Here is a 144,179-nt window from a genome sequence, read left to right as displayed (position 1 = left end):
GAAGTTTATTCAGACAAAATATGATTGGTCTGTAGGAAAGATTGTGAATTTTATTTCCAATATATAGGACATAAAAAAAATGGTAAAAGTTGTTGGAAAAAGTTAAAAAAACAACAACAATAATAAAAAAAAAAAACACAAGGCAGACTTAACTAAAAAACAATACGCATTTATTAAAAACATAAAACAAAACAATGTCTGTGCACTTTAGTTGCCGAGTCCTTCGCAGCACAAGATTTGTAATGATAGTATTATTATTTATTTATTTATTTATTTATTGATGAAAACATGAAGAATTAAATTTTAATGAGGGAAGCATCTTCCTTCTTATTGCTGTTAAACTGGGATGTACCTTATGTTAGCTTCTCGTTAAGGATGATCGTTTCTGACACATGCAGTGGGGTTGAATTTATGAAGGAAATAATTACCTTCTTATTTGGAGATTCGATTTTCGCAATTCTTTTTTCACTAAAAGGATGAACTCTTAATTAAATTTTGTGAGAAATTCTACGATTATAAGCAAGTCCCTTATTGGCTGATTTGGCTACCCACTGCCTTTGTTTGGATCAATCAAATTAGTTGTTGTTTTAACTGCCGGGTGATGCGCTTGGCGAGAAGTTAAATGCTTTTTCTTCAGTTCAAGACATGCAGCCAAATGAGAAGGAAGGAACTCAACTCACTCTGGATATGAAGCATTTGGGCCCCTCTACATTTTGTCTCCTTGAGACTTTATTTTTAAGTCAAAATAACAAGACTAAGTTATCATTATATGCGTCTTGTTTAGACTTTGTTTTACACCTAAATAATTAGGTTCAAATTTTAGAGGTATGCTTTGTTGTAATTGTTATATTGACTTTTTTGCCACTGTTTGGGAGCAAAAAACAGGCAAGATAAAATATTTCATAATTTGCCCTTCCCAAGATTTTTTTTTTTTGTGTGTGTCAGGAGTGGGATACCTGCTTCTTGGTGAGAAGCAAAATTCACTGCTATGTCGGCAGGAATCTCCCTCTGTATCCTCTCGTCTTCCCGCTCGCTTCCTTTCCCCCCAAACACTGTCAAGCTTTTTAAAAAAATTTTTTTACTTCCTCCCTACACGGTGCCCTTTCCTCCTAGCAACAGGTTTCTTGTAATTTGATTGGTCGTCGCCGTTCAAAGTGAGGGTCTAACTGATGAGATGTCCCCTACCCAGTGTCAGATTTCTGCTCCTTATTTTAGATTGGCTTAAATTAAGAGGACATGTGCTAGCAAGTCTCTGCTATTTTTTATTTTTACATTTGTGGGGCATAATATATGAATATAATAGTGTTATTTTTATTTTAGATAGATATATATTTTAGATAGATATAGATAGATATGAACAGAGTTGGATTGATAAACAAATCAAAATTGACAATCAGTAAAAAGATGATTCTGTTTAGGTTGATTAATTTTCCAGAATATCAACTTTTACTAGAGGTTTAAATATTAAACCACTCCGTATTGTTGTTATGGCAACTGCTGTTCAAGTGTGCCTTATTTTTATGATTACAAACTGCTTAAAAGTTGAATTGGGTATACTGGAACTTGTATATTGCCACTCCTGGCTACAGATAGTATATTTTGGTGATAATAACATCTTTGAAACGTGCCAACATCAGCGCCAACAATTAATATACATGTAGTTAAATTGACAAATGGAAAAGATGAATAAAAACATTAATGTTATGAATGGGTCACCAGTCAGCAAGTGCTAACTCAACAACAGGATTTGGGGAATGAAATGAGGAAATGTGAATTAATGAAGAAAACATATCTATATCAACAATTTTACAGAGATGTAAAATATTCTTTGAAAGATCAAAGTTTGTTGAGAAATTTTAAAGTTCTTGAATAAGAAATATACAAAAGCGTCAAAAAGTTCCTGGCTGCTGTGTCTGACTGGTAGTACAGGAGCCCTAACTCTTTGGTAGCACTTAGAGCGGCTGCTCCATCAACAGTTGTATAATATTGGGATGTTTATAGTGCCATGTCGCACATGGAAAGGGACCCTGCACTCATCTCGAGTGAGTTTTCCTGAAGCCACAATCCTGTAGATGAATGGTCAGTTGCGGCTACTTCAAACAAATATATAACTTTTTGGGATTTATCACTTTGTCCTTTCAGCTACTACTGTATAGTGTGAATAACTTGCGTTATCTCTGTCAGCCATTTACTCATCATCAATCCCCATTGATCACATTATTCCAGTCACATCTGATACAAGACCAATGAACAGTCTAACATTAACTACAACATCATGCCGACATTGAGGAGACGTCATAGATGAAGACCTACATATTCTTATATCTTGTATGCATTTATTATATAAAGGGACTTTGTGTGTGTGGTTGCATGTGGGTGTTAGTTCATTCCCTACAGTCTCACAAATGGCTGAGCTGATTTTTTTTTAATTTCACATGAAGGTACTTGATGTGGCTAGGAGTGTTCTTACGTTGGTTTTGTATCCAAATTGTACCTGATAATTTTGTCGAAAATCGATAATCGAAAAAATCTGATTAAAGAAGAAAGTACTGTTTTGACCAAACTTGACACTTTTATACAATCTAACATTTGAGAAGTTTTGTTACTGCACAAGCAGAACGGCCCAGACCATAAAATCAACTGTAGATTCTTTTATAAGACTAGGACACGTTCCAAATGAATGTTTCTTTTCAGAGCACAGTTGAACCATCATACTTGACTTTTGTAAAAAATAATTTTATAAAATTAACTGCTGGTTCTTTAATAAGACAATTGCATGTTTGAAATGAATGTTTCTGTTTGCAGCACAATTTAACCATGATACTTGACTTTTGCATTTAAAACTTAAACTGAAGCCATCATTCACAGATAATTTTATAAAATCAACAGTAGATTCTCTACAGTACAATGTAGATTACAATATATTGTGAACTAAGTCACTGCAGGAGGCATGAAAAGCTTCCTCCTGGTACACTTCGGAGGGGGCTAACTAGAGGCTAACAATCAATCAATTGATTTGATTAAAAAATGGACAATTTCACCGTTTTCTAAGACAATGAAAGTATGGGAAAGTGGAATATTTGTTGATCCTCATTCAATCCTGGACAATGTCGGGTCTCCCTAATGGCATATTTATAATAAGTGCAATTTGGGTAAAATCAAAATTTCTGTGTCTATTTTCCTTGCTGCTATATGCTTTTTATAACAATAAAATACACCTGGATACGATATACTAAACTGTCAACCCCTTTCTTACTCCTGACCTGAGTTTGGTTGTGATGACCTTTTTCAATTCAGTATTCCTGAGCTGAAAAAGGTCATCAAGTATTCCTGAGCTGAAAAAGGTCATCGCAGCCAAATTCATATCTTTGAAATAACCCCACAAATAAAAATTGGATGATTAAGGTCCACTGAGTATAAAATCCATTTAGAATCAAGTGTCTATCTTTATCTCCTTCCTACAGTAGGATGATGTTACACAAGGGTAAAAAAAGTGGGATTTGAAAAGCCAGCACCCTAGAGAAAGAGCACTGTGTCTGGGCAACATCCATTCAGCATTCATTAGTAATAAACTAATCCCTTCTAAAAGAGTGAGAAGGCAAAGCCTAGGAAGTTGGGTCTCCTAAAATACTACAGGGCCAGAACCATACCTCAGCTAACAAAAAGAAAATCACCTCAACAATAGTCTAGATTTTGAGCCTCCTACTGATCACCAAAGTGCCTCATCATATCAGTGAACTGTGATAAGACAAAAACTGTTGGACATTTATGACTAAAACTTGGTGGACAAGTCAGATATATTTGTACCGAATATGGTTGGATTGAAGGAAGGATTATGAATTTTATTAATCATTCTACGAGTGGTACTTTTGGGAGACCACTCTGTATTTAAAAGAAATTTGAAGTTCTTTAGGGTTACTCCAGATCAGAAGGTTACGTGTTCGAATCACGTCGGGGTCACCATTTTAGGGTTTGTAATGCTTTTAGGGCACACCCTAATAAAATTGACAGTTCCTGGCTGCTGTTTCCGACTGATAGTACAGGAGTCCTAACTCTTTGGTAGTGCTTAGAGCGGCTGCTCCATCAACAGTTGTAAAATATCGGGATGTTTGTAGTGCCATGTCGCGCATGGAAAGGGACCCTGCACTCATCCCCGGTGGGCTTTCCTGAGGCCACAATCCTGTGGGTGAGGACAGCTGATGGTCTACTTGTATTGCATGTCTGGTATTTTGCGCAACTACTTGTCCAGCACCTCCTCACTCACCCACCCTAACTGAAACTTTTAAATAAAATAAAATGAAATGACAGCTCAAGCAAAAGTTACGTTTAAACCAAGACCAAACTCAAAGAAAACCAACCTGCCTCCTCCCTTGAGGCTTGCATTTACTAATATCCACGGGCTTAGAACTAACTTAGATGATGTTGAGTCATTTCTCCTTGTAAACACCCCGGATATCTTAGCATTAAGTGAAACTAACCTTCACTCCTCCATTCCCTCTAACTACTTTAACATGCCTGGTTATCTCCCACTCTACCGTAAGGACTCGGACAGACATATGCATGGACTTGGAGTCTATATTCGAAACACCCTCCCCCTAACTAGAGAAATAAAACTAGAATCAGAGGACCAGGCCTTTATGTGCTTCAGACTAAATATGCAACACAATATTAGCTACTTGTATTTTGTCTACCGCTCTCCCTCAAACCAAGACTGTACCCTAATAAACAAAGTCTCAGACAGCATAGATATAGCATTCTCCCTCGATACTAGCGCACAAATACATGTATTTGGTGACTTCAATGTCCATCACAGTAACTGGCTAGGATTCTCTAATCACACAGACGTAGCTGGTAGCGCAACACATAGCTTCTCTATATCCCATTCCCTATCTCAGTTGGTTACATTTCCGACACGTTTCCCAGATCAGCACGATCAACATGCCTCACTTCTAGATCTCTTTCTGACAACGGTTCCCAATGACTGTACAACAAATGCCCACAGCCCACTCGGGAATGCTGATCATGCTGTGATAATGGTAGAAATCAGCCTAAATTCTCACCCTAAAACTGAAGACCCACTACTCAAAACAACGAGGTATTACAAAAAGGATGATTGGGAAGCCATCAGGGAGCTCATCAGAGATGCCCCATGGCAAAATATCTTTACTCTTCCAGCGGAACAGTGTGCAAATGAGACAACTGAATGGTTCAAAACTGCTATTGAAGCACATGTTCCCGCACGGAAATTCTATAGCAAGCCCCACTCTCCCCAATGGTTTACTTCTGCTTGTGCAGCTGCCATTTGTCAAAGGCAGGATGCGTTCCGCAGATTCAACTGACATAAGTCCAGCTCAAATAAACAGAAGTTTATAGAAGCTAGAAATAATTGTAAGAGAGTGATAGAGACAGCTAAGACAGATTACTCTGAAACCACCAGAAAGCGCATCGAAGCACAGAAACTAGGAACCCGGGATCTTTGGAAAATTTACAACAGCGTAGTTAATAATGGACAGTCAACTATTCCCCCACTAACAAACAATCATGAGGTTGCTTGCACGGCAACTGACAAGGCTAATCTGCTTGCCAGTCGGTTTGCCTCAAACTCCACACTGAACTCGGTACACCACTCACTCCCTGATTTTCCTCTGCGAACAGACGCCACACTTGACGATTTGAAAATCACCCCTTCTCAGGTACATGCTATTATAAAAAACCTAGACACCTCAAAAGCATGTGGACTAGATCTCATCCCGGCTGTGCTATTAAAAAAATGCTCTGCCGAGGTTGCTCCAGTTCTGTCCAAACTTTACAATAAATGCCTCAACGAATCTTGTTTTCCCGACTGCTGGAAAACCGCCTCTGTGGTACCAGTCTTCAAGAATTCTGGTGAAAGAACTGACCCACTAAATTATCGCCCCATTAGCCTCCTCCCGTTTTTCGCCAAAATATTTGAGTCCTTAGTTAATCAAGCCCTAGTCCAGCACCTAACAGCTGCTAAACTCCTGACTGACAAACAATATGAATTCAGGCAAGCCCGTTCAACAGCAGATATCTTAACTGTAGTTTCTGAACGTATATACCGTTCATTGGATAAAACAGGGGAGGGTAGAGCGGTGGCCCTTGATATATCTAAGGCTTTTGACAGGGTATGGCACGATGGTCTTCTAAGGAAAATTAGATCATATGGAATCACTGGAAGAATTCATAATGTAATTAAATCCTTCTTAAGTAATAGAAAAATCAAAGTTGTCCTCGACGGACGTACATCCAAACAATATGACATAAATGCGCGAGTACGTCAGGGGTCTATCCTTGGACTTCTATTATTCCTGATATTCATAAACGACCTCCCTGATAAAATTGTTTCGGAGATGGGTATATTTGCCGATGACACCACTCTCTATAACAGATATGAGGGGAAAACAAATGAACACATATCCAAGGAAATGGCAGAAACACTAGAGGATGACCTGCAATCCATAGTGGAATGGGGACAAAAACGGTTGGTCACATTCAATGCTGCTAAGACTAAGCTTGTTTCCTTCAATAACTACAAGAAACCTTCTCTACCACCAATAGCAATGGCCAAGAACACATTGCCTGAAAGTACTTCTTTTAAACTCCTCGGCCTAACGTTTACAGGGAATATGAACTGGAATAGATACATTGAGAGCATTGCCAAGGCTGCTGCAAGGAAGGTTGGCTCCCTCTACCGTGCTAGAAAACTACTGACACCTGACAGTATCCTATACCTCTATAAGGCAACCATTCGCCCATGTATGGAGTACTGTTGTCACATCTGGGCTGGTGCATCTGCTGCTTGTCTCTCGCTCCTGGACAGGGTTCAAAAGAGAGTCGCCAACCTGATAGGTCCTGAACTGTCATCTAGGTTTCAACCTCTGTCCCATCGACGAGATGTTGCATCCCTGTGCCTGTTCTACAAATACTTCAATGGTGAATGCTCTGACGAACTGCAAACACTTGTACCTCCCCGACGTAACTACCCCCGACAAACCCGACAAGCTACTAAATCTCATCCCTTTACAGTAGAGATCCCTAGGTGCAAGAAAGCCTTTTACTCCAATAGTTTCTTCCCCAGAACTGCGGGTCTTTGGAACTCCCTTCCAGGATTCTGCTTTCCCAACTGCAATGATATGCAGAAGTTCAAGTGTAATGTTAACAAACATCTTTCTACTCTTCTCCCTTCATAATGACCCCGCTAATTAAGTCCCTAATAGTAGCCCCCCTGCTTCAAAGTGGCACTGTGCCTTGTTTAGGGTGAAAATTGAATTAAAAAAAAAAAAAAAAAAATTCGATACAAGCTTCTGAAATGACAAACGCAACAACTTCATAAAAGGTCACAGAAAAAGTTTATTGAGGAGAATGTGGTATTTTCCTTGTGGAAAGCTGGACTCCGGCACCTGGTATTATCGTTGTAGTTATTCCAGTGGAATCGTCGATACCATAGAGATAACACCGAGGTGGAGAGAGAGAGAGAGAGAGAGAGAGAGAGAGAGAGAGAGAGAGAGAGAGAGAGAAGAAAAGGAGGTCCATTCCGTTTGGTGTCTTTCTGTCTAAGAATGAGTCGTTCTTCTTCAAACCGGATGCTGGCCGATTTCCTTTGGAGATAGGGAGTATCAATGTGCCGTACCCCTGACTGGTCAAGATGTGGCCGAATAGCACAGGGGAGAGGCATTGATTCGAGGAAGAAAAAAGTCCCATTTGTTTCTGCTACAGTTGTTTTAAAGTTTTACATTCATGGTTTGCGCGATTATCTCCCTTAGGTTTAGACAAGTCTAAGGGAGATAATTCTTCTTCGTATCAAGATTATATGGAATCAATGAATGGGGGGGGGGGGGGGTTCTCCAAGAAATCCAAATGATGTTTGAAACTCACTTAGACAAATATCTTCACACTTATTGTTTTTATCATACATTTTGGCTGATATATCCTTTATTCTTTAGCTTAAATAATAATTTTTTAAAAGATGATAAGAGATGAATCTTCTGGCTCAGAAATGAAACCAAAATCTGTTTATTAAGAAAATCAATGACAATATTAGCTAATGGCGTTAGTATATGTGCTATTATGAATAGATTAAAAGTATAGATAACAACACCATGGTTCTTTGGAAGTTAGAATCTTTAAATAATCGATTTCAGTAAAACAACAACAAAACTGTTCAGTTTTTTTTTTTTTTTTTTTTTTAAGTATGGAAGGCAATATATGATAAACCTTACCATGGAAAGTGACAATTTCTTTTTTAAATAAGTGATTAATAATATATGCCAAGAAATATTGACAATTTTGTGCCCCCCCCCACCTCTCTTCGAGGACACACGCTTCCTCATCATCCATATTAGTAGCAAAATGGCCAGCAACTAGGTCAAAACATCATCATCGCTATTGTCATTGTCATCATCTGTCATGTCAGGTGGACCACAAATTAATCAATTATAACCCTATTTACTGGGGTAAAATTCTCTGAAAACGAAGTCACTCGTTGTAGGAAGTGACTCATGATGTGTTAGGGTGAGATCCTGATGGCTGAACAGTTCAGGACCTGATTGCATAAATGTTCATGTGACATGCAACACTCCACTTCGGCCCTTTACTTTGGCCCTTACTTCAGCTAGAAGAGAAGTTGGAGAGGCCCAATCTGATCAATCAGATTATCACGTCATGCGCTAGTATCTATGAATTAATCTCCAACATTATTAATCAATCCGATTCTTCTAAGAATTAAAACTTTATTTCCATTTTTTACTTTTCTCCAAAATAGATACCAGAAAGTGGTGGCTGAGGGTTAATCGTGAACAAAGATTACTATTGTGAAAGAGTAATTTTTTTAAGAGTAAAATTTTCTAGGAGTAATAGATGGTTGTAATGCCATAAAACAAACTAAACAATTCTAAGAGTAATGTTTTCTAGGAGTAATGTTTTCCAAGAGCAATGTTTTCTAAGAGTATAAAATAATTACTTGAAGGTTACCATATTGTAGTCGGCTGGAAAGCAGGCCAGTTGAGCAGTGTTCTACAGGTAGGCAATTCTAAGAAAGAAGCTGTGTTCATGGAATCTGCATTTAGATTTAGGCACAGATAGAGAGTGGAGGAAATTGTTGATAGTGGTTGTAGCTAGTCGAGTGTTTTTTTGTGAAAGTTTGGCAAGGAGAGACTATAGATTGGAGCTCAGACGAGCACTTGCCATGAAAATAATGATAGAGTAGAGACAGGCTCGCAATGTCTCTTCTGTGGGAAAAAGGTTGCAGGGTAGAGAAAAGAGCATCAAAGAATTAGTTATGAAGTTGGTTTTGAACTCTTTCAAAGCAGGATAGGGAACGGCAAGCAGCTCCTGCCCAGATTTGTTAAAAGTATATATTTTAGGACATACTTGGCTCTTATACAGATAGAGGATTGCATTGGGAGTGAGATACTTACTGGAGCGGTAAAATGATCTAACCATTTTTTTCCAGCAATCTTGGCAACATATTTCATGCATGTTCTATTTCAGATCAGGGTTGATTCAGCATTAAATAACCCATATATGGTTGATATGCCATAAACCAAACTAAAACAAACTTACTTAAACCCATGAAGTTCTCACATGAATCATTACCATAGAGGGTCTTCCCTGGAATCTGATAGACAACAAATCTCCTAAAATTTCCAATGCACTTCACTTCTTTCCATTACCATTGCAAGTCACTTTGTATTATTGCACCAGCCATTTACCATTGACTTCTCACCGATAATAATCAGTGCCTTTATCTGGAATTTGAGTAAGTATATGCCTCCTCAGGATTCCAGTACTCTCCATGCCCTTTCAATTGAGGTCTGGAAAGTGTTATCCCTCCTGGATTTTTCAGTTGCTTCATTCTCATTCTCTGTGGTACTAATTAATTTTGTTATGTCTGTGATTTATAATATTTTAGTTTGTCTTTCTTTTTCTTATACAAAAATTGTTCCAAAGTATGGTCTCCTATTTTTTAACTAAAAAATTAAAATGTTGAAGATATACAAAAACGGGAGTGGTACCATTAAAACGACCAACAGAATTTATTTTTCTACATAGTCAAAAGAGAACTTTTTCCAGCTTCTCTTAATGCTTTGGTCAAAAAAGCGCACCTTTATCTGGAACATACTTTGTTACTCACATTTCTGTTGCCACTTTTAAATCGGCGAACTCATCTCCTAACTGTGCTGTGCTGCATCGCTTATATGAATGTTCAACAGCACTGATGAATGTCGGTCAGTTCAATTTTTTCTGCATGGAGGAATTCAATGACGCATCTCTGTTTCTGACATAGGTCCTTGACTGGGATTGCTTTCTCAGAGTCTCACACCGTCAATATCTGCAACAGAGCGATGAAACTTTCAGGTCATGAATGCTTAAATTCAGTCATCATAACAATGCAATTTGCAATCCTATCTGATTCATTTGGGCAAAATAAAAATAAGAGCCATTACTTTTTGAATGTCTCTTGTATTTTATGTGTGTGTATATATATATATATATATATATATATATATATATATATATATATATATATATATATATATATATAGATAGATAGATAGATAGATAGATAGATATAATGGTTGTGCAGTTTTAGTCTCCTAGATATAAATCCTCTGAAATTTCTAGGTTTGTTAAAGAGTACTTGATGAATGAACAGAGCATGTTTATAGTATGTTTATTTGTGCAAACATTATTAGCTACATATTTGCATACATGTTTCTGTGGTAATCTTTGGTCAGGAATCCTACGTCATCAGGCTAGCAGATCGAAATTCATTGTAATAGACCCAGTCTAAGAACATATCTTTATATGAGAAAAAGTTGCAGGGAAACCTTTCCATAGTAATGTGCTCCACGTATGGGAAGTTTCACTCTTTACTTTAATTCCAATTTCTCCTTGTATTTTTCCAAGTTTTTTTCAAACTATTTCTAGTGTAATGTTATGACCCTTTAGGCTGTGATCATAACAACATGCATACTATTTATACGTTTATTATCTGTCTGTAAAAAGAACAATATCTTACATCCACTAGATAACACATGACACGTTTTAATATATCATCTCCTCCAATATAAACCAATATACAACACCAGGCCTCCTACAATTATTAATATTAAAGTGATTTTTTTCATATTCCATATTTCTTTCAGGTCTAATTTCCAGTTTTGCCTTTTTGATTTTTACCTTGTGAACTGTTAGGACAACAAAATCTATGATTTGGTAATTTTTTTTCCTTATTGATGTTTATCATGTCCAGTCTCACTGCTTGAGTAAGTTTGCCTTCTTGTATGTTTATGTTTCAGAAAATTTTGTGTTTTTCATTTTTCAAGACAGTCACCAATTTGTCTGTATGTTCAAAATTCAGGTGTTTGCATAATTTGCAGTGGAATCCATTTTCCACTCAGTTGCATCTCTTTTTGTGTTTATCTTAGGCTAATAAATTACATTCATTTATTATATGGTTTACTGTCTCGTTTTTTTCCCCCATATTTACTCTTTTTCTGGGTTCTGTCTATTTTAGCATTGATATAGTTTGTTTTAATTGTATTGTTCTGTATGCCTGTCATTAGTGCTTCCAATTCTCTGTTCAACTGTCCGTTTTTTTTATCCATGTCAGTTTATGTGTCTCTTCTCTAATCAGTCTTATAAATTGTACATGTAGTTGCTTCACTTTCTTTTCTTTTTATTTCAGTATTCATTGTTTTCTTTCTTTCTTTTTTTTTTGTATCTTTTGCAGTGATGATCAGCTTTTCTGTGTTTTGGGACAGGTATTTTATTTTTTATGTGTGCGTCATCTACACAGTCTTATATACTTATCATCCTTCTCATCCTTGTTCTCAACTTTATTTCTAGAGTTAATCAGCATGATTTTTTGGGATGTGATGCAGAGTGCATAGTTATTAATTTCGTAGTCTTTTGGTCTATTCATTCATTCATTCATTCATTCCATCATCATCATCATCATCATCATCATCATCATCATCGTCGTCGCCGTCGTCGTCGTTGTCGCCGTCGTCGTCGTCGTCGTCGTCGTCATCATCATCATCATCATCATCATCATCATCATCATCATCATCATCATCATCATTCCTTTACTGATACTTTTCTTTTTCATTCTACTTTTATTTACACGTTAATGAAAACGACTCATTAAAGTTGTTTTGAATATTAAAAATGGATTGCATCAAATTCGCATACAATATGATGTGTTTGAAAACTGGAAGCAATTGAATAACTGAAAAAGTAGCAGAATATTGTAAGAGTATCAGCTACGTTATGATGGGTTTCACTTAGAATTAATAGATTTGTAAATCTTATCAGAAGTTAAATGCTCCTGAGATATGTTGAATCTGAAGTGAAGAATTGTGATGGAGAATTGGAAGCAGTGGCTAGCAGGAAGGAGGGGAAGCGTTTCTGTGTTTACATATCAATTAATCGAGAAGCTGCAAAAAATGAATAAAACGTTCAACTTTTAACACTCCTGAAACAAAATATATTTCAATGATTTTCTTCGTAAAAAAATAAATAAATTGTCATAAAAATGAACGTATGGTGAGTGTTTTTCTTTTATCACTTTATTTATTGTTGTTGTTCATGTTGAAAAGCAGCCAGGTTTTGATTTTAACGCCTGTTCGTTTTGATTCGATTTATTTCCAGCTGTTTACGCCAGCAAAAAAAAAAAAGTTTTCTTTCTGGTTCAAAAGCCGTACCAATACCATCAATTTGTTTTTAAAAAAAAACCAAAAAAAAAACCGATAAAATCGGATTATTTAATCACTTCTATTTGTACGAGTTGCAGTGTAAGATCGACAAGAAGGTTTGCTGGTGGTCGATAAGTGACAATAAAATATCACTGCTGTTACTAATGGGAAGTAACTCTATATTTACGCAAAGGGACGTTATTTCCCTTGTATATATTTTCCCCTCTGTATATATTTTATGAGATAGACAAAAATTAAAAATAAAATAAATAAAAAAAAAAACTAATCTTTTTAAATGTATTCACAGAAAATATCAGATATTTACTACTATACAATAACGACATTTAATAACAGGAATAATTTTTAGAGATTGTCAAGGAATTAAATCGATTCGAAAATATTTTAAAATTAAAATAGTTTCTGAAATTTTGAGATGAGAATTGATAATTCGTATTATTTGGATTATTCGGACTATTGTTCTCATCTTGAATATTATTCGCACGTTTCGGTCGATGTAACCCACGACCTTCTTCGGATGTATCTTGTTGAACTCAAGAATCTTTCTGTCGAACTCGGGGAATCTGCACGGAATTTCAAATTGAACTGTTTATTTAATCCACAGGGTAAGCATGCTCTCATTCCTGATTGGGTATTATAAGTCCTAAGGAATTCGCAATTATATTTTAGTGTCGCTTGCAACGTTGTGCAAATAAATCAAGATGAAAAGCATTGATGTTTATACCTCAGCATCCAAAATTAAAATGCTTAAACGCGTTTCTGTGCAACCAAATTTGCGTAGACCAGAATTAATAAAATCAAATAATTATATTTTGGACCAATCAGAGGATTTTCTGAATTTATTCAAAATCGCCTTTCTTGGAACCACCTCGATCCTTTAAAAAGCCAGATTTTTCTTCAATAAATCAGCTGAGCCGTAGTCCTCAGATTGGCGTCACTCAACGCCCTTCCATTGAGCCTTGAGAAGACACAGACACAAAACATTGACTCATTATCGTCTGCCAATCTGTATAAACTTACTCATTGAAATATTCTCAACTCTTTTCACTGAATTTTCTTTCTAATATGAAAACAAATGTACATTAACTCTTAACAACTTCTAATAAAATATAATTTGTATAAATGAGTGGAGCAGTTTTGATTACCATTTTCAGACCAAAGTAACACATGGTCCTTAGTTATCAACTTTGACTTCTTCTCGTAGCTAAAGAATCTCCCTTGTTTTACAAGGACTCTAAAATATTCACGGACATTCTATATTTTTTTTCTATTGCTGTTTTAATATATATAAAATATCTCTTTTGTGAATGTATGCCTCTGAACTCAATATTTTGTTTTGTTTTATTGCATAACGTGTCTCTCGTTTTCACACATTTAATCATAAACTTTAAAAAATCTTTTTTCACTGAAAATATTTCTCTAAAATACTTCACCCAAATTGAAATCCCTAAAGAAACTCTCCATAAATGATGACTCACCAAATAAAGCCCCCCCCCTCTCCCCAAATTGGTGACTCCCTAAAATTCTGAATAATCAAAATGATATGAAAACTAAAATTGTTTGTAAATTCGTCAGAGAAACTTTCTTTTTTTAATCTTAAATTTTTGGTCAAATCGAGTTAATGAATAATGCATTCTGTGTAAATGAATTTCCATTTTATAGAATTTCACCATTAAAAAAATTTATAAAATATACTGCCCAGTCCAGAAATTGAAATGAAAATCTCCAATTAATCAATTAGAATTCAATGATTTCAGTGGATATAGATCAAAATATTTTTTACTATTAATAAATGACCACTAATCAAGGATCAAAGGCCACTCGAGGGTAAAGGTTAATGAGTATATCAGATTGATAGCGTGATAACACACAATAAGGATAATGGTTGAAACTGAGCAGAATTTTATAATTTAAGAGGAGGGTGAGACAAGAATTTGTTTACATTGGACTTGAAAACGACAATGTTGTAGTCAACTAAGAAACAGTTCTGTGTTCTACAGACGAGCAGTTCCTGAAAATAAACTTTGCTCATGGACGTTTTGTTTAATTTTTAAGTACAGAGGAAGAAAGGAAAATCACTTCCATTAACTGTAATTAGATGAGTCTCTGCTGTGTTTTACAGGGGAGTGAGACATGGGACTCATTCGAGTAGCTACCAAGAAAATAAGGATAGAGCAGAGAAAGACCAGTAATGTCACTTCTGTGAGAAAGGGATTGCAGGAAAGAGAAAACTACATTTCCCACTAGATTTCAAAGTCTATTTTGTACTTTGTCAAGAGAATAAACAGCAAAGACATTTTTTTAAAAAAACATTCTACCCAAATTGTGGAATTAATTAGACTTTCCATAGATTGTGATCTGTTAGCAAATGTGTGTACAGATTCTGCTTATCGAATATAATTATCTATATATTAATAATGTAGTACCTTTAAGGTACATACGTACATACATACATATGTACGTATGTACATGTCCCAGAGTTTTCAGATTATAAACTACTAGCATGAGTGCCCGGCGTTGCCCGGGTGTTTGGAGGTGTATGCTGAGAAAAAAAAAACAGAAAAAACGATCAATTTTTTTAATTTGACCCCTATTATGACCCCTTAACATTTATTGTTTTGGGCTCAAATCAAGTTATTAAGTTAGATCCATGTCCAACGAACCTATATCTAAAATTTCAAGTGTGTAGACCCAAAATTGTCGGAAGAGTTTGGTAGAGTTCTCAAAGGTCAAATCGTTGAACTTTTACCCCTTAATCGCCAAATTTTTGGTAAAAACCGATCACATAGATTTTCCCAAATCTCAGTACCCTGTATATCAGATTTCGAGTCTGTAGACTAAAAATTGACAGAGTTATTGCATAGGGAAATGTACACAGACACACACACAGACACATTCACTTTTATATATAGATAGATTCGATCAGGAGGGCAGAAGTTGATAGCATACTATGAACATTAAATTAGTATATAAATATGTTAATTTAATGCTCATCATACATTATCACCTTTTATGTGGAACTAAAATATACCTTCTTGGTCTTCTAGCTAGGATCCAAGTGTAGTATCTACTCTGTCTAAAGATGGTATAATGATATTGTTGGGATTTCCGTTCATGCCGGGTGCCCATACAATGGAAATATGTCACACTGCTATAAGGATAACCAGATATATTCTGATACTACATTAACCAGATTACTTAGATAAATACTTTTACAATTTTAACAAGAGCTACAATAATATAGCAAGGTCTTCATTCATGCTGAGCGTCTAAATAATGTCCAGCAGTAATATATTACATATAAAAGTAATATATTACATATAAAAGATGCCACTGTGGAATTTCCATAGGTCCCATTAGTAAAAATTATTGTATTTAGCTAAATTAGATTCAACAGATAACACCAGCTCTTAGTATAATGGCTTTTTACTTCACAAGCACACCAATATATACTTGAATCTTTTGGTTGGAGTGACTAAAATAGTGAATGAATGTCTAGCATCCGGTAGAATACCCCATCCCCAGCAAAAACAAAATGATAAAATTAAACCAAGAGAGAAACTTGAATGTCTACTAGACATTATGATCAAACATCTAAAGTCTCTCTGTATAGATGTTTGTTGAGATAACGTTGCATGAGGATGCTTCCCCCACAAGTAAATATTTACTTGCTGCCCGCCACAGCAAGATGTGATACAAGGTCAGAATGTGGAGTGTTCAAGTCAGCACCCATAACAAAAATTGCCTAAGTATCCTTGTCTGCATTTCCCAGTAGGGACGCCTCAGGCAACAAGCAATAAACTTGCTCCATCTGAAAGCCAGGTAGCAAGGTCCAGGAGGGTGAATCTCCTAGGTAATACTTAGGCGGTGTACCTCAATCCGACAGGTTTTTTTTTTTTTTTGTTTTTTTTACAAAGGCATCACCACATTATCAAGGCCCAGAGGCCACTCAAGGATAAGGGTTAAAGAGTGTACAGTAGAAATTGGTCAATATAGTAATCATTAGTAATGAAAATTTGGTAAATTTAATAACTTATATGGAACGGCTCATCAAGAACTTATTTACTTTAGACTTGAACACAACCATATTGTAGTCAGCCGGAAAGCAGGAAAACGGAAGACAATTCCATAGGCGTGCAGTTCTAAGAAAGAAGCTTTGTTCATGGAATCTACGTTTAGGTTTAGGCACAGATAAAGAGTGGGGGAAATTATTGATAGTGTTTACAGCTAGACGAGTGTTTCTTGTGAAAATTTGGCGAGGGGGGACCATAGATTGAAGCTCAGTCGAACACTTTCCATGAAAATAACGATACATCAGAGACAAACTCGCAACATCTCTTCTGTGAGATAGAGGTTGCAAGGAGGAGAAAAGGACATCTCCTACGAGGCTACGAAGTCTATTTTGAACTCTATCAAGGCAGGACAAGTCCTTTCTAGCAGCTCCTGCCCAGATGTGGCAACAGTATTCCATCCTTGGACGTACCTGGCTCTTATATAGATAGAGAATAGCATCAGCAGTGAGATATCTACTGGATCGATAGAAAGATCCCACCATTTTTCCAGCGGCCTTGGCAACAGATTTGATATACGTGTTCCATTTAAGATCAGGAGTAATGGTCAAGCCCAGAAGCTTGTCAAAACTTGAGGCCTCCTGAAGACGAGAGCCATTCATTTCAATTGATGACAAATGTGAATTAGAATGTTGATGATGTAAAGAGAGAAGCTTGGTTTTAGATGCATTAAAAGTAACCAGCCACTCCTTTCCCCATTGTACTACGTGCTCAAGATCAGAGGAGAGAGAATTGGAGAGAACTTGGTCGTTTACTGTCTTAGATGTGGTACCATAAATGGTAGTGTCGTCAGCATAAATGTCTACAAATGATGTAAGGATATGATTTGGAAGATCATTAATGTAGATCAGGAAAAGAGTTGGGCCCAGGATGGATCCCTGAGGGACACCGGCATTAATACTGTGAGCTTCTGATTTTTGCCCCTCAACTACTACTCTTATGAACCTATCAGAAAGAAATGATTTAATAATTGAGAAGACTTTTCCAGCTATACCATAGCTAGCGATCTTATGAAGTAAACCTTTATGCCATACCCTATCAAAGGCTTTAGATATGTCAAGAGCAATTGCCCTAGAAAGATTGCCACCGTCGAGAGATTTGCTAATCCTATGCGATATAACTGTAAGGACATCTGCTGTAGATCTAGCAGAACGGAAACCATATTGAGTGTCACTAAGAAGGTTATTTTTGTTGAGATGTTTGATTACTTCTGTATTTAACACAGATTCTAGCAACTTACTCATGACGCATCGGAGACTTATTGGCCTGTACTGAGAGGGGGATGAGCGATCACCTGAATTCTTAAATACAGGGCATACTGATGAGATTTTCCAGGGAGATGGGAAACTATTCTCCTTAAGACAACGTTTAAACAGTTTTGTAAGTATGGGCGCTAATTCAGGTTGAAGTTTTTGGAGTACTATAATTGGAATACCATCAGGGCCAGTTGCTTTACTCAAATCAAGGTTTTTGATTAGCTTCGCAACATCACGTACAGATATACGTATATCACATAGCGTGTTTTCTGATACAGGAGGAAATATTGGGGGTTGGCGGTCTTGGTCGCAAAGGGTAGAATTAGCTGCAAAGTTCTTGACAAAGAGTTTGGCTTTGTCTGATGCTGACGAGATTACCTCAGGTCCATTGATAATAGTTGGGATGGAGCACACGCTTCTGTTCAGGATTCTGTTTGCTATTTGCCAAAACTGGTGGGAACCAAGCCGCTGCTCAGCTACTTTGGACTTAACAGATTGAGCATACAACACTCTTGCGTTCCTTATTACTTTCTTACAATGGTTGCTGGCAGTCCTGAAAACGGCTTTAGTTTCCATACATCTATTACGTTTGAAGCAGTGGAAAAAGTGATTTCTGTGCGCAATGGCAGCAGCACATTCTGGAGAGAACCATGGCTGGCTGTTAGGTTTTTGCTGAAACTTTTTAGAGGGTATGAAATGGTCAATACCTACAATTAACCATTCAGTTAGGTCTAATACTATAGAGGACACATCCTTTTTAAACATGGAATGCAGAGGTAGATCAGATATAAATGTACGGAAGCTATCCCAGTCAGCCTTAGTGTATCGATATACTGTACGATGAAGAGGTACGTCTGGGGACTTATTACATTTCATTTTTATCTTAATTGATACAACAGAGTGGTCGGAAGATCCAAGAGGCGACAGAACAGAAACTGAACATAGTTCAGGGCAAGTTGTGAGAAAAAGGTCTAGTAGGCTCGCATACTGGCCATCATTATCGGGCACACGGGTAGGTTCCTGAACAATCTGAGTGAGGTCATAGGCAATGGAGAAATCATGACAGAACCTCCCCTCATCATCGGTCTTGTTTGAGTGGGTCAACCATTCGACGTTGTGAACATTGAAGTCTCCACATATGTGAATGTTAGCTGAAGGATAAGTAGAAAGGACTTGGTCAATTTTCTCAGATATGCTTTGAAAGATAGTAACTCCGCTGTTGTGGGGGCGATAGAGAGTAAATATAAATGCAGTAGTGTGAGCTAAAGCAACCCGGAAGCACATATAGGGTAAGTTAGGATCTTCCCTGGAGATGTCCCTCCCACATGGAAAGCTATCTTTAATATAGGCACATATTCCATGCCCATGGCGATCTTGGGGGTCAGATTTAGAAGTTAAGTTAGAGTATCCTGAAATTGCAAACTCATCTAGGGAAATAGCCTGTCCAATGCCAGTTTCACTTAAAAATAAAAGGTCTGGTTTAGTCTCCTGTAATTGGGTTTCAACCTCTGGAAGGTTAGAACGAAGACCCCTGATGTTGGAGAAGGAGACATGGTAGTAGGGGTCTACGTTGGAATTTGGAGAACCGGGTTTAATCGTGTATTTTTTCTTGAAACTTGTCATGATGAAATTTTGGAATTTGTGGACTAGGTCGACAGATTTACTTAGAGCAGGACAGAGAGGGGAAATTAAGAGAGAAAAAGAAACGAAGAATTTTTTTTTTATTCGTAGCTAATGATAAGGTAAAGCCGTAACAATTACCCACTAGTATGGCATCGAGAGGCCCCACCAGAAGCTACTGCATGGTCCAGAATCCATTCACCAAATGGCAATACAGCAGCCCCAGTACTTTGCACCTGCTGATAGGACAGCCTCCTTAGTGGTTAATCCAAGGTTCGGGTCCCTGACTATCAGGCGGATAACGTCAGCCCAGACAAAACGTTTACCTCCAGCACCCTTACTAGTGACATGGCTACAAGGATAGACATAGAAACAGAAAATTTCCGCCATCTCAGCCAACTGTTCGCAAAAATACTGCCATCCTAGAAAACAGCTTTTTCTTCTCCCTTTGTCCGAAAAATCACTCATTTAAAAAAATGAGGACTGAGGGACAAATAAGAAGAAGCGAGAGTAACAGGAGCTGCCGATAACGCATCCACAATGCGTTTTCTACTCTCCATTAAAAAAAAAAAAAAAAAAAAAAAAACTATTAAGTATTGTACTTAATAAAAGTCCAACAGACGTGTTTAAGGGAAAGTATGGTGATAGATTCCCCTCACACGAACTAAAAAATGTGTATAATTCGTAATTTTTGCTATCAACTCGGTGGATAAATAAACATATGTACGAGGAAAAAAAAAAAAAAAAAAAGCTAGCATTTAATAAAACAGAAATACACAAATTAAATACTGAAATAAAATGGAGTTGTTAATATTTTAAATCTAAAATAAAAAGCATGATTGAAATCATTTATCTCAACGAAAACAATTCCGTCTCCAAATTGCAAACTGCATTGAAAGAAATTCAGTTAGTAGCGTTCAAAACATTTTTTTTGAAATTAGCCGTTAAAAGAAAATCGTGATTTTATTCTGAACTTAAGCTAGTAACGTTTTAAGAAGTTTACGATATAAAAGAAAAGGCTGATGGGGGAGGGGGGGTTCTTCTGAAAGTAAGTTGGTGCCGTTATAAGTAATTTCGAGATAAGATGGAAGCCGGTATTGGGCTAGAAAAAAAGCTAGCATTTAATAAAACAGAAATACACAAATTAAATACTGAAATAAAATGGAGTTGTTAATATTTTAAATCTAAAATAAAAAGCATGATTGAAATCACTTATCTCAACAAAAACAATTCCGTCTCCAAATTGCAAACTGCATTGAAAGAAATTCAGTTAGTAGCGTTCAAAACATTTTTTTTTTAAATTAGCCGTTAAAAGAAAATCGTGATTTTATTCTGAACTTAAGCTAGTAACGTTTTAAGAAGGTGCTAGATCAGGTCTTGGCCCCTCACTTGTTGGACTGATTGTCAAGAATGGATTCTTGACTGGTGCTTTCTATCTAGGTCTCTAAGCAACTGAAGCCATGAGGAGACCAATGCTGCAACTGTCAAAAAAATAGGAGGATACTTTCCCCTACAAGTAAAACCTGACTTAATATTCGAAGCCCAAATAAATAAGATCTGCTCGATATGGATACTCCATACTGGCTTATTACAAGGAATGGTGCACTTTCTCCAATGATCTTGCCTATAGTAACAACACTAAGCTGGATAATCTACCAGACTAGATGGATTCTTGTCCTAGAATTTGGTAAGACCAAGAGACTAAGAGAAAGATGTACATAGTAAACTGAAGAATTGGAGAGATGAAAATTAATGTTCTTCACTTCTTTGCTAACTCAACATTTGAAAGGTAAAGGAGAAATTAATGGAATTATACTGTCTCCAGGATGTGTTTGTTTAGAAACATACGATCCTTGATAAGTTAGCATTAAACGCGTACTAGCAATCAAAACTCCGAAGACAGGAAATCCCATAAACAGGTTTATTGAAGGTAGATACGGTAAAAAACTGAAAGAAACAAAAAAAAAACATTGTTCAGAATACAGAGAGAAAAAGTCTTATAAAAGTTATAAAAGATAATGGGAGATAAAAAACCAAGCCATGTGGCTAGAAAGGCAGCTAGGATTAGAGGACAAAACACAGGTCAACCTACCGGTGTCGAGTCAGGGAAAGCTCTATAAGAAAAATGTCCGGCCAAGGGAGATAACTGTTTAAGGGACAAAACTAAGAGACATAATAATTTTCGCCTGGCATCTTAGATGTCATAAGTTTTCTAGTTCTCGGTACAAAGGAGGACAGTCTCGGTAATGGGTCTGAGGAGGAGCGTGGTGCCATCCTTTCTGGAAATCTTGACTTCCACTTTCCTCACTAAGTTGTGTTAACTGGGGAACATGTGTGTGATCAGTTCTCGCAGTCGTTTCTCGCTGCCTGGTTGTCTTTGAGCAACACCATGTTCCCTGGTTCCAAGTTGGACCTATCTGATTTCTACTTAATCCGTGTTTGGATCGAAGACAAGTATTCTCTTCTCCATCTGCTCCAGAAAGTTTCAGCCAGATGTTGGATGAATTTCCATTGACTTTTGAGAATATCTTTGGGTCCATAATTGTGTGCGTGTGTGAAGGATATGCCCACTTTCTGAGTGAGGAGGGCAGCCTCAGCATGACCATTCTCAAACAGCTTTTTCATGAATGAAAAGAAGTGTCTCTGTGTCTCTGGCTTCTTGCCAAGGCTGCGCTTCAATGTAGAAAATCGTCTTTCTGCTAGGTGTCTATTATAGGGGAGACGACATCAGGGAAATCGGAAAGGTAGTGGAGCAATCCAAATGTTGTTTTTGTTTTTTTCAGCTCCTCTTTCAATGATGTTGAGGAAGGTGACATCCTCAATAGAAGGTGCTACCTTTTCATCATCTTTGTCTGTCGAAATGGATAACCTTCCATTTCAGTAGGGTGTAGTCTATCACTGGTGCTGCACCTTTCTCTAACCTCAAGGTTGTTTGGGCATGGTTCAAAAAGGGTAGGGCGTCCCTTTTCGGATAGATAAGTATGCAATGTCTTTATGATGGGTGGAGGGTGAACTTCCCTAAGCAGACGTTGTCTACTATGACCCATCCCAGGTCTAATTTCTAGGCATCGTGGGGGCCGTTTATTTGTTGATGCACCTTGTGGATTCTTAAGATGTCTTGTCCGAGAAGGAGCATGATAGGAGTTTTAGGCTCCATGGTGGGGATGAGGTGAGCTATCCTTTTAAGGTATGGATGGTGGAACACTGCCTCAGTTGTTGGGATGCTGGACTTATCATTAAGTATTTTATCACACTCAACAAGGCTGGGGAGTGGGATGCTGGTTTTTCCATCTAGGGATTCCACTGTGAAACCTACTGTTCTTCCTGTGATCTGTATTGCTCCGGCACAAGTTTTCAGGGAGTAAGGGAAACTTGGTCGATCACTCTTGAAGGTGTTGAAGAATTCTGAGCATGCCAAGGACAAGTTGCTTTGTTTGTCTATGATGGCGTACATCTTTACTGCCTTGTCTAGTTGGTCGGTTGGGTAAACATTCATCAGGCAAATCTTCGAACACGACCTTTCCGACAGGTTGTCACCGCAAATCTGTGTGCATTGTGAGACTAATCCGACTGCTGCCGGGGAGTCGTCCTTCTTGCCGTGCTTTGTAGGTCTCACATCAACGATCCATAGAGGTGGCCCTGGATGAAGAGCAGTGTTGTGGTCTTCACTGTCACACTCCTTGCATTTAACGTTGGTTCTGCAGAACCTGGATGAATGTGCTGTAGATGAGCAGATGCCATTTTCTCTTATGAAATTCTCGCGCTCTTTCAAGGGTTTCTCTTGAAAGGCGCAGCATTTTGACAGTGGGTGGAAGACCTTGTGCAGTGGGCAATATTTCATGGGTATGTGCTTGTTCTTGTTTTGTCGACTCTTAAAGTTGGAAACAGTGGGGAACACTTCAGTTTTGTTCACAGATATTGCTGTGTTTGTGTTCTTGTGGGGGATCCTGTCCACCAGCAGGTTAATTCTGAAACTTGGATCATTTTTTATCCTAGCTTGCTGTGTGATAAAGTTCACAAACACTTTGAATGGAGGGAATATGACTTGGTGGCGCTCTTTGTACTCAGAGCCAACAGATAACCATCTATCTTGAAGCGAGGACGGCAATTTGGCAATGAAGGGACAAAGTCCTCGTCCGATGTCCTGAGAAGCGAGTCCAGGAATGTCTCCATCTTCCTTAGCCGATAGGAGGTCAGTAGCTAGATTGCCAAATTCTCTTAGTCTTACGGAATCACTGTTAGACAGTCCTGGAAAATCGTCCACTCGTTTAAAGAGCGCATCCTCTATCATCTCGGGGGCACTGTAGCATTCTTTGAGTCGGTCCCATATTCTCATAAGTCCCTTCTCTGGATGATTTGGGTGGGCTGATCTTAATCTTCTTGCATGTTTTCCTGACTCTTTACCGAGCCACTTTATGAGTGGGTCTATTTCCTCACTATATGTGAGACTGAGGTGTTTCCCAGCACTTTGGAAAGACCGTTTCCAAGTTCGGTAGTCCTCAGGTCTTCATTGAAGAGTGGCAGTCCAGTAGTAATCAATTCACGCCGGGTAAGGTACCTCATAAGGTCTGACATATATTGCGACTGATAAGCATCTCTGTTATCAGTGATATTCCAGTTTTTGGATAGTTTGGTGCCTTCCACATGTGAGGTGGGTGGGTGAAGGCTGATAACAGGGGATGATCGCGTGGATCCCTCTGAGCTCCTCAGTCTGAAGGGAGGTGATTGGTCACCAGATTTATACTGGTCATATTTGTATTCTCAAAGTAGTTGGGGTCTGATAATCTCCTCTTTAGACTGCTTTGCCTGGTCAGCTAGGTACTCCTTCACTCTTGTGTTAGGGTCAGCAGGTGTATAGTCAAGGTTGAAATGGTGCCAGCTAGACCGCTCATTTAACTCATCAGCAGCTTCCCTGAGAGCCTCTGCCTTAGCTACAGCGACAGCTGTTTCCTTTTCAAGCTGCACCTTTTCCAACTCCATCCTTATTTTGATTTCTTTATCGATGAAGGCTAAACATGCTTTGGCTGCCTCAACCTTTGCTTGAGTGATAGCAGCGGCAGCAGTTACTGATGATTTGCTGAAGGACCATGAGGAGCGAGAAGCATGAAACCTTGTGCGATTCGACGTGTTGTCTGCCATCGTTGAAGGGGAGAAGGAAAAGGTCGTCCGTAATAATGCAAAGTCTAAAGGAAAACTGAAAGAATAAAACGAACGGTGTGAGCACCACTATTGTTGGAGTGGTGTCCATTTACAAGATGGATAAGTTCTTATCTCTCTGTGGGAGAACTGTAATCCGCTAAGAACTGTTGGTAGGGTTTGTAGTTCTGACGGTTGAAGTGTACTCCACATGCTATCCATCCATCTGGGAAGCCTCCGTTTTTTACTATACTATCTCCAGGATGCGTTTGTTTAGAAACATACGATCCTTGAACAGTTAGCATTAAATGCGTACTAGCATTCTGAAAAGAAAATAAACAAAGTTCATAGTTAAAATGAAATAATATAAAAAATAACATTGAGGTACTAAAGAGTATCTTTAAGAAGGGGATAAATAATGTTTCTTACGAGAGATGGCTTAAAACGGCGAAGGATAATGGGAGATAAAAAACCGAGCCATGTGGCTAGAAAGACAGCTAGAATTAGGGGACAAAACACTGATCAACCTGCCGGTGTCGAGTCAGGGGAAACTCTATAAGAAAAATGTCCGGCCAAGGGAGATAACTGTTTAAGGGACAAAACTAAGAGACATAATAGGAATATTTGAATATTTATTTATCTTGTATAGATATCAATGTTAGTTTTGACTGAAGTAAAGAAAAAAACTTAGGAGAAAATTTGATGACTCCAAATAGAATTTACCAAACCTATGATGGAGTACTGTTGCCACATCTGGACAGGAGCTGCTAGAAGCAGCTTATCTTGCCTTGACAGAGTTCAAAATAGACTTCGTGGCTTAGTGGGGGATGCCCTTTCTCTTCCCTGCAACCTCTTTCCCATAGAAGAGACGTTGCGAGCTTGTCTCTGCTTTATTGTTATTTTCATGGCAAGTTCTCATTTGAGCTTCAATCTATGGTCACCCCACTCACCAAACTTTCACGAAAAACACTTGTCTAAAAACACCACTATCAACAATTTCCCCACACTCTTTATCTGTGTCTAAACCTAAATGTAGATTCCATGAACAAAGCTTCTTTCTTAGAACTGCACGTCTATAGAACTCTGTTCCATTTGCCTGCTTTCCAGCTGACTACAATCTGATTGTCTTCAAGTCCAACTTAAACAAGTTCTTGATAAACCGTCCCCCTAAGTAATCCAATTTACAAAATTTCCACTACTTATGATTACAAAATTTCCACTACTTATGATTACTATGCTATAATCACATTGATTAATATATACCCATTAACCCTTATCCTCGAGTGGCCTCCAGACCTTGTGAAGTGGTGACTCCTTTGTAAAAAACAAAAAGAAACAGGCGAGTTGAATTTACTAAAACAATGAGTTGTTTCGTATCTACAGACAAGCAAGAACCTGGATTTACAACGATAACATCATGTGTGAATAAACCATCAAGAGGGCATTTGCAGGTGGAAACAGGGATGTCACAGGTTGTTATATAATAACAATCCGAAATTGATATCGTCAGTTGACTGGAAATTTGGGCCCAAGAAAAACTGCCTTCTCTAATTCCTGTGTGTGTGTGTGTGTGTGTGTGTGACTTCTTTCCAGATAAATCCACTCTCATTCACAGTCACGAACAATAAAGATATATCCCCATATTTTTATATAACAAGGCGTCATCATTCTTTTAAGCATAACAAAAATACAGAAGATACAGAGTAGACATGATTTTGGTATTCAAAACATTGAAGGTGAAAGATTCCTGCTGTTTATTATTCATAATATTTGGGCAGCTATGCATTTCTGTAATCGATATACGCGATTATTTATTCTTAGTTGATAAAAGTTAAAACTGTAGTGAAATAAAATGTTTTTAAAGTTAATTCCACTTCTTTAGAGTGGACATTTTTACCATTTAAAATGCTATGATAATTAGTAGGTAAAAGATTTGGAGAACATGGAGGATTTGATATCGTCACGCATCCCAGGTCCATGAGTTTCTGCAGCATCATTCTTGCAACATGTGGCCGTGCATCATGATAGAGCAGAATTGGACTACATCGATTTACCAACGTAGGTAATTTTTCGTGCAAATGAGTATTCATATCTGCGAGTTGATTGCAATAAATCTCAGTAGTTTTTAATCAAGCTATAGTGGATAAGACTTAGTGTAGATGACCAGACAGTCACTCTTAGAAGTGTTTGATGGTGGTTACTGACTGATGTTTCCTGAAGAAAGACAAGTCATCTCATCACTTATGACACGTATTAGTCAGTGGTGGGATAGCCGATAAAAGAAAAAACATAGGTGAAAAAGTAGATCTGGCTGTAGGGCTGAGATCACAGTGTAGTATCTGTTCTGATGCTATACTTAAGTTAAATTGTCCTTAGTCAATGTAGGGGTAACCTTTCTTTATTAAGGCAATTTTTATTTTTGCCTACTGCCACAATGCCCCTTTTGGGGGAGCTGGTCCCCCCCCCCCGCATTAAAAATGACCTTGTGTCAAATATTGCTTGTGAGGAAGGAATTAAATACCAATAAATATAGGAAAATAAACAATCGTGGAAATCCATGTGATTGTGGATTTATTTTGAAAAAAGACCAATTCTGATGATATTAGTTAAACAAGTATCCATGTGGAATTAGAGAGACGTTTTTAATAGGCTTAGGGGAAACAAAACTTTAAGATATCAAAATAGACCGAATCAACTCGACAAAGAAAACAAATCTTTAACATTTCGAAAACTGTTAATTGGATGTAAAATTATATAATACTAAAATGTTTCAAACAAATGAATGTAGAATTAAAAAGTTCATTAATATATATAATATTAGGTCAAATATAATTGTAAAAATACTCAAGTACTGCCACAATTGCCATGCACTTGCCATGGAAATAACGATAGAGAAGAGACAGGCTCACAACATCACTTCTGTAGAGAAGAGGCTGTAGGGAAGAGTAAAGGGCATCATCTTGTAGGTTTTGAAATCTGTCAAGGCAGGATAGAGTGCTCCGAGCAGCTCCTGCCCAGATGTGGCAACAGTATTTCATCCTAGAACGTACCTGATTCTTATACAGGTAGAGGATTGCATTGGCGATAAGATATCTACTGGAGTGGTAGAAGGATCCAACTATTTTTCCAGCAATCTTCATAACGGATTTGATGTATGTGTTGCATTTCAGATTAGGAGTTATAGTTAGTCCTAGAAGTTTGTCAAAACATGATGCTTCCCCAACACAAGAGTCATTCATTTCAAATGAGGGCAGATGGAGATTAGAGTATTGATGATGGAATGAGAGAAACTTGGTTTTAAGTGTGCTAAAATTAACCAGCCACCTTTTTCTCCATTGCACTATATGCTCAAGATTAGAATAGAGAGAATCAGAGAGATCTTGGTCATCACCGACCTTTGAAGTGTTGTCATAGATGATAGTGTCGTCTGCATAAATATCTATAAATGATCTCAGAATGTGATTTGGGAGATCATTGGTGAAGATCAAGAAGAGAGTTGGGCTTAAGATAGAACCTGAAGATGCCAGCATTGATACTATGAGCTTCCGATTTTTGCCCATTTACGACTATTCTACCTATCAGAGAGAAAGGATTTAATAATTGGGAGGAGATTTCTAGCTATTCCATAGCTAGAAATCTTGTGAAGCAGACTTTTATGATATACCTTATCAAAAGTCTTTGATATGTCAAGAGCAATAGCACTAGAAAAGAAGCCCCCATCAAAAAATTCACTAATCCTGTGTGATATTACAGTTAGCACATCAGCTGTAGATCTAGAAGAATGGAAACCATATTGCATGTCACTGAGTAGGTTCTTTTAACTAAGCTGGTTGACTACTTCTCTATTTATCACAAATTCCAGCAACTTACTCATGCCACACAGGAGACTGACTGGTCTGTACTGAGAGGCAGATGACCAATTTCCAGAATTTTTAAATAAGAAGCAGACTGATGAAAGTTTTCAAGGTGTTAGAAAGCATTTCTCCTTAAGGCAACGTTTAAACAGCATTGTAAATATGGGAGCTAATTCCAGTTGCAGCTTTTCAAACACTATGATTGAAATGCTGTTGAGATAAGTTGCTTTACTGGAATCAAGGTTTTTGAAAAGTTTGGCAACATCATGCACAGATATTTGTATGTTGTATAGCATGTTTTCAGTCACAGGAGGAAATATTGGAGCTAGGTGACCTTGATTACAATGGATAGAATTTGCTGCAAAGTTTTTAGCAAAGAGCTTAGCTTTGTCAGATGCTGACAAAATTACCTCAGGTCTGTTGATGATTATTAGGACAGGGGACACATTTCTGTTCAGGACCCTGTTTATTATTCATCGTGAGAACCAAGCCCCTGGTCAGCTATTTTAGATTTGAAGGACTGAGCATACAACTCTCTTGTGTTCCTTGTTATTCTTTTGCAGTGATTGCTGGCAATCAGAAAAGTGGGTTTAGTTTCAGAACATCTATTTCATTGAAAACAATAGAAATAATGATTTCTGTGCGCAATGGCAGCAGCACATTCTGGAGTGAACCATAGCTGGCTGTTAGGTTCTTGATAGTATTCCTTGGAGAGTACGAAGCAGTCTATGCCGACAGTTAACCTGTCAATCAGGTATATTAATTTTGACTTTGTTCAATGAATACTATTCTTTACTCGTAAATTAGACAAGACTGATTTTGTGTTCATTCTTTTTGTTCTGTATAGTTGGTCCTTTGTATACTTACACATACTATTGGATATTTAAACATACTTTGCACACACACACACACACACACACACACACACACACACACCACGACAAATGCCATATACTTCATCTCGGCAAGAAACGGGAGGATCTGTATGAGTACATGATGTTCACAACTTTCTTTAGTAACCTCAGAGAAAGAAAAAGATATAGAGGCACACATTGATGCACGTATGTGTTTCCATAATCATAGTCTTAAAACGGCAGCTGCGGCTAACAACTTGATTGGCGAATGCCATCGTTCATTTACGCATACATGAACCGTGTTATGTTCTTGTCTCTCTATCAGGAGCTGATCTGTTCAAAGCTAGAATATGCCACATCAGTATGGTCACTGCAATACACGGATAACATTGGAACCATAGAAACGGTGTAGAGGAGGGCTACAAAATTAGTACCAAATCTGCATGATCTGTCCTACGAGTGTTCCGTTCAATGAGAGGGGATGCCGTTCAAGTCTTCAAATATCTGCATGGGGAATTTCTTATGTTTGAATAAGCAGCAACATCGGAAGAGGGTAGCTGGATTTGATTAGTTTGAGCACACTTCTCTCAATGTGTGGTGAATGCACGGAACCAGCAGTTGGAAGAAGTAGTATTTACAGAGTACCTTAATACCTTCAAAGCCAGACTAAGCAAACATTGGAGGAATCACCCACTTCGCTTTGATTACAAATCTAGAGATGATGTGTATTGAGAGACTATAATCTCGGGTGTATAGGCCTGTGTTCCTTCTCACCATATATTGTATTATATATTAGCATAAATTTTAATTTCTACAAACATTTTTGGCTATGTGTATACATATTTCAGCTCCAACCTTATTCAAAGTTTTATTCCTTATGCCACTGACAAGATTCTGAAAAGATGAATGAATAAATATAAAACTCAATGTGTGTGTGTGTTCCTATAGAAATAAAGGTTAGAGAATCTATATAAAATCTAAATGTATATTCTTATGTAGAATTTACTGAGGAAAATAATGGAAATGTTCCTGAATTTTGAAGTGCACCTCAAAAAAAGTTATGAGGGTATAACCTTTTTTAAAACTTCAAATCTATCCGACTTTTGTGAAATTTACATCATATGCACAAAATTTCCTTGGGAAGACGTTGGAAGTGGTCCTAAATCTCTATATTACCCTATATATGCCAAATATTTTCATGCTCTTACCTCTAAGTGACTCATTGGGATAAAACTCCTTCAAAATTTCAAATACGTGTGTTCAATGTTAATGAAATTCAAACCATAAGAGACTAATGTAGAGTTTTTAAACATTTCAGTTTCTTTCAGCAAAAGATGAGGAGGGGACTAGTAAAAATAAATAAAGTAATAGTTTTATGAGAATAGCGAAAAAGTTCATAGTAGTGATCTTTATTCAATCCTGAGTAATGCCAGGTTTTCCTGCTAATATATATATATATATATATATATATATATATATATATATATATATATATATATATATATATATATATATATCCAGAGATGACTTCTGTTGCCAGGGTTTGAATCTCTTGACTTGCATTAATCGTGACACCCTGTACTGATGATTCCTGAAAGGATGAAACACTAGTGTCTGTAGGTATTTAATTATTATTATAGTAAATAATAATAATAATAATAATAATGATAATAATAATAATAATAATAATAATAAAATATATATATATATATATATATATATATATATATATATATATATATATATATATATATATATATATATATAGAGAGAGAGAGAGAGAGAGAGAGAGAGAGAGAGTGTTGGGATGATTAATTGGAATCAGAATCGAGAATCAGAAAAATCAGAACTTTTGGAGTATCGGAAGAATTTGTGCCTATATTTAGATGCCAAAAATGATTCTTTTAATTGTCTTTTTTTTTTTTTATGTGATTTGGTTAAAAACAAAATCTTCCACTGTTAATAGTAAATGTTGAAATAGTAAATATTTGTTGATTTCAAACAACCCGCGAAACTAAAATCTACAGATTATGCCACACAAGTGTGTTTTTACGCTTGCAAAAATATCTGCACATTTCATGTGTGTTTTCACAGTAATAAATAATAAAATAACACTTCTATAGTTAAATATTTAGAGATTTATAAAGAATCGGAATCGGTAATTGTATTGGAATCTGGAATTTAGTACAGAATCGATAATTGTATTAGAATCAGAGAAAACATTGGAATCGTCCCATCACTAATAATTAAATAAACATAAGGAGTCTACACAGATCGATCAACGTTTCAACATTTTTTCATGTCTCGTCAAAACTCTGATTGAATTTTAAATCTCAAATGAATCCATTTCAGATTCAATTGGAGTTTTGATAAACCATGAAAAAATATTGAAACGTTGGTTGATCCGCATAAACTCCCTACTATATTTATATAATTTTATTTATATAAGAGCTCTACACTTGGATCGAGCACTTTTAAAGAAATATTGGATTTAGTTCAGGTTAACTTAATGAATGTATATATTACTTATTTTAACAGTGTTTGAATCAGATCGGAATAGAGAACTTCATTTTGTTTTTGTATTTTAATAACTATCACGTTTTGAATGGGGGAATTTAAATTAAAAAATATTGTCATTCATCTTCGATTAGGTCAAAAATGCTAGAAAGTTACTTCCGCCTGAAAGTATCCTATACCTCTACAAGGCCACCATTTGCCTATGTATGGAGTATTGTTGTCACATTTGAGCTGGTGCATCTGCTACTAGTCTCTCACTCCTGGACAGAGTTCAAAAGAAAGTCGCCAACCTGATAGGTCCTGAACTATCATCTAAGATTCAGCCTCTGTCCCATCGACGAAATTTGTATCCCTCTGCCTGTTCTACAAGTATTTTAATAGTGGATGCTCTGATGAACTACAAGCCCTTGTATCCCCTCAACATAAATACCCCCGACAAGCAGAAGACTCCCATCCATACACAGTAGAGATCCCTAGAGGTAAGAAAGCCTTCTATTCCAATAGTTTCTTCTCCAGAAATGCTAGACTTTGGAATTCCCTTCTGGGTTCCTGCTTCCCTAACTGTACTGATATGCAGAAGTTCAAGTGTAATGTGAACAGACATCTTGCTGATCAACTCCCTACATAGTATCCCTTCAACTTATGTCCCTGATAGTAGCTCCCTACATCAAAGTAGCACTGTGCCTTGTTTGGGGGTGAAAATGTAATAATAAAAAAACAAAAACAAACGAAAATAGAAAAACTTTTTCTTGATAAAATTAAAATTATGAATAAATATATATATTTTTTTTTTGTAATATATTTTGATTCAAACAAAATATTTATTAAAATATTTTGTTTAAAGTTTCATTTTTTATGTGGTTAAATATTTATTAAATCATTTTAAACAAAATATTTATTAAAATTATTTTAAACAAAATATTTATTAAATTATTTTAAACAAACTATTTATTAAAATATTTTGTTTAAAATTTCATTTTTGTGTGGTTAAATATTTATTAAATTATTTTAAACAAAATATGTATTAAAATATTTTGTTTAAAGTTCCATTTTTTGTGTGGTTAAATATTTATTAAATTGTTTTAAACAAAATATTTATTAAAATATTTTGTTTAAAGTTTCATTTTTTGTGTGGTTTTGCTTTGTTGTTTGCAAATACATTGTTCAGACTGTTACACTAGTGTTGACAAGATCATGTTCTAATTTTTATTTTAACAGAAATTGCTCCAGACAAAGTATGAAGCCACTTGATGTAAGGAACTAGAAAATACCACTTCAAGGTAGACAACTAGCCAACGATAAATGATTGATAGATAGAAAAAAAAAAGAAAAAAAAGTAGAATTTTGAAGCTCACAATGACTTCTTTCTACATCGTCTGTACAAATGAATTCCGAAATTACTTTGCAATTCACAGATTTAGGGTTTGGATTACTAAATTCTTCATGCTCAAAAACCATTATACTGGGCAATTGTTGACTATATAAACAGAGTGATAAGTTAACGAGGTTAGATGAGAGAATAACATTGACTTGGACAGGCAGAATATGTTTCCTTATTAAAGAGAGTAGAAAGTGGATGTTCAATTTACTTTCGGTAATCGCAAAATTCTTGCTTCCCTTATATTGTCTTTTAGTCCCCATTTTCCAGTTGACGATTTTCCAGCTATCAGGGAGGCAATATAATAATTAATTAACACTTCTACTTAACAATGGCTGATAGACCAAGAACAATCTATTCCCATCGATTAAATAAAGGGTTCGATTCGAAATTCTGTGCAAAAATAAATATTCTTGAAAAGATGCACCTGAAGAAGGTCAGAGGTTATGCCGACTGAAATGTGAAAATAACAACCAAGATGAGTATATTCATTTGGACACTGCTAGAGCTCTCCCTTTTAGGGGGGAGCTGGTTTTCCTCAACATCATGGGAAAACAGATACGGCAGAAATTGGCCTACAGCCAGAGTTAAGTGAACACACTTAACTATTCAGTTCTGCAAGTCAACTTTTTGATTGTCATCGCTAAATTTGAACGTCTTTCATTTCCTGTTGCATCATAGCATAGTGGTAAGATGTCAGTTTTCTTTTACTTTCTTTACTGCCTTCTGTCATGAGTTCGAACCTGCCTACCTACTACTACTTTTTTTTTTCAGCTCAGCACACACCTCCAAACACCCGGGCATCCTCGGGCATCCCCACTAGTCTATGGTAGCACATTTAAACGATTTGTTGACGTTTAGAGTCGAGGCAGGTGTCAGGATGGAAGGACTCTGATTTCAGTTCACCAAGCCACTGTTTTATACAAGTTTTTAAGTTTGTATCAGCCTGTTATTTTGACATAGACTTGTTACTTTTGGAGTTTGAAATGATTTTCATTGTTTGAAAATACTTTGAGTTAACACGTTCATGTGAAAACTTACTTGCTTTTGGAAGTAACAAAGAGATCAAATCTAAATGAAGCAAAGAAAGAAAAAAGTTATCAGTTTAAACTATTTGCTTTTTAGCATTCATCCTAATGGCATCTAAATGCAAAAAAAAACAAAAAAAAAACATATCCGACGCTAGACTGCCATGAAAGAAGCGAAAAGAAAAGAAGAAGAAAGAGTAAGCTTGCCAAAGAAAGAGAGAAAAAGGAGTAGCTTATATCAGCTCTTTCTGATGCTCTTTTGTCTTGCACATCAATTTCTAATCATCCACAATCTGAAGAGCCAAACTAACTGCAAATTTGGAATCAGCATCTTCGGTCTGATGTTCGTATAGATGTCAGAATTTAAAAGAGTTTATGCATCTGTGTAACTCTTGATTCCCTTATTTTGTCCTTCAGTCCTCACATTCCAGGAGCAATGTTTCTGATGAAGAGGGGAGAATTGCTGGTTTTTGGGTCAGCAATCTATTCCATCTAACGCTTATCATTAGCAAGTTTTTGACATTGAAGTATTTTTATTTTTTAGCTCCTTACATAGAATGGCTTCATGCCTTATCTGGAGCGATTTCCATAAAAAATAAATTTTAAAGAAAGACGTATAAATAAAGACCTGGCAAGTGATAAGTTTTAAAATCAATTTCTAAAAGCCGTCCAACATATGTCACCATATAAAGCAGATGTTCAACTAAATATGATGAAGATGACTTACATTTATAATAATAATAATAATAATAATAATAATAATAATAAATTAAAAAAAGTAATGGGTATCAGCCGTGATTGATACCACACAAAATAGTCGTGAAGAGTCGAGGAGAATGAAAGGTCTGAGGAAGAAAAGCACTAACCAGACCTCAACTGGATGTGTGCGAAGAGTACTTGGACCTTGGGGAAGCTTATTGTCACCCGGATTCCAGTGAAGACTAATAATCGTTCCTAGTGAGGAATCAATGGTAAGCGACAGTTATTATAAGGCAAAGTCATTTGCAATAGTTATTGAAAGAGGTGGAAAGTACTGGAAATTTGGGAAGATTGGTTGTTACCCAAACATCGCAGGTTATTATCAGAGAGTAATCTTGAATGGTTATCTGTGTGAGAACTCTTAGTGAGTACAAAATAATATAAAATTCTGATGTAATATCTATTAGATTTTACATATAAGATTTTTCTTCTGTTGCTCTATCGAAAGCAATGTTTCTGTTGTTTTCTGAGTCAGAATCTATTCCATTTAATACTTATCGTTGGAAAGTTTTTGACTTTGATGCAGTATTTTTTTTTTCTTTTAGCTACTTACATGAAGTAGTTTCATGCCTTGTCTTAGCGTTTCTTTTCCCAAACCGACCGAACAAAATACTTTTGAACCTTTTTATTATCAGTAAAACAAAAATAAATAAGCCTATAAAAATAAATCATTATTTTTGTTTTCTTTAGTTAAGTCATCATATGTATTTGATGCGATGATAATGATGACTCCTGTATTTTATTTTGTATATGTGTGTGTAAATTTTATTTAATCAAAAAAGTAACATTTAACCATTTTTTTTTTTTTTTGTGTACTGATATTTTAAATTTAAAATGATTACTTATAAATAACTAGCAGGGGTACCCGGCGTTGCCCGGGTGTGGAGAAATTTTATGGTAAGGGTATTGAGCAATGGAGCCCTAAAACAAAATGTTTCAAACAAAAAAAAAAAAACAACCTAAAAAAATGAAAATAGCAATAGCTTGCAAGCGCAAAAAAAAAAGAAAAAAGAAATGTAGTAAGCAGGCAAGTAAGCCCGAACCTGTAAAGCTAAGAGGAAAAGGAAGTGAAAAAAAAGGCAAATGCTTTAGTATCCACGCCCACCATGACAAACAACGTTGGGGACGTTCGAAATAAGGCTAGTCATTGCAAAGCGTATGATGACTTTGCAAAAATGTCAACAAAAAAGTGACCCTTTCTTGTAAAAAATGGCCCGGTTTGAGGTGAAAGAATGAATGTTTTTGGCCAATTTTTGGATATTTGTCGTCCGAGAGACTGAGCTTTCAAACGATCCCAATTTTGTCAGTGTTGGTTGCGAAAGTTTTAGCAAGACATACAAAAATACACACACACTAACAGACATTTGAGATTTATATTATAGATACATCTACTATTTCAAGGAAATCTTTATCAGTAGAAAAACATGTTTACATTTTTTTATCATTAAATTATTGAAATATTTTTGTAACTGTTCATCTTTATAATCCTTTGATTATTTGTTGCATAGAATATGCTATATTTATTCAACATTCTACAATCTCACTAAGGCGACTCCCTAAAACGAATGCCCACTTTATTGGAATTTTCTTAATTATTTGTGGTAACAAAGACATTAAAAAAAAATATTTTTTAAGATAGATTTTAAAAGTTAAAGTGGGTTTGTTTTACCATACGCATAGATTCGAAAAAGTTGTGAAAAAACAAACATAATAAATGTTATCAAATGCAAGATAAATTACTCTTCTACCTATATGGACAAGTTTTAGTCCTGTTGAAACTGAAAATAATTCTGACGACTTATCAGAATATCTTAAATCTTAATGGTAAAAAGTAATTCATCAATACTGTAAATGACTTGTGCTAATCATTTGGAAAAAAAAACAAATGATTAAAATAAATCGTTCATGAATTACATTGTTTGCTTGTTTTTTAACATTTGAATTATTAAATATAAATAACATCAATGTGACAAATAATTTAAATAACATTAATTAAGGGTAGGTATATTGAAGCGGTTTACTCCCAATATTACCAACTAATTTTGTTTCTTTTTTTTCATTCATGATACAGCGAATTAATCTACTTATTATTTTGTTGTCTGATTTTTGCAATTTTTTAAAAAATTTTATTTTTCAACTGTTAATTTGTTTTCTGGGGGTTTGTGGATGTGATCCTTGTGCATTGTAATTGGATACAAAAACGCATTTTAAGTAAAAAAAAATCACTATTGTCTAATTGCCTGTCGAAATTAATAAAAATAAATTCAACAAGTCTGAAAAATGATCGAGTAGAACATTACAATTACAAGAAAAAAAAAAAAAATCTGTCAAAAAATGCAGTTTTATGTTTCTTTTATTGCAGTCAATACCGACTGAATTATTTCCCTTGTTTTCACTTAACTTTCGTTATTTCAAAGTAGAAAATTATGCATCGATAATAACGATTTTTTTATTTGTTTTAATCTAAAAAAAATGCTCAAATAGAAGACCTAAAACTTTTAGATCTTCTATTTGAACATTTTTTTTTTTTTTGTCATTTTTGGAATTTTTACTAATTTCGACATGACATGTAATTAGGTATAATGTTTTTACTTAAAATGTATTTTTGAGTTTTAGATATTGAAGTATAATGCACACGCGTCATTGATTTTTTGTTGTTATTTTTATTATGCAAATATTTATTTGAATTTCTTCGGTGATATTGTGATCTTAAATTTGTAATTTAATTTTTTATAAAAATTGTGATTTCATAATTTGTTTCTTACACAAGCAAAACCTCCCACTAACCCTAAGTCCAAATAGCAACACATTAATATTTGTGAAAAAGTAATATTTATTTCCAAAAGTCAGACACATTAATATTCGCAAAATGAAAAATAAAACAGACAAATTCATATCTGCACATATTTCCATAATTAATATTTTATCCTGTTACTGCTGTGAAAAAAATAATTGATAAAATCTGACAATCATTTGGGAAGCTAATTAGAAAATTGAATTTTTGGTACTTGTACAGTTTAATCAAGACATTAAAAAAATGAAAATATCGAAAAAAGTTTAAATTGTACATATTCATTATGGAATCAAGTTATCCGAAAAAAAATTTCACTTTATTTCATCAAGTAGTTTTTGTTTTACAGCGAAAAAACAATTTGTTATGATACCGAGCAAAAGGTTCGATTTTTAGGAAGAAAAGCTAGAATTAAAGATAAGTCTTTATGTAAGACTGCTAAAAATCCTCAGATTGAAGTCAACTTAATTGGAAAAAGATTGAAGAATGTTTCCAATTTGAAATGTTTTGGAGATGCTCTAGATAGTTGTGGAAGCTATGAATGGGTGGTGACCTATTAAATTAAAGCATTTTAGGCGGCTTTCCGATCGATGGTGGGGGTGATGTGTTAAAAGTAGTGATGGGACAATTTCAATATTTTCCCGATTCTGTTCTAAATTTTTTATTCAATTATCGATTGATCCTGATTGTAAATTTTTCAAATTTCTAAATTTTCAGTTTAGAGAATTTCTTTTTTTTTTTTTTTTTTCCAATTTTTGGATTACTCTAAAAACCTGTTTAACATGTATTTTGCAAAAGTAAAAATAAACTTGGGATGGAGAGTGTACATTACAACAATTCTTTTGTACATTCTAACTACAGGACGGAATGATAAAATTGTTGCCCTAGAAAAGACAATATAAATCCATTTCCGTTTGATGAAAATTGGTTTTCTTTTTTTGTTGCAGACTATCTACTGTTTGCCCAATTGTGTACAAATCCTAAGAGCGATAGGAGCCTTCAATCATATCTGAAAGTGACACAATGTTCAATGAGCGATATCGGAGATGTGCCGTTGTACAACTCATGCTCTCTACCGATCTAAGTTATGACAGCAGGACCATTGCCAGCGCCCTCAAAATGCAAATCTGGATAGTTCTACGCTTGAGGGCACAGCTCAATGAAATTTCCGGCCATGGTTATGATCTTGGGTGTAGTTTCAAGCCACCTCACATCTTCGAAGTCGGCTTTAAAATCAACACCAAAGTGTACCTGGATGTGCTGAAGAGTGTGGCAATCCCCTGGTGCAATCAGGTGGCTGCTGGGACCCTGGATGCGGCAGCAGAACTCGGCGCTGGTCCACAAGTCCCAAGAGACCCAGGCTTGGCTTCAGAAGGAATGCTATGACTTTGTACCCTTCTCTCACTGGACCCCTTCCTCCCTGACCTGAACCAGCTGGACTACTTTGCTTGGCCATATGTCGAGAACATCACCAACATGACCTCCCCAATACCGAAGCCAGCCTGATCATTGCCATCCACCAAGTATTCACCGAGATCCCACTGGAGCTTATGGAAAAGCATGCTCCCAGTTCTGTACCTGATGATTGAGGCTGAAGGTGGCTACATTGAATAGATGTCAGCTCTACTACATAATCAAGTTACCTGAATTGAGTTTTAAAATGAAGCTATAGTGTTGTTTTCTTTATTGTTCCATCCTGTATTCTTTATTGTTTTTCATAATTGCTTGAAAAAAGTGATATGACAAACTCGTAAGATTTTCACCTACATTTTTCACGTGTGCCATTTTTGTCCTATTTATTCATTTAATTATTGTAATGATATAGGGGGGAGAGGGGAAAAGAAACGAAAGAAAAGTGTAATTGTTAAGTTTTGAGACATTGTGTTGAACAAAGATGGCGGCGTAGTTCAGATCAGTAACCAAGATGGCGGCCAAGTATCAAATGCGGTACGTGGCATAGTTAACCTCTTAAGTTCTGAGATATTGTGTTGAACAAAGATGGCGGCGTAGTTCAGATCAGTAACCAAGATGGCGGCATAGTTCAGATCAATAACCAAGATGACGGCCAAGAATTAAATGCGGTCCGCGATGTAGTAAATGGCGAACTGATTGAATCCAAAATTTGACAATTTTTATAATAATTTTGGGACATTTTCATTGGTTGTTTAGCACAGCCGTTGGTTATAAAAATGATTGGCGAATCCATTCGCCTCATACCCCCATTAGGAGTCAAAAACATTTTACATAAATAAATAAATGAATAAATATCTGTGAGTAGCGACCCCCCTTCCTCCTTCTCCAAATCAAACGTAGACCCCTACTAAGCACCTCCTCCCTCACACACAACAGCGCTAGCAACGAGAACTCTATTACCACCTTTAACACTCTGCCTTTTTCTTCCACTTTGTTCACTCCTCTCTCTCATTGTGTAAAACCCAAGGCGACAAGAAGTAGTAGCAGCAATGAGAAAAGAAGGAAGAGAGAGAGGAGAAAAATCTCTTAGCAGGAGAAATGAAAAAAAAACAAACTGTCCTTTTGGAGTCGACACCACGAGGGAGCAGATAGAAAAATTCCACGCGCCGCCATGCCATAAAGCAATGGAAGGAATCAGTGACCAGATATGATGGACGAATCATCTCCATACTGTTCCAAGGATAAAATGAAATCTTTCTTTTGCTGGCTAACTCAAACCCCCATGAAAAGAAACTTAATATTTAACCACCAGAAAAAAGTAAATCGATGTGGAAATGATATCCACGTGGAACGATGTAAACAATGCCCATCACGTACAAGTTTTGGGTCGATGAGATAATGTCGACGAGTTGGAAAAAGCCTGCCAAAGGCAATGTATCTGCATTCACAGACTTTTAAAAATAATAGAAAAAAAATAAAAATAAAAAAATAAAATAAAATAAAAAGCACGAAAGAGAGAAGCTACACTGGCCATGCAACATATCCTATCGGCAGTTAAGTACCCCATTTCTAATACCCCAGCTCCCAAATCCAACCCTGCCGCCATCCATGTTTATATATATATAGTTTTTAACTGCTATTCCAGGACGACATTCATGTTTTCACTTTATCCTTTTTTTTTGTTTTGGTTGATTTTATTATTTTTTTTTGCTTAATTTCTCGTTTGCTCGACCTCACCCCAACCAATTGAGGCGCTACATTAAATTTTATTCATATGTTTAATAAAACCCTTATGATATTTTATCCATGTGTTGTCATTCTTGCTATGCGTTTAAGATTAAATGAGTTATTCATGAATCTCAGACAACGTGTCATTCCAGGGAGCAAAGGTGCACCTGACTCACTTTAAATCTTTTTCTTTTATTTTTATTCTGTGTTACGAGAACGTAAGGTTAAGCGCCATTTTAGAGTCAAAGATTCTAACCAGGGGTGATCATCCAGCCTGTAACACTCTGCATTTTTACCGTGCCATTTCTTCCTGTTTATCAAATTCATTATTATAATATATAGATTTTTGTTTTACTCATAGTGTAAAAACAATGAATATGGATCAAGACAAGAATAAGGACCCCAATCGATTGGGAAAAACAAAAGGATAGATTTTGATCGACACCAGTTTGAACTTAACCTTCGCACATGCACATGGCCTCTGTAAACAAATATGAAATGACAAACATGTGCGGATTTTTGTGACAAAGATTTATTTTTTATGTAGAATGCATGTTTTTTTTTCATATATATGCTTACAAAACATTTTTTAATACTAGCAATGGAAAATTAAATTTTAAGCAAGAAAACAAAAACAAAAAAATTACACAAGTCAATTTTTGAAATTGGAAAATAGACTTTTCTAATTTCATTAATGCAAGAAGTTCCGATTTTTTCGATTCCGCTACTGATAATTATTTTTTATTCTTGTTAGCACTTTACATCAAGTGGCTTCATACCTTGTGTAGAACGATTTTCATAACAATAAATAAATAAATGAATAAATAATGACAAACTATCTGAAACAGACACTTTTAGTACTTAACTTTTAATTTGCTGTTTTCATACCTCTTTCTACAAGGGCCCAACAATATTTTTTGGACACTTTAGTATTCAACTTTCCGAGTACCATAGAGTGACGAAATTCTTTCAATAGAATAGCATAAACATATAAAGACAATACCTGCAATAAAAATGGAAGAAAATCGATCAGGTAAGGAAAAATATTTAATTTTCATCATTTTTTACAAAACACACGCAACATTATTTTTCAGACATTGTTGAAATAGTTGTTAATAGTTTGTAATATCACCTTTCTTCTCATTAACTTTTATCAATCGCTCTTCATAATGATCAAACATATGCGCAATAACATCTCTACGTGTTTCTATTAGTTGTTTTTTGGTATCTAGTATTCGTTTCCATAGTTGAGCCTCTTTCATTATTTCAGGTTCATCAAACTTGAAACGCTTCTCATCAATAAATATAACCTTCTTAAAGTCAACATGCTTTATTAACCACCTTTTAACACTCTCCAGTCTTGCTCCTTTGTGTTTTTTTGTTAGTGTAATTTTTTTCTTAGCCTTTGCATACTGCAAACCAATCCTATGCAATGTTCTTAGTACTGTACAGATGTTTACATCCAATTCACATTTCTCCTTCATTTTTCTTGCTGTAACTTTTTCTCCAGATGTCAAAAGCCATGTCACAGTCCTCTTCATTCTCCTTTCAGTCCTCTTGCCAATTGATCTTTTCTGTTCTCTCTTCTTTTTCAGCTCGGAGTTTGTCTTCAGCATGTATTCGACCGTTGATTTCGACAGCTTCAAATCCATGGCGATCCTTCTGATGCTGAGGCCATCTTCTCGCTTCTTCCGTGCCAAACAAACGACTTCTTTTGAATGCATTTTACCTCATTAAACTTAATGCCAGTAGAATAGAACAGATAATTGATTCTAATGATGACAGCTAAGTGTACAAGCAGAAAATTTGCATACAGCAACATATACATGAACACAGCTCTTAATAAAATAGGATTTTTTGTCATGTCCGAAAAATAGTGGCCTGCAAAAATCACAAAAAACTAAAATTATCAAAGTCAAACTAAAAAAAAATGATTACACTTGCAGTGGATGTTCACTTCTCAACTATGTACTTACAATCACAAACGTTTTTGGCACTAGTAACCACCTTGAAGTACTTTTTTGAAAGTGTCCGAAAAATATTGTCGGCCCCCTGTATTCCAGTAGTTTATTTCCAAAGCTTCTGTAACTCTTTCTGATGGTTATTTTCCTCCTATCTATAGCCTGGGTCCTTTCCAGAGTAAAGGCATCTCTTGTCTTTGCAATGGTCATCTTTCACCCTTTTTAGCTCCTTACATCAAGTAGCTTGTCTGGAGTGATTTCCATAAAGAAGAAGAAGAAGAAGAAGAAGAAGAAGAAGAAGAAGAAGAAGAAGAAGAAGATTATAAAGCAGCAGTTTAATATACCATCAATAGAGTTAATTATAATACATTTATATTGAAAAGTATTTACAAATCTATTATATTTAACCTAACTATTGCATTAAATATTGAGTTGCTGGTTTTTGAAAGCTGAAGACTGATCTTTAAAGCTAATGCATTGAAGATTTTATATATGATTTAATTTGAAGGTTTATGCAGGTGTATATGTGTGTGTATATATATGTGTGTATATGTGTATATGTATTTGTTCTTGTCTGATAAATATATATGTTTACTAATGAGTCACTACCTATCAAGGTCAAAGGCCATTCAAGGATAAGGATAAGGTTAAAAGATTAAGAAATTTATTAAGAGAGAATTGAAAATGATTTTTTCTATTGAAATGAACTAAGTTTGATTACTTATGAAGGCGAATTATGATGAGAATCTGTTCATGTTAGATTTGAAAACGGCCATTAAATATTATCTAATATCAAGGAACCAAATCGTGAAATTAAAAAATAAAAAAAATAAAGAAAGTAAGTAATTTGTATTATTTTAACTACTATTCTCAACTTGGTTGTCATTTTTTCCCAATGATGTAATCTCTGATGATCAAATGCTTTTTTTAAACTGTCGCACTCAGAAACTCACAAGTAAACTCAAACCCGAACCTCTTATTTAGTCCACGGAGGCAGATTGTTCTTATTTTGTCAGCCATAACCAGGCAGAAGTGTTAATCTCTCTATATATAAAGTCAGATTTGTGTGTGTGCATGTATGTGTGTGCGTATATATATATATATATGTATATATATATATATATATATATATATAGAGAGAGAGAGAGAGAGAGAGAGAGACAGACAGACAGACAGACAGACGGACAGAATGACTAGAAATGCACAAAGAAATTGTTTTATAGCATTACTTATTTATTGATAGTGTTCCCAGAATTTAGTCAACAATGATCCAATATACGATCATTTCAGAGACAACTTAAAATTATGATCATACTCAAACTTTTTTGCATATGCATATTCCAAATCGGCTCCTCTACAACGTCTTTCACTAAGGTCACAAAGAGAGATTCAGTGAACACATTAACCTCTTACCCGTTTTTATAAGGGTTTAAGATTTATACATTACAAGAAAGAGACATATATTCACTACACCTACATCAGTTGCACCAAACATCAAAATAATAGAAATATGAATGATAATGATAGTGATAATAATAACTATAAAGCTTTAATATATATATATATATATATATATATATATATATATATATATATATATATATATATATATAATGTACATATATATATAATATATATATAATGTACATATATATATAATATATATAATATATATATAATGTACATATATATAATATATATATATAATATATATATATAATGTATATATATATATAATATATAATATATATATGTATATATATATATATATATAATCTATATAATTATAAAACTCAAATGACCTTGTAACGATGTATGTAACCCACTTTCAGGTTCACGACATCTGGTTATGCATGCGCGCATAACCTGCGCACTGAAATATTAACGTTATTATTTCGAAATTATTATTTAACATGGGAAGAGTGGGTTTAAAATAACTTAAACGTAATACAGAAATGAACGATGGAAATGAAAAGCAAAAAAAAAGCAGATATATCAAAATTTGAATTTAACTATAATAAGTACACATTTATCTATAAGTATGGCCGACCACTTATAATTCAGTAACTGTAAACTTTTTCTTCAAAAATAATCAATTATAATAAACAGAACGACTCATAGAAATCTATCTATATTCTTTTTTCATTTTAATATACTTTCATAGAAATGTTTCTGTTATGTCACAAAAAAAAACTATTTTTTACGTCACGAGTGTCACGCTCATACATGAATTCCATAGCTATTATAACATACTGACCCAACGGATCACAGGTAGTCTAATATATATATATATATATATATATAATACTAGCAGAAGTACCCGTCGTTGACTAGGTTCAAAAACAGCCTATAGAAAATGAACTGTGATTGATGAAAGTATGATAGGTTATGAAAAGGAGGGGTTTGTAAAGAGATAGGTTTTGATACTCAAAAATTTTACCCTAAGCAAAATATGATGAAAGTAAAGATAATTTTCGTGAAAATATATTTTTTTATATCAACTTTGTTTCTATTCGTAGCCAAGAGTGACCAACAAAATGAGGTTTCCTTAAAAGAGAAAATGTTATATATATAATAATATAAATATACAAAAAGTAAATGTTACCATACTCAATAAAAGTTACTTTTATGGTAGAAAAGTTCATTGGTTTGTATTTTTAGTAGTTTGTAAAAAAATTTTTTTTTTTTTTAATTCACAAACCGGTTTAAAAAGAAATCAAAATGGCAGTGACTTTGAAATGGAGAGCCCCGTTTTCGATTTGCAGGAGGGGCACCTGAACATCCTGTGTTAACAATTTAAGAGAGTTCCGCCAACATAAGGAATATTTATAAACATATTTTAATGTTTTCCGTTATTTTGTGCTTGAGGAATATTCGATTATGGCATGTGTAGTTTATATAAAAATTCATTTAAGTAGTTATCACCTCAAATTTTAATTTTGATTCGCTGAAATTATTTCAAGTAAAAAGCATTGAAAACTATTTCAAAAAAAAAAAAAAACATTAACTGAATTTTTATTGACTATGGTAACATTTATTTGTTGTATATTTATTTTTTGGGGTAGTCGTTTGTTGGCTTTTCTTGCTAAACACTCTTACTAAATAATATCGACGACATATCAAAAAACAAAGAAACAAAAACAGTTTTGAAAAATAATGAAGCTTTACTTATTTTAGTAAAATAATCCAAAACAGCAAAATGGGATATTAAAAAAGTAAACACGTAATTACTTTAGTTTTTTAAAGCAAAGAATCGATATAAGAAGAAAATGGCGCCCTTTTCAAGCAGAACAGCTTTGTTTCAGTTTTATAGTACTGAACGGTGTAGTATTGCACCGTTGGATTCAGGGTTGTACTATTGTAATGTAAAGAACATGCAGAAAGGGTTGTAATCACCTGAATTCCTTCTAGTACACTGACAAAAAAAAAGCTTAAACAGATATAAAAATAAAAAGGTTATGTAAATGTTTTTAAAAAGACACGTAATCATGTGAGCAGGATTTTTTCCTTCTTTTGACACGATAACAAATAACGTTCTTATTTTTTATTATTTATCTATTTTCGAAAGAGTGCCACATGCAAGTGGAGAAGGAAAAAAACAGAATTATGCAAAATTTGTGTCGAGAATTGTCTAAAGTTCCGACTTTTTTTTTGCCTTTCACTTTAATAAGAACGTAAATTTATGAGGTGAATTTATTCGACACAATATGATTCAACTCAAAAAAATAAATAAAAGCTAACGTGAATTAAGATTAAAGTTAAGGTGTTATTGTGGACCCTCACTCCTTTTAAAAAACCTTGTTAAACTTTGTGATATATTTACATTCTATGGAGGTCAGGCGCGAACGAACACCCAATAATTTTATTATACCATATTTCTTCAAACTGAAACATAATTATCAAAGTATACTTACGCAAATAGATATGAAAAGTCTTTGTTAAAGTTTGTGCCATATTTCCATGGAGTACAGGCGCGAATGCAAACCCCACAATTTTATTATACCATCCCTCTTTAAGTTGAAACATACTTATCAAAGTATTCTTATGTACATCTATATTAAAAACCCTTGTAAACGTTTTTTTTTCTTTCATTTTTTATTTCCATACTTTGGGGGCCAGGTGCAAACACAGACCCCACAATTTTTATGAACCACCGTTCTGCCAGATCAAACATACCCATTCCTGATCAACAATACATCTTCTATCATTATATGTAATGAGTTTTTTAAAATAGTCAACCATATAGGAGCCTATTCGTGACCACACACACACACACACACACACACACACACACACACACACACACACACACACACACACACAGACGTTCAGCTTTATATTATAGATTAAATGAAATTTCATCTTTCATTTAATATTATTGTTTGCTCCTCTTAATAGTGTGGAGCTTTTTTTGTCTTGATAAGTTTTGCTTTGTTAAAGATTTACTCTTTGATAACTTGATTGTATTATATATATATATATATATATATATATATATATATATGGATGTTGGATGTATATATATATCTATATATCTATAAAAGTGAACCTGTTTGTCTGTGTGTCTGTCTGTGTGTCTGTCTGTCTGTCTGTCTGTCTGTGTGTCTGTCTGTCTGTGTACATTTCCCTACGCAATAACTCTGTCAATGTTTAGTCTATAGACTCGAAATTTGAAATACCGGGTACTGAGATTTGGGAAAATCGATGTGACGGGTGTCAGCCAGAAATTTGGCTGTTAAGGGGTCAAATTTCAACGATTTGACCTTTAAGAACTCTACCAAACTCCTCCGACAATTTTGGGTCTACACCCTTGAAATTTTAGATATAGGTTCCGTGGACATGGATCTAACGTAATAACTTGATTTGAGGCCAAAACAATAAATTTTCAGGGGTCATAATAGGGGTCAAAGTTTAAAAAATTACCCCCTTTTTTTTTTTGCTCAGCATACACCTCTAAACACCCGGGCAACGCCGGGCACCCATGCTGGTATATATATAAAATAAAAATTACAATTAAATTTACCAAAATGATCCAAAATGGTAAAACCAAAGTATATTATAAATATTAAAGAATTGATATTTATAAAGTAATCTCAACCAGATGTAAAAGCTCGATAAAACCAAATAAGAGATAGAGCTTATAATAAGAGCAGAAAAGGAAACACTTAATGAGTGGATAGTCCTTAATCTGCGGAGTTTCGAAGAAATACTTTCCTTTTCATTCACGTGAATGCACTTTTTTCTTCACCATATTCCCTCTGCTTCACTTTTTGTTATCAAGTAAGATCTTTGGCTTACTTGCAGTTTCATCAAATACTTTTGTATGCAAAATCCGATCCCGCATTTTGCTAATTCCTACCCTCTGATGAGAAAGAAAGTATTTCTTCGAAACTCCGTGGATTAAGGACTATCCACTTATTAAGTGTTTCCTGTTCAGATTAAATTTTTTTAACTCTTTTTCAAAGTGTTTTTAACATGTTTTATAATTATTTGCTTTATATATATATATATACATATATACATATATATATATATATATATATATATATATATATATATATTTATATATATATATATATATACTAGCAGTTCAGCCTGGCTTTGCTCAGGCCCCATGTACTGTTCATAACTTGCCCTACGTGTGAATACTACATTATTTCAAATGTTTAAACTAAAAATTGTCTGTGTAATTTCGTAGAGACCGCAGAGGTAATTTTTTTTTTTTTAACTTTGACCCCAATTTTAACCCCTTAACATTTATTATTTTGGTGTCATATCAAAATTAAAAGTTTTACTCATGTCCAAGTTACCTACATCTAAAATTTCAATCCTTTAGACCGAAAATTGGCAGAGGAATTTGGTAGAATCTGCGAAGGTCAACTCTTTCAACTTTGACCTTTTAGCAGCCAAATTTTCGCCCCAAAACTAATTAAAATGCTTGCCGCCTGTCTGAATACCCTTTATGTAAAATTTCAAATGCTTAGACCAAAAATTGGCTGAGCAGTTTGCTAGAGAACTCAAAGGTCAATTCTTTAGTCATGACTAGGTGGAAGTTTCATGTAATTCACAATTGTATTTTAAGTGTCGTCCACACTGAGGATTGAACCTTCATCCTTCCGAAGAGTGTAATTACAATTGAATTTTACTAATTACTTTATCCTCTATGCCAGCGGTTCTCAACCTTTTTTGACCCATGGACCCCTTTTCCCTTCTTTTTTTTTCTTGGTGGACCCCCTTATAATTTTTGGTCATAAAACAATATTCTATTTCTCAATATAATTTTTTGAGCTTTTAATAAACAAATAAATATTATATAATTAAACTTTATTTTTAAATGAAAACTAATTTAATGCAAATAAAGTATTTTACAACAATTATAATAATGAAAACTTGATTAACGCTAACTGTTTTTTGTGTTTTTGTTTTTGTAAATTCACGTAATGGAATGAATGAATGTGTGTGTGTGTGTGTGTGTGTGTGTGTGTGTGTGTGTGTGTGTGTGTGTGTGTGTGTGTGTGTGGTTTTGGTACTTATGCAGGATACGGGCCGTGCTATTTTGTAGATAGGATTTTTAAGTTATACTCAATTTTTACGGTATGTTTTGTTCCATTAAATTGTTAGATGAATGTACATACATCTCAACCTTTTCCTGGCTATCGCCCCCAAAAGCTATTTTTGACTTAAGTTAATTCATAATCGCCTCCAAGAATAAATAATAACAAATATTGTAATTATGACTAACCAACACTAGAAACATTTTGTACGTGCAAATGGAAAACAAATTAATTAAAAATAATTTTATTGCAAATTTACAAGAAATGTAGAGAGTCTAACTAGTGTGAGCCCTGAGATTGGTGATGTTTCGCTAAAAATTCAATGTCAGGTTTAATATTACTGAAGCAGATACGAATATCTCCATGAAAAATAATGTCAAATCTGTTTCGTTCTTTCTGTAAAATGTGATTCACAGCGCTGAATCCAGTTTCGACAAGATATGATGTTGGGAAACACAAAAGGATTTTCGACATTTGTGACCACAAATTTGGATACAGTGATTTTACAGTGTTTGATTGCCAAAATGCACACAAAGTTTCTCTTTTGAACTTGATTTGCAATTCATCATTGCATTTTATCTTGATGATTTCCTCCTGGATATTTTCGTGTGCACTGAGAGGATCACAATCGAATGGGTCAATCATCCATGGCTCAATAGTGAAGTCAAATAAATCGGAAAATCTGATTTCTAGATCATTTTTCATGGCTGACAGATGGTTACAATAAATAACAATGTCATTTTCACATAAGTCGATTTCCGCTAGTTCGGGTATATTATCAAATTGCCTTCGTTTTAAATTAATTTGAAACATATTAAGTTTTTCAACAAAAGCTCTCATCACCCGTTTACAGTCTATCAGGGTTATCATTTTTCCTTGAAGCAGAAGAGAGACTTCATTTAACTTATGGAAGATCCAACTAAGATAGTGTATATTTTTCTTTTGAGCTTGAATTTCGATAGCTAAGTCTGACTGTCCCTCTGTTTGTAGGAATACAACTATTGCATTAAATAAGTTTACAAATCAGTGTGTCGCCGTCCGACATTAGTTCCGGATATTGAGTTAGTGTTTTGTTTATGTAAATATGAACGAATCTGTAATATAACAGAGCGAATGAAAATTGTAAACACTTGTAAGACAATGTCACTGGAGAATCGGATTTACTGAAATAAATTGAATATTCAAAACTGACAATTCATTTATAAGAGAGCAATTCATAGGTCACGTGACAAAAATTTCGCACTAATAGTTTAGCTACGCGTTTATAATTTCAAAAAATTAAAAAAATTTACTCGCAAAAATGTCAAAATTTTTCACAGATAAAATTGATTGAAAATCGCCTCCCAAAATTTGATTTTCACCCACTAGGGGGCGATTCGCCCCCAGTTGACAACCGCTGCTCTATGCCATGGATCCTTGCAAATAAGACTAAAGATGAGAGCACTAGTCCAAATAATACGTATTATCAAATCACATTTTAAAAATTCAGAAACAAAAAAAATATTTGTAATTCTTAAGATGAAGTGTCTATCGATATGAAAAATGCCATTAATGAAAGAATGGTTAAGTATAAGTTAAACACAACTTTTTTATGAGATCCGTAAAATCCTCATTGTATCTCGACTATAAAGCAGAATGAAAAACGTATGTTCATGCAAGAGAAGAAAAAAAGTATTAATAATTTTATAAATTTATCTTATGTAGGTGGTTGTTGATATGTGATTTTAATATTTATAAAGCAAATAACTAAAAAATTATGATTAATTAATATTCAATGTTAGTTTAAGTTTAACAATAAGCATCGATGCAAGAAAATGACAACTTATTAAGGAGATATAGTTTACTTGAAGCATTGTGTGTGATATGCATATGGGGAAGTATTGGAAAGCTATTACAATACAATAAATGGAAAGCTGGCGTTGAGAAGGGCAGATGAAAAAAGGTGATTTTTTATAAATATATATAAAATGAAAGATGAAGAATAAAAGCTATAGATAACTTTGTGTGATATCTTCAGAACAATAAGGAAAAGTAAAGAGAAAATTAAGAAAGAACACTTTAGGCCATGGCATTTCGAAGCTAAATGCTACTCATCAGAAAAGGAGAAGGGCCAGAATTATACAAAATGCAAATATAGAAGAACTGGCTTAAGATTAGAAATGAGTGGAAGGATAATATACATGTAGGTAATAGCATAATATATATATATATATATATATATATATATATATATATATATATATATATATATATATATATATATATATATATATATATATATATATATATATATTATGCCACTATGAAAGATTGGGAATCATTAAGAAAGCAAAGAATATGGAAGATAGATGAGAACATGGAGAAAGCAGGAGAGGAAATAGAAACAGAAAATAGTGAATACGGAAATACATATATAAATAGATAAAAATAAAATAAAGCGACCTGAAAGTGCAGAAAATGAGATTAGAAAACTATTTAAAAAAAGTGTTCAAAACAAGTTCCAAAATAAAAGAAAATGATATAAAATATTTTATTTTATTTTATATTATTTTATTTGCATGGACTTGTGCTTAATTCGTCCATTTTGTTCATTATGTATTCTTATATTTTGTGCAAATAAATATTTTAAAACATTTTATCATTCACAACGAATTCAAAAGTCTAAATTTTTGTATAAATATTTAAGGTCATCAAATTCCCTCCTGAAATCTAGGTTAAAAGAAATGTATTTTTCTTTTTTACCTTAAGAAATTTGCTTGCCATTATACTAGAAGCAAATATATATGCAATTAATCATTATAATTATCATAGAATAATCTTCTCGCGACTAGAAAAGCTTTCACAACCGTTGAGGTTACCCTCTTATTTCTAAAGGTTGTCTCCTCTTGACTGATATTATCTCCCCTTACTTCTCTCCCTTTGCCGCAAGGAGAAGATTCTGTTGACAATATGGCCGACATTTTTTAAAATTATTTATTGTTTTATTTTATATTATTTATTGTTTTTACTCATGAATCATCGTTTATCAGTATTAAAAGCCACTCGAGGATTCTCATCTGATATTATGTATGAATAAAAATTAAGATCGTGCAAAATAGTTCTTATTTTGTTTAAACCATCACAATCTACTTCATTGTTATTTGCGTCACAAAATAATTAACATTATTATGATTAAAAAAATAAACAAACGTAATGATAGTATTTGCGGTTCGTTGTTAAGGCCAGGAGACGTTCGAAAATTCACAATCAACCACTCTGTTTAATCTGTAAACTATAATACAAGCAAAACTATTTTTAATTAGCAATTTCAGTTTAATCTCGCTAAAATTTGAAACGGAAGAAAGTAATGGCCATTTTAAAAATCTGCTAATAGTTTTAAATGGCCGACTTGTTTAGTGTTTTCCGAATTCGGAACATATTTGAAATAATTTTTGGCTTAAATTAAAGTTTAAAAACGAAAGTAAAGTAATGTAGTTCACTTGTGCGCTTTCTAAAACAGCATAAAAGGCATTAATTTTCTAAAACATTAATTAAAAGTAAAGAAAATACATAAAAGTCTGTATGATGTACGTACTCGTTATAAAATTCCAAAAATTACGTAAATCGAGCAAGTTTTTTTTTTAACTAAGAAAATCGAAATTTACCATTTTTAGCGATGTTACTACTAAACTATTGAACATACGGCTGAGTTTACACTTCTGAACTTCGATTTAAGTTATCTCCCAGTTTTATCTCATCGGATTTAATCATGGCGGACGAAACATTACGACCTGCTTAGTCGTAAAACTTGATTTTCTTGAATAAAAAATAACTACTTGATCATATTAGGTTGTTTTCGGAATATTTCATCTTCGTTCCGTGACTGGTAGTGGTAACAGACTTTTCTTACTTTTAACTGCCACCATAAGTGTCAATCTGAATAAGCACCCGCGTTACTGTGGTCCAAAGAACCAAATTTTATTTTTTTTTCGGTTTTATTTTATTTTTAGTCGTTATCGTTTATTATTTTTTCTAAATAAAAATATATTTTATGTAATTCATGTGACTGTTCAATGATATTTTCCGTTATTTTATCTGCATAAACAACGTTACCAGTTATAAAATAGTTTGAATGGCAATATTTTTTTCACTTTTTCTCTAAATTAGATAAGTTTTAAATAAAAGAAACAAATAATTAATTAAATTTTTTTTTTTAAATGTAATATTAAATTATCTTCTATTTAAGTTATTAAACGGTTTTAAAACAGGCGAATATGGTTCGTCTTGGTTTTAAACTTTTTAAGGATCTAATATAAACGTAACGAAATTAAGCATATTTAAAGAAAATATAATAATAAATTTTAAAAAGTATTAGCTTGAGAAAAAACTAAATGCTTTCACCAATTTTATAGATTTGAAAGTCGAATTTAAAATTTAAATCTGCAAAAAAAAAAAAAAAAAAAACATAGGCCCGAGAAAAAATAGCATGCCCACAGGGGAGATAACTAATATAGTCTTAGCATTCAATGTCATAAATTATCATTGTTATATAAGGAATTATCTCCACTTGGAGGGAAAATACAAGAATAAATAAATAAATAAATAAATAAATAAATAAACAAGGGAAATGTAAGCAGCTAAAAGTCAACTATTCTGTTAATAGAATATTTTAATATTTTTCAAAACAATGTTTCCTTTGTATCTAAAAAGCCACCAATCGTTAGTTATTTTAAGTAATTTGGTACCAATTTATAATTTGTTTGGTCATTAAGTTATTATTTCTATTCGTGTTTCAATGTCAGCCATCTTCAAGCTGAAAGCTTAAAAATAACATTATTTTAATCTACGCGTCAAGCACTCTAAGCACTAGTGTAAATTTTTTGGTGTACTTTTTACAATAGCCAACAAAAAAAAAGAGGATGGAAAAATAAATATACAATTACAATATTAAAGGCAAAACCCATCCAATAAATGTCACCTGTCGAGCGAAAATTTCGTTTAATTTTCGATTTTCGATCCATTATCAAGGGCTCAAATGGCTGTAAAGAAACCGCCACTTTTGTTGTTCTAAGTCAGACTAGACACTAATTTTTTCAAAGTAAATAAAAACTTTAAAATAAGTTAAAATTATCCATGTAGGTAGAAGAGTAACATATCTTGCTTTTAGCAACATTTACTTAGTGTATATTTATTTTTTCACTCGTTTTTGTTTTGTAAAACATACCCACATTTTAAGTACCGATTTCAATTTCTTACCCTACAGTTAACAACTTGGTATTTTTATTGAATATTTTAATAATAATATATTTTAACATACAATTATTATTGATAAAAAAAAAAATAAATAAAAAATGAACCGATGCTTCTCCCCTGTGTTATTTGATTTTTCGATTCATCTTTAGGTAAAAATAATAATCATTTTTATAATATTTATTCGGAAATTCGACCGGGACAGGCGAGTATTTACGTAAAAGTGAGCTGAACACTGTTAAATTGCACAATAAGCTATTTTTTCTCTTTTCATTGTAATTATTTTGTTTTTAATCGGGATGTGCCTTCCTCCCCAAATAAAACTTTTGAAATTTATTATTTTAATTTCTTTATTTTTAAAATATGATCTGAAAATATGAACTACTTTATTATGCCGTGACTACCGAAAACCTTTAGGATGACCACGCCTATACATACTCAGCGTAGGAATACAAGCAAAAGACTTCTGTGATCGTGCACTTTTTAAAGTACACTTGACTCTAACTGTATATCGTGTTAATAAAAGCTTCATACAAGAACACCTAGTTAATTTATTTCTACTTTTAATAAAACTAATATTTTTAATATATATTAAAAAAACAAACAAGTTTTGAATTAGGAGATGTATAGGCTATACGTCGTATAGGTGTGCCCATATTTGTGATATTAATGTCTATATATATATATATATATATATATATATATATATATATATATATATATATATATATATATATATATATATATTAGTTTAGAAAATTTTTTAACCTTTAAAATTATATATAAAAAAAGATTTTAGTCCTTCGTTGGAAAATTATTGTGTCAGTAGGTTATTAGGTAAAACCAGTTTGATTTCACGAATTCAAAACAGTCAATGTTGTTTTAGGGATCATCAGTTGTTTACCATAAAAGACTGTTTTGGGGATTATATACTTGGTAATTATTTCCGACATAAATTATATTAACGGTAACACCGTCGAGAAATTACTAATAATTAATTGATTTTGCTTTACTAACTCATTTGTGACCTATTTGCGTAAAATATTTAATAGAGGCTAGAAGACGTTAAAATTCCGTAAATATCGGACCTGACGAAAGTAGGCATTTTTATTCAATCAGTAGCAACCTAATCAAAGATGGCCACTTTCTCCTACTTCTATTAAATACTTTTTTGTAACGCATAGGTCACAAATGAGTAGGTAAAGTCAAAACTGAAATAAATTTTGCCGAATTTACAAACGGTATTTTCTTCAAAATAATAAAAATTTGTCATAGTAACTATTTACTTCTCGATAGACAAGTAGACTTAAATAAAACGACGATTTTATTGCAACTACATAATGGGCGCTCAAATAGTTGTGCGATTATGTTTTACAGTATTTTATTCTTCAAGGGAGATAACCTTTGCTTATCTCTTGACAAAGGAACTCTTTAGTGTTATTCCATTTTTTTTAGGGGGGGGGGGTGTCGACAGCAATAATTTGAAGCTACTACTGCTGTGTTGTTTTTTCTAGAGCTTTCGATAAATTATAAATGATTCTAGGCCCAAACATGGTTTTTAGGACGAAACATTTTTAGCATTGGCCTAATGAGCCAGGATACTGTGCTGATGATGCGACGCCACAAAGTAGCAAATTCTATGTTGATAGGAGTATTGTTGAATGTTATTTCCCCCGGCGAAGAGGGAATATTTATTAAATAACAAGAAAACATATCATGAATAAATTATATTTAGCCGGGTTTGTATTACTATACACATAGATTCGAAAAAGTTGTAAAAAAAAACAAAAAAAAACAAACAACAAATATATAGCAAATAAATGTTATCAAAGGCAAGATAAGTTACTTTTCTACTTAACTAGATACTTTTTTAGTGTTTTTATTTAATGTAACATGTTTATTCAGCTCGGAAAACATACAGTGTTTACTGATGTATTGGAGAATTTAAAATGGCACCCGACTCTCTGCTGAACACGGTAAGTTATGGAAAATGAGTTAAAAATAATAATAAAAAAAAAACTGTACAAAATACTGTTAGAAACTCGCTCAATATGTTACCGTGACATAGGCTGGCATATATTCGGTGGGTTTCTAACAGTATTTTGTATAGTTTCCTTTTTTTTTTAATTTTTTTTAACTCATTTTCCCAAATTTACCGTGTTCAAGAGAGAGAGAGAGAGTCGGGCGCGGGCGCCATTTTAAATTTTCTAATACATCGACAAATAGTTTTTCGAGCTGAATAAACATGTTAAATAAAAACACTAAAAAAGTATCCAGTTAAGTAGAAAAGTAACTTATCTTGCCTTTGATAACATTTGTTATATATATTTTTTTTGACAACTTTTTTCGAATCTATGTGTATAGTAATACAAACCCATTTAGCCTTTAAAATATTTAATTCAGTAGCTCTAGTGAGCCGAAGTTCCACAAAATCCATTTACATGCCCACATATATGAGTGTCAATGGAAGTTAATAAATATAATCCATTTACAATGTTTTAATTTTCTTTTTATGTTTTTAATGCGAATAAGTTGTATGTGGGAAATGCGTTTTGCTGTAGTACTTGTTTATATTGTTAGCTTTTGATAGGGGGGAACAAGATTATCAGACATTCCTTCTCTTGTATTTAATTATTTGCTAGCCTCCTACTACGGCAAAGTTTGCCACAGGTTAGCTTATAGTGGCCAAAAGAGGTCAGACTAAACGAGTCGTTGTCATGATCGACTTCGTAGTCATTTTCTGATCGGGGTGCCTCTGAGTGCCTACTGCCTCAGTGCCCTCAGTGCAGTAGTGCACTGCCTCCGCCTCATACGATCGAAAATAACCTTTCTCTTAAAAGAGGGGGCAAAGCTTGGGATGATGAGTTCTTGGAGAGAGACGAAAAGAGATACTAATTTTGATCCGACAAGTAGCTCTCTAAAATATTTTAAGTTTAAAATATTTGAAGTTTTTTATTTTTTTACATAGATTTTGTAGTAGTTTTAAGAAACAAGGGAGACAACTTCGTTTGATGGAAAACAGTCTCGCGCGTGATGTCATGTCTATGTTAATAAAATTATAAAACATTTCCGTGTGTTTGTCTTTTTTACTGGCGACTAGGACGAATTGGATTAAAAATATACTAATCAAATATTCATTAAGATTAAACAAAATAAAAAAAAAAAACTGCAATAGCATAAAATGAAAGGCGATTACAAATCCTATTTAAAAAAAATTAATTACGGAATTAAATCCACCACGATGCATTTCGGTTTATTCGTAAATAAATCAGTCATTTTAATTTCTTGTCATGGTTGAAAAAAAATGCCTGATTCTTCAGGATTTGGAAAAAATTCCAAAGTATTCAAACTGTAAAAGAGAAAGTAATCTCAAGCTTTGAAACTATTTAGCAAATCCCCATCTATTAAAAAAAAAAAAAAAAAAAAAAAAAAATGAAAAGGTTTGGGAGCTTTTTACATCCAATAATTTTATGAATAAAAATTTAAGGGTTTGTATTACTGTACACATAGATTCGAAAAAGTTGTCAAAAAACAAATATAGAACAAATAAATGTTATCAAAGGCAAGATAAGTTACTTTTCTACCTAACTGGATATAATTCACGTGTTTTTATTCAGTGTAACATGTTTATTCAGCTCGAAAAACATGCAATGTTTACCGATGTATTGGAAAATTCAAAATGGCAGCCGACTGTCTCTCGGAGAGGGTACGTTTGGGAAAAGGTATTATAAATAATAAACTAGACAAAATACTGTTAGAAAACAACCGAATACATGTCAACTTATGTCACGGTAACATATATTGAGCGAATTTCTAACAGTATTTTGTCTAGTTTATTATTTATAATACCTTTTCCCAAACGTACCCTCTCCGAGAGACAGTCGGCTGCCATTTTGAATTTTCCAATACATCGGTAAACATTGCATGTTTTTCGAGCTGAATAAACATGTTACACTGAATAAAAACACGTGAATTATATCCAGTTAGGTAGAAAAGTAACTTATCTTGCCTTTGATAACATTTATTTGTTCTATATTTGTTTTTTGACAACTTTTTCGAATCTATGTGTACAGTAATACAATCTTTTAAATTTAAAAGATTTCTTGTTTTTGAGCGCCGTGGCTGAGTTTTCCTGTACTGCTAATAAATTAATAAATAAAAACCATTTTGCAATTTTTAAGTAGGCAAACAGAAGGACGACTACAATTTAGCCTTTCAGCAAAGATCTAAATGTAGTACACGTTCTGTAATCAGTCAAAAGAAATCCCTCGGAGGCAATTAAATTTTTAATCCCAATAACACTGACCCCCCCCCTCATATATAAAAAAACAACCTTGTGTCGTCTAACTTGCACTCGTGCGCCCGTGCGGAGGCTTTTTAGGTAAAATAATATTTTAAAACTTCCTCTTCCACCTTACTTGATTTAACAGTAAGACATCCGTTCGTTCACGCTTACTGCCACATAATGTAGAATAAATAGCCCATTATTATTCTCAATTCGACTGTTTTTGTCGACCCCGTTTGAATTTCCTTAGATTACAAGCTGTTGTGTTAAAAAAACAAACAAAAAAACTATCATGTAAGCTGAGACCGAAACAACACAAAATCGGTGCCTAGAAGACTCGTCCATTTTTGCTATGTAGGAAAATTGAGTTCATATTGAATAAATATCGATTGAAAACACATTTTATGATCGTTCTTGAAGGAGATATTGGTGCTGAGTGCTGCACTGTATTGCCGAAATTGGAGACGCCATTTTATTTCACGCACCTGCTGTCCAAATCCAGGCGAGAAATCATTATATTATAAACTATGGCCGAATAATGAAATAAATAACAAAAAAATTAAACTGGCGAACGATTGCTTCCGGAAAGGCAAAGAATAAATTTACCTAAAATTAACATTTATTATATTGACCCTTCAAAGTTGCTTTAATTAAAAAAAAAAAATGTATAAAATTATTTATTTGTTTGAAAAAAAAAAAAAATAAATAAATAAAATAAACAAACAAAAAAAACTATAAAAATCCAATGTTGTTTTCATTACAAAATTGTTTTATTAAAATTATATTTTTTTACGCAAGCTTTTCAATAAATGTTTTTCCAATTATATTTTGATACATTTTTATACAATAAATATTTTGGTTTTGTTTTGCTTTTCAAATGGAGCTCGCCCAGTTTAAACCATTATGACCATGTCATTTCATTATCTGTTTTTTAATAAAATAAAAAAAAAATGTTTCATGAAAAACTTTCTCGTTTTCATTAATTAAATCGAAACATTTCCAATTAAACAATTACGGATATATGCTCTCTTTCACTTTCTTTATTTACTTTTTTGCATAGTTCTTTCCGGAAGTTTATCTAATTTAATTTTTTTGTTATTTATTTCATGCTTCGGCCATAGTGCGTGAACTAAAATGGCGTCTCCAATTTCGACAATAAAGTGATGAAGCACCGATATTATTTTTAAAAGAGACTAGATCCCCCCCACCCCACAATATTAACATTTTTTTTTTTACTTGTTTACTATTGTTTAAAAAAAAGATTAATTCGATTTTTCTAAATGTTCGTTTTCTACCTAGTTGGCTAAGTTTTTGTGGGTTAACTTATTTTAAAGCGTTTATTCAGTTAAAAAGTAGTGTTCAGTAGAACAAGAAAGAATGTCTGACATGAGAGGATCACATCTTGGAAGTCGATAATCACTCAAAAATAGAAAATTAAAGAAAATATCCAGGGAGATATAGTTTTAAAATGTGTTCACCCACTCGAAAAGAAAATAAATTTTAATATTTTTTAAGATATAATTTAAAGGGGAGGGTCTTCTTATTTTTAATCTATATCTCAGTAAAAAAAAACAAAAAAACAACAACAACAGCAACAACAAAAAACAACAAAAAATTAAATTAAAAAGATTCTTGAAGAATGAGAGTAGAATTTTCGATAAAATTGATAAATAAATTTCTTTATTGATTATTATTTACTTAATGATTTAGCAATTTTTAAGTAAAAATAAAAAAATAATAAATAATATAAAAAAAATTATATAAATAAGAAAATGTAAATATTTTAAGAGTATTAAAAAATAAATAAATAAAAAATAAAAAAAATAAATAAAACGTGGGGAGGATTCGATTCTTCTATGGAATTGTCCGATAGTTTTCATTTTTTATTTCTTTTACTCATACCAAATGCGCCCACTCCGGCACTCCACTCACTGTAAAAAAAAAAAAAAATTCTTCCGTATTGGACAAAACATCAGATGAATAATTAAATATATGTTCATAAACCTAACATTCCTCTGCGACCCATTTTATCTATGTTGGGTTGTGCACAACACGAACTTGGGAAATGGTTGGTTGATCTTCTTAAACCTGTGTTTTCTTTTTATTCGGTCCATTGTATCTCGGATTCTTTTCAATTCGTGTCTCGGATACAAAAATTATCTTTATCTAAAAATACCGAGTTCTTGGCTTCCTTTGACATTAATAGTCTTTTTACTAATATACCTTTGGATGAAACCATTGGTATTTGTGCTGACTATCTATACCGTGGCCCCTCAAAATCTCCACAATTTCCTGAACGAATTTTCGTTGAACTGATGGAACTTGCTACTAAATCAGTCTCCTTTAGTTTCAGCAACATTATGTACCGGCAAATTGACGGGATATCTATGGGTAGCCCTCTTGGTCCTTCGCTAGCCAACATTTTCGTTGGATTTTTGGAAAACGAATTATTTTCCAAAATTACTAAGCCAACATTCTATACACGCTACGTTGATGACACTTTCGCATGCTTTCCCTCACGGAGTGAAGCTGAACAGTTTCTTCGTCTTCTTTGCAACCTGCATCCATCGTTACAATTTACTATGGAGGTCGAGGACTGTGGCTCTCTCCCATTCCTCGATGTTCGTGTTTCTAAAGTTGGTTCTACGTTTGAGACCTCTGTATATAGAAAACGTACATTTACAGGGCTCTATCTTAATTGGTTTTCCTTTGCCCCTCAGTCTAGAAAAATAAACCTCATTATCGCTCTTACACATCGTGCACTTATGATTTGTTCACCAAACCGTCTTGATATGGAACTTGGTGAAATCACAAATATTTTTCTTAGCAATGGATATCCCATAAATATAATAAAAACTACTATTGAACGTAAAATTACTACATTTAATAGTGTTAAACGTATTGGTCCATCACGTTGTCCCATTTATTTAAAATTACCATGGTTAGGTCCTGTTGGCCTTCATATTGTTAAAAGGATTTCTTCTGCTACTCAACGTTGTTTTCCAGCTACTATGCTTAGAGTAGTTTACACAACTCAAACCTTTTTCTCTTCTTTTCGTAAAGATGTTTTGCCAACCATTCAAAAGAATTCTGTTGTTTATAAATTTGTTTGTCAGTGTGGAGCTGACTACGTTGGCAAAACATCCCAAAGATTAGAAATGAGAATATCCCAACATATCCCTCGGGATATTCGACTACACCAGGTTTCGAGAACATTCGGGCACTCCCAAGCTCATGAGTCCGCCATTGGTAATCACCTGATGAGTATAAATAGGTGTTCTGATCAATATTCCGATGGGTGGTTTTCTGTTTTATACAGTGCTATCATCTCAATATCATTGAGGCGTTAGTCATTAACAACTCCCGACCTAGCCTGTGTAGACAAAAGATTTTGAAACATCAGCATCAGTTGGAGATATTTATTGATTTAAAACCACCTGAACAGTGAGATTTTTTTTTTTTTTTTTTTTCACTGTTCTTCCAACTGAAACCAAATTCCGTTCTTTCCTCATTCGTTCCTTAGTTTTTAATTTATCATTCTGACGTTTCCTCTTAGAGGGTCAGACGATAAGGCCTTAAGGAAATATATATATATATATATATATATATATATATATATATATATATATATATCCCTAAAAACAAAACAATAAGAAACAAAAAAAAAATGAAAATAAAAAGATTATATATATATATATATATATATATATATATATATATATATATATATATATTTATATATATATATATATTAATAAGTCCCCCCTCCCTAAATTGTATTTAAAATATTTAAAACAACAGTAAATATATATATATATATATATATATATATATATATATATATATATATATATATATATATATATATATATATATATATATATATATAAGGGACCAGTTTTCCTATTTAGCAAAAGGGTACGAGTTTTCCGGGTACGAGTTTTTCTAAATTCATAAATTGTTGAAAACACACACACACACACACACACACACACACACACACACAAACAGATGCTCTTCATTAAGTCTAACACTAACCTTAAGTTCGAGTGGCAATACGAATAAAACAAACAGCAAAAAGAAACGAAAACTATGTGTGCACAGTCAACATAAGTGAACCAACCATAGATTTTTTAATGAGTGTTAAAAGTCAATTTCGATAAAATTTTGGTTACTTTTTCGAATTTATTAGTAGAGTTCTCTCCCTCATGTAAATTTCTTTTAAAATTGACCCTGGAAGAAATTTAGAGCTGTGACTGTTTCAATTTCTTTATCGCATATTTTAATATTAGGGGATTTTTCGATATTCACCGTTCCTATCTTTGCTTATATGAACACGTTTCACTGTCTATCATCTTCAAGACAAACGCAATTCTATTCGTAAGTACGAAAATAAATATTTTTGTTTTGATAGTCTTGTAGTGTATTGCTAAACTTTTACTATTACTAATAAGAAAATAATCTAGATTTAAGATGGACGGAAAATATCACGATTTATACAATTGCCCTATTTTTGGTTTATAAAAAATAAAAAATGTAAAACGCAAACAAAACTACACTAAAGAGATAATTATCACGAAAAATTATTTGGGTTAATTCCCTTTTCAGTTATCCAATTTATTTGCAGTGCAATATTTTTTGGCGCTATCATATTTATTTATTGAAACCGTGTTTTAATAAAATAAATGGGGTTGTTTTACAATACACATTGGTAGGAAAAAGTGGTAAAAAGACCCCCCCCCCACAAAAAAACAAACAAACTAATTTATAACAATTAAATGTTATCAAAAGAATGATAAGTTACTCTTCTACCTAGCTGGATAAGTTTTTAGTGGTTTAACTCACTTTCAAACGTTTATTTTGGTTCGAAAAAACAAATAGTATCTAGCGTTACTTGAGAACAAGAAAAATGGCCGCGAATTGACACCTAAATATTTGAAGTTTCGATAATGGCTTAAAAATAAGAATAAAACAAAATGTTACAAACCCACTCAATAAATGTTACCGTGACATTTATTGGGTGGGTTTCTAACATTATTTTATTTTATTTATTTTATTCTTTTTTTTTTTTACTTGAGAGTCACCACTTACCATGGCCTGAAGGCCACTCGAGGATAAGGTTTAATGAATGTAAGGTGTTAGTGTAATAATTGTTAATGGTGTAAATGGGTAGAATTTGATTATTTATGGGGACGGCTCAATAAGAACTTGTTTACATTGGATTTGAAGGCTACCATGTTGTATTTAACCGGGAAGCAGGCCAGCGGAACAGTGTTCCACAGGTGGGTAGTTCTGAGAAAGAAGCTTCGTTCATGGAATCTGCGTTTATATTTAGGCACAAATAGAGGGGGAAATCATATATAATGGTTGTAGCTTGGCGAGTGCTTTTTGTAAACGTTTGGCAAGGGGGGATCATAGATGGGAGTTCAATATTTTTTATTTTTAAGTCATTAGCAAGACTTCAAATGTTTAGGTGTCGATTTGTGGATATTTTTCATGTAATGCTAGACACTATTTGTTTTTCAAACCAAGTAAATGTTTTAATGTAAGTAAAAACAAAAATTTATTTTGGTAGAAGGGTAGCTTATCTTGCCTTAATAAATATGAATAAAAATAACATTTAAAACTCTATATTTTAGCAAGTTTCATCGTATCTGTGAAAAATGGCCAGGAAAAATATAGTCGCCATGTTTAGTTTGAAAATTATTCTGTTATTTTTTTCCTAATATATTTTAGGAGGTGGTGTAGATGTGAGGTGGACTGTTCGACTTATTTGCTTTCTCGTTTCCCTGCAATGTTCGTGTTTTCCTATATTGGCAGCGAGTAACGATTTAAAAATTTGTTTTTTGAGGGGGGATCGAACTTAACGAGTGTAGAAATCAACCCTTATAATTTTTCCACTTTGAATATAACACAAGGACTGCCACATTTACTCATAAAACTAGCATACTAAACAATAAAGTGCGTTCGCAAATAGTTAAGTGGAAATCTGAAAAATTCACTGAAGTCCTGCCAGCAAGCCAGTGCAACCAACTATGGACTTTGGCAGCAGAGTCACTAAATCAGAGCGTGAGTTTATTGCGAGGAAAAACAAAATTTCTGTAGGCATTATTAAATTTTTTTGTTTGGTTTTGTTAAATATTAGGTTGGTGCAAAAATAATGTCGTTTTTTGATATTTAGCTGAACATAAAAAACATTATTTTTGCACCAACCTAATAATATATGAGGCATTTTTTTGAGTTAAAATCTATTAAGAAATACACATTTTTGTATTGAGAAATATACACTTTAAATATGTAAACATTAGGTAAAGAATAATGTTATCCCAAATGGCTGCCCATTTGAGCCATATTGGATAACTTTACCTAATTTTTACATATTTAAAGTGTGCATTTCTCAATACAAAATGTGTATTCCTTAATAGATTTTAACTAGTAAAGATTCCTCATATAATATATAACAAAAATAAAAATAATTTTTAATGCATGCACATAATTTTTTTCTCCTCATAAACTCGTGTCACGATTTTGTGGCTTTGCCCCTTTCGTTTGACTCTTATACTTTTTCAATAACCGCCACCTTTGTCATGAAGAACTTACAACAATTTTTACCAAGATTATAAACGAATCAAGAACAAAGCTATAATTTTCTAGTTAAGGATAAGGAACCATTTTTGTAGGGGAGATTCAAATGCCAAGAAAATATTTTACCATTTATTGGGCATAAAATTTGCAAAATAATTAACAGTCAAGAAATTCTCAAAAACAAACAAAAAACAATTCATACCAAACAATTAGAATTTGATTATTTACTGATCTGTATATTTATAACATGCAAAAACTATTTTTTAGTTTTTTGGTTTCAAAATTTTAATTTAAAATTTTTTTTTCCTAGTCACAGGAAAAATGTTTAACTGTTGGGTGGCTTCATGGCTAAAAGGATAGTAAAAAAAAATGACCTACCTTTCCAGTAACCATAAGTTCAGTGAAGATGCCATTCGAACTTAGTAAACTTTTTAACTATTTTTTTTAGCCATAACCTCCTTCCTTCGCAACAGTTAAGCGACAATCTTTTTTTTTTTTTTCGTATTGGGTAAAGATTGCTTTAAACAAACTAAAAAAATTAAATAAAAGACTTAAAAACAGTTTCAGCATATTAAAAGAATTCAGGTTGGTAGATAATTAACTTCTACTGCGTTTGATATAAGTCATTTTTCATTAAAGTTTACAATTTTTTCACTGTTAGTTATTCTGTACTTTCACCCATTTTCTTTTCTTTTTGTTTTTTGGTTGAAAATTTAAAGAAATAAAATAAATAAAATTATGTTAATGTTATGCTGTGCCTTAAAATAAACTTCCCCCTCTTTAACAATAAAATTCTGAACAAGTTATGAGCTCATAGCCTTAGTTTCAATTTATTTAAAAAATGGGGATTATTTTTTCCCCAGGTGATATTGGAATTTATCTCCCCCCCACTTCTCTTCGTTCTCCATTAATTGGCTAACAAGAATTTTAATCCCTACTACATTAGGGGCTCATGTGAGCCAGTCTATAAAAATCCTTGCACATTGTGATCCGGCCTCTTTTTGAACCCAGCAGGATGGTGGCTGAACTTTGGTGACAAAGCCTTCGATGAAAGTCACAGAAAACCATCCCACTCCTTTTTCACTGTTACTATCTCAAACTGGTTGGCTACTTATCGATAGAGCCTTAGACAGCAGTAGGACTTAACCATCATCCGTCCCTGAATTTCCGCTTGCATTTCAATGAAAGTCCATGCAGAAAAGCTTTCACTTTGCAGAAAAAGAGCCAGAATTGAGGGACGCACATGTGCAACATGTTACCTGAACTCTTCACCTAAATAAGTTCTCATAAAGCACAGTTTTGCAAACCTAATCTCGTTTCTGTACAATCACCTTTTTCCTTGCATTATATGCCATTTTTGCTCACCCAGTAAAATATTATGCACTCTTGCGTCCCTTCTCATAAAAACTGTTGCCATATTTCTGTTTCAGAGCTTATCCACAGAATTGTTACCATATTCTTACATGTGAGAATTAAATTTTTTTTCTTGGATAAAATTAATCCCAACAGAGAGATTTTATTTCAGTATTTCACGTTTCTTTTTGTATTATTTTCCCATGAAAACATAATTTAAGTAAAAATGCGCTGTTTAAAAATAATCCTGAAACCCGTTTCAATCTAAATAATTTAGGTGAATGAAATATATTATTATTCTATTCCTCACAGGAAAAAACATTCTTTAAATATTTTGTACTTGTGTGATTTCGGCTTATTTAGATAAACATTGCATTAAAAAGGGTGAAAATCATTGTAAATTGTGACATCATCATTGCTGGGATGTAAAGAGGGAAATTTCATGGGGATTTTCAATTTGACAATCCTAACGGTTGAGAAATTGAAAAAACAAAAAAAAACAAAAACAAAATATACAACAAATGATTCTTACCAGACCTATTAAAATTTAATTTTTACTATGTAGTTTTAAAAATATAAAGGAATTTGCGTATGAGAGGAGTGGCTGCATTAAAAAAGACGAATTGCAGTAGACAAGAAATTGAATGTTTGTCAACTAAGAGAGCACATTGAACTTAAGAAATGGTGTGAATTACAGCATCAGTGAAAAAGAGTGCTGCCAGTTTTATTTTTTTGCATGTCTCAAAGTCAACAAGAAAATATATGAAGAGCTAGTTTTGTCCAGCTGTGTATGGAGAGCTAGTTATCTCTGGTCATGTAGTGACGGCTTGTATCTGATTGTGTAATGAAGCTAGTTGTATCTAGTCGTGTAGTGATGAGAACTAGTAGTGTTTGGTCACTATATGAAATCAACGAATTTGCATATTTCTTTATAAAAAATAGTGTTAATTAATTACTTATTCATTTTTTATGGTTTCTTATTAGACGATTGGTTCTTTTTCACTGTTATGCTGAATTCTATTTATGCATAGTTTCTACATTCTGCATGATTTCAGAGACCTTAGGATGAAAACATTTTATCACACAGAAATATTTATGTACACAAAAATGGACTTGTTGGTGTGTGTGCGAAATCTTTAACAAAATCATCCCTGAATATTATTTCTACAGAGTTGAAATTTGATCTATAAGGTATTTAGACCTGTAACACACTTTCAATTTGGTTTTTAGTCTGTAAAAATTAGCTGCTAAGGAGTCAAATTTGAAAAAATGCAGTTGACCTTGGCAGGGGTGAATCAACTATTTTCTGAGTATGCGTACATATACATTTTTATCTTGAATTTGCTTAACTTTTAACCTTTTTTTTTCCCATCTGGCGATAGCTCAGACAGTATTGACCAAGGCTGAAACGGTAGATAACGACTATGGCTGAAGTGCTGAATGTTTTGGTTTTGATGCCAGTCAATGGAACCAAAATCATTTACTGTATATATTGGGTACAATATAATAATTAATAGAAAATTTGCTTTATAATAAATATGAAATCACTGTATGAATTAAAATATCATATTTAGGCATAATGTCGGGCAGCATGCTAGTAATCATTTCCATTAAAAATGCACCTAAAATTGAAAAGTGTCGATGTTATGTTAAAAAAGCTGATACAAAACAAAATGGCCACCAAATTTGAACTGATGTCGTGTTTATCTAATAACAAAACTTTAATTTTAACTGTAAATCACCCCTTCATACTGCGACAATTACTATTTATTTGGATACTGCTAGAGTGCCCCTTTTTTGGGGGAGCTGCTTTTCTCTCACATTAAAAACGACCTTCATGGGAGCTTTAAAAGCAACGCCACCTCTGCAAGTCATCTTTTTGATTGATTACGTTAAATTTGAATGCTTAACACTTCCGGTTGTGTCATGGCGTAGCGGTAAGACATCAGATTTTCTTTCACTTTCTTTTCCGCCTTCGCGTCATGGGTTCGAGCCTGCCTGCCTACTACCACTTTTTTTTTTCTTACACCTCCAAACACCTGGGCAATGCCGGGCACCCAGGCTAGTTATATATATAAAGTAGTAGCGTTTGTGTGTGTGTATGTACAATTCTCCTACAGCTCACACCACTAGACCGATCATGACCAAACCTGGCACGATGATGATCCCCCACCTATAGATGGTGCACACCATTTTTCAAGGCTAAGGTCAAGGTCATAGCCTATGTATATATTCTCTCCTACAGCCCACACCACTGAAACGATCATGACCAAACCTGGCATGGTGACGATCCCTCACCTAGGGATGATGCATACCATTTTCCAAGGTAAAGGTCAAGATCATAGCATATGTATATCTACTCTCCTACAGCTCATAGTATTAGACCGATCATGACCAAACCTGATATGATGATGGTCTTCGACCTAGAGATGGTGCACACCATTTTTCAAAGTCTTTTATTATTAAATCATTTCTCTCTTATAGGTTCATAAAAGTAGTGGTTGATGGGCAGAAATCAGAAGCTCATAGTATTTATGCTGGAGTCCCTCAGGGGTCCATCCTGGGTCCAACTCTCTTCCTGATCTGCATTAATGATCTTCCAAATCACATCCTTAGATCATTCATAGACATTTATGCTGATGACACTCCGTCTATGGCAGTACATCAAAGGCTGTAAATGACCAAGTTCTCTCTGATTCTCTCTCCTCTGATCTTGAGTATGTGGTACAATGGGGAAAAAAGTGGCTGATTACTTTTAATGCATCTACAACCAAGCTTCTATCTTTACATTATCAACGTTCTCGTCTGGCATCAATTGAAATGAATGGCTCTCTTCTTGGGGAGGCTCCATTTTTTGACAAGCTTCTGGACTTGACCTTTACTCCGGATCTGAAATGGAACATGTACATCAAATCTGTTGCGAAGGTCACTAGAAAAATGGTGGGATCCTTCTATTGATCCAGTAGATATCTACATGCTGATGCAATTCTCTACTTATATAAGAGCCAGGTACGTCCAAAGATGGAGTATTGTTGCCACATATGGGCAGGAGCTGCTAGAAAGACTTATCCTGCCTTAAGAGTTCAAAATAGAATTCGTAGCCTAGTGAAGGTTTCCCTTTTCTCTTCCCTGCAACAGATGAGATGTTGCGAGTCTGTCTCTGCTTTATCATTATTTTCATGGGAAGTGCTCATCTGAGCTCCAATCTATGGTCCTCCCTCGCCAAACATTCATGAGAAACACTCGTTTAGCTGAAACCACTATCAATAATTTCCCCCACTCTTTATCTGTGCCTAAACCTAAATGTAGATTCCATGAACAAAGCTTCTTTTTTAGAACTACACACTTGTGAAACTCTCTTCCATTTCCAGCTTACTACAATGTGGTCGTCTTCAAGTCCAAAGTAAACAAGTTCTTGATGAGCCGTTCTCCTTAATCCAATTTACCAAATTTACGCTTCTAATGATTACTATGATATTATCCCTTTAACTACTGTACACTCCTTAATCCTTTTCCTCGAGTGGCCTCTGGGCCTTGATAAGTGGTGGTTCCTTTGTTAAAAAAAAAATCAAGGTTAAAAGTTAAGGTCATATTTGGTGCGGCTCTTCATAAATTTCTCCTCCTAGGGATGGTGCACATCAAGTTGGGGTTCGCCACTATTCCGGGAGCTGCCACCATGGTGCCAAAGGTGTGTTTTGCAATGAGCATCAATAAAAGTCGAAGTCAAACATTTAAAACCATTGACGTAGACCTGATGTTAGAATGCTTCAGTCACAGTATGTTCTACGTCTCCACCAGCCAGACAGGAAGTTCAGAAAAACTCTATATTCTGGCTCCAAATTAAGACAGCAGAAATGTAGTCTACCACGAGACTCTTTAATAAAAAGTTCTAGAAAAGGATATGATGAAAAAATGATATGATCTTGATTGTGGTAAGTTTTAAGTATTGAATGTGTTGGATAAAATTTAAGCAATGAGTTCAAATTTATTTTCATGAAAAATTTACTATGTGATATCTTCATTCATTATTTATTATTTATTTTTGATAAAAATGTGTTTATGATACCAAACAAATTGTTATTCTTTGTAATGCTTCAATTTTTATGTGTAACAATCAAGGGTGTCAACTTTGATAAAACCTATTTGCGTTAAAGTTCATGGTTGGATTTAAGTCATTCTAGGAGGTAATTAAAAATGTTGAACACCTTCAGCAACAGTTGCTCTTATAACATTCAAAGTCCTGCGCTAAACGTGGGTATCTTTGCTATATCTTTGATAAAAATGTGTTTGTGATACAAAACAAATTGTGGTTCTTTTTAATTGTTTCAGTTTTTATGTGTAACAATATAAGTGTCAACTTTGATATAGCTTATTTGCTTTAAAGTTCATTGTTGGATTTCAGTCATTCAGGAGTTAAAATTTTTTAAACACCTTAAGTAATAGTTGCTTTTATAACATCCACTTATTGCAAGGGTGCCCACAAAGCAGGTACTGAAGCATACAGCAAAGTCCCACATGGGTATCTTTGCTAGTATATATATATATATATATATATGAGCAAACAGTTAATAAAATATGTTAAAAAACACTTTGAAATGAGTTAAAAACATATTTAATCTGAAAAGGAAACACTACATAAATGGATAGTCCTTAATCTGCAAAGTTTCGAAGAAATACTCTCCTATATATATATATATATATATATATATATATATATATATAGTAGCGTCCAAAACTAAGGGACAAAATTTTGAAACCTGATATTTGTTAGAAATAACAACTGTGAAAAGCTGAAATTTTGACAACTGGTAGTCGTTATCATCCATAATAACATACTAAAATTTGAATCATTTGAAAAGGATAGAAAAGAATCATAACAATTATTTATTTATTTTCAAAATAGGAACGTCCAAAAGTAAGAAACAAAATTGAGAAAAACAATGTAAACAGTATGCTCTATTCAAATTTTTTGATTTCCTCTAAAGAATAAGTTTTACTTAGTCATTTGTAAATTTGCATCAGCCGGCACCATGGCGAAACGCCAAAATCTTGATTACTTTGTGATACAAGCTATTGTGAAGCTACACAAGGAAAAGCACACCATTGGAGAGATTTCAAAGAAAGTGAAACGTTCCAAGAGTGTTGTAGGCAGGGTTGTTAAATCCTACAATGATACTAGCAAAATAGTTAGTGCTTTAAAACCGGCAGACTGTTCAAAACTTTGGCAAGAGAAGATCGAATAATGCAGTCTATGTCATTAACGGACCGTTTTAAGTCTTGCACAGAAATTAAAAGGGTTATGAATAGTACCTCATGTGTTAATGTGTCGAGACAGACTGTTTCTAGACGACTGCAAGAAATAGGGCTGTTTAATCGAACTCCAGGGAAGAAACCACTTGTTAGTTTGAAGAATAAGAAGAGATTAGAGTTTGCAAACAAATATGTAATTTAGACATATGGAAATTGGGCAAAAGTATTTTCAGTGATGAAAGCAAGTTTAATTTATTTGGAAATGATGGGAAAACAATTTAAAGAGACGTATTGGTGAAAGATTAAGTGCAAAGTGTACTAAGAAAACTGTCAAGTTTGGGAGCGGAAGCGTCATGGTATTTGGAATGTTTTCTAGCCAAGGTACAACGCCTCTTATCCGGTTACAAACTTATGTAAACACGCAGATGTATAAAAGCATTGTTCAAGATCATGTTGTGCTAATCATATAGAATTCAGGTTTCAATAGGGCTACCTTTATGCAAGCCCCATGTCACAAGGCAAAAGTGGTAATGAGTTACCTTAGCAAGCAAGATTTTGAAATTATGGATTGGTCACCGCAAAGTCCTGACTTAAATCTAATAGAAAATTTTTGGAAGACATTAGGAGTGAAAGCTATGGAAAGAAATCTCACTAACACGGAGGATTTGTGGGTGAAGCTTTAATAAAAATGGTCTAAAATTAGTATTGAGGATTGTCAAGAACTGATTCGTTCTTGTAGTCGAAGATGTGCAGCTGTCATTGAGAGCAAGGGCTCATTTACTAAATATTGATTGTACATGTATTTTTATTGTGTTTTTGGCTGTTTATATTATTTTTCTCAATTTTGTTAATTTTGGACGTTCCTATTTTGAAGATAAATAAATAATTGCTATAATTCTTTTTCTATCCTTTACAAATAATTCAAATTTTAGTATGTTATTATGGATGATAACGACTACCATTTGTCAAAATTTCAACTTTTCACAGTTGTTATTTCTAACAAATATTAGGTTTTAAAATTTTGTCCCTTAGTTTTGGACACTACTGTATACATATAATACATATATATATATATATATATATATACATATATATATATATATATATATATATATATGTACATACATGAAAATATATATATATATATATATACTGCTTTTTGAAGTATAGCAAATATTCAAAAATGCAATTTCTACAGAGTGTGTGTCTATATCCTATTAGAAAATCATCTTGGATTTTGTATATGTTGTTTTTCTTTCAAACTATTTCAGTTTGCTCCTAATTTGTAGACTTCCTCAAAAATGCAACGGTGAAGCTCAGTATTGATATAATAAAACCCTTCCATGCTGATGAAGACCTTATTAGGAAGGTGTGACTGGTGGCAAATCTCTAGAAAATAGAAGATGTTGCTAGCTTTTTTTTTTCTTTTTTTTTTTTACTGTTATTTCACCCCAAACAAAGCACAGTGCCACTTGGATGTAAGGGTCTACTATTTGAAATCAAATTTACATCAATACTATGCAGGGATTTGAGCAGTGAGATGTCTGTTCACATTACACTTGAACTTTTGCATGTCAGTACAGTCAGGGAAGCAGGGGACCGGAGGAGAATTTCAAAGTTTAGCAGTTTGAGGAAAGAAAATATTTCAGTAGAAAGTTTTTTTTACGGCAGTGCAGGAGGGGGATTTTGCTGGTTAGTTAGCGTATTTATGTCAAGGGGGTACAAGTGCTTTGAATTCATTAAAGCACATTCCACTAAAATACCTGTAAAACAAGCATAGAGATGCAACATTGCGGCGATGGGACAGAAGCTGGAGTTCGGTTGCTAGTGCGTGGGACCTTTTAGGTTGGTAACTCCTTTTTGAACATTGTCCAAGAATGAGAGACCAGTGACAGAAGTATCAGCTCTGATGTGGCAAAAATACTCCATGCATGAGCAAATAGTGGCTTTATAGAGGTACTTGGAGATGGACCCACTAAAACTCTTTGTAGATGGATGACGATCATCAGATGAACTTCAACCTTATTGAACCTGGCTTTTGCAGATGTGGCCTCCTCCATTTATTCAAAACTGAAACTGGTTAGATGAGCAAGAGAAAACATGAATGCATGCAATAATAAACATAAATGGCAACTTGCAGAAGTGACAGGATTCACTGGATGTGCACTCAAGATTGCGATAAAATTAGCATCTGTGATAGGGTTTTTCAAAAATGTCTCAATTGAGTTGCAACAGACACGAACATTAAAATATTGACCATGAGAGATTTGCTGAAATGAGTGAAAGTGAACGCAAGAGATATGATCGCAGTCTTATCAAAGTGAAGTTGAAACTTTGCTTAAAACCAATTCCTGAACAGAGATTTTCTGTTACAAGTTCAGGGTAATATGGCCAGAGACTATAAATGCGATGGTCAGATGGAATGAGCACCTGAAGGTTGTGGTCAAAATTGTGATGCTTCAATTGCAATGAGATTGGACACTTTGCTAATAGTGTTAACTTATATATTAGCATTGCTAGGTATTGCCAAGTGACCAAGGCAATTTTTATTATTATTGTTATTGAAATCTAGATGTTATGAAACAGGAAACTTTCGGAGAAAATGTTTCGATAACAAAGAGGAATGTTAGAAAATAAAACGATTTAAGATGCTTAGGATTTGAGAAAATGAAATGCCAGCTTGAATCTGGAGTCGACAGTCATGAAAGTCATCTTGGAAGACACTGGGATGTAATCACCAAAAAGAAATGATGTGCCCTCCGAGAACAAAAGAAGTCACAACCATGAATAAATATTAAATGTGTGAAATCTAATTTGGTTGTTTTGAGTTTTCAGAAGAGAAGATGGTTTATATTTTCAGGGCATGTCCAGAATGATACGTCAATGTGTTGTGACTATAAAAAAGGTATGTTCTTCCTTTGTCTTGGGCCAAGCAAACAAATGTGTTTTTTCGTCCCATAAGGAACTGTTTATGTGTCCTGTGAGAACTGTATCTGTGTAGTATATAAGTGTAAATAGTCACACACACACACACACACACACACACACACACACACACACACACACATAACCACTATAAACATTATACACACTAGAGGATCACACGTATTGACACACATACATTCAACACACTTAGAGATGATCACAGGCGAGCATAAATATTTACATATACACTCATTATATAGACTAAATATATAACAATAGAAACACTGACCAAAGTAAAATAGGATGATCTTGTAAGACATGGTTGGTGTGTGAATGGATGTGAATTGGGTTTCACTGAGGCTACACAAGAAGCTGTTGAATCAATCATCAAAGATGCAAGTTGGTTGTACCCAGTGAATAATTGGCGCCCTATTAACCAACGTAAGTCATATTTTGCCAAATGGAAGAATCCAATTGTTTCAAAAACCCAATGTACAATTGACTGTGATTCTTCACTTATACATTGATAAAGGGAGAAAGCTTTATGTAGAGGACAATTGGAGCAAAATAAGAGTGGACATTACTCATCATGGCGGTATCCATTATCTTTCATTTAATGTGGCTCTTTGCAATTTGCAATTTGGCAGCCTCTACCTCAGAAAAACTCATTGTCATTTGTTGGCTGGGATTCATAGTTTATGAGCATGGCTCACCAGTTGAAATCCTAAATATTTATCAGCTAATAATTTTAGCATTTCCTGCAAGACTAGGGTGTACACCTCCGATTCCAGTGTGTCCACAAACCAGCAGATATAGTCAAGAGAAATCACAGACGTATAAAAACCAATGAAATTAGAAAAAAATGTTCTATGCTATTCACATCTGCTTTTAATTTTCATAACAAATAAATAAAATCCCACCAGAATGTCCATTGCTTTGTTCCTTTTCATACACTTCTTATTTGTGTTCTCTTCTGTTTTTTTGTCTTCTTGTGAACATGCAGTTGGGTACGTTGGGTTCACTGCTCAGGCTGTGACAATCGTATTTGTTATCTTTATCTGAATTTGATGCCTCATTTCAACATTGACCGTACTATTAATCGTGTGGTCTCGGTCAATGCTGTAACAGAAAGGATTTTGCTTCCAAACAAATTCGCAACTCAATATAAGACACGTGTCAATGTTTTATTTTGAGAGGTTCAAAATGATATTTGGTTTCTCTACCACATGACAGACTTGCAATCTTATCAAACATCTCTTTTAACCAAACATAAACAGTTCATCCATTTAAGACTCAAAAGCTCCCCCATACCCCCCTCTCTCTCTCTCTTTCTCTCTCTCTCTCAGACCAGCAGAGACCAAACTGCTCCCCTCTTCTCCTTTTTGCTTGGATATATACAGATATCATTTTGGGTAGGCCACCTAGTTAGCCTACTTGAAAATTAAAGACTATTTTATCACTGGACATAAAAACTTACTGCCCAGATGGACATTAATTCTATGGGATTTTAAGTGGTCTCATTTCTCAATATGAACCCCTGTTTTAAAGAAACAATCATTTTTCCAAGTGGAGAAAATAAATTTTGGTTAATTAAGCCCCGAACTACATATTTCTCCGTCACTGGTTCGTCATCTATGCATCTATGTACTCGACTAAACATGTTCACATTCTTATTCCTTTTTATTACTAAAATAGTTGTCTGTGTTTGTTTTTTGCAATTTAATTTGATATAGGGCAAAGTTTTTCCAGTGGATAAAGACTAACTTGGCTTTTGAATGATGGGATTCAGAGTCTCTCCACCCAGTGCTTGACAACAGTGGACAACAACTTAACATACCCACATAATAGTTTTTGGTTCTGGCAGTAGTTCTTTTCATCTAAAAATTAGAGCATTTATCATCAAGCAAGCTGTATACAGGATTTTTAAAATAAATTTGATACTTTTTAGAAAGGAAAAAAAAAAAAATTGTCATATCTTGGCCAATAGTTGATGGATACTTAAAATTCAAAATGCATCTCTTAGAAGATCTTTTGCTGACTACAGCTCAATCAAAGAAGCCATTCTGAGCCTCCGCCATGATTTTCAGGCTGACCTTCATCAGGCTAATTCTGCTAATCAGTTCATCTTTGTGAAACGTAGTCATTACATGTCAACACTCAGGACCCACATGTTGTATGCAGACAGTCGCAAGGAAACAAAGACAAAAAAGAATTCGACTCACTTTTTTTTAATTGAAACGGCAGACATTTATTTACAGGTACTTTCTAGAATAAGCCTTGTCTCTTGTTCAAAAGTTTTCTCATACTCCAATGTGCTTAACAAGACTCTGGAATGTTGAACATGTGGCACTCTGTCTTTGTCCAGCCATGTTTAGGACACATCATTCCCTATGGCTCTCGGACCACATGTTTAATATGTCTGTTTCTGCTCTCTCATATTTCGAACATGTCTAGAATACCTCTTTCTCTGAACATGTGTGTCTTTTTTATCTTTACTGTCACATTGCGCATCCGGCTTGGTCATTTGCACATGTCTGCTGCTGCCATATGTGCATCTGCTCTCTCTGTTACACTTGATGTTGCAGCCAAAACAGTTGGAATCTTTCCCAATTGCACTCCACACATAATAGCTGTACCTCTATAAGGCCACCATCTGCCCATGTATGGAGTATTGCTGTCACATTTGGGCTGGTGTATCTGCTACTAGTCTCTCGCTCCTTGATAAGGTTCAAAAGAGAGTCGCAAACCTGATAGGCCCTGAACTGGCATCTAAGCTTCAGCCTCTGTCCCATCGACGAAATGTTGCATCCCTCTGCCTTTTCTACAAGTATTTTAGTGGTGAATGCTCTGACGAACTGCAATCACTTGTGCCCCCACGACGTGAGCACCCTCGACAAACCCGACAGGCTGCTAAATCCCACCCCCACACTGTAGAGATCCCTAGATGTAAAAGATCTTTCTACTCCAATAGTTTCTTCCCCAGAACCACTAGACTTTGGAATTCCATTCCAGGTCCCTGCTTCCCCAACAGTACTGACGTGCAGAAGTTCAAGTGTAACGTGAGCCGACATGTTGCTGCCCAAATCTCTACATAGTACCCCAGTAGTTGTTGCCCCTGATAGTAGCCCCCTACACCAAAGTGGCAATTTGCCTTGTTTGGGGTGAAAATGTAATATATATAAAAAAAAAAAAAAATAGTTCATGGGGTGGCAATCAAGTGATATAGAAGTCCAGATGTTTGGATTTTTGAAAAATTGATAAAACCCTCCCTAAAAAAAAAATAAAAATAAAATAAAGTCACACTTGTGTATACACAAGGATAACATTGCAAATACTACCGTTTTTATTTTCCAAAATTTCCAGAAAAGGTATTTCAAATATCAATCTACAATAACCTAAATAATAATTAAAAAAAAAAACGTAACTCATGGCTCCTACCAAGACTTTCTAAATATAGTTATTTTAAACGGCTTCGGTTATGCTCTGTATTATTCATAAAGTCGACTGCAAAGCTATCTTCTCTTATCGAGTAAGAATCAGTAAGGCATCATTCATTTGTGGTGATTCATATATAATAACCAAACCAGAGGTTAACCCTGCAGCAGCATAGGAGTTCTCAGACAGCCAATTCTAGCTTTTCTTGGCGGTGTTGCATGCAGTTGAATTCTGCTGTCAGAGGTAGAGCCTTTCTGTAACCATCCTCTCCACTCAGCACTTGAGAACAATCAGCAGCGATTCAGCATAATCATTTGAATTAAGTCTTAGTCCTTTTTAAATATGCGGGATAGCATGACATGGTCTTCGTGCGCAACACAACTAACAGGTTAAGGAAACTTGGTCTTCATGATGCCCGATACTTCATGCTAACTGTAGACTAGCTACTTCTTATATTAATTTATTTATTGCAGACTATTATTCTCATCTTTCTTAGTTGTTGTTTCATGATGTTTCGGCCAACTATTCTTCCTCTGGCCTTCGTCAGGTGGTAACCGCGATGGATAGGAACTCCAAATCTCCTAACTGCGTTCTCAGCAATTACTGCCATCCATAGTTGTTGTCGTCTCACCACGTTTTTGGTCAAGTAAGCCTCTGGCTAGTTTTAGGTAGGATTGAAACCGCTATCTTCAGACATTTCTCACCTGGAGCCGTAGAGATTCAACGTCTCTATCAACTGCGCCACGGGCCCTGAAGGGCGATCAAGGGTGGATTTTTTGGTCTTATAAATCCACATTTATTATCTGCAATTGCTGAGAATGCAGTTAGGAGATTCAGAGTTTCTATCCGTCGCGGTTACCACCTGACGAAGGCCAGAGGAATAGTTGGCCGAAACGTTGTGAAACAACAACTAAAAAAGATGAGGATAATAGTCCGCAATAAATAAATTGATATAAATAATACTCATCTCAATAATGAATTCCAATTAAAATAATATATATAGCTACTTCTTGTTCTACACGTTGTGTGGCTGATCCTGTCTTGGCAGAAATTATTTTCTTCTAAGAATCAGAGCATTCCCAGCTCAATTGAACTTATTGACTTAACTTGAAGCAACATTTACCCAGGATGAGTTGAGCTGGCTCCTCTCATAGAACACGCAGCATCTCAGATGAACACAGACCTCACACATGACGATTCACAGCAGCCAAGATAGTGATGGGTAGCCAGTCCCAGAACCAGTGGTAAACATCATAGACCTGTGAACTAGAGCTAGGTTCAACATCGTCTTTGATGGTGAGTAACCACATCTTCTGCTGACCTCTCAGTGTCTATACCAACCTTGAAATAGTTCTGGAGTTATTGCTTTCTGGATGAGCTCTCCTATGTCACGATGTGCAGCATGGCTGAACCAACAAAATCTCCTCTTTAAAAGAGATTGCTTGAGGGGATAACCTTATTGAGGAGATTCTTGGCTTTTGTAAGACAGCTCTCTTGGACATCGGTGAGGAGTAATTGGCTCTTGTATGAGAGTAGGTAAGATCCTTGTTCAGTGTTTTTTTCACTATCATCACTTCAATGCCTTTCTTTTTTTGCCAAGGTCTGCAGTGTATTGCTACACATTTTTATTTTTCAGCTTCATGAGAAATTTCTTAATATAACATTGTAGCTGTCATGAATAAAGACTTATTTTCTCTTGCTGAGAAATATCCCTGCTAGGTGATTTGGTTACGCACTCACAAATCAGCTTGCATGGAGTATTGATTCCATCTGTCCCTTGAAGAACTACTTTAGCCTCTTTGGGAATCACAGTTGGTCAACAGAAAAAACCCTGAAAGCGACAAGGAAAAACGTTTCTTCTCTCTCTCCTGTTCTTGTCCACTGAACACTCAAGCATTGACTATCTTCGCCTGAAAATAGCTGCCAACAGACTTTCTTGATCTCAAAGAACTTTTGGTGCTTATTCAGATTGGCACTTATGGCGAGAAACAAAAATGACGAAAAATTTTTATTTTGTACCTACTTGTCATGAAATGAAGATGGTATATTCCAAAAATCACAAAAATTGATCAAGTAATTTGTTTTTATTTTTGAAAAACAAATTTGTTGTTTTTTTTTACTAAGTAAGGCCGAAGCCATTTTAATATTCTTTAAATTTTGTTTTTAATTTATATAAAATAACTTTTCTAAAATTGTTTTCATATTTTGAAAATTTCATTTTCTGAAAAAAAAAAAAAAAATACATGTTATGTTAATAAATCATTGTTTGCATTTAAATTTTACGTTTTGGTTGTCTTTCCGACATCATCCAAAAAACAAAAAAATTTGAAATGAAAATCGGTTCTCTGACCTTGATTTTACTATCGCTACTACTTCTCCCCCCCCCCTTATGGACACTGAATAAAATTTGATTTTCTTAAATAAAAAAGATAACAACTTGATCAAATTACATAATTTTTGGAATATTTTATCTTCATTCCATGACAGGTATGTACATCATACAAGCTTTTTACTGTATTTTCTTTACTTTTAATTGCCGCCATAAGTGCCAATCTGAATAAGCACCAAACTTTCTATCTTTCCTTTCTTCAGCTTTCTTACACCTATATCGAACAGTGTGGATAATTAAATAAATTTCTTTGTTGTTATAAAAAAGGTTCATTTTTTCCTTTCATATAACGGTTTTCATTACATACTGCTAATACATAGAAGTTCGTCTCATTTCTATCACATCACTTTCTTGAACTTGGCCTTCGGCCCAATATCAAAGTTTCAATTTCTTATTCTCTGTCAGTGTAGGAGAAATCCTTCACGACAGAAAATTTTAATTTTTTGTTCCTTTTTTCTCTACGTTAAAAAAATGACCCTGATGTCTAACTCTGTTCCGTGAGGAGGCATTGTAAACAGGAAAAACTCTTTTTTCTTTGTATTAGCCAGGAAAGTGTTGGCTTGAGGTGTTTGATCTTATCTTGTGACTCATGAAGTTTATTTGCTCTAATTTCTAAAAAAAATGTCACAGAATGCTTTGGAATTGGATGGAGATTCATAAATTGAATTCAAAGATATATATATAATGTTTCTAAGGTTAACAGACAATTGTTTTGATCATTCTACCACTCCAGAAAGTAGCTTTCTAATAATGCATTCATCTCTTTATGTAGCAGTCAAATATGCCCTAAGATGGAGAATTTCTTCTACATCTAACAGAGTCCAAAATCAAATTTGAAATCTAGTGGATGATGCTCTAATCTCTCCTCTGCAGCCTCTTTCTCAAAAAAGTAATCTTGCTAGTCTTTCTCTGCTCTATTGTTATTTACATGGTAAATGCTCGACTGAGCTTCAATCTCTGGTTTCCTACTGTAAAATATTCACAGCAGAAACTCGTCTAGCTATCACCACTGTAAATAATTTCCCTTTCTTCCCTTGTGTACCTAAAACTAAACAGAACTTTCATGAGCAAAGTTTCTTTCAAAGACCTACCTGTTTCGATTATCATTCAAACATGGTAGTGTTTGAATATATGGTTAAGTGGCCTTTTCAGTCATTTAGAACAGCTTTAAAGCTTCATCGCTCATTCATTTTTCGACCAAATTTCAAACAATTATTACAGTTTATAGATCACCTTCTCAGCTATATTGTAAAAGAAAATTCAATTTTCGTTCAGTAAAACAAAAGTTATGATGAATTCAGTGGTGTTCAAAATCGTAAAAATTCGTAAGGAGGTGAGCAACGTTTTTTATGACTGGTTTCCATAGCAACCATGTCGCTTCAGTGACTAGTGTTGCTACTAATTCACTGCTTTCAGGAAATGAGAAGTAACAAGTGAAACAGAGAATGAAAGCAAATGAGTGCTGTACATTGTTTTACATATGTGTATGTTATGTTTATGGGATGGGGGGGGGGGAAATAAGACTGAATTTAAACAAAGAATAAGTGAATTTACTGGAAGCCTGCAAAAATCATGGATTACAACAGAAAAATGCAAGCATGAAAAGTAATATGGTTAAGATTTAAACATGGAAAATAAAGAACTAGTTGTTAAAACTGGGAAAGAAAAGGACAAGATATTCTAGTAAAAAATATAATAAATTTATTACTTAAAATATTGCAGTATTAAGAATTGATTATATATATAATGGTAAATTGAATTACAAAAAAATTTATAATGCTGCAATATTTTAATTATAAATTTTTTACTAGAATATCTTGTCTTTTTCTTTTCCAGTTTTAACAACTAGTCCTTTATTTTTCCATATTTAAATCTTAACCATATTACTTTTCATGCTCGCATTTTTCTATTGTAATAACATGATTGTTTTCAAGTTCAATGTGAACAATTTTGTCTAGCCATCCTCTTTCAAATAATCAAATTCTGGCAAATTTCAACCAATTCACAAAGTGTTTGTCTCACCGTTCACCCGGCATTAACCCTTATCTTTGAATGGCCTTTGGGCTTGAGTGACTCACAAGTAGAAAACAGCACATCAATTTTTGGCAATGGTGCAATTTATAAGTTAAAAAAAAAGTGTGTGTGTAAAAAAGCAAAACATAACTATTACCAAATGCAAGAAAAGCGTGTTATTTTTAAGATAGGATTTAAATTCAATTTTTATGGTATCTTTTGTTTATTAAATTTTTAGATGAAAGTACAGAATGGTTAGAAAACACCCTCTTCTCCCCATATTAAAAATGAGTTTCTAAATAATAATGTTATTATTTCAGCTTGGTCTTTATTCTGCAGGAGTACATAATCTTCTATCGACTTGCATAGCTTCTCTGTTTTTACACATTTTTGTGTTTGTTTTTTTCAGATTTGTATCGTTTCCTAGAAGGCTTATAAAAATGGATTCAAAGTGGCATGACCACATGAGGTCAAAATCTTCAGTATAGTGTAAAGTATTCTGAAATAAATAAGAACTTAGAAAGAATTTCAGTAAGTTAAAAATATACAGATCGGTCGAAAATTTAATTTTCGACTGCTTGGTAACAGTTTTAGTTATACTTTCGTATAAGTTTAGATTTTTCAGTTGTAAAACATAGAACCTCCACATCAATAAAAGTATGGCACCATGTTGAATCTCGAGTTTTACAAGCCTTTGGAGTAACAATACAAAATCTCAAAAAAAAAAAAAAAACGCTTACAAAACATGTCAAATATATGTAAGTCAATAAAATATTATATTGTTTTGTGTTTTTGTAAAAGTTATTTGGGTGCTAGAGCACTTACTGATCCACGCTATTTTTTAAATCGTATGTTTTCTTATTCAATTGTAAGGTTAAAGTATAGAATAGTTGCAAAACACCCTCCCCTCCCCATGTTAAGAACGGCTTTTAAAATAATAACGGTATTATTTCAGCACAGATCAATAAGTGCACTAGTACCGTTATTTGTTGTAAATTTTTTTTTTCATCTTTTTTGTTGTTAATTATAATGTACCTTTGCTCAATTTTGATTGCTAAAATTAAGAACAATAACAGAAACTTTCACGACTTGCTTGGCCTTTGGGCCAAGAAAGTTTAAGAAGAAAATTAATTTTTCTTTATAACAAATCTTTTAGGAAATATTGTAGTGGTAACCATTTTAGTATTTATGCTCATAGGAAGAATACAGACCGTGCTGAAATAATAACGTTTTTATTCAGAAACTTATTATTAATATAGTGAGAGGGAGCCTTTTTAACTATTCTGTACTTTCTACTAACAATTTGATAAACAAAAGAAACTGTAAAAAATTCAGTTTAACTTGAAAATCGTATCTAAAAGAAATATTACGCTCCATACTCTGCATAAGTATGAGTATTTTAGTTAGTATTTCCCAATTAACTACAGCATACGTTAAATTGTTCATAGGAGGAAAAAAAACAAAACAAAAAACAAAACAAAAACAAGGCCCACCCGTTTACAACAACGTTCAGTCTGAGTAATACTCAGTCTTTTAAGCTCAGCAGCGTTATTAAACATTATCGAAGCTTCAAAGCTAACTATTTTGTTTTCTGTTTTGAAAACGAAGTAAAGCAAAAGTAAACACACAATGGAAATACTTTGTGGTTCGTCTTGTTTATCAGATATACGAATTTGAGGAAGGAAAATTACAGATCCTAATCTCCAACATTGATTTTATTTTTATTTCTATCATCTGACATTACGAAGCGTCGATCATTTTACGTTCTTTTTAAATAGAGCACATGTCGACGCACGTATTGTAATCTAATTAGTAATCAAGAAAAAAAAAAGTACATTTTGTGTACATCAGCATTAAACAACAGTTCTAAAGTTGTTTTTTGGTTGTCTTTCCGATCCCCCCGCCTTCTCTAAAGGTCGAGATTTAAAACATCTAAAACGGAAGACGAACGACTGGCTTCTCGCTGCAAATAGTCAAGTGATCGTTTGAAGTAAACATTAGAGTCGACGTCGACCGTTAAGAAAATCTCCAGCAGTGATTTTGTACGCGAATAATTATCGTTATTATACAAAGACTGGCAAGTATTAACTTTTATTTAATTCCTATTTTTTTTTTAAATGCATCTTTAACACGATTAAATTTTGAAAAAAAAAAAAAAAAAAAGAAACGACTTTGTTTCTTAACTATTGCATAAAATGTACACGTAACTTGCTTAATGCGATTTGTGCAGTTGCATTCAAATAATATTGTAATTTACCCATTGCATCCCCAAAAATGTATGCATGCAACGATTGCAACGTATTTATTTTTTAGTTTAGTTAAAATCGTCGTGTAATTAGAGCTTGCAAATATTAGAAAAAAAGGTTTCAATTGTTCTTATATATTCATTTAGCACCACAAATTTAAAATATACCCACGTATTTTATTTTGTTTGTTAAAAAGAAAAAAAATTACGTGGGTTTGTGCTTTTTTTCAAATAAACATTCTTTCCCTTCTACGAAATCAATTCACTCTGCCAAATAATTAAAATAGATATATAAAAACATCTTATTAAACAGTTTCCTCGTTCGTTGTGTTTACACGATTAGCGGGTTTATCTACCCCGACCCCCCCCCCCATTTTTTTCAGAAAAACTCTCTATGTGAGGAATTTAACCTATGGAATCCAGCACCTCTCTGGATCTGTGCAAAAGTTTCCGTGATCGCAACCATCGACATTTCTTGGCAAAGTCGTCTCAGGCGACCACCACACCGATCCAGTCAAGGAGGAGGTAATTCCTGGGAGGGGAGGGGAGGGGGTTAGATCCAGACTCTTTCGAGACCGAACAGAATTATACTCCATTCTGATATCAACTCGATTGGTTGTTGTCATAGTACGCACGAATTAAAAATTTAATTGGTTTCATTTTTAGCTTTAGAAATAATTTCCTTACACGCACACCAAAATTGAGTTAATTTAAATATGCCCACGTGTTGGTGAAAGAAAAGCAAATAGGAAGCTTTTTAAACTTCTAACTATTCTTAACGAACAAACAACACAATGTTTTTAGTTTCTAACTATATGCAAATTAATGATTGCTATATAGCTGGAAAAGGAATGCCGTTTTAATTGGCCGCTAAGATTTAAGATTTTCAGGTAATATTTTCTGGTGAGTTAAAAATAAAAACTTGATAAACAAATAAAATCCACATATAATTAATAGTTATAATCACTGAATATCGACCACTTAAAAAGAATACTGGGATACATTTTCAAAAGAAAATCGATTATTGGTCAATTAAAAAAAAAAAAAAAATTAAAAACAGCAACGGTGAATTTAAATAATAGAAGAATTTTCGAATAATTTTATTCTTTGGTAAAAAATTTCTCGATTTAAGGGAGAGAACTCTTACACAACTTTACAACTATATCGCGTTTATTGTTCTTTATTCGACTAGTTTTTTGTTTTTTTAAAATAACATTTTTTATTAACTAGTTTTTAAAAATAATCGAAGTTTGAATAATTGTAAGCAATAATAATATGTAATAAGATTATAAACACATCATTTGTTAAAACTAATTAGAAAAGTAATAAGAATTTCTAAGTTTGTTGGGTTCTATAACCGTTTTTTTTTAATATGTCTAAGTTTATTTTCTAATAACCGTTTTTTAAACACAGTACATAACATTTTTCATGAAAAATTGATAAATAACTTTTTTGTTTAACATTAAAACTGATTTTAAGTTTTGACCGCGAATAAAAAAAATGGAACAATATTATTTGAATGTTTGTTTTTCAATTTATGCAATAAATTTAAATTCGATGCTTTTTGAGCACCAAATTAAATTTAACCGATGAGAAAACAAAAATAAATAAAAACTATAAAACGTTGTGTAGTTATTTTTAATGAATAAACAGCAAAAAATATTAAACTTGAAAGGTTGTTTTTTTTTTTTTTTTTTTTTTTTTTTGTTGGTAGCGCGGAACAGAATTCGGCGCGGAGATAGGAATGTGTATTCGTTTTTTCATTCGCTCATTCCGGAATTGGTCGATTTTAATATTAATAGTGAACCTACACTTCTCAAACTGATGTTTTTTCTTGTGCTGCTGCGTATTCGTCATTTTCATTTGTTTTTCTTGCCCTCCCGTTTGCAAACTAAGTTGTTTATTAGAACAACAGTCACCATCTGACTCCGACACCATTACAGAGGAATTATGGTGCGACATTAAAAAGGTTAGTGGATGAAAAATAGGCACACAATACAACACTGTATTTAGCTAAAGGAAAAAACCCATCAAAGATGAACAACACAAATAGTTGAGGTCGATTGCGAGTATATTTTTTCTTCGTTTTTTAAAGGTTTATTTTAATCGAGATCTTGTTGTGTTCATATAATACAAACGAATAAGCGTAAACTAGTCTATTTGAATGTCTTTTTAAAAATGTTTACAACAGCAAAAACGAATGAAATATGCAAGCCTTTTTTTCTCCACGCCACATGACGTTAAATTTATATTTTTCAACAGGTTATTTATTTATTTTATTTTCGGCCAGATTTATAAGAAGTATAAATTAAAAAAAAAAAAACAAAAACAAACAAATAAATAAATAAATAAGGATGTTCTTTTAAAATCCAAACAGAGCAAACTTGAACCAGTATTCTTATCCTGGTTGTTATTCTTATCTTTTCGGCCGATGTAATCTCCGCCCTTCTTTAGATGTGTGTTTTTCAACAAGGGAACCGTCTCCTTTAACTTGAGAATTTGTAATTTGGTATTAGATTAAACATTAGTTGACGTGAATCATAAAACTTGATCTCAAATAATTAAAAAAATATTGGCTGTATAAAATTTAGTATGATTACTGAATTTGATTTAAATTAAATATCGAAACAAGCGTGTCTTTAGTATTTATTTCTTTAATTTATATTTGTTTATTTAAATCAGAAATAACAACATATGTTGATTTAAATTCAATTTAGTGAATTAAGTGAAAAATATGGTAAATACTTGAATATATCATTTCGAGGAACCACTATTTTGTTCTCTTGAGAGTCGTGGAAAAGAATTTTTAATTTATACAAAAAAACAAAAACAGTTTTATCTTTTCTCCCTTTTTTATATTTTTTAAAAACCAAAACGTTTTTGTTTTTACATGCGAGTCAGACTAATTGTCGATTAAAAACACGTGCCACCTTAAAGTTATTGGTTTTTGAATTTTCTAGTGGAAGATTAATAATTTGGGGTTTGCTTTGCAATACGCATTAGTATGAAAAAGTTGTCAAAAAACAAATATAATGACAAATAAATGTTATCAAAGGCAAGATAAGTTACTCTTCTACCTATCTGGAAAAGTTTTTAGTGCTTTTATTTCCATTAAAAACGTTTATTTGATTAAAAAAAAACAAATAGTGCTGAGCGTTAGGTGAGAACAAGAAAAATGACAGCGAATTGAAACTTACATATTTGAAGTCTTGATAATGACTTAAAAATAAATATAAAACAATATACTGTTAGAAACCCACCCAATAAACGGAGTTTGGAGTTATTAAGTTATAAATTCGTTTTCGCATTCTGTCCAGGTTAGAGAGGCTAGTGACTCTGTGGCAACAATCATGCCTCATGTACGGGCGAATGGTGGCTGTGTAGAGAGATAGAATATTAGGTATGAAAAGTTTTTATTTTCCACATGTTTTGTTAATGTGATTTAAATTTTTCTTTAATTTTTTTTTTCTAGAGTTTAAACAATGAAACGAGTTTAATTTGAAAGGCAGCGTTATTAAATTGGTAATGTTTTTATTTTACATGCAATAAAATTGTATGAATTAGAGAGTATCAAAAATAAATGAGTAGTCGTTCATGGAACTAGGATAATTAAGCAAACTCTTTGGTATTTTTATGGAATCACTCCTGTTTTCAAACTTAGGTTAGAGTTAATAGGTGAGTTCGAAAATCTTTTTATTAAGAGGTAAAAAGTAAAGTGTAACAAGCCATGCAAAAGACGGAAGACGTTACATCCGTATACAGTTTGAATGTTTATTCAAAGTGATTTTAAACATGGATATGGTAACCATCATTACAACATCTTCTTGCAGGCTGTTTTCAAGAAGCAGAACCACAAAAAATACTGCATTTTTTATTTTGTGGAGATGAGAATAATGATGGTTGGTTGGTTGTTTTTGTTTTATGGCATATCAACCCTTTTCGGGTTATTTAATGCCGAATCCAAAGATTCGTAAGAAAAATTTTTTTAATAGAATATTTGTTGTTTTCACGTCGGTTTCTATTTAACCCATAGTTGGGACCCTAACAGGTACTACCACTCCGGGTCAGTGGACCTGGGAGCAATGGTAATTAAAGGGTGGCTCCACACTCCCCAAAGCCCACAAGCTGGGGCCTCACCACTGGATATAGTTTAAGGTCATATCCAGGACCCCCATTGAGGGACTTTTACCCTCTGCTGGGGGGCAGTCGGCGTATTCTAATGCCCCACCGACAGGGCCGAGAATGATGATGGTACATCTACAGGTTACCACAGGTATGCGATTAGATATTGAATTGAAAAACTCCTATGATTTACATTTCTGTTGATTATGCCATATAGCAGAATCAGGTCTCCTTGTACCCTTTATTGTTCAAATGAGGACCAATTTAATCTTTGAAGCCGTTCTTTGGAGGTAAGCATGGTAAATCTCATCACCATCCTGGTTGTCAACAATTAAACATGCTTTGATATCATCCGATGATCATGCTCCATGTTTTTGTTTTAGTTTTTATTATTGCATTTTCACCCCAAACAAGGCACAATGCTATATTGATGTAGGAGGCTACTATCTGGGGCATAATTTGCTTGGAGGGAGTTGAGCAGCAAGATGTCTGTCTACATTACACTTGAACTTCTGCATGTCAGTACAGTAAGATAAGCAGGAATCTGGAAGGGAATTCCAAAGTCTAGCTTTCTTAAGGAAGAAACTCTTAAAGTAGAAGTCTTTCTGGGATCTCTACTGTGTAGGGGTGGGATTTTGCTGCTTGTTGGGTTTCTCCGGAGTATTTACGTCAGGGTGCGTATAAGGGCTTGTAGTTCGTTGGAGTATAAAATGAATCAAAGTTTAAAAATGAAAAAAGTCGAATATCATAGTTCAATTTTGTTCTATACGGAAACATTCATTTCGAATGTACTCTTGTCTTATCAAAGAAACTACTGTTGATTTTATACGCTAGGCTCTTCTGCTCGTACAGTGATAAAACCGCTCAAATGCACTTGTTATGTTATGCTTTATAAGGGTGTTAACTTTGATTCAAAATCAGACTGTTCCTTATAAAACTTTTACCGAAATGATCAGATTCAGCATTAAATAACCTGAAAAGGGTTGATATGCCATAAAACAACCAAACCAAACACTAAAAAGTTGCATGAGATGACTAACACATCGCAATTCCAAAGATGAAGACCTGTGAATTTGAATGTCTTTGATGCTTGTTCGCCAGGTCCTCGGCTGCTCTCTAACATGTTACTAGTGCTATTAGATTATGTTTGAAGATGCTGGCTTCCTAACCTAAAATGCATCCAACACTGATGTTATTTTATTTATTTGCGGACGGTTATTATCATCTTTTTATAGTTGTTGTTTCACGATGTTTCAGCCAACTATCGTAAAACAGTAACTATAAAAGATGAGGATAACAGTCCACAAATAGATGAATAAAATATACAAATTAGTCATCTCAGAAATAATTCCAATAATTAAATAATTGATGTTATTGTTTTTTTCCTTTCTTTTTGCAAAACTCAATCATGTTCTGTAATAGCAAAAAATAACAACTGTCCTCTACAAAACAACAAACCAAGCACCAGGAATAAATATTTGGAGATATAAAGAACTTGGGGGCATAAAAACTTCCACTAAAGTGACTGGATTCAGCATTAAATAACCAAAAGGTTTGATATGTTGTAAAACAAAATTAAACCAAACCCTGATCTGCTTATGCCACCCAGGCAGAAAGGTAGGGAAGATTACAAAATAAATTAGGTTTCCTTTCGGACGATAAGTTTCATATCTAAACCATCCTAGATGTTGCTGTAATAGGGCAGATGGCAAAGACTTTAGATTGAGATGTTGGTGGAGAACAGCATTTGGTACACTTTTGCTAATACACAGAATTTACTTGATCTATAAATTCATAAAGTTGGCCCATTTATTATACTGACAGTGGGAGTAAAATGCCAAATTCATATTGTGAATAAGAGCTTTTGAATACACTGATCATTTGTATGAAATTAACATTATAAGATTAATTAAGTTGTGTATTGCTTTGTAAAAGGATATCTCATTAGTTAGATGTTTTTGTTTTCTGAGGAGACAATTGTTAGTCTTTCTTTACTCTGTAGTTATTTTCATGGTTTGACATAAATACTCCCAACAAACCTGACAAGCAGCAAATCCCACCCTTACACAGTAGAGATCCACAGATACCAGCAAGCCTTTTACTCTAATAGTTTCTTCTCCAGAACTGCTAGACTTTGGAATTCCCTTCCGGGTTCCTGTTTCCCAGGTCGTACTGACATGCAGAAATTCAAATGTAATGTGAATAGACATCTTGCTGCTAAACTCCCTAAATAGTGTCCCCGCAATTATGTCCCAGATAGTAGCCCCCTACATCAAAGTGGCACTATGCCTTGTTTGGAGGTAAAAATTCAAAAAGAGAAAAAAAGGTGCTTGACTGAGTTTCAATTTGTGGTCTCTCCTCTGTAAAACATTCACAACAAAAACTTATCTAACTACAGCCGCTGTAAATAATTTCCTTTCTCTTGATTTTTTTTTGATTTTAATACAACGCATTGTTTTGCTTAAGAATATTGTTTTATTTCATGGAAAAATATGTAGCAAGTTAATAAAATTCAGAAATGCGACTGATGGTGGGCTCTCCTTCTTCGTTATGATGGCAGGAGTTATAAAAAGTTCTTTGCTTACTCAACCCTTGTCCAGGCAAATTGATTACTTTCTTTTTTGCTTTATGATCATATTTAAAAGATATGTAAGGTTGCATCAAAAATATGAAAATGTTAACTCTGACCTATCTTATATGAGAAACTGCAAAAGTGTTTGTCTCGTGTTTACAACGATGAAATTTATTAAAAATTTTGTTGCTAGTATTTTAAGTAGAGAACTTTGCAATATGATAGCGAACTAGCAAAGCTGTCTAGTACATACATACATACATATATATATATGATGAAAATAAAGGAAATAATATTCCAACGAGATGTGACGATAAAAAAAGCAACAAACCAAGTTAAATGTTCATCAACACTTTGTCTTTATTTAATCATCTCCAGGAAGTCTTGGAATAAATATATATATAAATTATTTATTTAAAAACTATATATTATATATTCTGTCTCTAGGATATGCCATATATACTTTTTAAATAAATAATTTGTATTTTAGCTCTCATATTTTTACGATTAAGTACTTGATTTATTTTTTTTCAGCATACTCTCTCACACACACACACACACTCACACACACACTCACACACACACACACACACAAATTATATAAAACTATATGCTACATATTTCAATGACTTCCGTGATTTCATTGCAATGAATCTGCCTTTTAAAAGGTCAAACAGCGACTCCTGAAATGAAAAACTAATTGAAGAATGGTGTTCAAAACGTGAGTCACTGATGATTTGTTTGGATTTTTAAAAGCCTCTTTAAAAGGCAGATCCACTGCAATGAAATCATGGTATGTCTCTAAAATATGTAAGATATAGTTTTTATATAAATAATTTGTAGCTTAGCTTTCACATTTGTGATCGAGCACTTTATTGATTACTTTTCAACACATCCTAAAGCCGTGTGTGTGTGTGTGTATCTATCTATATATATTACCAAAGTTAAGCAATGTTATATATATTCACCGAAGTTAAGTAACATCGAGCCTGGACAGTACCAAATGGATGATCATTTGGGAAGTCTAGGTGCTGTATGTACCACACCGAGTCAGAAATTTCCAGGTGGTAATCTAAGGGCGCATTAATTCACTGGGATAGATGCAGTCTTTGTTAAGACATGTATCTAGGAAAAGGAAACTCTGATGTAAAAAAAAAAAAAACTGTGGTTTACTGTATACTCTGTCTCATGGAAGTCGTCTGCACCGACAAAAGTTAGCAGTAATACCAAAAAGTGTGGATGATTCTGCACAAAGCCTTCACCATCTGTGTGGATTTCCGAACAACCTAGTTGTTGTGGCAGAAGCTCATATGTCGAAATCCATCATATATTATGACCAGACTTTGTTCAGACAAGGGCTCTTTTTTTTTTTTTTTTTTTTATATTTTATGCTATTCATATCTAATATTTATATTTTAAACATTAATTGATGTTTTTTTGTCAAAAGATATTTTTTATATTCAATAACATTTGAACAGAAAACCTGAACAAAAAAATCTGATTGCTTCACCATTCTAGTTGTTTTTTTTTTTTTAATTTTTTTTGTGAACATTTTTGAAATCAAGAAGAGCACAAGAATAGGTTTTATAAGTTTTGAAGTTTGGTTAAAATTATTTGAGGCTTGTTGTTTTTTTTTCCCCCTTTTATAATATCATTCTACTTTGCTTTGATAACGTTCTATTTTCTTCTGGAGAAACTTTGGTGTTTGTTAAGATTCAGTTGACAGATTGATTTGTTTTTAAATATGTTGGTTTAAGCAAAAACAATATTACATGCTTAATTGTCATGCTGAAAATAGTAATATATCTAAAAATTATGAAAAATCATCAAGAAGAAAGTCATTGAAATAATAAATAGTAATTTTTACAAAAAATTGGGTAAAATCATATTTTTGGTGCTTCTACAAATTGGGACAAGATTTTGTAGTCCATAAATGAAGTTTTCTGATAAAAAACAATGGTTTCAACTGATTTTTTGTTGTTAATTCTTATAACTTAGAATGGTAGCTTCCAAATTATACGGTCGAAATTATCTGAATATTACTGAATTATTAAAAACAAAACTTTAATCGTGTTAGCAGATGAAAAATTTCCGGCATTTTGTTTTAATCAAAACGTGGAAATTACCTCCCTTTCGAATTCTGTATTTTACGATCGTTTTCATCAAATTCTATTTTTTCTATTTTTTTTAATAAATAATTTTTTACCTTATCGATTTTTGTAATTTGGGATAAAAATACGAGGAATACGTAGATACTATTGTTTTCATGGGAAATTCAATATTATGATTTCCGAAATTTTGTCCCAATAGTGTAGAAGCGCCATATTTTTATTAGACACTAGTGGGAGGTACCAGGCGTTGCCTGGGTGTTTGGAGGTGTGTGTGGTCACCCGGCTGTTTGTGTCAGGGGGAGGGGGGTTAAAATAAAAAAAAATTTTGGTAGGTAAGTATGAAGGATCGAACTCAAACCCTTGAGGCAAAGTTGGAAATTAAAGTGTGAAAAAAAAACATGTGACGTTAACCACTGGGCCATCACGAAATACCAATGAAAACACATTTGAATTTATTTAAGTATTTAGAATTAGCAGGTGCCCGTTTTAATGACTTAATGAGGTCAACTTTGACTGCGGGGCAGTTTTTATTTACTGCGGGAACGCTTTCTTATTTATTTATTTTTTTTTGTTTCCCCAAGATGTTGGGGGGGGGGAACCAGCTCCCCACAAAAAGGGGATTGTCCAAATTGAATAGCAATTGTCTGATATAAGGAGAAACTCCACATTGATCAAAGTTTATTGCGTTTGGATGTTCCTGGCGTGTCTTAAGATCCGTTTCACTTTTATTATTATACGAAAAAGCTTAATCCACATGCGGCGATTGAAAATTGTTGAATATTTATCTTTTCAAAGTCGGGCAAATTAAATAGACAGGCGACCCCAGTTGTTAACTCGTATATATTATCATTTAGACGCGATATAAAAAGTTTTAAGAAGTTGTGAGGCGACCGATCGGTTCTTGGAAAGAAACCTTTCTTGGACATACATGAAAACACACACACACACATGCACGCACAAACATTTTCGCTTTTATATTTATAGACTAGCGGGGGGGGGGGGTACCTGGCGTTGCCCGGGTGTTTGGAGGTGTGTGTGATTTTGGGTAAATCAAAACTCCAAGTGGGGGGGGGGGTTTAAAATAAAAAAAATGTTTTGGTAGTTTTGGTAGGTGAGTATGAGGACCGAACCCGAACCCTTGAGGCGAAGTTGGAAATTAAAGTGTGAAAGAAAAAATTGTGCAACTTTAACAATTGACCCACCACAAGATACGAACGGAAACACGTTTGAATTTATTTAATTACTTGGCAGGTGCACGTTTTAATGACTTAATCAGGTCAACTATGACTGCGGGATAGTATTTCATTTACTGCGGAAAGCTTTTTTATTTTTGTTTCCCCAAGATGTTGGTGGGGGGGGACCAGCTCCCCTTGTCCAATTTGAATAGCAATTGTTTGATATAAGGAAAATATTTCCACATTGATCAAATCTGATTGCTTTCGGACATTTCCGCCGATAGACTGAAAATACCGCCAGAATTAGTGTCGCTTTTATTATAGGAGAAAGACTAATCCACATGCGGCGAGCGACAAATGTTGAATATTTATCTTCCCGAAGTCGAGCAAATTAAATAGACAGGCGAGCTCTGTTGTTAACTCAGAGATATTATAATTTCTATGTGATATAAAAAGTTTTAAGAAGTTGTGAGCTGACCGACTGCTTCTCTGAAAAAAGCCTTTCTTGGACATACACAAAAAGCAAACATACATACACACATTTTTGCTTTTATATTTATAGATTATTAGTGAGGGGTACCCGGCGTTGCCCGGGTGTTTGTAGGTGTGTGTGAAAAAGAACACGTGCCCGTGAAAAAAAACGAAGCCTTGACGCGATGCGCAGTTGGAAAATAGTAAAGTGTGAAAAAAAACCAGGTGCGCGTTTTTGATGGACGTGATGGCGATAGGTATTCAGCAGTTAGCATTTTGTGCGGGACAGTTTTTAATGAGGTCAATAAATCGGTTTGTTTGTTTTTAAAAAAACGCTCCCTCGTCTCGAAATGAAAGCTACCGTCTGATATGACGAAATCGACATTGACCAAACGTTCACTGGCGCTGGGTCTGTGATTAGAGTCGAGTTTCGCTTTTTTTTATACCGAAAACCGAATGTAACGCGTGCCGATGCGGGAAATGTGGAATAATTAACGTTTGAAAGTCAATAAAATTAAATAGACAGTTTTGAATAAATCGGTTTGTTTGTTTTTAAAAAGCCGCTCCCTGTTTATTAGGAGGAGCGAAATGAAAGCTACAGTCTGATATGACGAAGTTGACATTGACCAAAATGGCTCTGGGCCTATGATTAGAGTCGAGGTTCGCTTTTTTTATACCGAAAACCGAATGTAACACGTGCCGATGCGGGAAATGTGGAATAATTAACATTTGAAAGTCAATAAAATTAAATAGACAGGCGAGCTCCGTGGTTAAGTGTGAGATATTACAATTTATAGATGATATAAAAAGTTTTAAGAAGTTGTGAAGCGAGCGAGCGCTTCTCTGAAAGAAGCCTTTTGTGGACATCGAGGAAAAGCGTACATACATACATATATACATTTTCGCTTTTATATTTATAAAGTAGATGGTAGGAGTCTAAATGCAGGGGACATAACTCCAAAAAGAGTATTTTAGAATACTTGTGTCATGATTGCAATATTTGTTGTCTCTAACAATAGACTTTTTTTTTTTTTTTTTTTACTGAAAACACAATAGCAATTGTTCTTCTCGAATTTGTGTAATTTTTGAATATATTACTATTTTCAACATGACAATTATGTATGCAATATTGTTTTTGCTTAAAACGATATATTTAAAAAATTGATTTGTCAACTATATTTTAACAAACACCAAGACTTTAAATTCCTAAAAGATATCATCTCTCTACAGTGGTTTGTAAGGATAACCTGACATGAGGATACACTTAGCCATACAAGTAAACCCTGATCAAATATTCAAAACCGTATAGTATTTAAAACCTAAATAAGGTTCTCTCAGTGTGGTTAAACAGAGGAATGGTGCAGTTTCTCCTAGTGATAGTATCTTGTGTAACAGCATTAAGCTGGATACTCCACCAAACCAGATAAATTCTGGTTCTGGAGTCCAACTAATGAAAAACCCACAAGAAAGATGAATTATAACATAGTTGAGTGATCAATTAGAGAGATGAAAATTGATGTTCTTCATTGCCTCATTAACTTGGTATTTGAGAAGTAGAGAAGAACCTTAAATTAAAACTTGGATATCTATGTATCTCATATAAAAATCAAGTGTTAGCCTCAAGAAGAGGGTCCCCTGATTTCTGAGAATTTACTGAAGTAAAATACAAAAAGTTAATAATAAATAACGAATCCTCATGGTTATTGTATGGTCATGTTAATAGCGGCAAACAGAAATTCTCATTACTTTTGCTATGTCTGAGGAGGTGCCACTTGGAGCACTCTTTTTTTTTCCTTAACAAAGGACAAAATCGACTTCATAATTTACTCCGTGTGTGTATGTGAGGGGGGATGAGTGATCTTCTAACTTCTTTACAGACTCTTCCCCACTGAAGAGACATTGCTAGTCTTTTCCTACTCTACTGTTATTTCCATGAAAGATGCTCGACTGAGTTCTAATCTTTGGTTTCTCTTTGTAACATATTTACAACAAGAATTCATTTTGTTACCTCAATTACAAAGAAATTATCTTTCTTTTTCTCTGCCTAATGGCATTTCCACAAACAGTTTTGTTCTAAGAAAAACTTCATATCTGTGCAACATATTCCTATGGGAATGTTTTTCAACAAGATACAAGAAAACGGTTGTCTTTAAATATCTAGTGTCAATAAATAGTTGGCATAAGCCGTCCTTAATAAGTGATTAAATTTTATTAACTTCATTATTTTCAATCCTCTCCTAACATTTTTCATCGTATAAGTGGCAAACTATCAATATCATTAACCCTTATCCTCAAGTGTTTTTTGGCCTTGATAAAGTTCTAAAAAAAACAAACTATTTTATTTACTTTTCTAAATGACTATTTTTCTAATATTATTCCATTTTTCTTTTCATTCTAGTGTCCTTATTAACATGAAGTAAAAGAAGAAATCAAATGCTAGACATACCTGATGACGGATTTTAAATGTAATTCTGAAATGACGACACAATCCCAATCGCAGTCATCAATTGTTAAAAGTCCGCCTCCAGAAGATTCTGTGACAAAAATTGCAAAAAGTAGCAATGATGTCACCGAGAATCAAGAATCCAAAATTCAAGCCATGCCTGCAGATGACCTTGATTCTTTTGTTGTGTTTTCACGGCGCTACGGAAAAACCTATTCTCCTTATGGCAACATCGGACCAGTTGTTCGGAAATTTGGTAAAACTTACTCATCCCGAGGTAATATTAAAAACACTAATGTTGAATCAAGACTGGCTACTGAAACCGAGCCTGAAAAACATGGTAAGCCCATTTCCGTGGAAAATTCTACTGTATCGATAAATCTTCAATCATGTACTTTGGAGAAAGTTTCTGTAAAAGATGATTGTTTTAACTCCAAGAAACTAAACGTTAAAGATTCTTCAAAGTTGGAAGATCACTGGAAGAGAAAAGATCTCTCTGATCTTGCAGTACAAAACGAACGCTTATCATTTCCTGAAACATTGTCGCAGGTTAACTTGAAAAATAAAATTCCGCTGAAATACTTGCCGCAAAGCGGCCTTGAGAGACACATCATTGCCCAGAGTAAATCTCTATGTGAGGAAAATGCTAATGCAACTATAAACCTTAAATCACATACTCCAGAAGAAAATAATTTGTATTATACCAAAAAGGTTATAATTAGCGATTCCTCAAAGTTGAAAGGTCATTTTAAGAACTCAAATGATCTAATAACAGAAAAACTAAAATTAGCAGATGATAAAGCTAAAAGAGTGATTTTCCTAAAAAAATCTGTTCGTGGTAAACCAATCATGACGTTTCATTTGATGCCGAATAGTAATACATCGACCATTTCTCCAGTTCGTCATACAAGTGATAATGAGCGCCCAAATTCTACGGGTGACAAAACACCTTTGAAATATCAGCGAGTTTTAGCAGATAAGAACTCTGTAAGCGATTCAGAAACATTGGTCGATCAGGTTGCAACTGGTTCTTTTGATATCAGGAACAAAAGTCATCCTTCGCCTATCAAAAATATCTTTTCTGTTTCTGTGAGCAGAAAAGACAAAGATAGTTCTCCTGTGAAACTACCGGCAACACCAGACTCTCCTGTGAAAGCGTTTGTTTGCCGACCCAAGAAAAATCCTACTTTTGAATCAACACAGACTCCCATAAAAACCCAACCACTTTCAGAATTGTCTTTTGCTGATGCTTCAAATTCCAAGATGGATAAACTTGGTATGTTTGCAAGTGAGGGCAAAGAATTTGAGCAGTTTGATCATCCATCACAAATGAATGTGTGTGTTCAATCAAAGAATTTAGATTCAACAAGTACTTTGCCGGTTTCGGTTTGCAGTGAAGCGATTCCGATGGACATGGTATCGTATTCAGAATCCAATGATCTTAAATCACCTCAAAAGGTTTTTATAATTCCTAAAGCTACAAAGGATATGCCAAGTGAGGAGACAAAAGGAATTTCACTTCCAACCAAGGAAATTTCCGTTGCTGCTGCTGCTTCAGGGACTAAAATGAAGTCTTTAGAAGCAAAGAAAAAATTGAAACGTTTAAAAAAGACATCCAAAATGTCTTCATCTGACACCAAATCTTGTAAATTGCCAAAAAAGTTATCCAAAACCACGAAAAAAATCAAAACTAACATTCAGTCGGATTGCTGTCTTTCTGTATCTGAAAATTCCACAATATCTGGCATTTCAAATGCTTTGAATTTTACCCCGAAAGCTGATAAGAGTGAAACGTTTAGTCCTTCGAGTCAGCTTTTAACAGAAAACCTAATCGACAGTGCTCTTGAAGAGAACATGAAAAAGACCAAATTAAAACTGGTTCCCACCGAACAGCCTCTAGGTTTGGTAGATTGTCCATCGTTGATTAATGCTGATAAAACTGGCAAGAAATCTGTTAAAGAGAAAACAAGAATACTGTCTAACAAACAAAAACTTTCAAAAAAGATGAAATTACTTAAGTCAGAGAAACGTAAAATAATGTCTTCTAAAAAGAAAGTTAAGCTTTCAGATCTGTTTCTTAATGATGCCGACAAAGTATTTGAAAAAACAATTAAAAGCCAGTTTATACCAACGTTGGAAAAATTTGAACCTATTCTAAAAGAACGTCATTCAACAATGGAAGGTTCTGAGAACATTTCCACTGATGATATGCCTATTATAGAAAACACCACAAAAGTTAGATCTCGAGGTGAGGGCCATCAAAAAACGTCTGGATTTAAAAAACCTGCATCTATTTCAATGTGCACTTCAAAATCTACTACTACAGAACTAGTTGTATTGGGTAAACGTAAAAAGATTAAGTCCAAAAAATTGTCATCAGAAATAAAATCAGGTAAAAAATTAATATCGACAAAAGGCAAAACAAAAAATGGCAAAACATCAAAAATGTCAACTGGCGGGATTGTAAAAAAAACAAAATTGTCGGAAAAGTTAAAAACGCCCAAGTCATCATCTGATATTAGAACTAGAAAGCACAAGTTATCAGAATCGTCAGTCGATGATAAAATGAACAGACTGTCGAGTGACGCTAAAAAAAAACCATCACGAATTGCCACTAAAAAGTCCAAATTATGTGAAACGTATAATGAAATGCCTAACCTATCTGAACTATCATTTGTGACTAGTGCAAGTATGTATAAATGTGCAAATTTCTCCTCTGACAAGCTTGAAATGCCAAAACTGACAAAATTTTCCCCAATAAAATCTACAGAAACATTTGAACAACCTGAATGTCCTGCTCTGTTTAGGGCTTTGGAACTTATGAAAAAAAAGTTTGTGGATACTACCAACAATGACAAACCTGAGCAGAAAGCTACAGTGGCTAAAAGTGAACTTGCTGATTTACCAGAATTAGAAAAACTGGATACAAAGCCAAATCTTGCTTCATCAGCAATGCCAATTTCCTTAAAGACTGAATCGATTACAGGATCATCTTTCGCAGATGTTCCAAGCACCACATGGGAAGGTAAATTTACTCCATCTCAAGAAATTAATATCCAGAAACCTTTGTCTTCTGCTTGCATTTCTTCTACAAAACTATCAGAAACACCGGACTCTTCTGTAGAAACATCTGTTTGTGAACACAAAAAAAATCTGGCTTTGTCATCGACACCAGGTCCCATAAAAACTGAATCATTTTCAGAGTTATCGTTTGTAGATACTCCAAGCAGCAAGCCAGATAAAATTAATAAGTTGTCTCAACAAATTGAGATTCAGAAACCTTTCTCTTCGGCTGATGAGTCTTCAGCAACTATATCTGTAACGGCAAAATCTATTGGAGAAACTTCTGATTGCCATCACAAGAAAATTCTTTGTTTGTCATCGACATCAATTTCCTCAATAACAGAACAAAGCCTAGAACCACCTTCGACAAATGTTCCAAGCCGCAAGACAGATAGAAATATTCCTTCATCTTCACAAATTGATACGCAGAAACCTGTGTCTCAGGTCAGTATTTCTTGTGCACCTACATCTACAAATACAAATTCTAGATTTGATAATTTGGTAAAACCTGGTTCGCTTGTATCAGGAACAGCTAAAAAATTGAATGAGTATAGCAAATTATCGTCCCCAGCTACTACCCAAAGCATTCCAATGCCTTTGCCAAATTTTCAGTCTCAAATTTTATCAAAAACCTCTGACAAGGATTCTCTTGTTAGATCAAACGTTCTGCTTCCACCAACTAATGTTCTGAAACCCTCTTTGCCCTCTGTTTGCACTTCTGCAACCCCAAATCCGGCTGTAACATATTCTGATTGTCCGCATGATATCAAAATTGTTTCCTCTTATAGTATTTCTACTAATTCCTATGACACTATAAATAGTATTTGTAAAATTTCCACCTCCAACAAAAATGACGCTATTCCATTGACAGACAAAATACATCCGGTAAAAACTGATAACCTTGTTTCTGAAAGATCTGTCAAATTGTTGGTTCCAGCATCCGTTCAAAGCACTCCGATATCTTTGCCAAATTTTCAGTCTCAAACTTTCTTGAACAACACCAGCAAGAGTTCCCTTGTTCAACCAAATGTTCTGGTTCCGCAAATTAATAATCAGAAAGCTTCTTTGTCTCCTGTCTGCACTTCTGTAACTCGCACTGTAAATCCAAACTCTGCTGTGAATAAATTTGTTTGCGAACACAAGAAAAATCTCACTTTGTCGGCAACACCAATTCCCATTAAAACTATACCACTCTCAAAATCTTCTTTTGTACATACTTCAAGTAGCAAGACGGATAAAAGAAATATGTTATCTCAAGAAATTAATATCCAGAAACCTTTGCAATCTGCTTGTATTTCTTCTGCAAAACTATCGGTAACACCAGATTCTGTCATAAAAACGTCTGTTTGCAAACACAAGAAAAATCTCACTTTATCATCAACACCAAAAACTGAACCATTTTCAGAGTCCTCATTTGTAGATACTCCGACCAGCAAGACGGATAAAAGTAATACGTCATCTGAACAAGTTGATGTTCAGAAACCTTTCTCCTCGGGTAATGAGTCTTCTGAAACTATATCTATAACCTCCAAATCTATTGTAAAAGAAAATTCTGATCGTCATAAGAAAAACCTTCCTTTGTCAGCAGCACAGATTTCTTTAATCACGAAACAGATCATGGAATCATCTTTTGTGGATACTTCAAGCAATAAAACAGATAAAAATACTCCTTCATCTCTACAAATTGATGTTCAAAAACCTCTGTCTCAGGTCAATGTTTCTCTCACGACTACATCTGTAACTACGAACTCTGGATTTGATAATTTGGTAAAACCTAGTTTGCTTCTATCAAAACCAAAAAAATGTAAAAAACATACCCAATTATTGTCGCCAACATCTTCGTCAAATTTGAACAACTCTGGCAAGACTCCTGAACCTGTGGTTGAGGAATCAATTCCATTATCTAATGCTAAAACAAATGTTGCTCCTTTGAGTTTTACCAATGTTATTACTGCAAATTCTGCATGCTTAAAACTACCAGAGAGTGCTACTGTCTCCACAAATAACTTTGGTATGGAATTAACACCACCTCTAAGTCATGACATTGAAATTAGCAACAGAGTTTCTGCAGTGTCCTGTTTAGCGGAACCAATAACCAAGGTACTAATTTTGCCAAAGAGAGACAATATAGTTAAACAAAAACCGATTCTTTGTAATACATTAGCACGGACACATTCAGTTGAAGGAATGGAATTGTGTTCAAAGCCATCTGTGGAGAATCGGGAATCAACTGTCATGTCCTCAAAAGACAATGTTCCATCTAAAAGTACCTCTTCAGCTAATTGTACATCTTTAAATCCAATGCCTCACACAGGACTAGAGAGCAATGATTCTGCTGCACCTTTGAAACCTCCGTTCGTTTCAGTCTCTGAAATTTCTCTCCGTTCACTTGCTACACCCTCGTCTGCGAAAATGGGTGATACAAGTTCTAGCCTTTGTGTTTCTTCTGCCGAACCAAAACTTAAATCTAATGAAAGGTGGCTACGGAAGAAGTCGTTCAAGATGATGAGAAAGAAGCTACCATATCAGACTTATAAAAAGCATCTCTCTTGTGGGAGCACTTCAGTTAATATGTTGTGTACTGATTGTAATTATCCATTTACTCATTGCCATGAACTTGGCGTGCGTCATAAATCAGATCTGCGCAAAAAGCTATGCAAGGCATATCTTGTACGCAGGCGGATGAACAAAGGTGAGTTGCTGTTTATCTTTTTAAATGTTGATGAAAATTAAAACCTCAACAGATTAAAACAAGGACTGACCCATTTTTTTAAGATGTGTTCATTCAATTTGCATTTTTAGCAATGGAGTATTTGTGTATGGAATAGTGGATAATTATAGAAACAGACTAGTAAAAATAACACAAAAATCTTTGTATGTCTCTGATAGGGATATACAGTAGAACCCTGGGATACAGTGGCCCTAGGATACGTTTTTTTCAGGTTACAATGTAGAATACAATGTTTTTCCGGCCCCCTGGTTAATGTATTTGCACCACTTTGCGGTGTTATTTATAATGTTATTTGATTATATACTGTACTGCATTTTGTTACTAATTTTTAATGCCATACTGTTTGAAGTAGCTGAGTATTGTTGGCTACAGTAATCGAATAATACAATCTATTAAGCTGCCTTAATGAACAGTTGTTCATAGTTATAGCTTGTAATATGCTGGTAATCAGCTGGCAGCTTACCTTTTGACATCTCTCCCAGGCTACTATACCCATCCATATTTATAGCTTACACTAGCCAATCATATTCTTAAGAGGAAGCCAGATTATATCACATCTCTAAAGCAGCACCATGATATTTCAGTCAATCCATATGATCAAACTTACTTATGTCTTGCATCTGCTTAAAAGATATGTTTGTGTTCTCATTTTACTAGTCCATTGATATTCTTATCAACTAGTCCACCTGCGAATATTCTATTTCGTTTGAAATATTCATTTCACGTTTTAAACTTCCTCATATTAGCATCAAAAATGCTTTTACATGTGTAGACCAAAATTAAACGAGACATATACACCGATTTATTGATGGTGCCTTAATACACTTGTATGGATATGTCATCGGTTTGACTTCTAAACTATCCTATCTCTGACCAGGTCTTAATTTATTCCTCTTTATCTCTAATGTACTCTTATCACTTCCTCTTATGTTTTCCTTGGCTTTCCCTGTGAACTGAACTTGCTACCTCAACTGTCCTACATCTACTAGCCCAAGAATTTTCATCTATTCTTTCAATGTGACCATAATATCAACGTCTTCTGTTCTACGCACATCTCTTTTATATTGTCCAGATATAATCTTCATCTGATATCATCATAACTAAGCCTGTCTTTAAGGTTCACATTACGCATCTATTGTATCATTCTGTCGTTTCTCTCCATGTAACACATGTCTTCAACTCTCACTGACTAGATTTCCCTTTCATATATTATTACACTTCATACACCTGCCTGGTAGACTCTTCCCTTGGTTGACAGTTGTAATGCTCTGCTGGTTAGTAATGGCAAAATTACTTTGAACTTACTCCATCCACTTGTAATCTTGCTATCAAATTAGCACTAGATTTGTTTAAAAAAATCCGCTTTGGATTAGAGAGTTAATCAATTCAATTTAAAGAAAATTGTTCATATTAAACTAAACTTTAATCAATTATACATTAAATTTAAATTATGTTTAACTAGCTGTACCTATTTAGTGTTGTCTGGGATGCAGTGGAATTTTTAAGTTTAGTTTTTTTAGTTGTTTGCATTTTTTTTTTTTTTTTTTTTTAAACTTGTACAGTAAAATAAACAAAATATTAGTTCTAAGGGAGACAATTATTTTTATATTCTGTAACTAAAAATTTTTATATTCTGTAACTAAAAATATAGGTTATTTCCCTTAAGTTTTTTATTTCAAAGAATTTTTTGGTTCCCCCAATAAAAAGAGGGTGAACCTGTAAATTCACCCTTGTCTGTTCGTCTGTTTGCACTTTTCTCAATAACTACGCCTTGGAAATTTTTGAAATTTTGCACAAACATGAAACACGATATAAGTAAAAATGTAACAGAATGGATTTTCTGAGCCCACCCCGGGGTGCCTTTTGGGTTAAAATGGCTAAAATTGACCCTTTTGTGCTTATTAAAAAAAATTGATGCCTTGGATTTTTATAAAACTTTCTGAAAAGTTGTACTCAATTTTGTTTGTTTATACTTCGCGATAACTCTTGGGTGTGCCGCAGGGGCTCTTTTAGGGCTATACTCCATTTTTGGGACTATTTTACCTTATTTGTCCAAAATTTTCTGTTTCGCATGCTGTGGAACTCAAATCTAAATATGTTAAAGCCTTGGAGACTTTTGGGGCTAAATGGGGCGGGGGGCAAATAATGGACTTAGTCATTTCTTTTTTTGCATATTGAAGAACTCAAATTTACATATGTTAAGGCCTAAAACTGCACCGTTTGTTCATTTCTTTTTCATGCCTCGTTCACTGTGCACTCACGAGGGACCATGCATGCTTCACTTGTTTTTCTTGATAAGTACAGGGTGGAATGATAAAGTTGTCACCCTAACCCTAAAGAAAACAACACTACAGCTTTGTTTTAAAATTTTTGAAAAAAATCAATTCAGGTAACTTGATTATGTAGTAGAGTTGACATCTATTCAATGTAGCTGCCTTCAGCCTCAATCACCGCCTTGATACAGATCTGGAACTGGGAGCATGCCCTTTCCACAAGCGTTGGCAGGATCTCAGCGAATTCTTGGTGGCTGGTGGCGATCAGGCTGGCTTTGTGGGAGGTCATGTTGGTGATGTTCTCAACATATGACCAAATGAAGTAGTTCAGTGGGCTCAGGTCAGGGGAGGAGGTGTGCCAGTGAGAGAAGGGTACAAAGTCGTAGCAACTGCTGCCACACCCAGGATCTTCCAGCAGCCACCTGATTGCACCAGGTGATCACCACACTCTTCAGCACATCCAAGTACACTTTGGTGTTGATTTTCAAACCGACTTTGAAGACGTGAGGTGGCATGATGTGGCTCTCACTTGAAACCACACCAAAGATCATAACCGTGGCCGGAAACTTTGTTTTCATCACCCTGGGCACATCTGTTATTTGTGACAATCCACCAATGCATTTGAGGGTGCTGGCAATGGTCCTGTTGTCATAACTTGGATCAGTAGAGAGCATGAGTTGTACAGTGGCGCATCTTCGATCTCGCTTGTTGAATATTGTGTCACTTTCATACATGATAGAAGGCTGTACACAACTGGCCATCTAGTAGATGGTTTGCAACAAAAAAAGAAAACTGGTTTTCATCAAACAAAAAAAGGATCATGTCGTCTTTTCTAGAGCAACAATTTTTTATTGTTCCAACCTGTATTTAAAAATGTTGCATAATATAGAGTGCCTGGATTGGGCTAAGTAATTTAAAAAGTAAATTGTAGTTAAATATATTATTGTTGGCCTCCATTCAATCTTGAAAGACAATGGATGCCCTCTGTAGGAGTGGCTGCACATATAAATATGAAACAAGGGTTATAAAATCCCCAACCACATCTCTCCTGAATCAGCACTGCCTGATTCCAGGGCAAAGAGAAGTGCAAGATGACTGGAAACAATGTTGAGATATGGAGAGAGCATACAGCACTTGGTATTCCAAAATGGTCACTCATTTAGTAGTGACCAAGCTCAATATCGTTTAACTTGGGTCATCTAACTTGAATTGGCGTGTCAAGTTGATTATGCCGTATATGTTAAACAGTAACATGGTATAATAATACCAATTGAAAATTAGGTTAGAATCAGAAAAAAGTTTGATTTATCAATTTAAATGTTATTTGGGTCTGACGATGAAACTTTATAGGTAGAATTAATAAATTAAATTATAAATTAATTTAAAAATGCATAATATTTTAACTGCTATTGCCTCTGGAAGCATCGTGTGTTATCCCTCTCTACATCTGGAGTAAATTGTATAACAGTGGTGTGAGGAGCGTCATGTTATATGGCAGTGAATGCTGGGACCTCGCCTAGCTCTTTCTCACCTTACTGCAGCACGATGACGGATTCATGATTGAATGTATCTGCAGTATCAAATCTGACCAAACTGAGGACATCAGATTCGAGGATTCGCTGAAAACACTACATTTGTCCACCATAGAGGTTATCCGTATCTGTTACATTGGCGTGATCGTGGGGAGCATTTGTTGTGGATAAATCATTGCAGAAGCATGGATTCCTTAGATCAGATTAATGTTGGCCGCCTAAGGAAGATTTGGAAGCAAGTACAAGATTGCACAGAGTGGAATTTGGAGAAAATTGAATTGTGACAACTGGAGAGCGAGTGTGTGAGGAAAAGACTCGAGAAATTAATAGAATGTAAATTTCATCATTATGAGTCGCATCTTTCACTTGGTGCAGATTGCGAACCCACGTGACTTATTTTTTGCCATTCCTTCCGATCCATGGAAAGTTGGTTAATAGACACTCAGCTGTTGAGAGATGTCCAATCAAAAGCATTTTCTCCCCACCTTCTCTTTCGTTTTCCTCTGCCTCTTTTGTCTTCTGACATACCTTCAAAACATTACTTTGATAGGTCAGTGGTTGATCGTTTGACATGGCCAAAATGTTTATGGGTTTTACTTTTGATTTTATCAAATAGAGAGGGTAGGGAAGTAGTTTGACAGAGGGTGGATAGTTTGTTTTTTTTGCGATCAGGCGATATCCTATAATGAAGCACATTACATGATTTTGAAACGCCTCAATGCGATTGGCTAGTTGTTGAATGTAAATTTATTACACAATAAAAAAAAATGGAAGGTTGTTTTCATGCAATCATTTTTCTATGTTCTATTTGAATGGAATTGAACAAAAGTTCACAGCATCATCACCTAATGTCATTTACATCCACAAACCATTTTATCAGCAAACATTAGCAGGGAGACCTGACGTTGGTCAGAATCGAATGATGATCAATGAATGTTTCACGCTCTCATATTTTTATTGTCATTAAAATCTGTGAAATTGCCGATTCTTTAATCAAATCGATTGATTGATTGCTCTAGTTGGAGACCCATCGCACTGCACTGGGAAGAAGCTTCAAATACCTCACTGCAGTAACTTAGTCCGCAATACATTGTAGTTTATATTGCACTGTAGAGAACCTACTGTTGATTTTATAAAATTATTTTTACATAATGGTTTGAATTAGTTTAAAATTAAAGTCTTATATCATGGTTCAATTATGCTCTAAACAGCAACCTTCATTTCAAATGCGTCATATCAAATAATTTACTGTTGATTTTATATGTCAGACCTTTTTGCTTGTGTGGTAATAAAACTTTTCAAATGCACTTGTGATGTTAGGCTGTATAAGGTGTGTTAACTTTGATCAAAATTGCTTGTTTCTTCTTTCATCGGATTTTTTTTATTATTTATACTTATCAGAGACGTTCTGATACCAAACCTATCTAAAAACACTATCAGGCACATAAAGTACATTTGTGTGAAATTTCATAAAAATCGGCCCAGCTGTTTTTGAGTCCGTAGGGAACAAACTCACACACACACACACACACAAATTTCCTTTTATATAATATAGATAGATAAACATTATTGTCTTCTGTTTGCATGTTATGGCACCAACATGGTCTCCTGTTCCTTGGCTAGGAGCAAAGTGTAGTATCTGGTCTGATACTACACTTCATCTTTTCTCTTCTCAATCAGTGGAGGAGAAATCCTTCTAAACTCGGGCAATTTCTTATTTTTCTCCCAACTCAGAGGGTCCTTTTTTGGGGTGCTAGATACCCACTCCCCACATTAAAAACAAATTTTGTATCTAACTTTGCCTTCATGGTAAAGCAAGTTTTTATTAATTTGTTTTATTTTGTGTGCCTCTTTGGGCATCTCCATTTGAAAATATCTTCTGAATTCCACCTTCAAAAAGGACATTGCCATAATATCAAAGCTTCTTTCTTAGAACTGCACGCCTGTGGAACTCTGTTCCGTCTGCCTGCTTCCCACCGGACTACAACTTGGATGTCTTCAAGTCTAATGTTAACAAATTCCTAATGAAACGCCCCCTTAAGTAAACACTTCATCAAATCTCCACACTAACGTAATGTACTTGCAATAACCCTTATCTTTGAGTGGCTTCCGGGCCTTGATAAGTGGTGATCACTGTGTAAAAAAAAAAATACATATATATATATATTTACACTATTAATACAACTGGCATTGAATTTTAGCATAAAGATTTTGAGTGCCAGGTGTCACATAGAAGAGTACAAATTATAACACTGTTAATGTTACTACTCCTACTCTCTATATAAGAGTGACATTGTCTGTTTGTGTGTGGAACAGTCTCTACCAAATTACTCTTTCAATTTTTGGTTTACAAACTTGAAACTTGATATATAGAGGATTTGAACTTGTGGAACAAAATCAGTTTTTTTTTTTGTTTCTTTTTTTGCTGGTAAAAATAACTGTTAAGAGGTGAAAATTGAAAAAGAATTAGAATGTAGCAGGCATAAGTTGGTAGACGTTATTTCTACTCATGTGCAAATATATAACAATGTTATTTAAAAAAAAATTTTATACATGCATATGGACTTAGCTCAGATGGTGAGAAATAATACTGGAAAGCTATATGCTTTAGTTTCAATTCTAGCTGATGGCATCCTTGTAATTTTATTTAGTTATTTAACTTTTGAAATCATTACTATATATTGGGTACAATATAATAATCAATATTGACTCTATAATAATAAATACAAAATCTGCATGAATTAAAATATATTTAAGCATATTTTGCGACCAAGCAGTGCTGCATGGCCTGCTAGCAGGGTCCAAAACTACAAGTTTGGCATTTTTTTTTTTTTTTTTTACATAGTACGTCACCACTTATCAAGGCCGATAGGCCACTCAAGGATAAGGGTTAAAGAGTGTAGAGTAGTCAAAAGGACAATATAGTAATCGATAGTAATGGAAGTTCGGTAAATTTGTTAACTTAGGTGGAACGGCTCATCAGAAACTTGTTCACGTTGGATTTGAAGACAACCATATTATAGAAAGCTGGAAAGCAGGAAAACGGAAGACAATTCCACAGGCGTGCAGTTCTAAGAAAGAAGCTTTGATCATGGAATCTATGTTTAGGTTTAGGTACAGATAAAGAGTGGGGAAAATTATTGATAATGTTTTCAGCTAGTCTAGTGTTTCTTGTGAATGTTTGGCGAGGGGGGACCATAGATTGAAGCTCAGTTGAACACTTTCCATGAAAATAACGATAAAGCAGAGACAAACTCGCAACATCTCTTCTGTGAGACAGAGGTTGTAGTGAAGAGAAAAGGACATCTCCCACCAGGCCACGAAGTCTATTTTGAACCCTATCAAGGCAGGCCAAGTCCTTTCTAGCAGCTCCTGCCCATATGTGGCAACAGTACTCCATCCTTGGACGTATCTGGCTCTTATATAGATAGAGAATTGCATCAGCAGTGAGATATCTACTAGATCGATAGAAGGATCCGACCATTTTTCCAGTGGCCTTGGCAACAGATTTGATGTACGTATTCCGTTTAAGATCAGGAGTAAAGGTCAAGCCCAGAAGCCTGTCAAAACAACCTTGGTATGCTGGGTATGTCTTAGAGTGTCCAAAATTATAACACTGCCATTTCTACTATTTCTATTACAGATAATGTGTTTATGCTCCAAAAAATTTTGCATGAGGCACTATTAGATTATAAAATGTTACAGAATGATGGCAGAGGGTTAGGATTGAAAACTTCTGCAAACTACAACAATCTTCTTGACGATCATTATTTGTTATATATTTGTCTACTATGAATACATATAAGATGTATGTATTATTTGTATTCTTCCGACTACTGTTCTCATCTTGGGTGTCATTTTTACATTTCGGTTTGTGTGGACCGATGGGACACTTGGAAAAATCAATTGCAAAAGTGATATTCTCCTAAAGATTGAGAGTTCAATTCTCTGTGGGTGACCGAAATGTACAATTGGGAATTACTTGGGACCTCTATCTGGTCATAATTGACGAAACAAGAGTACGCTACCCCCTGTGAAATAAATAAAGGGTTCTGTTCAAAATTCTGTCGAAATTCCCGAGTTCAACAGAAACATTCCCCTGGTTCGACAAGATACACCTGAAGAAGGTCGGAGGTTACATTGATTGAAAGGTTGTGAAAATGGCACTTAAGATGAGAACAGTAGTTCGAAGAATCCAAACAATATGAATATAAGATATAATCGATATGATATGTGTAGAAAAATTCATGTTCGTAAGTACGTTATCACTCTTCATCATTTAAAAAAAATTTTTTAAGATGGGATTGCTCGATTATTGGATATCCAATGAAAATCCAATGCAAAAAAAAATTTAATTTTTAAATAAAATTTGATAAATTTGTTGTTAATGAGCATCATTTATTCATTTCGAATAAATCAGATAATTATTGTTGGTATTCGTTGCCCTGAAATCTTTCCAGTTAGAATTCTTTCTAGAAAGACACCAGGTGCTTACAGGAGAGACCCCATGAAGGTTCCCAACATCTCTAAATGAAAATGTTTTTGTGGGATGAGCTGAGCTTGAACTTGACACGGCCAGGTTGAGAATCTGTGTCATTAACCATTTAGTCATCATCACCTCCCTGATATTGATGTTTTGACCAAAATACACTGTTTTGACCTCCAGGCTAGGATCAAAGTGAAGTTAATAAAAAAGATTCATTTATTTATGTTCATATTTATTTATTTATATATTAAAAAAAAAAATTGATTTGGGAATCTTAAGTGGGACGACTCCTGGAATGAATGTAGTATTATGGTGATTGAAGATTCTAGCTAGGAAAATGATAGACATATATAAGGTACAGTGACAGGGATGATCGTAGACACTCCCTCCAACATTATTAATTGGTCAAGTGCCTAATTTATTTTTGTATTTTTCAGAAATAAACTATTTCAAAGTGTAGTGTCTTTCTGACCAGAGATGGCACGATAATATCTTGGGGGTCTATATTTCTGCCAAACTTACATAGAATTGATATGCTATAAACCTCTACAAGGATTTAGAAATAGACTCTCATAACCATATTCATTCTGAAAGTATGTGAGTCATTCCAAAAGTAAAACCTCCTATTTTTTTAAACTCAAAAACTAAAATGTTAAAGAGCTATGAAGACAGGAGAGTGACCATTGTGCGCCAGAATTTATTTTTTTGCCTAGTCATCACCATTCTCGATACACTTTTGATGCCTTGGTCGTAAAAGTCTGGGATGCGCTTTGTCATTAACATTTTTGTTGCCACTCTGAAATCGATGAACCTGTTTTGTTAACGTGCTGGCATAAACAACGTTGGCTTTATAAACGTTCAACAGGCGCCGGTGGGTGTTGATCGGTTCAGTTTTTTCTGCATGGAGGAATTCAAGGACTCTTCTCTGTTTCTGATGCAAGTCTATAACAGGGATTACTTTCTTAGAGTCTCACACTGTAAACATCTGTAACAGAGAGATGGAACTTTCAGATCATGAATACATTAGTTCAGTCATCATAACAATGGAATTTGCTATCCCCTCTCACCCATTCAAGTGGAATAAAAAATTGGAGGCATCACTTTTGGAACGCCCGTTGTACATAAAACAGTAGTTAGATAAGTATTTTTCAGTTTAAACAAAGGTAGTACAATAATAGTGTAGGGTTTTTGTTCACGCCAGATTTCTATAGAATACGTAGCAATTTACAAACAGATGAAAGGTACAACTTTGGAATTTCCAGTCTTGCTATATTATAAAATAATTATAAAATAATGTATATATTTTTGGTTTCAGTAATTGTTTCAACAGTGCTCAATATACAAGTACAGCGCCATCTATATAATTATAAAACTCAGATCAGGTTGCTTACTTGGGCGCTTAAATCGTCCATCCAGTTTGTGACTTGCAATTTCAAAAAATTCATTTGCTTACCTATTCCATGGCTGCCCCGTCTTAAGTCCGATATTAAAAGCCTTTTAACCCCATTGCGTTTAAAAAGAAAAACTATTTAAATATAAATATACAATATATAACTATAATCATATTTATAACCATATTTATTGCTTTTAGTAGCGCTCCTATGGATTCTGATGATTTATTTATTATTTTTTTTTCAGGCCTTAAAAAATATTTTTTTTTCAAGGAAGAGGGAGGTAGAAACTTGCTTTTAGTAGTGCCTCCTTAATTTTAATTAGTGCTGTAGAGGCTTCCTGAGTTTTATTTTTTTCATTCATCACGTAAAAAGAATGTTTTCTCAAGACAAAAGACAATATTATCTCAAAAACTTATTTTGAACATTTTTCATCTTCCCCTTTAAGGGCCAATGTGTAGACTAGTAGTTGTATAAATCTATATCCATGGTAAGTAGACTACATAATGAAATGTGTTTCATTCCTGATAGAAATTATCAGACTAAATCTGAAGATTTACATTCTATAATTGTTTTTGTAGTTAAGCTGTGCGCACTTCAACTTCTAACCAGACTTTCATAGAATGGAAATATATCACAAACTCCTACAAGCATCTTGGAGATAAACCCTCATAATCAGATATTCTGGTATTACATTAACTAAAATAGATGAGTAGGTTTTAGTTTGAACAAGTGTGGTACAATATGATAATGGTGTCTGTTTGCACTAGACATCCATTGGATAGAAAAATGCACAGAGCAATATACAACAGATGAACATACAACTGTGGAATTTCCACAGGTTTTGCTAGTGCAGATTTAATTTTTATTGTAACCAGTTATTTTTATTTACAAAGCAATCGTCATATGATCCTTATTCAATGTTGTAGTGAACACGTGAAATAATTAATATTCGAGTGCTTCTGCATTTACCGACCTGTGATTTCCACAAGGTCTCTTCGGTGTGTTTGACCACTGATGGGAATAACTAGAGAAGGTTGACTGAGTGTTCCTCAATTTTTAACGAACGATCCGTCTATTTTTAGCTACTACGAATATATGAAGGCAACGTTTTTATGAAAAAGAAATTACTTCTTTAATCACGCAGGTTAGGGTTAGAGTTGGATTGGGTTAGATACATGTTTGTAATTTTATTTATTGTATTTCCATGTTTTTCCTGTTTATCATAATTTTCTCATAGCGACTTAACATTTCGTGATCGGCCGCTTCTGGTGATTTCCGTTCGCGGCCGAGCACACCTGAGAAACTTCATGGAAACCACAGGTCAGTAAATGCGGAAGTGTCAATTTTAGTTTTCTTCGTCAAAGTTTGCATTTTCTTTTTGTCTTCTTCCCAACTTTGTTTGAAATAGAAACTAAGTAAACAAGGAACCTCTCCCCACACACTCCAAAAAACTGATTAGGTAACAAGGTTGTTAACAGTTTATTGAAATACACACACTACATTGGTTTCCCTGTCAAAATAATACATCTTGAGTCTTATGTATTTTCCTATCTTTCTCTGCAATATGTCATTGGGGATTTTTTCCCTTGAGCTCTAAAATCGACAAAGTCCAGATCATTCTTGTAATAATTTTTCCCTGTTGATTACAGTGTATTACTGGTCCTGCGCAGTTCTAGACTTTGCCTTCTTTCTTTGAGAAGAGATTAGTTTATTGCTAATCGCCTGGAGCACCTCTACCGTAAAATGCTTATCGGGCTGCTCAAGCATCTTTTACAGCATCAGAGGGGAGACTGACTTTTCAGTCTCACTTTCTGACCCTTATGTCACATGCTTGCAGGCACTTCTGGGATTTCCCTTGGCTCTATTACCTAATAATTAGGTACATAAAAATGAATGCTGATGTTCAAAATGTATAAACATTTTGACCCCTCCCTTACCTTAAAAATTCACCAAAAATCAGGAAATGAACCAATTTTAATGAAATTTTCAGTCTTTATCAAATAATGATCATAAAATATAATGAACCCATTATTTTTATTTGAATCTTAATGAAAATGTATTATTTTGTTTAAACAAAAAATACCTTTACTAAAATTATGGTTTTCAGTAGTAAAAAAAAATGAATGAATTTATTTTTGCTTTTTTTATGAAAATAAAGCCTTGTAAATTGTAACAATTACAAAAAAAAAAAATTAATTTTTACAGGAACATTACAAAAAATGCCCCTAAAGTCCGTATTAACGAAATCGATATAACTTGAAGAAAAATTAGTGAATTAAGCATTGTTTATGTAATAATTTCACATACAAAAAATTTAATTGCAAAAAATATTTCTTTCTTCTTTTTTTTAAGGTTACTGTTTTAGCGTAATCGTTATATGTAAGATTCTAATATTTTCCTTGCGTGGATGATAGTGTAACTTTCAGCATAACATAATTTTTATATAATCTTGAAAAAAAAATTTTTTTTTTTAATTTAAAGCAGGAACACAAAAAATGATTGAAAAAAAAAATGGTGAAAATTATACAAACGTTCACTATGTATAAATGCACGACTCTGAAAAAAAAAAAGAAAAGGGAAACCAGTCGGTTTTGTCCCTCCTCCTCTCCCTCCAGCCACTTGACGTCATTTTCAGATACGCCTGTAGAAGTTTTTATGTGCTTCCATACTTTTTTGAATTTTGCCGCTATGTTTTATTTGGCATTAATAAACAAACCTCGTTGCTACAGCTTGCATAATTATTACCTTTTTTTGGCAAAAGTTAATGATGAGAGCAATCTATATATCTATAAAAGTGAACGTGTCTTTCTGTGTGTATGTGTGTGTGTGTGTGTACATTTCCCTACGCAATAACTCTGTCAATTTTCAGTCTACAGACTCGAAATTTAATATACAGGGTACTGAGATTTGGGAAAATCTTTGTAATCCGTTTTCGGCCAGAAATTTGGCTGTTAAGGGGTCAAAGTTCAACGATTTTAACCTTTGAGAACTCTACCAAACTCCGCAAATTTTGGGTATAAACACTTGAAATTTTAGATATAGGTTCCTTGGACATGGATCTAACTTAATAACTTGGTTTGAGCCTAAAACAATAAATGTTAAGGGGTCATAATAGGGGTCAAAGTTAAAAAAAATTTGACGTCTACGGTCTCTACCAAATTACTCAGACAGTTTCTGGTCTAAACATTTGAAATTTTACATAAAGGATATTCAGAGATAGGGTAAGCTTTTTAATCGGTTTGGGTCGAAAATTTGAGCTACCAACATATAAATGTATGTATGTATGTTTCTATGTTTGCCTAAAACTTTCGACAGAGGCGACGGATTTTCATAAGCTCAGTAATGTTTTGAAGCTCGACCCTTCAGACGAAAAATTGGCTAAAAACATTAATTTCTTTACCCTCAACTGGGCACTTTTCAACAGAGAGGCGTCACTTTTTTCGCCGATATTTTCGATTGTCTAGCCTTAATTTAAATCTACGTCACTTCCGGTTTGGCGGTGGTCGTAACAGCAAAGATGTCATGTTTTTTCCCGTTATTTTCCTCCTTCACAGTACGGGTTCGAGCCTGCCTTCCTACTACCACTTTTTTTTTCAACACACACCTCCAAACACCCGGGCAATGCCGGGCTGAAATGCTAGTAAAGAGAGAAAAGAAAACCAGTATATTACATCAGGAGTTGTTAATTCGAAGTATTGCATAAAAAGAAGAGATTGCAATAAGCGACAATTGTAATTAAATAATTTTGATGAATATAATATAAATAGCTTACTGTTCAAAGGAGGAAAATTACTATGATACGAGTTTACCTATTTTTTTCAGTGGTTAAAAACATTTCTCACTATCATGAAACAAATACTCTAAATTTAAAATATTTACGATGCAAGGGAAGCAACTCAATATTTTTAAAGCCTTATAACGTCCCTTGTTATCACCTGCTATACAGGCATTGATTTGATTTATTTTTGTTCCTTTTTTTTTTAACAAGGCATTTATTTTATTTTTTTTATTTTTTACTAAATTATTTTTAAGTACTATTTTAATTAATTTATTTTCTTTAAAAGTAAAAACCGTGTCAGCAAAATATTAAAATGGCTGTTTTTAATTTTTTTTTTTTTAAGAAGCCGAAATGCATTGTGGTGGGTTTAATTTGTAATTATTTTTTAAAAGTAGGATTTTAAGTTTTCTTGCAATTTTACGCTATTGTATTTTTTATTTTAATAAACATTAGCATAACAATAAAAACAAACAAAAAATAAATTATTCAAATCACTTCTCGTAGTTGTGCGAGAAAAACATACACGTGAAGGCTGAAAAAGTGAAAATAACAAAGAAACTTTTGTTTTATTTTATTTACTTTTTTAAAATAAAACTGGACTCCTCAGATTTTAAAGATGAATCCATGGACAATATGCTCAGTCGTTCATTTTTTAGTATTTTTTTTTATAGATTTCGTTTGAATCGAGCAAGAAAAAGGAAGAATAATAATCGACGCCATTTTTATTTCTTCCTCAGATGGCGACAACTTAGTTACCTCCCTTGTTTTGGTCTCTTTCCTCTCTCTCTCTCTCTCTCTCTCGTGAACATTGTTCAGACTTCGTCTCTTCTCAACGCACTTTATTAAATTAAAAATAATTACTTTTAGTCTTTGATTAAACTAGTGGAGCCATGTTTACAATGTAAATTTAAACTGATTTCGTGTTAAATTTATCCACGTGCTGGCTGGGGAGGTAATTGAATTATTATTCTTGAAACTATTTAAAAAAATATAATTTCTAAAACTCACTACGTCTGTCTGGCTCCTTTTTTTTTTTTTTTTTTTTTTTTGTCAAAGTGCATTTCCTCCGAAATGCAAGTTTGCAGAGCGGCACGTTATTTTGTGGGCCGTTGTTTTATAGATCAATAACTGGTAAAAATAGCTGCTAAGGGGTACAAATTTTAAAAAATTGGAACTTGTAAGAATTCGATTTAAAATGTTTTTTTTTTGTATACATGCACAAATATACGTTTATATGTTAAAGTTAGTTAATTTTAAAGTATTTCTTATCCATCTGATAGCTAAAATGATAATGAGTAAGGTTGGAGTGCTAAATGTTTTTGTTTCTATTCTTGCTGGTGGCACCAAAGTCATTTTTTTTTTAATTAATTTTTTAAATTACTATTATATATTGGGTACAATAATCAATAAAAAAAATTGACTATAATAATAAATACGAAATCTGCATCAATGAAAATATATTTAAGCATATCTTTTGTCCATGCTAGTATTGGATAAAATAATGAATATGAATGAAATTGACAGACATGAAATTAGGTGGTACTCCAATTTCTTTTTTTTTTTTTTTAAAGTGATATGCAGTCTGTGAAAAGATATTTTTTAAAAGATTATAACATGCTGAATGTACTGAGTTAAAAATCAATTTAGTAATACATATTAATAGAAAAAACAAACATTTTTTTAAAATTGGTTTATTTTCATGTTGTCAGCATGATCGAAAAAAGAAAGTTGAATGGAAAAGAAGTCTTAGCAAGTTATAGAAACGATTTATTTACAAAAATTAAAATATGTATAAAATTATTTTCAAAGCATAATTCTTTGGTTTTAGTAACATTTGTGTTTGCTCGACATAAAAATAAGGAAACCATTTTAAAGTCTAAATAAAATTTCTTATAAACAATAAATCCCAATAATTAGCCCCCCCACTCTTTTTCTCCATCGCCCTGTTGTCTGGGCACAAATTAACTGACTGCAACCCAACGCAAAGAGATACCCCCTCTCCCCAAAATGGGGCCACCGATAGGCTATGGGTGGCAACCCAAAATACCTTAGAATGGGATTTTGATTATTTAGTCATTCTTTTACTCTGTCTACACAGGAGAGGCTTAATCCAATTAATCGACTGGTCATATCATAGCCTAATATCTATAAGTTCATCTCCAGCCATATTATTCAATATGATTTTTCAAAAATCAAGACCTTATTTTCTTCTCAAATAGATACTAGAAAGTGACTAAGAGTCAATCGTGTTGAGAACAAAGAATGTCAAAGACTATTTTCTGGGAATAATGTCACTGGTGGGATGCTTCTTTGGCATGCTCCATTTTCCTGTTCTTGAGTGATGAGAAATTTCCTTCATAGAGCAATATTTTCCAAGAATATAAATAATTATCATACCAATATTTTACAACTTTATTCAGGATTAAATAATCCACAGATGGTTGATATGTTGTTAAACAAACAAAACTTTCCACATAAATTTGACAACCTTCAGTTTACTATTTTTAAGAGAATACAAACTCGTTAATATGCTGACTGTAGGCAGCTCAGCGCATTAGCGCATAGTGAGCCGTTTTTCCCCGTTTAAACAGCTCACATGCTTGGACATAACAACCTACTGAGCAAACCAAGTGTAGAGCTGAATGCAATTTGGACACCTAATAGAGAGAGAAAACCTTGAATAACAACATAGGTTTAACATTAGCAAAAACCAACTAAGAATTGTCCTAGACGTTGTATCAAAGTTTACAGCTACCCAAAGGTGCTGAGTTCAATCCTGAACGAAGGTAGTGAAAAGTAACATTGAAAACAGAATCAGCAACTATGTCCCAGGTACCCCCGTAATAATAATAAAGGGTTGGGTTCGAGACTCCTAACAAACGGTTCCCCAGTTCGATACAAAACACCTGATGAAGGCCAGAGGGCAAAACGGCCGAAACGTTGTGAATATAACAACCAAGATGAGGAAGTCAGTTCGACAATCTCAATAAATAAAATGATTTTTAATAAAACATATTTGAATCTTATTTGTGGTTTTTTGAAAAGGCGATAAGAATTCTATATTTTTCGAATATTATGACATGCTGAACATATTGGAGTTAAAATCAATTTAGTATTACATATAAGACATATAAGATCTGAAAACAAAAACAACACTTTATGTTAGTAAATAAGCTAGTACTATTAGCCATCCCCATCTAAATAATTTAGAAACCTAAAAGTAGTTTATTTAAATTGGAAAACATACTTTGAAAGTATCCTGACATACTTTCTTCTACTTTAAATAATCTATAGGTAACAATGCATGTTTATGAGTTCTATATAGAATGAGACATTTCTTAACCGCTTCAGTGACAACAGGCGGACATTTCAATGACAATAAGAAGAAACAGACTATTACAAAAAAGATATAGCTTCACTGTTATGAAACAAATTCAGTCTCTGACGAAGGATGATTTAGCCAAAAAATTTAAGACAAAAAGTTGAAAAATAGAATGATTTTTTTTTAATAAAATGTATTTGAATCTTATTCATGGTTACTTAAGCATTTTCGTTATTTTTTAAATTTTAAATTCTTCAAAGATGCTTTCAAAGAACTTATTCTATTTTAAACTAAAAAAAAAAAATAATTAAAATACTAGTAGAGGTGTCTGATCTTGCTCGGTCATAAAATATGCTTAAATGTAATGTTTTAATTTATACAGATTTTATATGTATATCATTATAGTGTCAGTTCTCTATTGGTTATTATATATTATATTGTATCTAATATCTAATAATGATTTCAAATGTAAAAAAATATATATCTTCTTTGAAAGCTAGAATAGAAACCAAAATCCAAACTTATGAAGAATTTGTGGTAAGATTATTTATTACAAGATTTAAGCAAGCAAGGATACCCGGACAGATCAGAGTTTTATAATTAAAGAAATAAGGAAGATTCAAGCAAGCAAAGATTCTCAGATGGTCCATAGAGTTCTATAATTATTAAAATTAAATTATCTGAATGCATTTGGATTTGTCCGTCAACAAATCAGCTATTTAAATCTTTTCTTTGTTATCTTTTGAAATTTGAAAGCATTCAAACTGTTGAATAAAAGTAATTTCTATCTTTAAATTTCTTAGCACATTGTCATGTATTGAATGTTTTTTGGAAGCTATTTACATCCAATAATTTTATAAATAAAGATTATAACATTACCTTAACAAAATTATAGTTTTGTAACAATTTAATTCAATAATTTTATTTATAAAGATTAAAATTCTTTTACATAAACCAAAACTGACACTTTGTTTCAATTAATTATTTAATGACCAAATGATATAATAATTAAATTTTACTTTGAAAATACTACTAAAAAGTGTAATTTAGCAAAATAAAAACAAACTATTATTGTAGATTAGCACCCTCAGCTAAATATTCCCCATGAGAAGGGTACTTTTATTATATTAATATTGATTATATGTGAGCATCTGCCAAAACCTGCCCCCCCCCCCAAATTTAGAATTGAGAATGGGGGATCAATTTAACATAAATTTAATGTTAAATAATCGTATAGTTCCAAGACATACCATCCTTTTTAGTGTAGATAACCAATTTTTTTGGTCCTGGATATGACCTTAAACTGTATCCAATGATGAAGCCCCAGCTTGTGGGCTTTGGGGAGTGTGGAGCTACCCTTTTATTGCCATTGCTCCCAGGTTCACTCTGACTCAGAGTGGTAGTACATGTTAGGGTTCCAACTATAGGTTGAATAGAAACTGGCTTGAAAAAGAACAAATATATTCTATTAAAAATTTTTTCTTCAAAATCACTGGATTCGGCATTAAATAACCTGAAAAGGGTTGATATGCTGTAAAACAAAAACAACCAAACCAATTTTTTTTGTGTCTCTGGAGGATACATTCCGTGTACTTTTTTTTTTTTTTTTTACACTTGTGGTTTTATATGGAGGAAGGAGTCAATTTAAAATTAATATATATATATATATATATATATATATATATATATATATATATATATATACAGGGTGTATAAAAAGTCACTGAATGATTAAAAATCTTTGGCATTTTACCATTAATGGTTATTTTTCTCTATTTCAAATATTTTACAGATAATATTTTTTGAAATTAATTATGGACAAGTATAGCATTGAACAACGTACGCAAGTTGTGAAATTGTTTTATCAAAATCAGGGGTCTATTATCTTGACTCAAAGAGCTTATTGACGGCATTTTCATGTAAGAGATAACCCAAGTCACAACACAATTCAAAATCTTTTGCTTATGGGTATATTTTTGTTAACAAACCAAAAACTCTGCAAGAATTGAAGGAAAACATCAGGAATGAAATAAGGGATTTTTATCGCAATCCAGAGATTCTGAAATCTGTCATGAATAATATTTTGGAAAGAGCACAAATATGCGAAGCTGAAAATGGGCAACATTGGAAAGACGTTATTTGTCATAAATATTGTTTGAATTTTGCATTTTTTTCAAAAAAATTTCCCAATGTCTTAGATTGTGTTAAAATTACAGAAAGATATCAAGAATCTCTTGAAGTTCAAAACCCTTCAGTGACTTTTTGGACGCCCTATATATATATATATATATATTGGAAAGGGAGATTCAGCTACAAATTGATCACTAGATAAACAGTCTCTGTTTGGTGTAGGCCTGTTTTTGTTGTAGGGTGAGGAGTGGGGCTTTGCCATTTAAACTTGGGGTTAGTTGTAGTGATGTTTTGGGAGGAGGAGGAGGATTTTTCTTCTCTTTATATGTCTTATTTTATAATTTCATTTTGATAAATTATATTTTGTCAATAACTAATTTTTTTTAAATAATAAAGAGTAATTATTTTTTAATAAGAGACCCAAAAGAGTCAGTGATGTAGATTTTTGAAATATGAATAATAAAAAAAGAAAAGCAAAATGCTTTGCCTCAATCTAGAAATAGGAAGACGACATTTATTGTGAAAAGGAAATGAAGTTTTTTTTGTATCTAGCTTTTAAAATAAGCAGCTTATGCTGATTGGCTGGTTATCTGTTTATTTGACTGTGGCTTGTCAAAATAATACTACCATGGAGTCATGTTTTTAATTCTGAATATGAGTTTGATGAATGAGCAGTCTTATAAGTAATGTTTAGCAAGAGTTTGTCGTCTGTGAACTGGTACTCTGACGTTTGATAGAAGTATGTCAGCATTTAGGAATGAAATGTCTTGCTCTGTTTGTTCCTGTTTCGATTAGCTGTGGATGTTCCATTGAAAGAGATCCTCTTTCTTATGATAAAGGATTTTTAACAAACTATAAACGTTTCCTTCATAGAGTAACGTTTTCTAGAAAGATAAATAATTATCATACCAATATTTTGCAACTTTATTCCGGATTAAATAATCCCCAGATGGTTGATATATTGTTAAACAAACCCATCTTTCTTTCCGCATAAATTTGACAACATAAGTATGAAAGAGTGTATCAGCTTTTTTTGTGTGTAATAACGCAAGCATTATGTTTGGAAGCAAATATTTAAAAAAATATTTTAATTTAAATTATTTTTGTAGAAGTCATTTAAAGACTTTACTTTTCATTGAACCTACTTCTGATTCTGTTTTTTAGTGACTAACGTTGATCCAATCAAACATGTCATTTAGGAAAAAAGCCGATAATACTAGCTTATTTGCTCATATAAAAAGGTGTTTTTCTTCAGATTTTATATGCAGTACTAAATCGATTTTAACTCTACTATGCTCAGCATGAGACATCACGTCGAAATTATTAAATTTAAACTGTAAGCATTAGGTACACAGGAAGTGTGGTGGAATTACAGGTTAGAGTTGATAACCAGTTTGTGTGCAAAAAAGTCTGATTAATGGAGAGGGATATATGAAGATGATGAAGCTATTGAGATTTTTGAGAAATTTTATTACCTTGGTGATACAATTTGAGCACAGGGAGGAGTAGGTTCTAGTATCATTGTAAGAAGCAGGAGTGAGTGGAGTTGTTCAGCAAACTTCTATCATTACTAACAAGCAGAGCGTTACCACGGTTGATAGTTTATTGGGCATGTATACATGTATGAGTGTGATGATGTATGGAAATAAAACCAGGACTGAACGTTGAAGAAATGTGTTGATATGACAATTATATGATGGGCGTATAATGTGAGTGTTAAAGACAGGCTTAAATCTGATGACCGCAGACGAAGATTAAATCTGGACACTATGGAGAGATGTGTGCAAAATTAATGTTGATGTTATGGATATGTTGAAAGAATGAATGAAAGTTTTGGATTAGTAGATGTAGAACAGTTGAGGTAGCATTAGCAGCTGGCAGAGGGGCGCTTTTGGATAATTTGTTACGGGTCTGAGGGAGATAATTCCATTTTGCTAAGAGATCCATTATTTTTTTTTCATCTGAGAATTTGGGATGCTAAAATCGTTGCAAAACATTTAACAGTACAAAAAACAAAAAAGTAACTGATACTTGGGCTTGACAATGAATGCCCTGGAAAAGTCACTTGTGATTAATTATAAGAAAAAATTTGTTTTTTCAACTATAGTTTTTCTTATAATTAATCAGAAGTGACTTTTCCAGGGCATTCATTGTGTTTACGTTCTACAAATAATACATTTGTAAAGTCCAATGAATATTTTATATTGTGGCTTTTAATGTTCGGGAATATCTTCACTTTACAGGAGGCTATCATCTTGTGTGTCGTGTTATCATGGCTAACATGGATTTTAGAAGAAAGCGAAAAGGACAATAATGAAAAAAAGAAAAAAACGACAAAAAAGGAAAAATGAAAAAAAAACTGCTGGGTTTATGTAGATATACATTTCTTCCCAGATGAACAGTTTACTGAATAAAATTACACATATCTGGAGAGATTACAGAAACAAATAAAGGTACGCAAACTATAGACATAATTACTAGGGCTATGACAACAGCATATTCTTTTCATCGTTTTGACTCTCGAGTGTGTATCCGTTGATATATGCTTTTATATAGTTATGTGGTTCTCAGTTGATTAATTGTCTATAATTGTGTCGGATATATACTTGAAAGTCAAAACAATGATAAGAATATTCTGTTGTCATAACCCTAATAATTACTATTATGTTGTGGTTTAGCAGGACGGTAATGATAAAGATAGCCACAATGAATATAATTAACATTTTTGTTAATTATATCATTGTGGTTGTCTTTACTAAACCATAGCATAATAGTAATTATGTCTGTAGTTTTACCACATTCTCGTGTGTTATTGTGTACCTTGTTCTTTGTTTCTGTAATGTCTTCAGATATGTGTAATTTCATCCAATAAACCGTTCATCTGGAAAGAAACGTATGCCTAATGATGACAACGACCATGTTTGTCTTTTAAAATCTGTTTATGCAAGAATAAATGCCAACTGTTTCTTCACTATTATTCTTTTCTCTTCTCACATAGTTTACATGTTATCCAATATAACGCAATACGCAAAATGTAAAGGCAAGGTATAAAATATTTGTTAGTTTTGCATGAGTAATGTCACCTGAAAATTGCCTTCTGAAACCCTAGTAAACTTTGCCTTTAAATTATGTTTTCTGATAGCAGTCATACAGACTCGCATGAACATAAAACCAAGTAAATCACATCTGTTCATACATTGCTCACGCATTCTTTCTATCTCTAACCCGAGAAACTCGTTTTTCTTGATCATATTGAGATTGTTATGTATCTTTATATGATGAAGTAAGTTGATAGACCTATTGTATGAATTAATGGAGCGATTACAATGTAGTAACATCTAAAACGGTGTGGGCAGAGATTAGTGGAAGTTATAGCCCTAGAAACATGACATAAATGATGGCTCTGAACGCCAAATCAGAAAAAAGTGCTAATTCCTCACAGGTGTAGAACGAGAACCTCGGATAGGAGAATGCTCTCTAATGTTGGGCAAAATAAGTCCAAGGGAGATAATTCAAATAAAATCTGAGGGAGATAATTCCAATATTCTGCAGCCCACATAACCAATAAATCTGAATAATAGATCCAATATAAAAAAAAAATAAATAAAATAGTGTTTAATAGATAAGGAAACACTTAGAATGCTCTTTGTGTAAACAAATTGAACTTAGGTATTTGGACAATATCAAAACATTGTTAATTCACTGCCCGCATAATAGCAGCCGAATAGCGCAACGGTTAGAAGCTCCGACTGTCATTTGGGCGGTCAGGTTTCAATCCTGGCTTGAGGTAGTTGCTTGTCCAGCCGCATTACTGAGCTGTGAAATAATGAAACAGTACTGTATGTGGATGACTATGATGCTCCCTATCTTGGGTTGAGCATATTAGGAAGTGATATACAAATTGCCATTGGCGTATGAAGCGATGCTCTTTGTGTAAACAAATTGACCTTAGGTATTTGGACAATGTCAAAACATTGTTAATTCACTGCACGCATAGCAGCAGCCAAATAGTGCCTAAGCTCTCTTTGTTTACACAAAGAGCATCGCTTCATACGCCAATGGTAATTTGTATATCACTTCTCAATATGCTCAATCATGTGTGTGTGTGTGTATATTACTCATCTACGACTGATAGTTAAGAGGTTATGGACACTATGTTTATGCTTTTATATAAAAGTTGTCACCCCTAAAGAGTACTCTTTTTATTTTTTTTACAAGATTTTTTATTGTTGCTAGTAATAGTTAGTTAAAACATTGTGGACAGAGATTAGTGGCAGTTATAGCCCTAGAAACATGACCTAATATCACTTTCCCCATTGCTCAATCTGAAAGAGGTGTTTATAGTCTTCCACAGACAGTGTTTCTCTACCTAATAAAAAAAAAAAAAGAAATGGAAAATCTGATGTTAGTTTTTAAGCTAAAATCAATTTTTAGAATGTTTGACTAAAATTAGATTCAAGATTTGTTTAAATCTATTTATTGATAATTTTATTTTAGAAATGTTTTTCTTGTTAAATAAAATTGTTTTTCTCTTCTTTTTTTTTTTTTACAGGTAAAATTCTTCGACTTAAAAGTGCAGACAGGAACCACAATGACCAGTCTACCAAGAAAGTGACTTCAATCCACAACGATAATGTCGTAAATCCTAACCACACCGTAGCACAAAAATCATCCAAAGACCATAAAAAATTTGTCAAACTATCTGAATGTAAATCCACCAATCTTCTTAGAATAAACCGCAAGAAGCCGACCTTGGAAATGGGCCATTGTTCGAAGAAGGTGATCGCAGAAACGATCCATTGTTCAAAGAAGGTGACTTCAGAAATGCCCCATTGTTCAAAGGAACTGACTCCTGAAATGCCCCGTTGTTTGAAAAAAACGACTCCTGAAACACCCCGTTGTTCAAAGGAGCCGACTCTACAAACACCCTGTTGTTCGAAGGAGCCGACCCCAGAAAAAACTAATTGTTCAAAGAAAGTTAGAAAGTCCTTTAAAACTATAGATTCTTCTGAAAGCCCACAAGAAATTTCTGATGCTAATTCTTCGAAAACAAACTGTGTCAAAACACAGCCTGCCACAGAAACTATTTCTAGTGGTCAGGAATTAGGAGTTTCTGATCTTTCACCTCCAATGTTAAGTCCACAGAATATCTCGCCTACCTCTGCAACAGATGGTGATGAATCTTTAGGGGCTCCGTTAAAAATGGAAGACCCTCCTTTCCTGTCAAAGGTTCAAAATCCTAATGAAAACTTAAATTTTTCATCAGGCTTCTTGAAGCTCCAGGCAGATGTTATCATCAATAAATTGGTTAAAGAAGATCCGGCTGAACCTGTTTCTTCATTATGTCCAGAAACCAGTACAGCTGCACCAATGGTGGATGGCGTGGATATTCAAAAAGAAAAGGATATTCTTGTGGAGAATGTTAAAAAATCAGATAACCTCGAAAAAACTGATGATCTTTCATCTGAAACATTTCACCAACAAGAAAGGATTATATTCCTGTCGAATGACGATGATGATCCAAATTTTTTAGGCAATTTTAAATCAATGCAGCGTGTTGGTTCCCCCAAAACCATTGTCCAGTGTTCCATGAAAGACGAACCCAGTGATACTAATTCAGCTAAGGAATCTGCCAGGGATTTCTCTGAAACATCGTCAACTAAAGACTCGGAAACAACATATCGTGAAACGTTGCTTAAAGAAACAACAACCAAAGGGATTGCTAAGACACGTGTTGGAGATGAAGATTCTGGCACAAGTAAATCCCCTAATTCATCTGAATCTCTTCCTCAGCTTCAGAGTCCAGCAACAGATAATCAGTGTTCTGATCCTAAGACGGATTTGTCGATAAAATCTAATTTTGTTCCGGAAAAACTAAAGCCAGACTCTGAGCTTCCCTTGAAACCGGTCCGATGTGTTCCAAAGAGAAACTATAAAAAACCGCAGAAATACTTCTGTGTAGATTTTGATACTTCCGGGTGGACCGGAGGGAAAACGTCTAGTCTGTCACCAGTTGTGACTTCATCTAATACTTTATCTCAGACCAATTTCAACCCAGCTAAATCTCGATCAGTCACTTGTGAATTGTCGAAAGGTATAAGCAGTATAACGAAAGGGGATTTTAGTGAGAAAAATAAAACAAGTTTTACTAATAACAAGATTAATGATAATAATCTAAATACTATTACTACTAATATAAGTAATATTATTGATAATAAAAATAATTGTAATGCTATAAGTGCTGAAACTAACAATGACAAGGTTAATGATACAGTAAATACTTCTACTATTGCTAATACTACTGCTTCTATTAAAAATAAAAACAATGATATCAATAATAAAAATTATACTAATACTAACAATAATGAGCTTGAAGAAAGTGAAAAGAATCTCCAGAAAACTAAACGCCAGTACAATAGTAAGAATAAAAAAATAAAAGAAGAAACGACAGTAGAAGCCAAAAACTGGAATAAAGAACTACAGAAAAAGAAGTTTTTACGGTTGCGGTTCAAGGACTTTATACCGCGGCTTTATGATAATGGCAAGTTAGCGAAAAAACTGGTGGATGAAGAACAGACGGACATTCAGCAGATTCCGGTTGAAAATTGCAGCAGGAGACATGAGAGTGTGGCAAGAACAACAACATCAACATCTTCACCACATGATCAGAAGCCAGTTTTTTCAGCAATCAAGAAGGAATGGGACAGTGTGCCGGTGCCAACAAAAACTTGGCGTGAAGAGTTAGTTGATAATGTAATCAATTACACTTCGGTTAATTCTGATAGTATCGAGAAAGAGAGCGGAAATACGTGCCAAATTAAGTCTGAAGAGTGTAATGTTCACACGGAACCAATCCAATTGAGTAAACTTCTTGGTAACCCACAAACTGCTGTATCATCTCCAGCGGCAATGGCAACAACAACTACAACAACAACAACACCAACAGAAGCAGGAGCATCATCATCATATCCTACTTTGCCATTTCCGGTCATAGCACCAAACACTCTGTGTGTGCCTCCATCAGTTCCAGGGATGACCACGTTTTTCCCCATTACTAATATGGATCCCACAAACAACATGACGGTTCCGCTAACCATTTATGGCAACACGATGCCTGTGTTTACACATCTGGGGAACAATCAAGTTTTTATCGGCAATCTGCTACCGATGCCTATCGTGCAAGATCAAAAACCAGTGTGTTCTCAGGTGACTACTGTGCCAGAGCCGAAAACAACAAATGAAGAGACAATAAACTTTTGTCCCGAATTGAAAATAAAAAAAGAAGTTGTGGCAAATGATGACGAATACGGGGGTCAACAGTCGTCCGATAGTGCGCTTGGACTGCGGATAACAGGAGTTGCTGGTAATGTAACAACTCATAATACAATTCCGATGCTTCCTAATGCTGTTTATTCAAATGTAGTCTCAGTAGACAGCCATAGTGCTGATCAAGGGCCAAACAAACGAGTAGTGATTCGAAGACGTTCTTTGCAGTGTACTCTTCTGCAGACAGTCGACAGCTTTGGTGCATCTGAATTCTTATTTGAATGTTGTGGGTCATCGTTTTTTACCAGCCGTGAACTGGCATCTCATATAGACTTGTGTCATCCGTAACTGTTACCTGTTTATTTACTCACCATTTCATAAATACCATTCAAATTTTTTTTTTTTTTATCATTATAAGCAAAATGAAAATCCACAACTGAATCCTTTTTTTTAATTTTTGGGGTGATTTTTTAGAATTACCAACAAAGAAAAAATAAATACACAAAAATAAATGTTACCAAAGAAGGCAAGCTAAGTTGCGCTTTAATCTACCTGGATAAGTTTTTTTATACTTTAACTTATTTTAAAGTGTTTTTTATTTAAAAATAAAGGCTGTTGAGTTAAAACCAGATGGTTGCCTCATTGGAGCCATAGTTGAGCTTCAATAATCGCTCAAAAATCGAAAATTAAACAAAATACTGATAGAAATACATCCAATAAATGTCATCAGTTCTGCAAAAATGTAATGATATTGAATATGTTTTTATCAGTATTTTGTTTAATTTTTGAGCGATTATTGAGGCTCAATTATGGCTCGAATAAGACAACCATTTTGTTTTAACTTGACAGGCTTTACACTATCTTTATTTTTAAGTAAAAAAATCACTTTAAAATTAGTTAAAACACAAAAAAATTATCCAGATATGAAGAAGAATAACTTGGCTTGCTTTTGATAACATTTATTTAATGTATATTTATTTTTTCACCTTTTTTGCTTTGTAAGCTATTCTGGAAAATTGCTGTTATTTTTTTCAGTACATCATTAATATATTTATGAAAACATTAGCTTTGGATTATTTGGACTATTGTCCTCATTTTTAAATATTTCCCAAGGTTCTTTTGCACAGCGGATAAAAATGTTGAGTTTAATGAGTTCTAAGTGACAGTTTTCTTGGGATTAAAGGTTCAGTCCTTGGTACAGAAGATATTAAGAATGCAATTACAAATTACTTCTGTCAAGTCATGACTGATTGAATGAGAGCAAGCTACTCTGATTTTTTTTTCTTTTTCAAATTTGAAAAAGCACTTTTAAAATGTGTTAAAAATTCTGTGCAGATTTCCAAGTTTGACACAAGGCATGTGGAAAAAGGTTGAAGGTTACATTGACCGAAATATTGTAAGAATAACTGAGAAACAGTCATCTGGATAATCCAAATTTATAATAGGATAATATTTGTTTAAAAGATATATATTTAAAATTACTTTTCAGATAACATTTCTCTCTCCTATTTACAAGTACATTAGAATTTTTTAGATAAATAATGGCCTGAATTAAATGAACATGGAAGATAAAAATTTATGTCTGACGATTGGATATATCATGAAACTGCAGTAAAATGTTAAGATTAAAATTTAAACAAAATTTTCCCTTTTTTTTAAAAAAATTATGTTCATTATTCCTGGTGTGATGATCATTTAGTGGCTTTATCTTGACTCCTCACGTTTCTACTGTGTTATTCACTGTCATGCTGTCTTCTTCTTTGTAGCTGGGATCCTCATTGGAATAAATCAATGGACATAGACAGTGTGGAATATTTAAAATATTAATTTATTAAATTTGACAATCAAATGGTTTGTTGTTGCATAGATTCTCATCTGACATAATGATTAGAGTGTGCAGAACTGAGCTGGGAGATAAGATTTCAATCCCCAGTTGAGTCTTACCAAAGACTCCAAAAATGGTATTTGATGCTCACCATTATAAGGTGAGGATCAAGGGTAGGTGAAGCAATTCAATGAAAGAAATGACATCTACCTATATTTCCGTGTAGTAACCAGTGAATAGGAAGCCTTTGGGTTGTCTTTGACTACGGTCAGTACATTTAGTTTTTATCAATTATCATTTCCTTTTCAAGGTGGCTATGTGAGGAAAAACACTGAGACCTCGTACAGCCATTTGCAGATTATTTCTGCACTTTCCCAAATAATGAAACTTAACCAACTCACTATTTCATGTTTGTTTTTTTTTTGTTTTTTTTTTTTTCTTGCATTATTATTTCAGCCGAACCAGACTTATTATCTCGCAGCATCCTCACATTTCTGAATAGGACATAAAAGTACTATAAATTATCATCATGATGTTGATGATTTGGTATTTAAGGTACTGCAAGTGTCTTGGATTCCAGGGTAGGAAATGCCACACAACGTCTCACATCTGCTCTCTGTGCCCTCTGATTCAAAGGGTTGATAACAGTCATGTTGCAAGCATAAAAGATCTAAAAAAAAAAATAAAACAAAAATGTTTTTAGGTGAAACTATTGCATCTGTTCATCCAAAGGATGCATATATATGCTTGTAGTCATGATATTTAAATTCATTGTGCACAAGTGATTCAGCTACTCTCCATCAATAATAATAATTTAAAAAGAACGAAAACAAAAAAAATCTTGGACTTGACTCTTTTGTAAATTTTCATAATCATATAATGCATTTTCATTTGTGTTATTTTACTTGGACAGAAGACAATCCTTGCTAAATAACTCCATTTATCTTGACAATGTTTTCTAAGGCGTGACCTTCAGGCTAGGAATAAAAGTGAGTACTTGTTCTGTTGTTTTAGACTGAGTCAATTTTAATTTTTCTCTTAATCCAAATTTTTCCGTTTTGGAGAGTTGGATTCTCTCCATAATAGAAACCGAACTTGTATCTAATTTTAGTCTCAATATGGGGAGGTAGGCAAATTGGGACTTGGCCTGAAACATCAACGATTTCACAAACCAACCCAATTTATATTGGTGGGATTAAAAAAGTCGGAGGTTTGTTTCAATTGGGTTTAATACTTTAGTGGTTTTTGATCTCCCTTAAAGTTAAGAATGACCGCTATCAAAATCTATAAGAGAATTTGCACATTAAACATACCACGTAGACAAATGTTGATAGGAAAAGTTAAATATCGGAAAGGAATTTTGCTTAATCGTACATTTTGCTGAGAAATTTTATCAAAATGCCTCACAAAATGTTGGCACAAAATATTTGAGAAAAATGGGCAAGATTTGTTTAAAAATAGCAATTACTGTACATTTTGCTCTCTATAGCATTTTATTTAGTGAAAAAAAAAAATACTCTGAGAGGGTAGTATTAAAAAAATAAATACATATAATGGTTCTGTTTGATCTGTTTTTATGTGGGTTTCTTTCTCCAAGACTAGTTGCTCTATGAGGGTTTAGTCTATCCTACTATTTAACCCCTGACTAGGGGTGAAGGGAGAGCACGATCTATGTATATGGTATTTTTTGTTTTGTGTAGGAATAAAACAAATTAATTTTTTTTTTTTTCAGTGTTTCTATTTTCACGTGGAGAAATTTTATCATTTTCTTAAACGTGAAACATTCAGAAAAAAAAATTCTCCCCAAATCAATGCCTGAACAAAAATATTCCTTTTGTATAATATTCACTGTATTCTAAAAGTAAAAATGATGAAGTTGCGGACTTGTTTGTCATGTATAATCCAATGCCGACTTCAAACCTGGTGAGGTCCTTTTATCATGTGTATAAAACTTTGAAGTTCTTTGTTAAAAAGTCACCAGTTTTTTTTTTTGTTTTTTTGTTTTTTTAACCAAAGAATTTGAAAATATAGACATGCCTTTGAATTTTCTAGTAGGCGAAATTGCATATTTACCCATCCAAATGCGTTCCGGTTTTGAAGTTCTTTGGAAGTAAACGATGTTAGTTAATTTGAAGAATTTGCCGAAAATGTAAGTGAAAACATAACAATTTTCGTTAAAAGACTTTTACAAAAATAATTAATACTGAAAGTAAAAAATATTTTTTTTTTAGATATAATAAATAATGTTTGTAAACTGATTTTTACAGAAATAATACTGACAGTATATTTTTAAAAATAAAACTGTAAACTGATTTTTAAAAAGAAAATGTTTACATATTTTTCAAATGTTTATTTACAGAAACATTTTTACAAAAATAATATTAAATGAAAAATATTTTTTAAATAAAGTAAAATAAATGGATATGAAATTAAATGTATGCTTAAATAAATGGAAAACAAATTGAATGCATGTTAACATAGTAAAAAAAAAATATAAAGGATCATAATAGATTCAGTAAAAGAACATTAATGGCTTTTCAAATTAAGTAGAAGAATGTAATTCGGTGAGGTCCTCAAATTCGCAAACACCGTTGTTTACTTCTAAGTACTTTAAAAACCGAAAATCATTAAGATGGGTAAATATGTGATTTTACTGAAAATTACAGTTTTTAATTAGCCAATTCTTTTTGTTGATTTTTATTTTCCTGTTCTCATACTTCAGAGCATAATCTTTCTGAAGTTCTAAACTAATGTATACCTCCTCTGCAGGTCAGGTGAGTTTTTTTTTTTTTTTTGAAAAGCCAGTGTAGTAGGTAAAGTGCACTTTGGCCTACAAAAATGCCTGAGCATTCTCTGGCGATTAGCAATAAACTAACCCTTCCCCAGAGAGAAAGTAGCATACTTCAACTCCTGACTGCAACAAAAACAATATCAGACCGATTGTAAAGGACACATCTCTGGCTGGTATGAACAACACCTGTATATATACACGCACACACACACACACACACACATATATATATATATATATATGCACATACTTACACACATATGCATATATGTATACATGGACATATGTAAAGATACTCCCCCATATATATATATATATATATATATGAGAGGAAGGTAGTTTGCTTGAAGCATTGCTGGTAAATAAATGTGGAAGAGAATGCAGGGAACCGGGTGTTAAAATGATGTGATGTATGGACAAAAATAGACAAACAAAAGAGGCTCTTGTTTTTTATATCTTCATGTGTCCATTTATTTTCCAGATCAATTACAAATACTATTTTACTGTTTTGTATTTGTGATTGAGCTAAAACAATAAATGTATATATGAAGATATAAAAAAACAAGCTCTACAAGATCCTATTTCATTTTTTTATAAATCACATCATTATAACATCCAATTCTTTGCATTGCTTTAGCCTTCTTATACTCTTCCGCATATATATATCTTTAAAAATACCACGTTAGGAGTAGACACCAGAATTTACTCATTTTTAAAAATGTTGGTCTTTTATTGGTAACACCTTGCGTACAATTGTTTTAGCGCTCAGTGTTGGCATACAAGTATATAATAGTTCGTCAATTATAATTTTTCACAAACTAGACTTAATCAATGTGTGGAACAACCGATTTGTCAAGAGAGTTCACATCAGGGCCTTTCCTGTCAATAAAGAGGGAACATGTAAAAGAAAGAAAAGAAATGTCAACTACTTACTATTAAAGAATGCGAGGAATTATTGTAAAGAAAGTGTATTTTAATTTGAAATGCAGATAAAGCATGCTTGATGCTTTATATATATATATATATATATATATATATATATATACACGTTTTATTTTTTGCGTTTTATTTTTTTTTTATTACCGTATCTTTCTGTTAAGTTACATTATTGTTTCGGCTACACGGCCGTTTTTTTGGCCGTCTGTAGCGTCCTCAGACTTTTACAGAAAGGTAAAAAAAAACGGCCGTGTAGCCGAAACAATAATGTAACTTAACAGAAAGATACGGTAATAAAAAATAAAACGCATATTTGCTCTACAACAGTATTGAGCACTTTCTTCAGTTTTTATTAATTACCATCTCCACTATATATATATATATATATATATATATATATATATATATTGTGGATAAAAGAAAATGAATACCCGCCATGTTGATAGGAAGGCCCGTTTTCATGTAATGTTAAAACACCTGATAAATTGGTCGTTTCATGCGCTGCCAAAGTCTAGTTTGTACGAAATTATAATTGATGATCTATTATATACTTGTATGCCAACACAGGGCAAAAACAATTGTACACAAGGTGTTAGTAATAAAAGACCAACATTTTTGAAAGTGAGTAAATTCTTGTCTGTCTGCTCCTAACGTGGTATCTTTAAAGAAAAATATTTATAGCTCTAGTATCGCACTATTGAGCTATCAAATTGAGAATTATATGTAGTTAAATTACATATAAGCATATGCTATTTATATATGTAAAAATACACCCAAATATGAAATAATATCAAATATTTCTAAGTTCATTCTTGTATATATTTCAGGATTATAAATATTCATTGCATGTATTACATGTCATTATAATAAATGAATAGTCATTCTATCTGTATCATACATCTTATATGGTACCCTTTGTAACATTTCATCTGCTCATCTCATATAATGAATAGTTTTTGGTTGTACATTTCCATTGTGTTTTATTCCTGTTTGTTCATCATGTTCGAATAAATTATTCTCTTTAACAACAATCATTTGAAATTTGTTTTTAATGACTCACCCCTCTGTCTCCTCCCACAAGAGGAAAAAAAAAATTATACAATCATTTAGAGAGCATATCCCCCTCCCCTTCTGAGGTTTAAGAATGATTTCAGCTGACTTGAAGAATCAACTTGAAAGTATTGGGTAAGTGTATTGAGTTAGTGCCATCTGCAGTCTTTCCGGTATTCTTATTTAAATGTTTTCTTTTTAGTGGTCTGACTTCATAATGAAGTAGAAAATTCAAATATCTAACATGAAAAATGGAAGCATCTTTAGAATGCAATTATATACGCACACACTATCTGGGAGACCCAACGTTGCACAGGATTGAATGATGATCAACGAATATTTCACACTCCTATATTTTTATTGTTATCAAAATCTGTGAAATCACCCGAGAGAAAGCTTCACCAGCTGCCATGCAGTAACTTAGTCCAAGATATGTTATTCTACACTGCACTCTAGAGAACCTACTGTTTCTTTTATAAAATTATTTTATACAAACTTCTTTCCAGTTAACAAAAAAACATTAAGAAATTTATGTGTAAGTTTGAACGTACAGAGCACGTCATGCAAACAAAACAAAATAAAAACATGTAAATTTTCAAGTCTTATAAAATTCTTAGCAGTTAACGAAAAAAAATTAAGAAATTTACATGTAGAGTTTGTAACTACAGACCACGCCATGCAAAAAAAAGGAGCTATCAACATACCCACAATAGAATTTTCACGGCCCATTGTTCTATCATTGTTGCTAAGTGATGATATGGAAAAAATGGCTTTACTGATGATAAATTAAAATAGCGGTTTCAATTATCGGTAATTATGGGGGGGGGGCGCATTCTGAGACAAAACTTAACTAAGATCACTCCCAGACTTATACACTAAAATTCTGTAAATTTTAAAGGAAATCTGTTCAGCCATTTCAGAGTCTATGAGGAACGAATTTGCACACACACACACAAAGTTGCATTTATATAATTGTGTGTGTGTGTGTATATAGTAAGTTATAAAAATATATATGGGAATTAAGTTATATAGAATATTCAGCATTTCATTCTCGTGTGAATTCGTCAGGCTTATGCATAAGCCTAACAAATTCTCATATTTTTATAACTAATTACGTAGCTCTACCTATGTATTGAGCACTGCTGAAGTAAATACTTTACATATAAAATTATACTTTCGTATATTAATTTATGTGATTAAACAAAGCAGTCATACATGATATGTATAATGAGGCAGCAGCTCTAAACACTATCAAAGAGTTAAGACTCCTGTATTGCCAGTTTGTAAACAACAGCTAGACAAAGTGCCAAGCCTGTACCCTCCACCTCTCAGACAAGAGCAGCCCATACTAGTAAAGTGAACTTAAATTGCATGAAAGCGCACCCAATCTGCTCAGTTTGTGAGAGAGAAAGAAATTGGGAGTAGGGAGACATTATCCTAGTTAGGAAACAAGGCCAAACACAGGGTGTCTTTGGCAAGTCCCTGGTATTGTACCTCTGCACCTGGCTAATAGACAAAGAAGGATTATGGAAGTTAAGTGATAGGTAGAGCCTACCTACTCCTTAAGCAATTTAGGTTTGCAAACCAGGTAATTTATTTGAGTCACTACATCTAGGAATATTGTCATACAGAACTAAGGAGGCCTCCTTCTCCCAGTGTTTGAAAATAGTGATGTATGGGGTCGGTAGCACAGGTTTTATATCAGAGTTTTCCTGACAAGATCTATGGGTTGATTACACTGAGAAGAATAATCATATACCTAGTGCTTAAACTGTAGACTAGGTATTTATATACCCATGTATGACTGCAAAAAATAATAAGTATCTTACTTAATAAAGTTTTGCTCTCTTTTTTGCATAAAAATTAAAGATGCGAGGTAGAAATGATGTATCTATTAAGCATGGTGAGCAAACCAATCTTTTTTAGTAAATAATTTGTTTTAAAATAAGTGAATAAAATATGGTTAAAAACACCTGAGTAATATAAAGAAAATACAAAGCAAAGAAGAAAAGAAATGAGATTATATGGTTTCATGCAAAATGGATAAACATATTTTTCATGGAATCATTCGAGCTACTCTTGGTGGCATACTTAACAGAAAGCCGTCTCCACTTGAAATAAGTTTGAGGAGATATGACGATACCATCAATTCAAGAGAAGAGAAGGGGGTTGGTGTAGGATGCAAGGGTGTTTTAGCAGAAATCGTATGGTTTAGAAAACGTTAATCTTGAAAACAGTAAAAAATGAAAAAAATGAATAAACAAGAGTAATGGAGGCGACTTAACTAATATTCAGGTCATTCTAGTAAACTATTAAAATCTTATTTCATTAATCTAGAATGTAAAACAAAGTATTAGGGTTAGCCTATCAAAATACGTGAAAAAAGGAAAAGTAGTTGAAGATAGCGTGAATAGGTAGACAATAGCAAGAGCAAAAATATGAATTACTAATAATGTTGTGATGAAATAGTGAATCTATTAAGAAATTCGGATGAAATGAATGATAGTGGGAGTAGATGTGAGCATGTTTGTGTCGATTTAAAAAATTTTTTTAATTTTCTTTTATAGATTGCAGTCAGTTATCAACTAAAGCATGTTCGTTGATGCAATTTGCCACTACATCCATTACATTCAGTTTTAATGATGTAATATATAGATAAATGGATGGTGCATCCATGGGTTTGGTCCTGGTTCCAAGAATGGTAACTATTTCTACCTCTTGTTAGAGGGGAATCCATCATTAATTTTTATGTTAATATTTTTACAGGCTTTTATGGAAAGGAATTATTATCTGGACCCATAAAACCTTCTGTCTACTTTCGATATAAAGATTACAAATTTTGCCTCTTTAATAATCCAGCAGAGACAAATAACATGCATCCCTCATTAAAATATAATTATGAAGGAGTGCACAGTTCCACTTTGGATTTTCTCGATGTATTGATAACTAAAAACCTCTCATGTCAGTGACCTTTGAGACGTGTGGCAGGTAGCACCATCTTGTTGGAAAAAGAATTGCAGTTTGTCTTGTGATGTCAGTTACTCGTTAAGAGAAAGATTAGAGAGATCGGACTACTTTTAAGTGCGTCACCCTGTACAACATTTTACATGTAGGATGGTTTTACTTGTGTCAGGCAGGGTTAGGGTTAAGGTGGTATGTCTGTGATGCTATATTTCTTTCATCATGGGTGTGTTTGACTTTCAATTCCTGAGAAACTATCATGGTTCATGTACTTTTCGTATATAGTAATAAAATTGTGAACAAACAAACATACAAGAATACGACTTTATTATAATAGATTATCATTATTACTTTTCACTCATTGACAACAACCGATGGTGTTCCCTGGAGTCTGGGTGACAACAAGTCTCCCCAGGATTCTTCACCTCTGCAAATGTATTTGCATCATCACAACAGCTGTTGCCATCAATTTCTCACTGACCTTCACTAGAATTTGGGTGGGAGTAGGCCTCCCCAAGGTGCCAGTCCTTTTTGTATTCATTCAGTCGCAGTCTGATAAGTGCTTTCTCTTTTCATTCTTTCCATCCTCCTCGACTCATCTTGAATGTTTAATGTGATGCCAATCGATGTTGATACTACAATCTTTTTGTGTGTGTGTGGGGTGGGGGAGGAGAGTTAACTTGCAGTTTTGTGGTTTTAGTTTTCTTGTTTGCATGTGATAGTCTTGCTTTAGTTCTGTTACAGTTTCATTATGGCTGATTAACATTTTTATCTGATGTAGACGAGTCTTCGAATTCAAGGGTTTTCTTTAAGATTTCAGTCGTTTTCATTATTACTATCCATTGTATCTTTTCAGCCTTCCTTATGATTTCAGTTTCTCTCATTTTTTTTTTTTTTTTTTTTTTTCAAAGTTTTTCAGAATATTTCCTAGTGTCCTATGATTATTAATGTTATCTTGACTTTCTCCATATTCTATATCCTTTTTAGCTCCCTGGCCAGTTCCGTGTATTTGTTTCTCTTCTTCGTCTTCTTGATGTTCACGCTGTGGTCTGGCAGGGTTATTCATTTTTGGTAACTATTATCACATCCAGTCTTCTTGCTGGGATGGGTTTATTCGTTTGTACTTCCATGTTCCCCAGCATTTTATGATTTCCATTTTCAATTTCAAGTACTGCTACCAGTTTGTGCTTGTACCATTTGTCTGGGTGTTCAAGATGCAGTTTTTTGGATAGTTTCCACTACACTGCCTTCCTCACCTGTTTATTCTTATATTCCTTTTGGTATAGTTTGCTGCATTCATTTATGATGTAATTCTATACCCATTTCTTTCTAATGACGTCCAGCGAGTGATGTCACTAAATTTGTCCGCTCTAGGTTTTGTTTAATCACTGGGACTGAGCTGTTTCTTCGATGAGGGTCCTGGTTAAAGAGAGGATCCAGTCGGACAGGTTGCTACTCTCCCCACATTGCTTTTGATAGAGTGTACGATCTGTTTCAGCCCTGGTCTCTCAAGTCGGCGTCACTGGAAAGTATAGGTTATTTCAAACCAAAAGAAGAAAAAATAACAAGTCGATAACTGGGCTTAATGTATAAAAAGCAACAGGATAATTATTCACTGAAAGTTACAAAACTCTAATCATTTATAAGTTTCTCACTCAAGATGCAAATGCTTGGGGACTGGTGGCTTCTATTAGTAAAGTTGGGGCGGTCAACCCTAAGTCTGGGAGCTTGTCTCTTCACAGTGTGAATTCAATGGCTTGGAACCGGGTGAAATAAGTGAAAGATTTTTTTTCTCTGAATGGTGTGGGTCCTCCGGGTGGTCAGACAGAGTGTGTCCTCAAGGCTATTTTTGCCTTTTATTATATCAGGTGGGCTTCACAATTCTCAGTAAACCAATCTCAGGCAGGTTTTTTGAAATTCTTAAGCTATGTGAAAATTTTCCTTTTCTTTTTCTCCTTCAAATCTGTATCTCTGACTGCCACTCTCAACATTATGTCTCTACCTTTTACCTCATATGGGAGGGTCCCTCTTCCTATTGCTTCATTGCATAATAAAAATTTTTCCCAAATGCCATTTCATATAAGTAAAAAAATAAATTGGTTATCTTTTTGGATAACTGAATTTCCTTCTCTCTAAGGCCCGAACAATTGTTAATGACCACTTGAATTCGTATCTGCTATGTTTTTTTTATCCAAAGAAACTCATAACATCTGATCTATATTTCAGGTGATCTCCAAACAATTTTGACCACCACGAGGAATAAGATTAATTGTTTTCTTAACAAGGGTGGCATTGTGATGAGACTTGTCAAATAGCCAAAAGGCATCATTCCTGAATATTTTGGAGACATTTTTATAATCTAAAATAGTAACTTTTTCAGCTAGCATGTTTTTAATGGCTGTTGGGTGTCAACCCAATTATCATAGAAGAAAATAAATTTCTTCTTTATCAATTCATTATATCCACAAATAATTGTGTGTATATTAAATCAATACAATAACAACTTTTCTTAACAATGCTCTTGCTTTCCATCATCACCATCATCATAATCATCATCATCATCGTCATCATCATTGTCATTATTGTTAAATCCAATGATACTGTCGCAATTTATCGTTCGGTCCTTTGTTCACAGAGTCTGCATTTGTTGTTTTCTCATGTCTTATCGATCTTTGATATAGTTGGTTCTAACCAAATCTTGTTTGATTGCTTGAAGTGATTCAGTTTTGGTGGAATTCTGTAATTTGAACAAAGTTTTGCAATAAGCCTATTAAATCCAATGTTATAAAATATGGTTGAATATCAACAGCAATCATTTCTCCTATCAGATAGTGGATCTCTTGTAACATGTGATCATTAATATTCCAAATTTTCTTCTTGGCCAATATTGATTCTATGTTAGTTTGGCATTTTGCTGGCAACTTGTAGTTGCTGTCATGTGTTCATGGAATGCCTGTCCCTGAACATTCATTGTGTTTCCTTTTATCTGCAACTTTTTTGCTTCTTCTTGATTAATTTTTCTAAGATGGTTTACCATATTAGTCATTGTGAAAGTTTTTGCTAATTTGCCACCCATTGATATGATGAACTGCAAACAAATATATTCTTATTTTTAGAAATGAAATCAAAATACTTCCAGCAGAAATTGTTTACCATAATGATTGATGGTCGTAATCAATATTTAATTAATTTGTTTACGCATTTACATTACTTATGTCTGATATCTAATAAGTAATTTATCTCAACAAAATATGCATGATCTAATAAAATAAAAATATGTATCTGTAATGGTAGCATGAATCCAAAAATGAAGAACAAGAGTATGACTGATGAAGAATATTTTTGGTTCGCAGTGATTTAAAATACAAAATAATGTAAATTTGATAGGAAGCGAAAGAAGAGAAATTTTCCATTTACTATTTACCTCAAACTCAGCGCAGTCACAAAAAGCTATACATTAGCAGCACATTATGCCTATTATTTTAAAGTATAGTGCAGATCGTTCATGTCCCTTTTGTTAATTTTCGCCAGCAAGCAAAAAAGGGAGTTAACTTTCAGCATAGACTTTGTAGCCTAGTGGGCGATGCCCTTTTCTCTTCCCTGCAAACTCTTTCCTACAGAAGAGACGTTGCGAGTCTGTCTCTGCTTTATCACTATTTTCATGGCAAGTGCTCGTCTGAGCTTCAATCTATGGTTCTCCTCCTCGCCAAACTGTTACAAAAAACACTCGTCTAGCTGAAACCACTATCAATAATTTCCTCCACTCTTTATCTGTGTCTAAACCTAAATGTATATTCCATGAACAAAGCTTCTTTCTGAGAACTGCACGCCTGTGGAACTCTCTTCCGTTTGCCCATTTTCCAGCTGACTACAATTTGGTCATCTTCAAGTCCAAGATACACAAATTTTTGTTGAACCGGCCCCTTAAGTAATCCAATTTACCAAATTTCCTCTACTAACAATTATGATGATATTATCCCATTGACTACTGTACACTCATTAACCCTTATTCTCAAGTGGTCTCCGGGTCCTGATAAGTGGTGACTCCTATTAAAAAAAAAAAAAAAAAATTGTTTTCATTTACAATATATTACGTAAAATAATATTAGTACCATTTATGACAGCAAAATTTGCTGATAAATCGGCATTAGAAAACTTGTTAATTGTCCAATTATCAAATTGATAATCAGTAATTGGCTAATTTGTTTATGGGTACATTACTAGTAGGAACCTAATAAAAGATATAAACACATGGGCAATATTACTAATAAGATACTCTGAACTGTTCGTAATCTGGACCAAAATGAACTGAGGCATCTCGACCAAAAGACCAGGACATTTATGCACAATGCATTCACTAAACATAAAGAATGATGCTGATC

At 33.8% G+C, this 144,179-nt stretch overlaps 1 protein-coding gene across 3 annotated transcripts; it reads left to right on the top strand.

The window, feature by feature from the left end:
- The first annotated feature begins 63,475 nt into the window (after positions 1-63,475).
- LOC145277650 (uncharacterized) lies at positions 63,476-130,746 on the top strand. 3 transcript variants are annotated; one of them, XM_080129247.1, is made up of 3 exons: positions 63,476-63,550; positions 98,215-104,014; positions 127,521-130,746. In XM_080129247.1, the coding sequence occupies exons 2-3, from the start codon at positions 98,266-98,268 to the stop codon at positions 130,580-130,582; spliced, it is 8,811 nt and encodes a 2,936-aa protein (XP_079985373.1). In that variant the 5' UTR covers positions 63,476-63,550; positions 98,215-98,265; the 3' UTR covers positions 130,583-130,746. The 3 variants fall into 3 exon arrangements, with proteins under 3 accessions (XP_079985373.1, XP_079985374.1, XP_079985372.1); XM_080129248.1 differs by lacking the exon at positions 63,476-63,550 and adding an exon at positions 84,605-85,197; XM_080129246.1 differs by lacking the exon at positions 63,476-63,550 and adding an exon at positions 87,135-87,334.
- Positions 130,747-144,179: the final 13,433 nt, after the last annotated feature.

The sequence above is a fragment of the Euprymna scolopes genome, chromosome 6, assembly GCF_053919585.1.
Source record: "Euprymna scolopes isolate OS-2025 chromosome 6, ASM5391958v1, whole genome shotgun sequence".
Taxonomy (NCBI): Eukaryota; Metazoa; Mollusca; class Cephalopoda; order Sepiida; family Sepiolidae; genus Euprymna; species Euprymna scolopes.
Note: the sequence above shows the minus strand (reverse complement) of the source record. Positions and strands in the feature narration are given on the sequence as shown.

Coding starts and splice junctions, on each gene's coding strand:
- LOC145277650 (XM_080129247.1), top strand. CDS start 98,266: ATGACGGATTTTAAATGTAATTCTGAAATGACGACACAATCCCAATCG. Junction 104,015..127,520: donor ACGCAGGCGGATGAACAAAG/GTGAGTTGCTGT, acceptor TTTTTTTTACAG/GTAAAATTCTTCGACTTAAA.